Source organism: Helicoverpa zea, chromosome 15, assembly GCF_022581195.2.
Source record: "Helicoverpa zea isolate HzStark_Cry1AcR chromosome 15, ilHelZeax1.1, whole genome shotgun sequence".
Classification (NCBI taxonomy): domain Eukaryota; kingdom Metazoa; phylum Arthropoda; class Insecta; order Lepidoptera; family Noctuidae; genus Helicoverpa; species Helicoverpa zea.
Window position 1 is genome coordinate 1,644,867 of NC_061466.1, and position 143,563 is coordinate 1,788,429.

Sequence of the window (143,563 nt, forward strand, 5' to 3'; positions counted from 1 at the left end):
TATAGCAGGAATTTGTACCTGTCAAGATATTTTTTTACCTTTTGTAGCGTCATCAATCTTTTGGCTCTGAAAGAATGCTGCATGAAGCCTGGATCACATCTTGTTTTCTTACATATGGGTCAAGAGTTTATTTTTGTTGCCATTATTTTGCCTCGCGTATGAAAATGTACGGGTTATATTGTAGAAAAAAAAAAAACAATATAATGACCACATTTATTTGGCGTGAGTTGATCATACGAAATATTTTTATATGGTCACTTACCTAGGTACCTACAAAAGAAAATAATCCCATTGTGCGTAGGTATCAATGAAAAATAAGATAAAATAACAGCACACTAACATGCGTACTTCTTTGAGTGTTTTCATATTGAATGGAAATATTTAATAACCTTTATTCTTTGTTAGTTTTTCTTGAGGGGTTTTTCCTCAACAATGAATATGTAGGTAGGCACCGGGAAAATTACGTTACAAAGAGTAAAAAATATAGGTATAGTAAGTTCAACTCAGTCGTGCGCGTGGCCCTATGTGTGGGTAACCCTTGTACATATACAGTGACTTTGTGTGCGTGACAAGAGATACAGTCGGGTACAAATACAGTTATTTAGGGGTTGTATACGGCTGTTTAAAGTACAGTTATTACGTAATTTAGTTTATTTATTTATGATGATGATGATGATGATGTCCTCCTAGCCGATTATCGGCTACGGCGGCTGTTCTCATGTAAGGAGATTAGCCAACTGCGCAGGACATATTATAGTGCACAAGCATTTGCGAAGACACAGGTGCACTCCCTATTCCTTCACTCTCATAGCCCGATGGGACGGCAATCCGACACGACCGGAAAGAGATCAGGCGCAGGACCGACATGTACGTGCTCTCCGATGCACGGGTGAATCAATCACCAACTTCCAGGCTTCGGGCTGCTTTGTGAAAGTCTTCTAAAACCCACAAAGCGATTTCGGCCCGACTCGGGAATCGAACCCGAGACCTCGTGCTCAGCAGCCACACTTGCGACAACTAGACCAACGAGGCAGTTTATTTATAATGATTCTGTATCGCTACTTGAAAAATCAAATGATGAATTTTCGGATTCGCTACTTTCACCAATGTTAATTATAAATTCTGACTCCATGTCAAAATGTCTATAGTATTCTTCTTTTTTCTTTTGTACATGTCGACAAGTATTACCCAACATCCCTTCATCAATTTGACTTAAACGTTCATTTATGAGTTTCATTATTTCCGTCTTATTTTGGTCGACATTATGCGAAGCAATATAATTTTTTAAAATTCCCCACACATTTTGTTTCCATTATTATACTAAATTATAGGTCTTTTACATTCTTAGTCCACACATTTATTTATTGTCCGCGTACCCCGAGCTAGAAAATATGTAAGGAGTATTTAATTCATCTTAGATATTTCACTTCATTTATTTCTTAGATACTGTCAATGTCAATTTGAAAAGCCGTATGAGAAAATAATGAAAAACTGTAAAATGTAATAATAAAAAGCTTTGAATGTTGTTTCATTTTTTGAAACGCTACCTGACTCCTTAAACATTTTCTCCGTGAAGAACTAGACATTTTTGTAAACGACTGTACCCATAACAAAAAGCGATAAGAACACGTCATGCTCGGACAACGTCACTGTCACACGAATGAAAGTTGTATATTTATAAGCCGATGCACACATAGGGCCGCGCGCAAATCTGAGTTGAACTATCTATACATGTAAGTATAAACTCCTTAAGAAAGACCAGATTAAGGATGTAAGAAAATAATTAAAGCTATGATAATACTGTATAAGACACTTAATTTCCTCAAATTGTTTTCATTAAAATTCTTAATTAATAAATGTTTAATCTGAAACTTAAAGCCGGAAAATGCCTGTTCTTGATTAAATATTGCTGCTCTAAAGAAATTCTATGCTATTTTTCCAAATCTCAGCTTCGAATCTAATTAAATGGCTAACAAATCAATTTATTTGCATGAAGCGACTTCCAAAATATTATTACCTACACTATAGGCTAGTTAAGTTCTCAATACTACCAGGTTAACATAATAACGAGGAGATATTCTTAATTTAAATTAAAATAGTCTCACGTGATGCTTTAACAAAGTTCACCATGTCACATACCCAGGGTTCACAATTTCCATTTGAAAGCCGAGCGAAATTGACTCGTATATTTTACACGATAAAGTTACATTTACTTCAAGCAATAACTTGGAATTGCTTACAGTAAAAATTTATCACAGTCGGCAGAGTTTTAATCTAGGGAATATTGGTATTCCTTCCTGAAAAGTAATACATAAGTACTGCAAAAAAAACACTTTCACGTGTAACATTTTATTACGTTGGTAAGTTAAAGAAAAGAAAGGTTATGAAGTACTTTCCATTCAGAGGAAGTGAAAAGTATGTTCGTTATAAAAATATTATATTTAACTTTTCCTTGTGTAGCTATGAGTAGTTAAGGACTATGGGGCAAGCTGGACGATAAATTATTTGATATCTGACTTCCTGTTATTTTCGAAAACGAAATTGCTGATTCACGATAGTGTCCACGTGTTTCAAATAAAAATAATGGAAGCAGAAAAAAGCTCTTTTGCAGATATTGCAAAACTCCCATAACAAACAGCAAACCATTTAGGGTCAATTCCCACTGAAAGAGCAGCGGCCGGCAGCGGCCGTAATTGCAAGGGATTGAGCGCGAGCGCGGCGGGCCGCGCGGCGCCGCGTGGCGCCGCACCGCGCCGCGCTCTTACATTTTCCGTGCTCTTACGGCCGCTGCCGGCCGCTGCTCTTTCAGTGGGAATTGACCCTTAACCTATTCAATTCACAGTTGGCTAAGTAGAACACTGTTTGTTATACCTCAAGGATCAGGGAAGCATAAACTGGATGAATCGCAAAATACACGAGCTGCAGAAATAATGAGCACGGCTCTACTTCACCTTCAGCGAATAAACGGAAACTTCTGGTAGGATAGTCTCACTAATAATATCACCTCCTGGCGAGTTATGTACGCCTATTGGATATCGGTGTATCTCGCAAGAGTTCTGACATAAATGTCGGAGCACGTCAGAATTTTTCGATTGGCGGACAGCAAGCGCTAGGAGGATTTAGGACTTAGAACTTGTGAGACTTTTAAAATGGTTTATGACAACACTCCCCTAGTAACCTTCATTTATCTGCACTGAGGACATGACCATAACAGCTATATGATATGGAAATACATTAAAAACTAGAATGTTACACTTCCTCCGGGGGTTCGACCAACAGAATAGATTATTAATTCTGTACCGATACTTCCTCTATGTCTTGTTCCGACCACAACTAAGCAAGGTAACTTCTCCATTAATTGCTATTACATAAGAAACACCATGTTAAAATAGCCTTGACAGAATAATTGAAGCTGGTCATATAAGAACCTAGCATTACGTAAATGGTATAGCAGGTCGATCCATTCCATCCCATCGCTCCCAAACGTAACATTTGTGTGAATTTTTTCAATAAAACTTGGCGCGTGTAATGGAACGGTTACCTCGGCCGAAATAATTCATTCAGGTGATGCGGTCGTGTGCTTCCATAAAATGTTAACAGGTTTTCGGCTTCTACACGCGTATATTATCGCAGTTCTGAATTATTATAATAGGTAACCCATTTTCGGAAAATTACAGCAACTTATAAACTATGTAGGTATTTAATGTTGAAATAAATGTTTTTACTGTGCATTTTTATTTGATAAGAAATCTAAAAAAAATCGCACCTCTTAGAAATAATTTTTCACTCACTTCAAAGCTTTTCTGGGTTTTCGAAACATTACTTTGTAGAATAGACAAGATTTAATGAGGTCGTGAAGTTTTGACCGCGTGCATTAGATTAACAAAGCCTAAGTAAATAACGATACACAGTGGCTGTGCGATATGATACGTATAAGCCGGTTAAATCTATGACAAACCGGTTTATCCACGTTATCCTGGGCTTATGACATTCAAACTGAGATGAAAGGAGCACGTATATAACCGCGTGCCTCTTGTCTATTGACTTACATAATGAAGGGGAAATCCATAGAAGACTGTGAAAGCCCTTGATTAATGCGTCCTCTGGGTAACTTTTATCATCACCGATAAATCATGCTTCGATCAAGGGTGAGGGTTCTTTGAGGTTCAACGATTTACACCAAAATCAGTGGCTTTTATGACATTTTACTGAACATAAATTCGGGCTTGTGACGTCACATTTGTGTATTTGTACTCAAAATGAGGTAACACAAAATCCATCGTATCTTCGTTGTTATTTGTTTTTGAAAAAAAAAAAACAAATACATGACCAATTATTTCTGGGTTATCTAAAATCCCGACGTATATTTTTTCATCATTTATGATTGATGGAAATAACATTACTACATACATATTACTACAGCAACCTACCAGGATAGTAACAAATGCAGAAGGTGTGAAATTGCGCTGCATTCATATGATGATTACCAGAACGTGTCATTGCACGGTCCGTATGATAAACAAAATAATAAAAATGTTTTCAGACGTAAAAACGGAAACATTTCGATGTCACCTGCACAGATGTTTTTCGAGCAGGTGCCTAGCAAAACTTGAAATGCAGCCGACTGAAATAAAACCATAGTTACAGATGGAGAGAACAATAATAGAGTAAAGTATCAAAACTAAAAAAAAACATTTAGAAAATAATGCGGGGGATAGGTAATTAATAATATTTTATTCTGTCAAACATAATAATACATAGAAATGTTATTATAACTCTAAAATTCCCCTTACAAACAGGACTTGAATTTCCTTGACGTTTGTAATATAATATTTACAAGCGAATTTGAGGCAGCCCGCCCGTCAGCTAGTTCACAGAATATAATGTAACGGAATTCGTGATATATTAATATAAATGTAAAATCAGTGTGGCTGATTACAAGATTGTTGGTTTACCTGCCTAGAGAAATTTAGATTTATGATCCACCTTTCAACTCAGAATAATAATTGACGAGAGAAACCGCGGGCCTTAGCTGTATAAAGGTGTAAGTATTGGTAAATATTACCCATTAAAATGTATATTTCTAGGAAGCTTCCCCAGTTATTAATTACTTCTGATAAATTCTATTATATTTAATTTCAAGACTGTCTTTGAGCGAAATTATAAATTCTTTCAGAAGACAGCCAGTCTGAAAGGTTAAATTGCTTTACTTGGAAAATTGCGTACTAGCACAGATTATATAAATTTATGTAAAGTGGTACCTACTTATGTTTAAAAAAAACAAGTCTATCAAATATACATTATATACTAATATTATAAAGAGGAAAAGTTTGTTTGTTTGGTTGTAATGAATAGGCTCAAAAACGACTGGGCCGTTTTTAAAAATTCTTTCACCATTCGAAAGCTACATTATCCACGAGTAACATAGGCTATATTTTATCCCGGTACGGGCAGTAGTTACCACGGGACGCGGGTGAAACCGCGGCAAAACGGCTAGTTAAATATATATTGCTTCCAACCCCTCTTGTCTAAAATCAATTTCATCATTGTGTTGTCACAAAGATTTTTTTGTTTCTATATTTTGCCTTAGGAATTGCCTTACAAAGAAGTAAGTAGTTAAAAAAAAACATGATTAATATTAAAGACTTGTTTAGTAGAGATTTCAACAAGAGCGTGAGACAAGCTATGTTCAAAGGCTATGTAAGTATAGCTCTAGGCGGACACCCGTCTCCAAGACGACGAAGACGGGACCCCTTCGCTCAAGCGTTTGAAATTCATTCTTCTTATAAGCTTGAAGGTACAACTCCTTTAAGCCTTGCTGCCCTGGTATAATAATATAAAATAATAAGGTATTTTTTGTGAGAGTTTAACAAAAAAAATTAAAAATAATTGTTCTAGGTACTGTTTATCGAAAAAACCTAGAATTAACTAAAACGGCTAATGTTTTAATGAGAAGGTTTGTAAGAATGTATTTCAATGTATGGATAGTTTTATATTATGTTTGATACTTTTCACGCAAGAAATACTGAATGAATTATTTTAGTACATTAACAATGATGCATAAACTAAAAGTTAGTTCTAATCTAGATGGCGTTGCTTCGTTCAAATTAAGTGGTTTTATTCACACGATAAAGAATTTATGATTATAAATATGTTGTAACAACAAAACAAACCTATTTACTTACATTATTTAAACTTGGAAAGCTGAACTTACGTTTTAAGCCGTTCTCTTTCTAAGTCCCGCAAACTTTTTGTATTCATGGTATACCTTATAAGAGTTAAATTATGCCAGTATTTGAACAAACGAAAGAAGGAATATCGGTTAGATACTTAGCAGGATTAGCGAAAAATTATATGGAAATGAATTTTCATTATATTGTAGTAATTCCTGTTAACCCTTCTTCAGTAATCTACTCGTGTTACAAGTAAATTATCACTTCGTTGAACTATTACTCTACATTTATTTATTTATTTATACTACTTCCTACTAATATTATAAACGTGAAAGTTTGTGAGAATGTATGGATGTATGTTTGTTATTCTTTCACGCAAAAACGGCTGGACAGATTTGATTGAAAGAACAATGTCAGACGACCATAGTAACTTAGACTCAATAAAAATATTTCATGTACAGTGAAAATTCTTACAGTTTTTTGTGTAGTTTAATGTCAGAAGCTTTTCTATGTTTTCCACTTTTGCATTGAACTTCTCAAAACCAAATTATTAAAACGAAAAACCTGAACTCGATAAACAAAATAATATGTTTTTTTTTTTTTTGAAAAGTTCTAGATAACAATTAAATATTTTATAAGTTAGTATTTTGGGTCCCCCCTTTATGGCAGAACTTTTTATGGCATAATCTTATTTTGCATACCAACAGTTGGCATAACCTTCATTTCGCAGAAAATCGTGTGGCATACACTCATTTCGCATAATTTAAAAACGCATAATTTTGGCAAGCAGAATCATCTTTAGGCATAAATTTCATATTCATAATACTTAAATAGTAGAAACATCATTTAGCAGAAAGTTGTCAGTCAGAATTTGAAGCATGCAGAATGCAAGCAGGCATGCAGTATGGAAGTAAGCATGCAACATGGAGCAAGCATGGCTTCTGTCACGGCTCCGGCGCTGCGGGGCTCCGGCGGTACCATGCGAGCTTATCGTCGCAGATGGTTTTCACGCTCACCACCGCAGCTTCGGCTTACTGGCCGGCGAGCCGGCCAGCCTCAGCCGCGTCGGCAAGCGTTAAAACTACCTGCGCCTCAGCTCGCAGGCCGCCTCGCCCCTCCGCGCCTACGCGGTTTTGAATTGCACTCTAGGGGTAGGGCAGACAAGACTACGTGGTGTCGGTTTTGCAGCGATTCGTTTTCGTTACTAGCTTCAATTTTTAATACAATGTTTTTAATTGAAGGTTATAAATGACAATTTGCTAAATAAATTGAATCTAAATTAAATTCTTCCATCTTCATAGTACGCCAAATGAGATTATACCAAATAATAGTTTCTCAAAATATACATTATGCGAAACGAAATAATGCGAAACTCTAACTATGCCAAAAGCAATTATGCGAAATAAAATTCTGCCATCTTAAAAGTATGCAACTGTAAATTCGGGCATATAAATATTCGGTGAAACAATAATTATGCTAAATATTTTTTATGCCTTAAAAACATTCGTTGAAAAAAAATTATGCCAAGTGTGTTATGCCAAATAAAATTCGGCCAAATAAAATTCTGCCAGATAGAAGGAACCCTAGTATTTTATATTTAAATTTTTGTAGTAAAGACGACTGACATTGTTCTTCGGTATGTAGATAGGTGATACCCTGGATTAACACATAGGCTACTTTTTATCAACACACCACGCGGGCGAAGCCGCTGGCGGAAGCTAGTTTTTATATAAAACGCTGTGCGAGTCTTTCGACTGCAAGCGTCTTGTAAAAATATTGTAAAACGGCTGAACCGATAGATTGAGATAATCTGTTTGTTTGTTACAACTCTGAACTTGATATTCAGCAGCCTACTTAAATCGTGTGAACGAAACCATAGCGCGCTTTTAAACGCGACAACGCCATCTAGTTGCGTTTTCGGAACTAATTCTCACTTTTGAAAAAATATTTAAAATATTTTGTAAGATACTACAGAGGTCTATTAGGAAAATTCTTAACACCAAACGTAAAAAAGTGATCATTTAAGTTGACCTTTATTCAATAGGTTAATATTTATGATTCTGACTTCAAAAACTTATGAAAAATAAATATTTTATTTATACGTAAAGTCCTGTAGTTCACGTAAAGCAATATGGACTCGAATAAGCACATACCTAACTGCCATGTTTAATTTGCATTTCCAGTACACCAATTACGTTTAGCCGACTACTCAAATGCAAATGAAACATCAACATCGCAAAATTGGGCAGGTGCGAGTTACATACCTACTTTATTCAGATTTTTAAACTTGAGAATTTAATAATAACAAGTATTTTATTATAAAAATACGCTATGGAGTCGGCTAGCTATATAAAGTTGGTTCACTATATAGCCTGTAAGTTATTGACATTATGGAAATACATAATACCACCAACCAGTGCTATTATCCTAGTAGCCACCAAGCCGCTCGAGGGGGTAAATACGAACCTCGTTATTGTAATCGAGACGCTTCAAGATGTTGGCTTATTGTTCTGCTTGCTTAGTAACTACAAGACTATTGTTAATGTTTTCTTTGTTTCTTTTGCCTAACTAGAAACTGCTGTAAATTTTGTACGCGATGGATAAGTTATCGGGAAAAGAACAAGACATTTAAATCTATTTCTAAGAAACTACTTAAATTATCTACCAACACAGAGTTTAAAAAACACATTAATTCTGAACTGAATGGAACTGTATAAAGCATAACTGACAGAAGTATTTCATTGTAGGTGCCTTAATAACTCACTAATTTATGTGTCAAAGTTGCTCATGTCGTTATTAGTGTCTTCTACATGCTACGTTAAAGTGCTTTCCAATCAAAAGTTAGAAAATTCAAGTGATTGTACACGAAGAATGGCTGCCCTACTTTGCAGTAGAAATTAATAGGCTGCATGTAGCGAAGACTTAACCACTAATGAATCAGCAAAATGAAGAATGATTTTCCACAAAGTAGGAAGGCGCGTTAGAGACTGTTTGAGTCTTTTAATTCCGGGTTATGAATAACGAGTGAATGGAAAACACTGCTACCAAGAAAACATGAGCCCAAAGAGCTCTTTGGAATTTCGAAGAACAATGAACAATTATTTTGCTGGAAACCATTGTTTTGATAAACCCTTCTAATGACGCATTAAAGTAACCAGCTTTTGAGTTAAGTATTTAAATATAAATAATAGAGATGGCTCTGGCTTATCTTCTCGGTAGTCGGGTAAAATAGAAATACTTACCTACATGAGATGTGTTATCGGTACCTAGTCATCTAAGTTCAACAGCGTCTAAAAGCCGTGCTTACCTATATTACTGAAATGTTAGCAAATTGAGTTAGAACGGGTTAATAGCAGCACCTCCGATATCTGGTTACAGAGTTTCTGAGTGCAATTAGATGCTTGAGTGCATGCTTGATATCAACGTTAAAGCAATAATAATATTTCAATGAAAATTTCAAATACATACACCTTAACATACCTGAGTGACTAACCGTATGCGGTTTACATGATTATAGTCGCTTCGGAATAAGTATAAAATGTACTAGGCGAACATAATATAACAGGAGATACCCACCTATAGATGAAGTTTTCCAGATTTTAAAGAAAATGCGCAAATACTGAATATTTTGTCTGAGTATTATTTGATTTATGTCTAAAGTCTAAACGAATGTATGGCTGAAAATGACCTACAACTCTCTTTGTACGATTTTCTAACACAGAAAACATGCATGTAGCTATGTAAATAAAACCTGTGGTCTGTGGAATTTGACAAGAGAGTACAAAGGCAACGAACACAAATAGAAATGTTTTTGATGTTTGAATGGAAAATCTTTTGATTCCAACTATAGAAATATTAAAATAACAGCTTAAAAAAACATTTGCTGGTTAATATTAACAATATGATAGTCACGATAAATGTATATTTTATTTATTTCAGAAATAAATTCCATTCGTTGTTAGATGACACAAGTTCAATTTGAAAAGAATGGTCTTCAAAATAATGCACAAATTGAAATCCTGATTCACATCAAAACCATGTTATTAGCAGTTTTATTCACTTGTAGCAATCCTACAAGTGAATAAAACTACAATTCGAATTGCTTATTAGAAATACTAACACTAAATTGTACCTACAATCTTGTTGTAGCCCTTTTTGTAGCCATAATATCGTCGATCCACTTTTCAATCTATGGTAACGGTGGGGTGGTCCGAAATTTTCCAATAATTCTTTTGAACCACACCAATAATATGGTGCCCTGGTACATAGTCCAAAATAAGAATGACAAAACAAAGTAAACACTGCTCAAAAAGAGTAATTAAAACAGTAAACAGTCGTTCGTATGTTGCTATCGCTGGGGGCCAAAAGCGTTTTAATTGTTTTATTTTAAGGTAAGCAAACAAACGGGTCGCATATCAAGCAATTGAACCCAGTTTGGGAATCAAACAACAGCCCGGAGGCTAATATACTTTATCTACAGCAAAGACCAGATCGCCCTATTTTATGGTGACTTTTTATTTTATGATTCTGACCTTCTGTATAAATTATCTATCTGTATATTAGACCTATCTTTATCTTGACATCAAATTCAAAAAACACGTACTTGGTTAAACACTAGGTAAAATGCAGTCGGTTCCTATTTTAGAAAACACGACTAAATTAGGCAAATCAAAAGCCCCGTCGCAGTACTGTGATGCATAAAGCAGCCCTCAAAAATGGAGCAAGGTTTAACGCACAGAGGAATCTCAAGACCATTGTCAAGGTTGGTCTATGTTTTTCCCGCCAGTGTAACTCTACTATCACGAAAGTTTCAACAACAACGCTTTTTATACTCGTTTTATATTCATAGAACAGGAGAGAGAATAGGTTCCTACATGTTTGTTCACAAATATATCTGGCTTTGTTGCTGCCTGAAAATTCTGAAAAAGGATGCTTTTACAATACAAAGTCTAGTTTTATGGAAAAAGCTGAGCGTGTTCTATATTTTTGATAAACATGAAACGATAAAAAAAACGGAAGAAGCTCAATTATTTTGTTAAGGTAATATATTAATCTAAAGACTTCAAGCTAAGACTTAGACTTTTGCCCCGCTCTCTGCGGTGCTAAATAGGTGTTGCAAACCAACTCCAATACCTACTCAGAAAGGCTATAATTAACGGCAACAGAATCGAGCGCTATTTCACCGTTTGATCGAAATGTTAATTAGAACTATATATGCTCACTTGACCTCACGAGCTATACATAAACATACAAACAAATTCGTCTATACGATTGCTCAAAGAATTCGGCCACCATTTTTTTTTTAATAAAACTTAGATCTTTAAGAAGAGAGAAAGAGCACCCAGATTTTCGTATCCGAGAGACCGTCTTTGCGCTACACATTAAAAATTTGCTGCCCAATTATAGTGTTGAAAGTTCCAGTCTGCTCATTAAAGTTACTTACTTGCCCATTAAACCTAGGCGAGTCCTAAATATTTTATACCTCGTTTGCAGAAATAAAGCTGTTTTCTTTTGTCACTAGATGGCTTCAGAAAACCGTACCCGTATCCAGCAGAACGACCTTCTTCTTCATGAGGCGGTGATCAAGAACGAACCAGCAGCCGTTCGAGAAGCACTGGAGCGGCCGACCGATGTCAACTGTAGGAACAATGTGAGTCCAGCTCTCCTTCTTTAATATGCTAGCCTGGTACTGTAAAAATAACGCAACAGCAATTTCCCTTTATTGTCTATCAAAGGTGCTTGCTGCCCGTTTTCTGGACGAAAGTGACACGAATAATCAAAGTTAATTCTACAATCCACAAATGTGCCATGAAATGTGAAGATTTTCTCTTATTTTTCATAAATCTGCGTGAATGTTATTAAGCTTTAATGAAGTTAAACTTGAAATGAAGTAAATACCCCACATCAATACTTCGACATACCACCAGGCAAACTCCATTCAGGGCTGCCGGGGCTGCGGGTTGTTCGAAAGAGATACCGCGGCCCTGGTACATAAAAGGCCTATGACGGAACACGACGGTTTTTAGTCAGTGAGTCTGACACTCCCTCACCGCTGCTAACCCACAGCGGGAGGGGTCATTTGATGATTTTTGACGTCGGAAAAAAAAAAAAAAAAAAAAAAACTCCATTTTCCATTTCCAAAAAGAACTCCATTCAGGTACTAGGTAATAACTTATGTAACATAAGCTACATATGAATAAATTAATTAAACACTTAACATTCGTATACCTATGCGTGCACAGCAATATTACCTACGTGACAGTGACAATTATATTGTTACCCGAGAAGATCCCTCGTGACGTACCTAAGTACATCTAATGAGATCAGGAACAACTGGCGTCTATTGTTGGATCTCCCGAAATTCACGAATTTATTCATTCTTGATCGTGTAAACAAGTAAACAGCTTTTACAGTTCGCTGGAGCCCGTAATTGTCTTGTACCATGTAGATATACATGTAGTGCCTTCATCATGGAGAACAATATGACTAGTGGAGATATCTTATGAAAGATATCAAAATCTCCTAAGAAAATGCGGATGTTCGGGGGACGAGGAATGTCACTAGCTCCACACCTTCTTTGAAGCCTGCTCATTTTTTAAAGCGAAGTAACATCAATCATCTTGACAGATGTGCCAAGAAACCCGAACGCCTCATTAAATGAATAGTAGGTAACTGATCCATTCGGTAATTCCTACAGTACGTTACTTGACCTACATGGAGGCTGCCTGCCTTGTGGCATCTCCGCTTATCTTTCCTTCTTCTGTAGCCTACAAGAACTCAGTGTGTATCAGTCGGTTCAATCCCCGAGGAGCTTTGCTAATATCACTATCAACTTCTAACGGAGATTGCACTGCAATATCATTATAAGAAATTACTTGTATGTAGGAACCTACATGCGACTCACGGGATGAATGCTTATCAGATATTTATAAAAGCAATATGCTTCATATTCTGGCTTAGATTACCTAATAATTTTCTCGCTTTCCGAGTATTACAGTCATATTTTTACAATCAGCAGAAATATATTTGAGCATATTATTTCAGCTACAATGCTGAAAACGTTGAAACAAACCAAGCTTTTAATTAAACGAGACCATGTTAAAAACTTTGTTAAAAAGTAAAAAATGTATACTTAATGAATACCAAAATTCTGCCCACATGCCCTAAATATGCCTAGCAAACATGCCTTTTTAGTTACGACCCGGGCAAAGAAATAATGTGAAAGTTATGTACTAACATAAATTAGACATTCCTGCTAATTTTTATTTTTATTTTATTTTTAGTATGGAAGGGCGCCGATCCACTGGGCTGCCAGCAGAGGAAACGTCGAAATTATAAACTTGCTCATAGAATCCAAGTGTGATATAGAGGCTGCGGATAAGGTAATTTTACTTAGCTATAAGTAATTTTATTTATTCTAGGTATAAATAACAGCAGCTTTAATAACTAAAACAAAATCGCCCATGAAGTTACAGGCACGTAAAGTGACTTTGAATTTGCCGTACTGGTGCGCTTGTTTTGCTTTTAACTCAGAACCATTTCAACAAAATAATTAAGTACATCAATATCCTTTCAACTTTTTTTTTAACAGTAAACCGATATATATAAAAATATAATATTCAGAAATATATTATTTTTTTGTAAATATGGGGTATCAAGTTTTTTAGTTTGAACGTATACGTTTGTTGGGTATAAGAAACAGACAATAAATACATTGGAGTTCTAAATAAAAAAAAACGCCTCATCTACCGCGAACTGGGAGACTACTTTTTAAATGTCTAGTGGGTTCCAGTGACTTAAAATGTGAATATATGCATAGTTCTTGTTCTTTCTCATACACTTTGTGCAAGTAAGAGCAGGAAAGGTACAGGTTTATGACATTAAGCGGTAAAATAAAGCGACGGTTAGAAGCGGACTCCAGGAGCGCTGTTCACAGATGAGTGTTTTTGACATGTTTTTGACGTCGGACTCCTGGAGTCCGATCAACAGAAGGGTTATTAATTTAGTTCTTTGGGATAGCTAAAGTACTAGGCACGTATAGCTGACAAGAGGTAAAAATAATGATTGTTTCAGTTCGGAATGCGACCGTTGTTGATGGCGGCGTGGCATGGCCACCTAGATGCCGTGAAAACCCTGGTGGCAGCCGGAGCCTGTCTTGCCGCTACTAATAAAGTATGATCGCTTTTCCAGTAGATACTTACATTAATTTAATCTGATTTGTGTGAATGAGTATCTATCTATTTCGTTTGTGTAAAGTTACGCTACTTAATAAAGTAGCTACCCAATTAGCCCAAATATGATATATTCAATATCAAATTCACGTGTTTTGATTCAATAACTCTTGAATCAAAAACGAAAAGCTAGCGTGTATTTTAATGAATAAACAATTATTGTATCAGCGAAGTCATATCGCGTAACCTCGTTAATTAGCTACAATTATAATGATTACTTGTAGGCGCTGTTTTATAGACTGACATCAAAGGTGAAGATATATTTTTATTCCTTAAACTCACGGTTTTAGTAAATTCATAGAAGAGCTATATACCAGTACCTGCATACTTTCCTGACTTCTCAAAAATATAATTACGATTACCAATGCAATTTCAATATTATATTTTGTTAATTAAATTAATGATTTCATGTAGTTCCAAATTATTGGTTTTCTATGACCTTCGAATAGTTTTTTGGTTGGTAAAATAATAAACCAGGTCTTTTGTTTATCACTTATTTTATAGAGTTCTAAATTGCACTGATATTTGATGTTACAGCCGAAATATACGTCAATCTATGACTTAAGCGAATGAGTAGGATTTCAATTCCCTATAGTCTGTTTTTTAATCTCGTAGACTAAATTGACACTTGCAAAATGTCAAACTTTCTAATAATTTTGCTAGCTCTGTGGTGCAGTGTTGTACTTACGATACCGGTTCGTTGAATCGTAACTTTTTATCTATAATAGACGAATTTAATATTCATTCAAAGTTTTATATTTAAAATTCACGTACGTACACATGGCTGTACGACGTGCTACAAACTGCCAGGGATATCTGACCACGCAAAGCCATGCGTAATCATCAAGGATAAGCCCATTATTTCAGGATGACTTATTGTAAAAAGTTACGATTCAACGAACCGGTATCGTAAGTACAACACTGCACCACAGAGCTAGCAAAATTATTAGAAAGTTTGACATTTTGCAAGTGTCAATTTAGTCTACGAGATTAAAAAACAGACTATAAGTAGCCGTTAAAAACGATCATAAAATTTGATAACAAGTTAATTCTCCGGGGGCTGCATGTACAACGCTCTGTGACAAAGTACTAGGTAAACATAAACTAAAAGGAGTGTTTGTTTACAGAAGCAAAATGACCTACTCCAATGCGCGTGTTCCCGGGGCTCATTGGATGTGGCAGAGTATGCCATATCTCTGGGGGCTAAGGTTCAAACTTCTGATGCAGCAGGCGACGCACCACTTGCATTGGCATCAAGGGCTGGACACACTGCATTAGTGGAGTTATTGCTACAAAAGGGTGCTTATATTGATGCCGTCAATAAGGTAAGTTGGTCTTATGTAAATCTAGTCTTCACTTTTGTATTAATTTATTCAGTTTGATAACAAACTTAGTTTCAAAAGTTTCAGTCAAACTGTGTTGCAGCTTGTTTTTCTTGGCGTGCTTGACTAATTAATTATTTTGAATGTTAATTTATTTATTGATTCTGATTGCGTTTTGGTAAGTAAATAAATAAAAATAAATAATATGGCTCTCAATTAAATAGTTCCCATTACAATACAACTGAAAAACGACAGCTTAGTATTAATTAATATGGTCCATGTTAACTCTACGCTTTATTTACTACTTACTAAATAGCAATAGCAATAGCACTTTACGAGGAAAGTTTTTATTAGTTTCCGAAAACTTCTTTCCGAACAAAGGTCCCATTACCATCGAAGTATTTGATTCGACTTAGGGAAGTACCAGGTTGCCATACTTATGAGATATTTTTTTTATTTATGTCGATTCGAGATACGATTTGAAAATAAACGTGCATAGGTACATAGCATTATTATGTCTTCTTCTTCAATTTTAGAGCCCAGCTCTTGTCGGTGCAGCTCCTTCCATTTATTTACACCTATCTAGCGCCAACTCCTGAACTTCCTTATACGTCACAACATTCACCTTCTCTTTAATTTGCTTGATGTAGCTGTACCGTGGACGACCCCTTCCCCTCTTTCCTTCGACTTTCCCTTCCACGATGTTTTTTATAAAATCGTCGTGACGTATAAGGTGTCCTATCATTTTTCCTCTCCTGTTCTCTATGCTATGCAATAGTTGCATTATTATGTAAGTTATTTTAAAACGTTAAGCCGGCTACAGGCTACAAATCTAGCCGGCTAGTACATATTTGTGAACGCATTTTATTTTCTTCTCTACTAAAGGGATGAGAACCTTTTAAAGTAAATAATATCAGGAATTTTACTTAAACAAGGCGGGCATAGTGCGAAGCTTTAAAACCAGATTAATTCCGTTTTCGATCAGACGCCTAAGATTATCTACCAGGAGTTCAGGATTAACATTCTTTGACCGAACATAGGAACGTAGAATTAAATTATAAGGCCATTACGGATTCTCGGAACATAAATTCACATAATTGAAGTGCCTCAAGTTAGGCCCGAGGTAAACCTTCGTTATTCATTGCCTATTTGGGAAAAGCAAATAAAACTATTTCGTGTACACGGCCCTAACAATCAAGTTCCTTGGTGAAACAAAATGTTTTTTTATACCAATTTAGCGATACAACTTTTAATTATTACTGTGTTCCTAGTAAGTTGTGATTTACGGTGTATAAAAATAAATACAAAAAACGTTTAACGAATAAAATAATGTTACCTCCACTATAAAGAACTTAGCCAGAAATTATACATTGTCTAGTAGGTATAAAATAATTTCCCAGGAGGCAAATTCAATAGTAAATTCAATTATACCAGCCATGGCCGACCCATGATTTGCGGCAAGAGTAAAATGATAACTTTTGTTATTCACAAACTTGTTCATTATTAAGATTCAATTTGTACTTCATTTATTTATTCTTGCACATATTTATTACATTTTTAAATATAAAAATAAAAAACATTTAAAAATATAAAAAATAAGAAAATAAATAGATAAAAAAATAAATAAATAAAAAATAAAAATAATGAAAATAAATAGATTCAATTTATTATTATAATTTATTCTGGTTAAAGAAAAGCAATGTACCTAGTATATGTAATACGGAAAATACACAGCAGATTTTTTGTAATGTAGGTTAATAATTTGTTATCTATGTCAAACGTACCTACCCGTCTGAGCCCTTTCAATAATTGTCAGACCAAAGAATAATGCGAAATAGACTTCCTCATGAATGCGGCTATTAAATACTGAAAAAGATTTTACCAACGACTATTTTAGCCTGACATAAAACAATACAAAGTTCATTTTCATTTTTTTCCAACCCATTACAAAATACCTGATTGCTTATGGTCACCAAATCACGCTCACCACGTCACGCCCCGTCAATCAATCAAATTGATCCTTCCAAACGAGTGGGTCCAGATAATTACGCTTGTATTGATCCATTGAGCGTTTATCTCGTTAGTGCTCTAATCTGCATGCAGTTGGACGTAATCCCTAATGACAGTAGGAAATTGTACAGACGCATGGCAACACTGAATATCCATAGATAATTTACCGGGAAATCGTTAGCTATTAATACTGCAAGTGTTGTAGAAATGGATATTGGATATTGTGTAGGTGCAATTACGTTTCATTCAAATACCATTTTATATCTTGATTATAAGTTACAAGTTATTTTGCTTTCTTTTATTTACTGGTAATAGAAAACAATCTCTCGGAAAAGAAATGGTTTTTGCTGAAGGGTTTGTAAGAAAAAAAGCCGGCTTCCCTTTCAAAACCTACATACTATTTATTGCATTTGTAAAAAAAACACTCAAATCATTATATTTATGAACATGAAAACAATACCTTTCCATTCCACCATTTATTCAGTAGGATATTTTAATCACCGTGGTATCGACGGATGAAAATAAAACACAATTGAACTTCGATTCGCTCTCATTGAACGTTTTGTTGCGAAGCGATAGAATACAATGCCGACCTAAGCTGTTTATTAATCAAGATGCAATCGATATCTCGATAAAACTCGGAAATATCGGAAAATACTGCTATTTATTGGAATTGAGTGTTTTGCTGGAGGCAGAATGTTATGAAACCGCCTTTCTTTTTGGCTTTCGGATAACTTTATACTTTATTTAACTTTATAACGGAGTAAAAAAGGAAACTGTATTAAATCTATAAACAATTATTTATTTAATTTGTTTTCCCTACCTAAAACTCAACCTTGATTCAGACTACTTAGAATCCAATCTACTAGGCAAACATGAGTAGACAGTATTAGAGGGAAATCAAAGCGCTACTCCAAAAAATGGCGCCGAAAATCTACACGAATTGGCGTCAAAACAGACTGAACTCCAGCGAGCTATGTCACCCGAGTACCGGCAATTACGGTCCAGCGTCCACCCACTCGACATCAGACATTACTAGAAAGCCACTTATCGCAGTCGACATGACAGCACAAACAATGTGCTCCTCCGGTCTACTGGAAGCCAATAATGACGTCAAGCCTGAAAGTTTATCAGATAAAAATGAAATGGATCGATAATTTTAAACATGAAAAGCAAATTATGATAAGTTATCTGATTGTGATGACAATAGGACAATTTGATTGAACACAATTTTGCTTGTTGTCGATTTAGATAGCGGTGATTACTGCGGGGCGGTTTAGTGGTCGTGGCCTGATGGTGGTTCTAGGTTCATTTCCGAACAATTTTGGGATGTAGACTATTTATCTTAAGAGCTCTAATTTGGAATTTGCACTTTGCTTAAAAGCGATAGGGCTTTAAAACTCTCCTTTATTTATTTTGCTCTGCAATGTTTATGCACGGTCTATTATTATCGTAACATATTACTTCCTTTACCTACTCCCACGGGATTCCTTCCCACTGAGATATGTTGTTTAGTTACCTACGACATAATGTTGCTAATTTTAGATACGTAACATTTATTATGTCGCCAACACTTTCTGCGAAGTAGCTATGTATGTATTTGCGAGTGAAAACCTCCATTGGAATTAGAACCCGTTCAATAAGAAAGTCACAGAAAGAAACCTTTTCATACAAAATTCCAAATGTTACAATTTTTACACCCTTTTACGATTTTTTTCTATTCAAGTCAAACGCTTCAATCATGTTTGTAAACCCATGTTATTGTCAACCCGTATGTATTAGGAATATCATTAGTGCGATTTCTTCACGGAGGAGAAAAGACTCCTCCGTGGATTTCTTCAATTTCCTTTCACTTATCGAGTTACGAAACGGGTTCGATTTTCCAAAGGTGTAGAAGCGGTGTTATAACAGGAAAAGGAAAAGTTTAATAAAAAGTAAAACACTTTCTAAGAGTGGAATCCATTTCTTTGAAGATGAAAGTCTCACGTTATTAAATTCTATTATGCGAAGCAAAGACAGGATTTTGATTAAAATGTATTTCATCTTGTACAGAACAAAAATGAAACATTGATTATAACTCGTCTACCTGTAGGGTTTGAAAATAGGCAGTCTTTTTAGTGAAACTTCGGTTTTTATCCTAAAAGATCCTGAAGTTTTATGATATCCTGATGTTTTGGTGTACAGGTAGGTCGCACAGCCCTGCACGTGTCTTGCGAAGGTGGTCACTCTTCCACTGCTGCATTCCTAATCAACAAAGGCGCTTCCAAAGAGGCTCGAGACAACTCAGGACGAACTCCTTTACACCTGGCAGCCGTACATCGACACACAGAACTCGTGAGAGTGCTGCTAGATGCCGAATGTCATGTGGACGCGGTAGACAATGTGAGTTTATGCTGCCTTAGTACTTAGAAACAATGATTTTTCGTGATCGTGAGGACAAAAAAGTAAAACAACATACAAAAATTATTTTTTTCGTGTAGTCTATTTTATACATGTTATAAGTAAATAATTTTCCACTAAAGACACAGTTAATTTACCTCCTGCCCAATTTACAACTAAGAAAACAAATACCAAATTAAGTTCTAGCCAGGGTGAGATTTTCGCAGAAGTTTTGATCATATAAAAGTTGTTTGCACAACAAATACCCCAAATCACTCGAATTTGTCATTTACACAAAGCTCGAAAATAGGTGGGAGTTATAAAGAAAAGGTTATGAATAAAACATTTCGATCTCATTACCTGCGGACGCCCGAATAACTGGAAATAACATTGTTCTGCGGTTTACACAAAAACGGGAGCCCTAAAAATATTGACTCTTATTTCTATGCAGTTAAAGTGCACTTTGATTTCAGAATGGTGTGACTGCATTGCAAATGGCGTGCGCCCAAGGCTGTCGTGGTATTGTGGAACATCTGCTCGCGTTTGGCGCGAATGTCCATATGCAAAACAACGTGAGTTGAGATGTAGATTTTTTTCCGATTTAAAATCATATTGAGCTGCCTCTGAACTATGCTCCATACAATGATCTCTTATTATTTAGAGAAAATTAGGTAGATACATCACATAGATCTGCCTACAGCAAAAAAATAAGTAATCAAAAAAACTGAATTAATAAGGCCCATAGCAGCATAAGAAAGAACCACAAACGAAGTAATATTGACCAGATTATTGATGACTCTTAATATGCAAATAGGTTGGATCGTCAGCACTTCATGCTGCCTGTGCTGCTGACGCTACGGACATCGTTGAACTGCTTCTAGCTCACGGAGCTGACCCAGCGCTTACTGATCAGGTAAAACTTCAATTAAAAACTCTATATTTCAAAGAAAGCTTTTAAAATAATTGCAAAGATTACCATAACATTTGATAAAAAAAATAACAAAAAACACTTTCGGTCAGGGGACACCCGGGTTTGAACCGGGGACCTCTCGATCTGCAGTCGAATGCTCTACCACTGAGCTATATCCCCACGTGACTGCCTTGCTCAAACAAAGGATTGATCTTTGTTATCTATTGAAACTGATGACGTCATGCAATTAACATACACCCTAGAAAGGCAAGTTGATAAAGCCATACTTTACGCCCACTGATAACGGGTTATTTTATCGCTCCTCTAACAATGATGACTCAATTGAATCGAGTCAATACATGGCCGTCGACATACCAATTTAGATTTGATTTATTTGCAATGCATTCAATTTGTACTTTTAGAATCTGCGTAGGTGGATCTTTTTTGAACTTATTTATCTAAACGCTAATCAAATAAAAGAATAATTATGTAAAACGTTTGCTAACCACTTTTGTTAGACATCAATCTTCATTAGCATGTAATTCAAGGAAAAATGGGCTATGAATAAAAATGGCAACATTTATGTATTCATATTTAGCCGATTGATGTACCAGGCACACATAAATTGAAACGTATCACATATTTATATTATTCGATAGCAAACGATCACGCGGCGTCGATGGAATTTGCATGGCCACGTAATATTTCATTCAAGAGGATTTCATACATTATTGATGGCACTCGTTCGGAATAACAAAGTTGTATAAATTCTTTGTCGAGTCATATTTTTATGTTGATTTACGGTCTGATTTTGGCGATCCCTAGAGATGATGTATCCTCTAGTAGATTGGAGTTAAATCTTTGAATAACCCGACCACTTGAGGCACATAGAGACACACTGTTTATCAAAGCAAATCATACAATAATCTTTTTCAAAAATAAGAAAAAGATGTAAGTACCAAAATAAAGATAAGAAACAATCTAAAAATCATACAGGGTTATTACATAACAAGATTTACAAGATATCGTTAGATAAACCGGCTCCAACATTTCAGTTTACTATTCATGATAAACTACGGATTTCGTGTACAGAATCAGGCAGCAGGCTCAGGTACGCTGAATTATTGAAGCGACGACCTCCGCACCGGCTCTGCTCTCCTGGTACATTCACATCTATTGCATAATACAAAATACCTGTCGCAACAGAAACATAAACAGCATAAAACATGGCTCTGCTTTATTCATGTTTTTTTCGAATTTCTATTGTTTTAGGTCCAAATAACAATATATTTTCTTCTCTGCCTTCGTGGCATTCCGAAAGCTGTAAGATGTATCTGTAGTGTTCCTTTTTTAAATTTAATTATTTACAGACAAAGTACCTACCTATGTATTTAATAACCTTTTTGGTATAACCCACAAAAGTAAAGTAGGTGAGTCAGTTCAACACTCAATGACCAATATCACTCCATCTCTCCATGGTTTGTTCGTCTGTCTAAATCACGTTACAACAAATAAATATTCTTGAAAAGGTCATTTACGTAATTTTTGTAGGCGTTTCCTATTTATTGGCGACTATGTGTGTGGGAATATAATTAGGCTATTTAGCAGCCTAATAAACGTGTATTGCCTTAGCTACAAGTTATTCCTCCATTCCGGTGATTTTGCTAATGGTTACTAGTTGGGTCACATAATAGGTACGTTAATGTCAGTGAAACAATTGTTCTGGGTAATGCAAACTACTACCTAAACCTCCTAATTAAATAGTTAGTTCTTTGGATCAAGGAATGTAGTAAACTTCAAATTACATCTTTGTTGATCGAATTAACTTCGCACCGTTCCTTCCATATTACCATTAATGTATAGAAAAACTACAGAAAAACGTATATACCTACAGAGAAACTTTATCTCCAGACCTTATTCATGAAGCACTGTTTTCCGTGCACTGCCTTCCAATAATATTGTGTATTATGCATGTATGTATATTACATGCCGATTAACACTAAACATAGGTATTATGCTGATCTGGTATTTCGATAAAAAATAAACAAACGTGCTTTTCTTCTAATTAATAAATACCTAATTAAAACTACATGATAAGATTATAGTAGCAGACACGTGGGGATATAGCTCAGTGGTAGAGCATTCGACTGCAGATCGAGAGGTCCCCGGTTCAAACCCGGGTGTCCCCTGAGTTTAATCTCTTTTATTTGTTTTTATTTATTTTCAAGCATATTATTTGTTTTATTAATATTGCCTCCGATTCTTTACGATGAATCTCCGGGCTTCTTACTAACATTGATTTTGTTTCAAGCCATAATTATTAAAAAGTCATTATAAATCAGATGTTTACGGTTCATTTTATTGTTTTTTTTTTTATTATTTTTATTTAACTTGAACATAGCACATAACTATTCAATTGTATATTTTAAACGTCCATTACCCTCAAACCTCTTCTAGTAAAAATATTTTATTGTTTTCAGTCTTGATTCGACAAACAACATTATCTTTCAAGAGTTTATACCTCTTGTATTTCTTGCTATCCCAGTAGAAATGGTAATGAATAATAAAATATGCAGCTATTGTTGTCTTTATCAATATACTGCGAAAACCAAACTAGAGAGATTGTTATTATTTGATAGAAACAATACATCTATTACAAGCTATTATTTGTTCATCTCTTGGGAAATTAACTAGCTACTGATAACAGAATAAATACAATCATTTTGAACGTTAAAAGAACACATTATGAATAAATTACATCTCATATGAAATATGAATGATGAGGAATTAATTAATAAATTGACGACACAGTAGTATCCAATCAAAATATCATCAGTATGGATTGCCTGAGTAATCAATGTCCGTTTTAGATACACATTGACATGACATACTAATAAATAAAGGGATATTATAAATTGCATATCAAATAAATAATCGCCTATCAATAAATACTCATCATTTATATTATTTTTTACATCAAATAACTTACTTCACTACAAATAAACTAAATGTTTAACAAAACTCAAACTGCAGATAATTCGAAATTATACATCAATATGACATTGTTTTTTTTATTATAATGCAATACAGTTAAATTTAGTCTTGTACAAAAATACTACATACATAGCATTAATACTGACTGCACAGCAAATTTTCCATATTTCATAGCAAAATAACTATCCCAATCGCATATTAACCAGTAAGTACAACAAAACCTATTCATCATATTTGTCTTAATTTTCAAGAAGCCATGCTCGGCAAATTTAATGATTATTAAAACAAAAAAATCCTGTCACATTGCATTATTTCTAAAAACAGAACAAATTAACTGAAAAGGTTCGCGGCTTCGCGCGCTTTTTCGTCACTGGAGTGCAGAGTGGCGCGAGCGAGTAAGATAGAGTTCAATTAAAAAACATTGTATTAAAAATTGAAGCTAGTAACGAAAACGAATCGCTGCAAAACCGACTCCACGTAGTCTTGTTTGCCCTACCCCTAGAGTGCAATTCAAAACCGCGTAGGCGCGGAGGGGCGAGGCGGCCTGCGAGCTGAGGAGCAGGTAGTTTTAACGCTCGCCGACGCGGTTGAGGCTGGCCGGCTCTGCCGGCCAGTAAGCCGAAGCTGCGGTGGTGAGCGTGAAAATCATCTGCGACGATAAGCTCGCATGGGACCGCCGGAGCCACGAAGCGCCGGAGCCGTGACAGAAGCCATGCTTGCTGCATGTTGCATGCTTACTTCCATGTTGCATGCCTGCTTACATGCTGCATGCCTGCTTGCATGCTTCAGGCTTGTTTGCTTCTTACAGGAAAATATAATGTAAAATGATAGTTCTGCCTTTTAATGACTACTTATATGAAATGTATGCCAAATGGAAATACTGACAATGACTGACAATGCACCAGCCCCATTTTTTTTAAGAACTATAGTATGTATGTGCAAGCATATCATCGGACTTGCGATCCGACTCACGTACGTGGCGCCACCTGCAGAAGCTAAAAATGTTGCCTATTGGGCAAAAAAGGAAGCGTGAACGCTTATAAATAATTCAATAAATTACAATTTTGTATTTAATTTTATATTTTTTTGCTGATCTCATTATGCCGTAATTAATAAATAATAAGATGACTGTGACTAATAAAAAGCTGTTTTATTCAGAAAAACTGCTGTAAATAATATAAAAATAGAAGCTATATTTAAAAAAAAAGAGTTAACATGTATAATGTGCATTAAGATTATTAGCTGTGCATTGATGAAAAAGCTTTTGCTTTAGGAAAAAACGCTGTACGCTGCGAAAATAAATTGTAGTGTGTTTAGTGATATTTTGAGTTGAATATTTTGCTGTGCAATCAGTAATTTTGATGGGAATTCGGAATCTTATTGCATAGAAAAAGGATATTTTTTGATTTGCGTTTAAATACTACCCATAAATAAAGTGTGCCTAAAAGTAATATCATCATAAACAGTAATAAGCACAGTTAATAAGTATACCAACAAGAAAATTAAAGCTCTATTTCCAACATATTCAAACTAATATACTCTATTTCTAAAATAAGAAATTGCACATGTCCTTTGCAGACTTAAAAATCGCAAAAAAGTGGATTATAAAAAAGCACCGTTTGTAAGCTATCTTCGAACTATGCAGGTCGACAGCATTCCTTGTCAAGTTCCAAGTGAATTAAGGCATTTATTCTGAGAAGCCCCTTTTATAAGTTCTTAACTAGAACATTTTTGAAGTGAAATAATAAACCAGTCTCAGAAGCTCTAAGAGCAGATAAAATATAAGTATCTATTAAGCTAAAAAAAAATCTTAGCTTCAATAATACATATTTCCTGGTATTGTAAAACCTTTGCAGGGATTATAATTAACCTAAATGAATGAAAAACAGTAGCAAAAAGTGTTGAACCATTCCGACAGAGTTATTGTTAGCTTAGGATCTCATTACCTATTTAATTAATATCATTACAAATGTTAAAAGTTTGTTTGATGGATTAACGAACCCAAAACTTCAGGGAAGAAGTTAGAAGTGCCTAACACAAAAGGGTTCACTTTTGTTTGCCGGGAAACTGAAAAAGTGAAGTAATTTTCGAGAGTTAAGTAAAACTTTTTAGACGTAATACCCGTATCCCAGTGATTATGCATAAAAAGCTGCAAAGTCAGTCACTAGTCCTTCCCTGCAAAGTTAAATAAACTAAACTATAATCTTAACCTCTTTTTAAAACATATTTTGTACATAACCTTCCGATAAAGTTAAAATAGATAAGATTATTGGATAGTTAACATAAAGCAATAAGTTTATTGGAAGGTGAACATTAAGCAATAAGTTTATTAGAGATGGTTAACATAAAGCAATATTTCCAGTGGTCGCAATCCCCGGTGAGCGTGGCTGGTGGGGCGGCGGAAGGTCCCCCTGAGGGTTTCCGAAGAGCAGCGAGAGGCTCATTCTCCGCCATCCTGGACCTGCTGACTGCCACTGCCAACTTGGAGATACCACACCAGGTACGTTTTATTCCGTTTGGTTAAAATTCCTACTAATTCTTTAAAAAATAATTATAAGAAGGCACCCTACATATTGTAAGACTTTCTGGTAGGGTTATCAGATTTTCTGGTTTCAGCCTTTACTCTTATTTAAGAATATATTTTATCAATTGTATGTTAATTTTGTACCTAATGCCACTTTTCTAAACGTACCTATACTATAAAAATACCGCTGTCTCAGATTTAATGAACTTCGAAATTTTCCAAGATTCACAAATAAGTACCAACTCTGTATTTGGATAACATATTTATTACAGGTACGCACCAACTTTTCCGCATCCCATACCTACATAAAGTTCTGAATGAAGTTTTGTTGTTCTTTCTCGATCGGTAGTTAGTTCAGAAGCTTTTCAACTGAAATGTAAATAACTTACTTTCAGTAGGTAGGTGAGTATATAAGGTAATTTTTTGGCGCACAATATACCTATACATAACATTACTATAGGTAGGTACATAATATTAAAAATAGTAAATAAAAGCTACGCAATTGCAAGCGTATAAAATAGATTGGTTTAGGTAGACTTTACCTGGATAAATGGTTTTCTCTCTTCAGCATCTACATCATCTAAAAAATATTATTTTTATATTTTGGCGTCAAATATTCTATTTTTACGGCTAACCTTTTCAATATTTCGTAAAAAGTACGCGAGCCTTATAAAAAAGGATTATGAATTAATCCGTTTGAACTAGGTACGACGAATTTTATTCTTTGAAATGTTTGTTTTTCAGAAAATTCCGTGAAGTCTTTTCCACCCTCGTTATCTATTACTTTTAATCTAAAAGTCTATCAAATAAATAACATAAAGTAGCTAGAAAAAAATAAATCTAGCATCATCTCAAAGAATTCAATCAACTTGTTTTGACAGTAACCAACCTTGATACCTTGTAATTTTTCTTCTAGTTTTTCATATGCCTAAACATAATCACATGTACCTTCCTCTTCTTCCTGCCCTGTTCCTACTGCCTACATTATCATTTTTCCCGCTACGGGTGTAGCGTGAAGGAATGTCAGACTCTTGCCGACTAAAACCCATTATGTTCCTTCTTGAGCCCTTTAGTACATAAAGGGCTCAAGACCGCCATAACTCTTCCGAAACACCCGCAGTCCTGGTGGGAACATTTACCCTTACATCATAATTATAAGATTTAAAAAATTGCATGCAATAGCCATAGCCATGTAATCCGCCCGTAGTCACAAAATCCCAGCAGTTTCGACTCCTACTAACTATTATTTCAAACGCAATTAACACCGATCCTTTTCCATTAGTGTCGATTAGAAGAAATTAACTTCACATAAATAGTTTATGCCCCGACTGTTAGTTGACAGACTTGAAACTCCGTTGCTAAACTAAAATCGATGCCAAAAGTTGTCTGAAGCAAAACAAATTTCCAAAACTGGAGGATCGCTCACAAATGGGCTATTACCGAGCTACCCTTATCATAAGTGTCTGCTATTAGACTGTGTTCACGTGGTAAACTATGCTGTCAATCTTTAAATTGGTTTGGAAATTAGTGCGTAAAGAAAACCTTTAAGAATAAGTAGGTTTTCACTTATATTTTTAGTGATATTCAGTCAATTTTTTAAAATTTGCACCATTCTTTTCAGACATTCATGAGTAAATTAAGTCATTTTATTAAGGATATTTTATTATGGATATTCTAAAACTATTTACTATCTGTCTAAATACACCTAACCATAGTTGACCTATCAACATAAGGGCGATTCTCGGATTCAGGAAACTTTAAGTAAAATCCGTGAAGCCAAACGATCTATTTTAAAATGGCAAATGTCGTTACGCGTTCACGTTGCATGTAAGCCTGTACAATTTGATAACAGTCAACCGGAAAATTGTAACTGGAACGAAGTTAATCCTACGTGACCGAGCTCGGCAAAACTCACAATTAAAACTTTTGAATTCAAAACCTGCTGAGACTAAAACTTACTTATTTTTTGTGAAGTTTACATTGTGAGTGCTGAGCAAAATTGTACTTTTGTCGGCGCTTGTAAATTTTTCCCGGCTCTATATGCTTTTAGGGCGATGTTGTTATTCTTCATAATACCACGCTTAAGTGTGAGTACTCAGAAATATTGCATAAAATAAAAAACTAGAGGCCGAAAAGAGGTCGCACGTATCCCCTAAAACACGATCATGACGCGAGCATCTCTCGGGTTCAATCTACTAAATAAACTATTTTATTCGCAACACACGCTAGCAAGGTTAGCTCCGATGTTGTGGAGGGAAACCGGACGCCGTAACGTAGGCCGTGTTAAATAAAATATCACGTATTTCGATACGCGACGAACCGGAATTTAGATCCGTATATTTCATAGGTACTGAAGCACCACAAGCCAAACTTGTGAATCTGGTTTTGCCTAATTGAAATTTTAGGCGTATTTTGATTTCAGGGAAAAACAAGACTATGTAGGTACTTACATTTTCTATTTGAAAGTCCAAACAGATCGAAAGATTTGAACAAAAGACCGCCTAGGTAGATTTACCTAACATCAATGTGCCTAAGGCTTTGAAAAACATAGTCCATAATCAAAACATCCAGTAGATATCCAAGAAAAATATCCCGGGACACACAAACACCCGCGGGATTATTTGCAAAGAGATGTCTTGTTTTCTTACTACGACAGGTGACGCCATTCCTGAGAAAGCCTCGATTTAATAAAAATACATGTAGTTTTTCTATTGAAGTATTTATATTTGCGCATGACTTCCAGCTATTTTCCGAGGGCGCTGTAGTCATATTTCGATGTTATTGGACATGTTTGAAAATGTATTTTTGCGATGAGAAAAGGCAATCTGTTTTCCTTTTACAATTCACCTACGTTCCGGATCTTTGGCTTTAAGAGATTCGTGTGGACCTGAATTTTAATTTGAAAAGTTGTTATTACGAAGTTACGTCAAAGCTGCTTTATAGTAAGTAGGCAATTTATTAAAAACTGAAGTTCTCATGAGATTTTTTTTTCTTGCAGAGTTTTCTTTTAACAAATTCATCGGTCCTCTCATATCCTAACAACGTCGGTTCTTTTACCTACCTGTTCTTACTTACAAACTTTTCGTGATTGCTGTTCTGAATTTGCAGTTTGCCTCAACTTACTTAAAGAACAAAGCCTGTTGTGCCTTTGGCTATATCTTTCAAATCATAATATCTACGTTAAGTTAAGTATAAACATTGCTTTAGGCACTCAACTAATCGCTAACATTTTTAATAGGTCCTAAGCAGAAAGGCAGGTTAGTGAGGTCGGCACCTACGTCAGTTACCTTCTAGCACTTTAGCAGTTAGTAACTGCATGGTAACCTAGAAACCGCAAAACCCGATAATTTCCGCATTCTGCACTTACGATGTTATAACAATGTTTCGTGCACCTATTAACGTGAATTTAAATTTGAAAACTTTGTCTGTCGGTGTGAGCTCACGCCAATTTCCTGTCAATATATCGATTTTCCGTCCTCCGAGCGAATTCGATTTACCGGCCGTTGTTATTCAACGTTGTTGTCTGTTGTTATGAATATCCTGGACACGGTTTTTCAATTTATTTCTAGATGGTCTACGTGACGAGTTTCATTTGGAAACCGTGCTGTTTTGCTGTGGGAGATGCCGCTTTTGTTTTTTCGATGATCGCAATTTGCGTCAACCGCGGGTTAGGTAAATACGTGAAAGGTTTTATTTGTTTTTCGATGGAAAACTACCTACGCCCTCTCAAATGAATGCTACTGTTCCCTACGGAAACCAATTGCTTATTTCAATAGACCAGCAAAACTCAATTAATTGGCAGCTTTCAAGTCGCAATTGTTCTCAATTCAAACAATGAAGCGAGCAAGGTTTTAAAAATACCCTGCAATCACCTAGAAGCAAGGCCGACCGTTTTTAATTAAGGTAACGCCGCTCGGCCGGGTTCCCTCTTCAAAAATGCTTATACTTCCACCCACTCCCGCTCTCATAACATTATGACTTTGAGGTTTGTGTAGGTATCTCGTAGGTAGGAAGGATGTCGGAAGTGGGGTCCCGTGTAAAATTATTCAATTTGCGCTGGAGCGATGGCTGGTAACAAACTTACACTCTCTACCTCTATATCGGAGCGAGTTCACAGGGAGTTGCATATTAATAGATAGTACGACGAAGTTTGCCGGACCAAAAGGAGTCCAACTGCGCTTCGAAACTAACGATCTAGTTGGGAATGTTTTTATTAGTTTATCTGTAGGTAAAGGTCGTGCTAGTAATGGAATTTGGTCCGTGGGTAGCTATGGTCAAGAGATGTAGGTAGGTATGAACATAGGTACCTAGATAGTTACAGCATATAGGTTATTGCAGGTGCAGGTACATACCTGGTGGTACAAGATAACGTCATGACGCAATATTTTATGACTTAAATAATGTGTTTCATCAAAAGATCTAACCAGATTGCAATTCTGACCTTCACTAATCACTTCTCCCGATGTATCATCTTATTTCATAAAGGCACCGAGGCTTTCCCGGAAAATGAAATTATCTTACGCGGCTTTTACTTACTCGAAACTGTTAGCTAATCTTATTTTAATGCCAGCGACAGATCCATTAGGTTGATCACACTCATCCGCAGTAACGTGGGCGAGAACACTTCAGTGCTGTCTGTAAGCTTGTGTAAACTGTCACAAAATATTAAAGTGACATCTAATATTTGTCAACCCTAATCATACCGAACCCTCTTCGGTCAGTTGACAACATTTGCGTCGCTATTCATGCCACCATCATCAATGGCCGTCAAAGACTGTTTCATTTCCCTCAGGGTCAATCGATATGCGAAATTCTATCCCAATTCAGGACAATAATGACTCAGCCAATGTCACAAGTTATCCTCATTGTATAAATAGTTCGTGGTTTATCTTGTATCTTTCTATAAATTGGATTGAACCCGAAATCTCTGGTAGGTAGGTACCTACTTTCAATTTTTTACCATAACGAATAGAGGTTATGTGGTGGTTGGTAGACCACCGTATGGCTACACCAGTCAGCAAATAGGTAGCAGTATGAGTGAAGCAAAGACTATAAAACCACTTGACTGCGCATACAGTGCCCCGACGCTCGCCAAACATTAGAGATTTAGCTCTTATGCTACTGCTCCATCTGCGTTAGCGTTAACGTTAATTTCAATGGCCAACTACACGTTACATAGGGCATTAAAAATGCGTGTTGGCTACACTTAGGTTACAATTCCGCAAAGAGTTAATCCCTCATGAAGTCACGCGTTAACACACATTAAAGAGGTTAAACTCAGACACACAAAATAATTCTAAACACTAAAGCTTTCTCATTTGACCATTCCATTATCGTGCTCGTAAAATGCAGTTACCGCTTAAACAAAGTATCTACACTCGTCCTTGCATGCGTGCAATGAGATGGCATTAACCCTTAAATGCATGAATTAATGAATTTTATTAAAAAAAATAGGGTTATAATATTTGAAATGAGTGGAAATCGGGAAAAATATTAAAAAAAATTATAAGTCATATTTTACAGGGTTTTTATTGAAAAATATTAATGATGCATTTTTGGGACAGTATGCAAAATAGACATAAAAATTCTTTAGGTATGAAACAGATTGAAGCAATCGTTCCCTTTCTTAGAACATAGAAATACATTGCATTTTGTGCATTTTATAAAACTTTGCAGCTTACATCCAGGCCTCATGCATCTCATGCGACTTTCAGTTTTTACTTGGTTGTGACCAATATTATCACGACGAACGTCAACAGCCGGTAAAACTTGGCATCCTTTTTTTCTTTTTGCTTGAGGTCCTGCGGCAACGATACTACTGTTACTTGGACGTCCTCTAGTGGGTGGACTCACGTCACCATAAGTACATAGTACATCAGCAAGCTCTGTCCTAAACTCTGCCAGAAAATGCCTAATCTATATGCATGCATGCATATAGATTAAATAAATCTATATGCTAATCTATATATATATTCTAATCTATATATATATCTATATATATATATTATAATCTATATCCTAATCTATATGCATCTATATGCCTAATCTCTTCTGAGCCACGAAATGTAGTTAGATTTTCATTATATATCATCGGCTGTCTTTTCCATATCAGTCTCTGAATATCTAAGGTTTGCATGGGTATAATACAACTATTTGATGGTTGAGCATTGTCTACAATCAAAGGAGGATCGGGAAGAACTTCGTCGTTTTGAGTATTATTATTGCCCGCAGCGCCGTCATCATCACTTTCCAAAACATCTAACAAATCTTGTTGGGTTGGATAAAAATCGAGATCATCGCCATCTGATTCCAAATCATCTTCAGAAATAGCGCCATCTTCCAACTGCCGCAACCAAAATTCAACTTCAGCGTCTCTCCGATTATTTTCAGACATATCTATAACAAAATTATAGACCACATGCATACCACACCAAAACAAAAGCAACAAACCAAAAAAGGAAGCATGGTACTAAATATATGTCGTAATAATACCATTAGTGCATGTTGTCCCATTTTTGCATCAACACGAAATAAGCCCTCCATACACATGATAGTTACGGAATATGGACAAAAGTACTAGCAAATTAATAAATAAGAGCCTTACCTGTAGAAAATATTTTTTATTTAACGAATACACCAAAATATTTCTAAATAATCCACTTCCAAAAGTACGTAAATGAATCCGCTATCAAAAATGCGCGCCAATTGGTAAAACGTCAGAAAGATACAAATATTGAAGTCAAATGTCATTATTTTAGTTTATTTTTGATTAGTCAATGGACGAAGGAATCATTACCATTCAGCCAAATGTATCGATATCAAAACTGTTGTCGGATATCCGCGCAAAAAGTTATTGATTCATTTTTGGGACTCTATGCATTTAAGGGTTAATGTAGCCAACATCACTTAGTGCGCTAAGCTACGCACTAAAACCCTTTGATGTGTCCAAAAAACCGACACCCGAGTTATCGCTTAACGTTTAATGCTATTAATAATGCCATTTGTATAAAATGCCATTAAAACGTTGGCCACATCTGTGTAACGCCAAAATTTTACGCGTTAAGACGCAGGTGGAGCAGGAGCATTATAAGGCTACAATCCTAGTAAAAAGCTTTAGTTGTGGCCAAGTCTATGACCTGCGTACACGCTAAATTATTGTGGATTTAATTAAGTAAAAAAATTTAAAGATGCCTAAATGAGCGGTGAAATGGTTCAAAAAACAATCCAGGACATCTAGTTACAAAAGGGATGGCATTACTTTTCATCGCTAAGTATCAATACCAAAAGGCTTTGATTTAATTATATTACGAAAATACCACAGGGGTCTATTTAAATTGGTGGTTGGTGAACCGCGCGCCCGCTCGTTGATGTCTTTTGGGAAAGTCCCTTTCTTTCATTAAGAAATTCTAATACGTCCATCTCTTTCTTGCCCTTTGTATTTCTATCGAAGAAAGGAGATTGGGCAAGAATGTATGAAGTTTGGTCCAAATGTCCACCACGAACGAGACCTATATAGTTAAATAGTCCACTAAATTTAGAGTAACTTTTACTAAGAAAGTAAAAAAAAAACAATGCCAAAAAAAAGTTATAGCTAAAAATGTTTTCTTAATTTTCGGTAGTTTTTGTATGTTATCATTATCATTTTTTATTTTATTCCACTTCCATTTCCACAATTTATCTAAAACTAAGACGAGTAAGACACATTTGCATATAAACACCCCATATTTTTTTGCCCGATGGATGTACGAATCACTAACCAATAGAGGCGCCAGAAGTGCTTGAATATACTCAGCGGTTCCTGGATCTAAGAAAGTTCGATGTAACTGGTGGTGTCTTCTCTCTAATAATGAACAATTCTATTTCGTCAGAAGTTACAGAAAGTACGAAAATCACGAAAAATAATAGAAAAAATGAAATTGAAAACATCTATAAAATGTTTTATTTGATTTTGCTATAACTTTTTTCTGGCATTATATTTTTTTTTACTTTCATAACAAAAAATGTTCTATATTTAACGGGCTGTCTAGCCATATAGGTCTCGTTCGTGGTGGACATTTGGACCGGAATCGCCCATTGTCCTTTGGGTTGTTACCTTTAAAGATGAAGTGGATATCGATAATAGTACATTTACATTTAATCAAAAATATGTTTAATTTTGGCCAATGAGTAAATTAACTGTCGAATAAAACAGGTAATCGAAAAAAAAAATCATTTTAGATTTCCGAAGATTCCAGAAATAAAAGAGAGGTACTATCAATAGGGAAAATTGGTTTCCAACAAAATACAGCGTTGTTTACTCAAGGCACTTCACCCCCGACTGTTTAGAATATTTAAAACAATTCCGACGTTTATTTAGTTAGCGATTCCAACAATGTATACTAAATTAATACATTTTAAGAATCAATAATTTTCTTGTACGGATTTCTTTTTTGTAATAGACTGATTTTTATTAAATATTCTTATACTTTTTTTTTTTGAGTATTTATTACTACGATGAAATATATTTTATCGATTGTTTTTTTAATTGAAAGAGAGCCATCCCTTGCTGAGCGTACTCGTGCAACTCGACCTTGAACTGACCAATAGTAGCCGCGAATTATGCCCCGTCCCCCGGCCCGTAGCGGTGAGTTGTGTTCTTAGAAGAAATTGGCGAGTGCGCTCTCTAGTGGTTATTTACTTTATGGAGTGAGCAAGATAGTTGGTGAAAGAAAAGGGACCTACATGTGCTGGATGGATGTTGTGTTAGTTCTTGTGTGCCGGCTACCCTAATACCTACACTGATTTATACGGTTTTAATAATGGAGTGGTGTGGTTGATTAATTATTTTCACATAAAATTGCGGAGGGGTGTCGGGGTGATTCGAAAAACTTGAATCAGCGGAACAGTTCCGGCTGCGGTTTTGCAGTAGGCATGCCGGGAGTCTTCCTTCTCTTTATATTGTAGTGGGAGAGGGGGGAAAGGAAAGGATAGCCAACTCATAATGTGCGGTCGCGGAAGAATGAAATGTAAGAAAAGATGCGTTCGGAAATTAAAGAAAGTTGCAGTGAACAAGTTTCAGGGCACAGTGCACATGCGATTAGGTGGGATGGCCATGTCATGTCCACATGCATGTGCAGACCTAAATGTTTACTTACTTTATTATGCACTTTCCACAAGTTTTAAAGATTGCTATTTCATATTTTCAGGAATCTGACGGCTCAGCGTCGCCGCGTGCTGATGACAGGTCCAGGGGCCACTCTCCCGCCCCCAGTGAAGGTAGGTAATGTGTCTTTCTTTTCATGAGTAGTTACCTATGTAATTAATTAGTAGATATTTGTATCTTTGCTATTCAATTTGTTCAAATTCTTAATTTTATTACTAGGTTTTTTATGCTTTGCTTCTGAAGAAATCAATATTTTTCATTTCTCTAATGAACCAAATGTATCTTCAATATTCTTCCTACTCTTACTTACCTACCTACATATGTAGATAAGACCTAGATACATAGAGTAGGTACAAACCTTACCACAGAGTTCTGTTTCAAGAATCTAAAGCGAATCTATAATTGATTTGGCGTAAAATTGCCTTTTATAAGTAATTTTTGAATTCCAGGCGTGGAGCACAACAATGAGAGGTGATGGTCGGCCAGCACTCTCCTCGACCGGCTGGCTCAGCGAGGCTTCGCGGCCGACACCAGGCTTGCACTGCCACCCACAGGTACCTGTCTACTTCGATAGATGGCGTTGTTTACTACTCTTCACGAAAGAATGCCCGGTCATTGATATCAAATGGTGTACGTTACCCAGGCCAGATGTTGTCGAAAATGGTCATTTGAATCTTATGCTCCTGCTCCACCTGCGTCTTAACGCGTTAAATTTTGGCGTTACGCAGATGTGGCCAACGTTTTAATGGCATTATTAATAGCATTAAACGTTAAGCGATAACTCGGGTGTCGGTTTTTTGGACACATCAAAGGGTTTTAGTGCGTAGCTTAGCGCGCTAAGTGATGTTGGCTACATTAATGCAATCTCATTGCACGCATGCAAGGAACTCGTCCTAGGACGAGTGTAGGACATGTGAGGAACGCTAACGCAGATGGAGCAGTAGCATTATAGATAATTAGTTGTGCGGCTTCTGTAATGCTACTGCTACATCTGCGTTAGCGTTAACGTTAATGTCAATGGCCAACTACACGTTACTTAGGGCATTAAAAATGCAGTTTCGCTTTTTCGTAACCACCTAAACTTGGTCGGGTTACCACGGTCATTCACTTCCTAATGACTTTAATCGTATTATCTCATTAATTATCCAATGTACTGAGCTGAAATTTTACTGACATACAACTGATCTATATAACTAATTATTAACATAACATTCAGTTCATATATCCAATCTAGTGGCCAAATAATACCGCGCGCATCAAGACCGTGCTCGTGAAGAACTGAATATCATCATAACTTGTTAAATACTTACAGGATACTAATGAAACTTCACATACATTTGAAGGCAGTTACAAGCTTTAAAACTTTTTTACAAAAAAATTAAACCGACTTCCCGAGACACTAAAAAGCAAAAAAAAAAAACTATTTTTAGGTGCATCGGCCTAGAAGTCGGTGTCTTATGGATGTTACTAAGTTAATTTTGCCACCGACTTCTAGGCCGATGCACCTAAAAATAGTTTTTTTTTTTTGCTTTTTAGTGTCTCGGGAAGTCGGTTTAATTTTTTTGTAAAAAAGTTTTTTATTTAAAGCTTTTCAGTGATACGAATAGTTGTCACTATCCATACAAGTGGGAAGTTCTCATCAATACAAAGAATATAAGTCCAAATACGAGGTATTTTACATATTCAGTTGTCGAGTTCCCTCGACTTTCTCTGGTCTCCATCATCAGGTCAGCTCCAAACCTTGACTGTTGCAAAGGTCTTGTCAATACAAATAATTTAAGCCCAAACACGAGGTAGTTTACATATTCAGTTGTCGAGTTCCCTCGACCCTCTCTGGTTTCCATCATCAGATCAGCTCCAAATCTTCACTGTTGAATAGTGCTTTTAGGCGTACACCTGAGTGTCAAGTTTTTACCCTATGTATGCCTACAACTTTCGAAGGTTGCCCTCGATTTCTCAGGGTTTCCATCATCAGATCCTGACCTGATGACTATGGGACCAACTGGCAGCTATTCCGAGTCGAACAAAAAAAGAATCACGTAAATCGGTCTATAAACCTCGGAGTAATCGATGTACATACATAGAAAAAAAAAAAAAAAAAAAAAATATACCGGCCGAATTGATAACCTCCTCCTTTTTGGGAAGTCGGTTAAAAATAACGTTTAAAGTAAGTCTTTAGACTTCTTATTGAGAGTGCTGGGACCATTTGAAATGTTTTTTCATTTAATGAATAACCTTTAAGATATACATTATTTTGGTTTTATTATTACCGAACAAATTTAAACTAAGTCCTAGGAAGTCATGTACAAAATATGATAAGAATCCGCTTAACCATTTCAAAGATCTAGCAAAACCAGAAACGTTACCCCAGCAAAATCTCGATTAACTTCGCAACCGAAGAAAGAACAAATACAAAATATGGCACAACATTTACTTTATCTAGACAACTAATTTTATAGGCAATATTTATTTAAATATTCCCATTTGAAAAAGGTCTGGCTGGCGTAACGTTACGCCAGCAGGAAATGTTTTTGTGAAATAATTAAAAAACTATAAGCGCAACAAAGGACAATGGGCACAAATATATGGGACCTGGTATACCCCACCAATAGCGATGTCATACATATCATTGGATAGGCCTTTTTATGTAGAACAACATTTACTATGACAGCTTTGCTGAAATGTTTGTCCGTTCTGAGATATAGATAAAAAACTGTGCAAAAGTTAAACTAAAGTTAACTTAATAATCTATTGATATCTCAAGTTTTTAGAGGAAAAACTAAATTCCACTAAGTGTAAGTCTCCTGAGTCCTACCTGCTGTGCCCGTTAGGGTCCATAATTGTTACTATTATTTAGCATTTCAACCTTATACTGTACCAACTGGATATTGGGCATAATGATAAACCCCACCAATAACAAAGTCATACATATCGATGGATAGGTCTTTTTAACTGGAACAATATTTACTATGACAGCTTTGTTCTATTGTTTGTCCGTTCTGATATATAGATAAAATACAAACTTAAAATTAATGCAGATTAAGTGTTTAAAGGAAAATCTATGTATGTCTTCGATGTACTAAGTACCTGCTGTGAGTCTGCATTTGTTACTATATTTAGTAGTTCCACCTTATACTGTACATTGCGGAATGAAATAGAAGATATGAATATAAGAATAATACTCACATTTCGTTCATACGTTACTTTGTTCATTTAAATAATTCAATATGATCTTATTAGCCTTTTCCCAGCTATCTTGCGGTCGGCTTCCAGTCTAACCGGATGTAATTGCCTATCTGATCTCCTTACCCCAGTAATCTGGGCAACTCTTTACCCCTTGGTAAGATTGGTTGCCAGTCTCTTTGTCTTCTGTTGTTATCCATGCACGACCATGAACCGACCGCACCAAGCGTTTGCTTATGATCCTTATGATCGATCGACATATGTGGCTGTTACACAAACAAGAGTTTCTCTTTCTCATGATCATGAAATCTTTCTCATTCTAAAGTACATAAAAAATATTGATTCGACCGGCTTTTAGTTTAACCGAATGCAGCTGAGTGTTTTACAAGGAGTGACTGCCTATCTGACCTCCTCAACCCAGCTACCCGGGCAATTCAATACCTCTTGGTTAGACTGGTGTCAGACTTACTGAATTATGACTACCCGCAATGACAGCCAAGTATGTTCAATGGCAGCCGGAACCTACAGTTTAACGTGCCCTCCGAAACACAGTCATTGGTGTCCAAGATATACTTAGGTAGACAGTACATACAAACTTAGAAAAGTTGCATTGGTACTTGTCTGACCTGGAACCGAAACCGCACACTTGAGAGGTTGGTTCTTTACCGACAAGGCCACCACGACTTACATAATGATTATAAAAAAATAAAAAAAAGAAAGACATTGGTGTTATTTTTCAAAGAAAATCAGATTAAAGTGTTGATTAGCATTGTTTTTTAGCCATATCACAGAACGGACAAACAATAGAACAAAGCTGTCATAGTAAATGTTGTTCCAGTTAGAAAGACCTGTCCAACGATATATATGACTTTGTTATTGGTGGGGTTTATCATTATGCCCAATATCCAGTTGGTACAGTATAAGGTAATGCTAAATAATAGTAACAATTATGGACCCTAACGGGCACAACAGGTAGGACTCAGGAGACTTACACTTAGTGGAACTTAGTTTTTCCTCTAAAAACTTGAGATATCAATAGATTATTAAGTTAACTTTAGTTTAACTTTTGCACAGTTTTTTATCTATATCTCAGAACGGACAAACATTTCAGCAAAGCTGTCATAGTAAATGTTGTTCTACATAAAAAGGCCTATCCAATGATATGTATGACATCGCTATTGGTGGGGTATACCAATCTGCCCAATGTCCTTTAAAAATGTGCGCAACAATTACAGAAGCCGCACAACTAATTATCTAAAGTTACAGATGGAGTTAATATCAGGATTTTTTCATAAACATAGTTTAGCTTATCTTCCACCAATGTGGTGGCCTTAAAACAAATTACTTTGAGTGAGTAGTATTAAGTAGACCTTAATTATTTTTTCTGATGCAAAATATGTAAAATTAATCCTAGAAGAAATGAGGATCTATCTCTCGCAGGCGCTGCTAAGCGTGAGGTAGGTAATGTAGGATTCTGTAGCTTTAAAAACAAGCCCAGATACAAAGTGCAGATAAGAAATGGGAGCTTTCTCGATTTAATACCATACACACGTAAAATGCTTTATGCGTCTGAAAACGTACAAATTACGCGCCGCATACCAGAGACAAGTTTACTTTCAACTTCTGATCGCAAATACACTGTTCACGATTACGAACAGTCTCAGTAAGACCCGAGCCAAGTCTAAAAAAACACCTTTTATATAAAACTACGTTTGATGTCATTTAATCACAAAGATAGAATTGTTCTCTGTTGCAAATCCTATCCACCTATATCCTATCCTAATCCAGAATGCATTGCAGGTGTGCATTGCACAAAAACCAATGGTATCCTATTCGAGAAGTCAAAAGACTTGACCTGCTAACGTCAGCTTCTGCGCTAAGCAAGTGTTCTTAATAGTACCATCAGAATTACATTCATCGTTGAATGAGGTGATTAAATTTTCAGAAACCACAATAACAGTAGGAGCCAAAGCGTATGATCGCTTCATAGAGCTCTGATTGGCCCCAGGTGACCAAGTCAGGTCTGATTTGTTTGTTCATCAGATCTTTGACAGTGTATCGGTGGATACTTACTGTCGTCCTGTTTACGTGTGACACAAAATATGGTATATAAACGTCCTCCGAAATAGCGAAATTTTCCCGGTGTGCGGTAGTGACGCACAGTATACAACACTTATGTTTCTTTTGATTTGCTGGCTCCACCAAGAAATGGCAAATTGCGAGCGTACATTTTGAAAATCTTGGCAAAACTGCAGGTTTCAAGTACGAACAGATGAAGTGGACTCGCACAGATACGTACATTTTGCCTATTCGTGAACTAATGCAAACATTTCGGTGGAGTCCCGGCTTAGGCCACCACACTAGGCGTGCGCGATCCTCGGGCGTGTGAGTAGCGCGGGCGCCGCGCGTGCGTCGCGAGCGCGTTGCGTGACCGTCGTGTTTTGCTGCCCTGCGGCATTTGCAGCGCGCTCGCGGCTTCCACGCGCCGCTCTCCTTGACGTTTAACTGCTAAGGCGTTTAGCGGGCGGCGGGGATAGCGAGCGAAGGGGTAAGAACGCAACTCGAGCGCCGCGTGCTCGCCGCGAGCGCGTCGCTTGCACTCTTCACACAGGCCGTAGGGCAGCAAAACGCGACGTTCACGCAGCGCGCTCGCGACGCCCGCGCTACTCACACGCCCGAGGATCACGCACGCCTAATGTGGGGTCAGCCTTATCATAGTGAGTAAGTGCACAGAAAATCCCCGTCATACAAGTGTTTCTCCCCAGTAGTGAAACTATCCTACCCTATGCGCCTACTGATGATGATGACTCATTTTATCATCCATCCAGCTATTCCCCAACTATGTTGGTGTTGGCTTCCAGTCACCGAATCTGTTTGAGTACCAATATTTTGCTTGGAGCGACTACCTATCTACCTATCTTCAATCCAGTCAACTACACAAGACGATATCCATGGTAAGACTGACAGACTTTCTGGCTTCTGATTAGTCGCAGCAGCTGCAGAAAATGTACAAATGACAGCTTTGTCAGACTCAAAGCATATCATAGATGTAATATAATAAACAAGATTGCGCACGCTCGAAATATATATTTACGAAATTGAACTCTATTCCAACGCAATAATGTACTAAATTTGTTGCATAATACACAGAGGCAAATCCGAGCCGAGAGGGATAGTTAGAACGGAGGCCGTTTGTCTCTTTCTAACACCTTGCCAGCATAAAAAAATGTTGTGATCAACAGTTTTGTCTTCCCAAAAAAACAATTGAATCACATATATTTTTATCTTATTTTAACAATTGAAAGTCAACAAATTAATAAAAATCGCATTAATTTATTATACGAATAAATTATTTATATAAATTATTATTCTTAAAACATAAACAACATATTTTTTTTCTAGCGGTAACCCTGAACATTCTTGGCGCGTAATCAGCATTTAAAATTTTGTTTATATTTTTTGTATGTTTTTGTATGTTGCGTTTATACTAGTAAAAGTGAATCCTATGGTGGTTGCAATATATCGTTCCACAGGTTAGCTAATAATAACATTTTCGTAAACCAAACAACTAGGGTGCCCATGAATTCTTGTAATGAGTGAAAATATGGGTGTTCGGGGATGTGCGTTGTTTGTTGATGTTGAATGAGATGAGAAACTCGCGATTATCGTTAACTTTGTTTATTTACGAAAATCGTTACAAAAATGTTAGTTGAATGCACGCCCGTGTACGATGACGACCGAAAATGCACTAAAAGCTAAAAATTGTGGGCCGAGGCTCACGTGTTTGCGTAAAGGTGTTCGGTTACTCCGAACATATTCCCGACCAGCAAAGATGAGGGAGGCTGGGGTGTGCATCCATTACAAAAAAAGTATAAAGTATAAACAAAAATACAAAAAATATTATTATACAATGTTAAACAAAAATAGAAAAATATTATTCCGAATCGTTATTAAAAACTAATTTACGGAACACGGGTCTGGGTTTGCTAAACTCTTTCATCTCGTGTTCTTCTTGAGCTTGCGATTGGTGTTTGTTGATCCTAGAAGTCCTGGGCATTGGTTGAGCTTCGTTGATCGTCTCTTCCGGGGTTGTATTCCAGCTTCTACATAATTTTCGATATAGGAAAACAGCGCATAAGATAACCACTATCCCCAATACGATGTAGATAACCGCATAGTGATGTATGTCGTGGTTAGACATTGAAGTGATACTTTCATATTTCTGTTCTTCTTTCAACTGTTTTAACTTCAAGTCTATCTCTCTAAGCAAGTTGTTGTGCACTGTTTCTGTTTCATTTGATTGGTTGTCCAAATTGTCCTCGTATCCTTGATCAATAGTCAGATTGATTATGTGGTTAATCGGTGCCAGGACTGCTGTTTGAGTATCATATTTGACCTTAAATTGACTCTCATAGTGTTTGTGTCCATGTATTGTAAAAGAGTTTGTTGTCATTACGCAATCGCTATCAAGAGTAATGACATTAGCGCGCATAAGTATGTGCGGCGTAATCCGATCTCCGCATATGATTCGCACTTGACACTGCTCGCAACATACATATAAATATGTGTTTATTTTTGTTAATGAAATGAACTGGCTTTTGCACGCGTCACTGCTTGTTTTGCATACATTATTTCTCTCCAGTATGCAAAGATCTTCATCTGACTTCATCTTGTATATCGGTGTGTTTGAGTCACACATGTATGTTGAGCTTCCTCTGGTTATACATTTCTGTAATATTTCTGTAGTTATAGGTGAATAATTGTCTTTCTGTAAGTTAATGGCAACGTAATCTGAAACTGGAGTGATTGCGAGAGTCATGTTTTTTCTGTACAACTTCGGTACTGCAATGAGGTGATAGAGATCATAAGTTTCTCTGTTGATTAATGGTATTTTTATCTCGAATATAAAATACTTGTCTGTAACTCTGGCTCTTATCTTCATAAGTTCGTATATTTGTTTCAAATCTGTGTGAATGTTTTCAATCGGTAGAGTAACGTCGCCTGTTAATAAGCCAGAAATAACATTCAATTGATGTTGTAGTTGTTTTGGTGTTAATAAATGCAGATTTACTCTTCCCTGGTAAACATCAGAAATAGTGTCCAACATCATGTTTTGAATGTTTTTCAGATTTTGAAGCATACTGTTCGCTGCAATTGCTGTTAGAATAAACTCTTGCTGTTTTGTTATTTCGTTTACTTCCGCTTGGATAGTGTTCAAAGCTTTATCAAGGCTGTTCAGGTGTTTGTTTATGACTTTATGTTGCATGGCAACCATTTTCTCCATCCTTTTAATTAAGTTGTATTCAGATTCTACTACCGATGTTTGATTACTCCACAAATTCTTCAAATGTGCTTCGTTTCGTTTTATAAGTTCAATGTCTTGGGCGTACTGTTCTGCGAAGCGTTCATCTAATACGCCGAACAGTCCATTGGCGAGATATCCAATGCCGTTGATAAGCCCGCGACGCCGTCTGGAGTGCTCTATGAAATGTTGTGTCAGCAACAGCTGGTTATAATACTGCAACTCCGTGTACTCGTGACTTTGTTGTGGTACAATCATGTTACATTTGTTGGTATTGTTCATGCGATTGCAGGATTGTTCCAGATAGCTTGAATATTTTTTGAAGGCAGTTATTCCTTCCCAGTACGGTGACATATCGTAGTAGGCTACCAACGTCCACTGGTGTCGTATGAGTTGCATTTTGGCAATGGGATCAAAGTAGATTGCTTGATTTTCGTTCAGTTGGGTGATGTTACTTGTTCCGTAGGCATTTGAAATAAGAGTCATAAAGAATGTTAGTGCCATCACAACGGAGTACAATGTAGCGGAAATGCAGTGCCTCTTGTTTCCTTTCTTTCCTGTTTGTTTAGTTTGTTTGTTATCAGTTTTCGTTTCAGGTTCATCTTGCGCGGGTCGAATAGGTAATAAACACAATTTGACTATTGGCCGCTTGATGATCCCATGTTGAGTTTTCAGTGAAACAACACGTACATATCCGTCGCGCCCAGGGTGCAGTTCGACTACTCGAGCCATCGCCCACTTCCCGGCTGGTAAGTTTTCATCTTGAATAATGACCAAATTCCCTACTTGAATGTTATCCTGAGGTTTTAACCATTTGTTTCGTGCGTTAAGTTGTGACAAATATTCCGACTTCCACCTCTTCCATATTTGTTGAAATAGTTGATTAGTCAAATACCATCTTGTTCTTCCATCTTCAGGTGTTTCTATGATTGTTACTCCTGCCCTGCCTGTGAGAAAGTGGGCTGGTGACAGGTAATCAAGATCATCAATGTTTTCTGTTAGGGCGCACAAGGGTCTTGAATTTAAACAGGCTTCAATTTGTGTTAGTATTGTGTAGTATTCTTCAAATGTTAATTTTTGTGACCCAATCACTCTTCTCAGGTGGTGTTTTAAGCTGCGAACCGCGCGTTCCCATAAACCTCCGGCACTGGGCCACGACGGGGCATTAAAATGCCATTCAATGTTCATATCAGCAAGTATACCCATGAAGTTGTTATCAAATGTTTGTTGCACTTGTTCGTGTTCTTGTTGTAAAATACGATCAGCGCCCACAAAGTTGGTTCCACAGTCGCTATACATATAGCGTGGGGCTCCGCGTCGGGCCGTCATTCTTCTTAGGGCCGCCAAAAAAGCTGTACTTGTTAGATCTGTTACAAGTTCCAGGTGTATGGCCTTTGTGACCATACAAATAAAAAGTGCAATGTAACCTTTCATCGACCTTGCGTTCCTTGTTTTGTTGCTCTTGATTTCAACGAAACCGGTGTAGTCCACTCCGGTGTGGTAAAAGGGCGGGGCTGGCTCCGTACGTGCAGTGGGTAAATCACCCATTATCTGTTGATGTTGCTGTGGGTTGTTTTTGCGACAAATCACGCAGTTTCTCAGACGTTTTTTCACAGCGTTGTTCCCTCCAGGTATCCAATACTGCTGCCTCAGATTGGCCAGAGTAAGGCGAGGACCTCCATGAAAGGTAAGTTTGTGAGCTTCGTCCACTAAAAGCTCAGCCAGACGACTATCACGTGGTATGATCTTTGGATGCTTCATCTCCATGTTCAATGTTGAGTTTTCAAGTCTGCCTCCAATGCGTAAGACACCAGATGAGTCAATGAATGGATTTAAATTTAATATTTTACTTTTTGTACTTAGTCTTTGCTTATTGCGTAAACATTCAATTTCCGATCTAAATTCCATTTGTTGCACGTTTTTAATTATAAGTAATTTTGCTGCAGTAAGTTCATGTAATGTGAGATATGATGGCATGTCTGTTCGCTTAGGTGCAAATGCACGTAACAACCATGCAATTATTCTGTTTACTTTATTGAATGAGCTGTGTTTATGCAATAATGTTTCAATAATGTTTTCTTCTTGTTCTTTAACAGTACATGATTTATTTAACCTTACTTCTTCTTCTGTTGTGTAGGTTGGGGTCTCTTGTTCTTGATTTTCGAATGTTGTGAGCCATGAGGGCCCGTGCCACCATAAAATGTTGTCTCTTAATTGTTGTGCGTATAAACCCCGACTCGCTACATCGGCTGGGTTTTCGCCCGACTTTACATAACGCCAGCATGTGCTCGGTATTGTTTCAACTATTTGTTGCACTCGGTTGGCGACGAATGTTTTCCATCGAGTTGGTTCGCCCTGTATCCATCCAAGCACGACCATTGAGTCCGTCCAACCATATATTTGTGTTTTATGTTCCGAAAGTGCATCCTGTGTTTTCTTCATAAGTTTTGCTAATAAATGTGCTCCACTCAACTCTAATCTGGGTAATGTTACTGCTTTTTTGTGAGGTACCAGTTTTGTTTTTGCGGCCAATAGCACTGGCTCTGTTTCGTCGTTGACTCGTGCGTATAAGACACAAGCAAAGGCTACAAGAGACGCATCGCAGAAGCCATGTAGTTCTATGATATCTTCCTTGCGACTGCGTATCCATCTTGGTACCTCATATTGATTAATTGCGCCGAGCTCGCTTTTAATCTTGATCCACTCCTTCTGAATTTCAATTGGCACTTCATCGTCCCATTTCATGTTTTTCTTCCAAACCCTTTGAAACAACAGTTTAAGTTTGGTTGATAAAGGTGCCATCCAACCTAGCGGATCGAAGACCTTTGAGATCTCCGATAACAGTGTTCGTTTTGTTATTCTGGTGTTGTCTTTAGGTTTGTTTGTGTTGTACTGAAATGTTAATTTATCTTCTGTTGAGTTCCAACATAAGCCCAATGTTTTCGAAATGTTTTCTGTTTTAAATGTAAATACTTCATTGTTTGATTTGTTTCCGTCCTTCTTAATGTTATCCAGTAGCTTTTTCTCATTCGACGACCACTTCCTTAAGTTAAAACCACCTAGTTTCATTAGTGCGTTCAAATCCGAGATTAACTGTTTGCCATCTTCAATTGTGTTTGTCCCATGTACAAGGTCATCCATATAAAATGCTGATTCGACAACTTTTGAGGCTTCTGGGTATGTTTCACGTTCATCGGCTGCTAGTTTTCTTAAAGTCATTATTGCCAGAAATGGAGCGGCGCGGGTTCCATATGTGACAGTTGTTAAGCAAAATGTTTGAATAGGATGTTCTAGAGACTCTCTCCAAAATATTTTCTGATACTTTTGATCTCTTTCATCTACTGCTATAAAACGAAACATCTTCTCAATATCACTCGTAAAAGCATATTTATACTGTCTCCATTTTAAAAGAAGTGTTTGTAGATCAATTTGTAAATTAGGGCCGGTATGCATGAGATCATTCAAACTGTACCCTGTGTTTGTTTTATGAGAACCATTAAATACCACCCTGTATTGTGTTGTTAAAGAATCGACACGCTCAACTCCATGATGCGGCAAATAATACTCAGGTGTCTGGTTACTAATTGTTGTCGGTATCATATGTTCCATTGTTTTATATTCATTCATGAAGTTCTTATAGTCCTGAGCCAATTTTGGTTGCCTTTTAAATTTGTTTTCCAAGGTTCGAAATTGTGCCAGTGCAGTTTGTTTAGAAGACCCAAGTTTACTTGTTATGTCTTCCTTTAACGGTAACCTGACGACATAGCGTCCATCTTCTTTTCGTGTTGTAGTTTCGTTGTAAAATGTTATGCATTGTTGATCTTGTACTGATAAAGGAGACTGCTCACTGATCTCTTCTATTTCCCAAAATTTTTGTATCTGTTCAATGTTATGCACTATGTTGCACTGGTATGTTTTGGCGGTTCCACATAGCAACCAACCAAGTTTTGTTTGTTGTACGACGGGCTGAGTTGATTCGTCCCCTTTTATCATGCCACTTAAAAGAATTAAAGAATAAACATCTGCTCCAAGCAAAATGTCAATGGGTCGACTAATGTAGAAATCGGGATCCGCGAGGGATATGTTTTCAATAATGTTCCAGTTTGGCTTTTTGAATGTTTTGTTGGGTAAGTTTCCAATCAAGCTGTTCATAATAATGACGTCAGTTCGAAACTCGTAGTCACTGTAGATCGAGCGGCAATGAATGTTTAGTAACCCTTTTCCACTATTTTCCTTTTCTCCAACGCCAATAACCGTTCCTTTGCAATGTTGTCTTTTCAGATTTAACTGTTGCGCCGCCCTTTCTGTTATTAAGGAAACTTGCGATCCTTGGTCTATTAACGCTCTCATATCATGATAAGTTCCATCAGTACCCTTAACCTTCAGCATAGCGGTTGACAACAAAACCTCGGCTGATAAGTCATTTTCATTACTTTGACGCACGTGAGGGTTTTGAATTTCATTTTGTTTTGCTACATTTGTAGTCGATGTGTTGTACCCAATATTGCAGGCATCGTGAATAATGGTATTATGTTTCTTCGAGCATTTTCTACATGTTTGAGGTGATTTACATGGATTGCCATTATGACTAAATAAACAATTCATGCAGACTTTTAATTCCTTCACTGTTTTTAATTTCTGTTCACTGGACATTTCCAAGAATCTTTTGCAGTTATAAAGTCCGTGGCCGTTGTTGCATAATGGGCATTTTATTGTAGTTATGTTGCATGTTGATTTCGTAATAACTTGTTTGTCTGCGCTTCCCTTGTTGTAATTAAAATAATTGTTTGTTCGATGGTAAGGTAATTTTCCATATGATGTTGATGGATTTTGTTGAGAATATTGATTGCCAAATTTCTGTGGCAAGGTTTCGCTCTTGCGACGAGATGACTCTAGTGCAGTAAACTTTTTTTCCAAAAAGTCTAAAAAATCTTTGAGAACCGGTAACTCACGGCGATCTTTCAACGAGTCTATGTACTCGGAATGGGAGTCAACATCTAACTTTTGATCCAAAAGATGTACAAGTAAAGGGTCCCAGGTGGATATGTCCACACCCAGGTTTGTTATTGCATTAAGGCACTCTTGAGTGACGTCATGCATCTTCTTGATTGGCGCTAATGCTTGATGTTTTAAAACTGGTAAATCTAGTAACATGTTGATGTGAGATGTAAATATAAGCTTTTTGTTGTTGTAACGGCGGTTAAGGATATCCCAGCAAACTGTGTAGTTGTCCGAACTAATCGGCAAGTGTTGGATGAGACGCTCAGCTTCTCCTCGAATCTTACTCTTCAGAAACTGCATTTTTTGCGCCTTAGATAGTGAAGGATTGTTGTGGATAGCTTCCGAAAATAAATCCTTAAAGGACACCCATTGGTTGTAACTGCCGTTGAATGTTGGTACTTCTAAGTTAGGTGTTGTTTTGTCTCTATGTTTTTCCGACCACATTTTAGAGTTAATAGACTTCTTCAAACGGAGGTATTGCTTTTCGTATTTATCGTACAGTAGTTCCAACTCTTCTTTACCTTCGGCTTCCAATTCACTTTCAATCTCCCAGTGAAGACAGTCTATGATTTTCCAGCGTGATTCCAATGTTTTGATCGCATCTTCAAGTTCCCAATGTTCTAATAAAATACCTACGTCGATGTTCGATATGGTACGCTGGAAGGCTCTGTAATTAGCTGTTTGTTTTCGCAGTTTTTCGGTTAGCTTATTGTTAGTGTTGTTGGTTTCGGACTTCTCTTCTGTACTCTTGGTTACAGTCTCCGCATGTTCTTCCTGTTGCTTTATAATTTTTGTTAGATCAACACTCTCTATAGTTTTGTTAGATGTTGTTACGTTTTCTCCAGCATCCTGTTTTATGTACTGTTCTATGAAGTTTAATGCTTCCAGATAGTAGTTTCTTGTTTCGATAAAGTAACCTCCTGTGAAGTAGTCACTAGAACGATCTTTACACTCCTTCAAAACATCATCATTCTCCTTATACTCATGAAACATAAGTTTTAATTCTGTTGCTTTCTTCTTAGCCACTAGCTTCCTGCGTTCCATGTTCTCCTTCTTGAAGTTAGTGAAAATCCTCTCGATTAATGTTGTAAGCTCAGCTTGTCTTGTTAGAAGATCTTCCATTGTTATTGTTTGTTATTAAGTTGTTGTTAATGTTAAAATGTTAGCGCACACACCCTATACTGTTATTGCTGATTCCCTCTGTGCCCTGGTACTCGCTGTTGTGATACAAGCACCTCTCAAACCGACTGGTGAGACCCGCTTCTGGGAGGCCAGTCGATTTGATAGCACAAAACACTGGTAGACACCAAAACACAGCAACACTCGAAGGACCAATGTTCGGGGATGTGCGTTGTTTGTTGATGTTGAATGAGATGAGAAACTCGCGATTATCGTTAACTTTGTTTATTTACGAAAATCGTTACAAAAATGTTAGTTGAATGCACGCCCGTGTACGATGACGACCGAAAATGCACTAAAAGCTAAAAATTGTGGGCCGAGGCTCACGTGTTTGCGTAAAGGTGTTCGGTTACTCCGAACAATGGGTGATGGATTTTAAAACTGTTGTACTATTGTTATAGCTTCCCAAAAAATGAAGAAAGGCGACATAAATGGCTCAGCAGTCTATATATGAAGTAGAAATACAAAAAAAAACAGTCTTCACTTCGAATCTTCCTGCTTTTATACTGCTAATTCCCGCTAATTATTAAAAGCCTTTATAAGTATCTTAAGGTCACAAACTGCGTAAGTTAAAACTTCAATACCAATCTGCGTTTAATAATCTTAGCAAATTCGGATTTGTCTCACATAGCTTAATCTCATAGTCACCCTATTAGAAAGGGACAGACAGCCTCCGTACTAACTGTTTCACTCGGCTCGTTTTTTGGGTTTATATGCGCAGTCCTGTTTACTAATATTATGTCTATGAAGCATATAGACATAGATTATAGCTGTTTCCTGTGAAAATTACTTACGCACCATACGTAATAATTTTCCAAATTGGCTGACTAGATCCAGAGATATTCACAACGTCACAAACTTTACTTCTTTTGTTTAGATAAATGGTCACATCCACAACACAACCTTGATCAATGAATCTATGCGACTGCTAAGTGCTAATCCTAATTATACTGTCACGTGAAAGAATGCACCTACGGGATAAGTAGTATTTTGACTATTCTATATTGCCCACGCAGACGAAGTTGCGGGCAACAGCTAGTTATCTATAAGATTCAAATGACCATTTTCGACAACATCTGGCCTGGGTAACGCACACATCATAATGCCAAGAAACCTTGCAAAAGCTCAAGTTTTTATATCAGCTTTTCACTCAAGCCCTATTGTCAATTACTTACCAAGTAATTACTTAATCATCCCTATTAGCATGCCCAGATCCGCTTTATCACTGGTCACTGGGCAAGTCCTTAAATTCCCGTGCTGGATAGGCATAGACCCCTTCCCCTAGTTACAGACGGAGAACTTTTAGAAGCCTAGAATATAATTATGGTTGGACACCATGGTATTCCCCTCTTTTTGCTTCCAGCATCCTAAGTATGTTTTCCCCCCGCAGGTTGTGCCCGCTACCGCGAGCTATGCTACCGCGCGGCGCACGCGCACGTGCCGGAGGACGCGGCGCCGCGGCCGTGCGACTGCGCCAACTGCTCGGCGCGGCGCCACTCCGCCAACGCGCCATGAGACTGGGCCGCCGTGGCCACTACCGCAGCCCTCACAAGGCCAATACCTGCGCTGCCTACACACCTAGCCCGCCGAAATTGAGTGGCTCACGGCCTGTATTTTAGCCTCGTGTTTTGCCAATACTTGATGCATTTTCAATATTCGGTGTTTCTTAAAATAATTTCGATTTTTCAGTCTTTCTGGATGTGATAACAAATTTAGCTGTTTCCATATTATGCTCAAATAACATTATTTGGAATTTCCAATCAACTTTTTATGTAATATATGTGTGATGTTTATTTTATAAGTTCCATATCCCCATTGTACCTGCTATGTCCTAAATTTGATGTTCATATCATAATGATAAAAAGCTATTTTACCTTTGCCTATTTCAAGCCATTTAAACACTCAAAAATGTCTGCTCTCTGACTAGATGTCACTGCTGCTTAGATGTAATTAATTCGATATGAGGCCTTCCAATACAAAGGAACAAATAAGTCAATTCCAAGTAAGCAGTTAGCATCATCTGTTGTAAATATTCGCTTCTATCCTAGTGCCTTACCCGATCCGCTTGTCGATTTCAATCATTCATTACATTATCCACTATATTCTGCACTATTATTGAATTCATGCAATGTAGGATTATATTCCATACATTAAAAAATGTGCACATCCAAAATCGCTTTTGTAATTAAGGAAAGAAACGCATCGCAAGCGTTAATATTAAATACAAAGGTAAATTAATGTAATTATGTAAAAAATGTCTGTCCATCGGTGATAAGATTAAAATGACCTAGTGTAAGCTTTGTAATAAAATAATGTGGAAATTAAATTTACACAGTTTATTTAGACGATTCTCTACATAAGAATTTCCGTAACACTAATTTATTATAAAGAACACGTTTAATATAAAAATCTAAGCCAAAATATTAACTTAGTTGTAATGTGTAGGTGGCTATCATTATCTCTATGGTCCAGAATATTGAACTGCTAAACTATAATTAAAATTCATGTGTGCTAAAAGTATCATGACCTCTTAATTTTAGAGCCTAATATTAATATTAGATATATCTAGATGTAATTTCTAAATTAAAATCATCTGACCTAATGTAATACCTGTCCATCGGCGTAACTTTAAACGATTTATAATAATTATAATAATGTACATTAACTTCTATTTTATATTACATCGTTAAAAATTATAAACATTAATTTTAATTACATACATTTTTAACTTCTGATCTATTTTCGATTGTACTTACCCGATGTCATTAAATTTTAATCGTACATTATTTAAATATTATTAACAAGGCCTACCTACTCGAGTTATAAAATGTAATTTAAAATGATTCAAAAATAAAAAAATATGATTATTATAAAAATCGTACCGTCTATTAATTTATATACCTGTATTAGTGTTATGAAGAAATTACAGCTAAACAGTTACAGTAGGAGGATAGCTAGACAGTCTTGTCAGTGAATTTAAATAAAACTTAAAGTAATTAGTATTTTTATTAAGGTTAAACAAAAACACACGTTTCAGGAGAGAACAGTTTAACAAATGCAACTGTTTTTCAGAAGCCTGACGGCGTGGGTGCAAGTTCCAACATTATCAAGAAAATAATATCTTTCATCAAAAACAATCAACCAAATATCCTATTACATTTGAAACGTACTCGAGAGAAATTTTCGAATTTCGTCATAAATGCCTACATTAACAACAATACCTATTTACGAACATGATTTCTTTGAAGTCACAGACAATTTATAACCATTTCACATGGTTGGCTATCCTATTTAATGTCTACGAGTAAATATTAGAAAAATACGTTATTCAATTTAATTTCTACCGAAATTTAAACTTGAAGCTCATTTTGTCATTACCTTTGGTGGTATGTATAGTTACACATAAAATCATGCCTAAAAGTAGTCCCACCTTAGGATATTACATTTAAAATTAAAAACATTGAGGTACTTTTTGGCGTAATTGATTAAATAGTCACTATTTTAAATGGTGGTTACAGATTATAATCTATTATCTTAAAAGATTAATTAACTATGTAATTCCCAAGGTCTTAAACAAAAACGTTGAGCAACGCGATACCGACGGATGCTTAAGGCGGGACAGATACACACTCATACATTTTACTGCCTTATACATATCAAGGCTTACAGCCAAACCGTGTAACAATTGGAATAACATGCTAAAAGATCAGAATTTGGGAACTATTGCTTTGATATATAAAAATGCTCCTAACTCTGAGAATGATATTACAACTGAGAATTTTCAGTTTAAAAAAGCTCACTGGATCAATGCGTCCAATCAGTCCACACTACACAAATATATCCAAAAGAAAAAACTAATCTACTAACTTAATAATTCGAAAAACGTACCAAAAGGGACGCCTCTTATTAATTTTATAATATCTAGTTATCGTCAAGTCGATGACGCAAGACATACTTCACGCTAGTCTAGTAAGGTGCATGTCCAATATTACAAGTCAAAGAAATGCTTCAAGTCAAAAGTAAATTCCATCAAAAACTAAATCGATCAAGTAAAAGGCGTTCCTTATAGACCTTTTTTCAATAAAAATAATTTACAAACTCAATGATTGCGTTCGTAGAAAAAGAGATATAATATTTTACAAGTAAAATGTACGACAATGTTTGTTAATAAACGGAGTCTCGCACGAGGTGGTTTGTTAGCCTAATTTGTATATTACATAAACTTATTAACTTTATATCATAAAGGTGCGTGCCTTAGTTATTATTATGTCCAAAGTGTTTAAAGCGAGTTAATAATAAATCAGTCCGCACTATCTTAACGTCATCTAGTGGCGGTCTATGACAGGTGCTCTTACAAATAAATTGTAACAATCTATGCGAAAAAAAAATAACTTTCTAACCTATCTATAAGATATACTATCGTACCGGAATGCAAGAGAGTGAACCCTCGTAGACTAACAAACATTGACAAGTGTGCCCGGAGTACCAGGGCGTCATGAGTTGCGCGGAGTTCCGCTCACTCGTTAACGCCGATAGGGATGGTAGGAGGACGCCGAGGCAGTCCCTCCTGACGATGACCCGTGGTAGCTGCGCTTCGACGACCGTTGGTAGCCATCGCCGGACCCGCCGGTGTATTCATAGTCATCACCTGGTACGAAACTAAAGTTAGTATTGTCATCAACTAGCTAATAAATTCATAGCAATATTCTCAAGCAAATTCCAATTGAGTACAAATTAAGATTTTACTATTTTTTTTTTAATAAAAAAATAAACTGGAACTTACCGCACCACGCACCACTTTCCACACACCAGAGGTTTGTATGATAATATTCATTCAACTTAGGTTTAGGACAAAGAGGTTGTATTGTGATCATCAACCTTACATTGAAAAGTTCCAAACTTTTTTGTTTGACTCAAAAGATGATTTTGTGAAGATTGATCACAATATTAACCCGTGTACCCTATAGCCTAGACTCTAGACTACCTACAGCTAAACCAAATTCAGATGCCTCCAAATATCAATTCTAACTATTTCATGTATCAATTAAACCACAAATATTTTAATGAATTCCTTAATAATGTCAAGTGTATAAAATGTCTGAATACTAGGACTACATGGCTAGTGGAGGATGGACGGGGGAAAGGAAAGGGAGAACCTGAGACAGACGCTGATATGTCGGACACATTGCAAAAGGACGGCTGTGGCGACACCATACCTCCGCAATACATCATTGGGACCTGTTGAATACTTTATTTAACATGGCATGTAAAAATAAATCTTTAATGAATTTAATTACAAGAAGTTATACTTTGGGAGTTATAAGCCTACGTCACACGGCACGTTTGTATGATAAAATTGCATGCGGCGACGACTCAGCCCCGAATTAGTCAACGGTAAAATTTTCATCACTTATTTATATTTCTCATAACTGTGGCGAGGGCAACGGAACGCTACTCGGATTATATCAAAAATACTTTGTTATTTGTGTCTGCGACAAGACGCCATCTAGCGTTACTGAGTTAAACTTCTTATTAATCAGGAAAAGTCTTTGGTATTTCTTTTTCTTCATCGTCTCGGCAAGCAATATCTTGCAAAGTGCCGTATGAACGAACGTACGTATGCCATACGAGCTGTACTGAATTAAAATTTTGGATGTAGGCTCTAGGCCATTCAGGAATCGTTGGAGAATGTTCTGCATGACGCAGTAGACTGGTCTAATAAAGTATGAGAGTCTGGACCTGCGGTGGTGTTCCTATGGCGTCGGACATCTGTGGGACGTTCACATACTTGGGACTGCCAGCGTTACTGGCCACACCGTCGCCCTCTGCCGTACATATTAGTCAGTTTAACTTGTTCAGAAGCTACGGTAAACGTGTAAAAGCAAAATTCTCAATACAATGACTGTTTTCGCCATTCAAATTGTGTATTGCCAATTAAGTTAAATTAGCACTTTCAAGCTTGCCAGCGTTTATGTACCGGTAAGTGATTAAAACTTGCACGCCATTGTATTCTGAATATTGACTTTGTAGCAAATTTACGACACATAAGGCACTAAGAAAAGTTTGATATTTATGATAGTAATAAGTAAAGAATAGAATATATAGCAAGTGCAATACATTACCGTAGAATAGTGTTATGTGCACGGGAAGTGTATGCATACTATACATGTATATAGATATCAATATAATTAATGGAAACGACAATAACTCCAAAATTGTATGTGTGCTCGTGTTAAACTGCCGTTAGTGTAAGACTATTATGTTTGTTCTATTGTGATTTATTGACTTATGTCGCAATATAAAAACAAAAATTATGATAACTGTTCAAATCCTTTTTGGAGGATATTATTCAATACAGGGGTAGGGGTGTGTGATCGAACATTAAAAATGCCATTTTATTTTGAAATTTTTGATTTCTTTTAATTATCTACGTTTTATAATGTCCTTAAAGTAGATATATATATCATCATAAGATATCTCAAATATTTGCAGTGGTAATATTAATATTTTATTAATCAACCAGTAGTAATTACTTAATCCATTAAGATAGAAGAAGCTTAATAATAGGAAACTACGACAAAAGTGTTTATTTCTTCCATTACATTATAAACTACATACTTATATGTTACCAGTTAAATCTAACACTAAATATATATACCCAAAATACCTAATATGAATAATGCATAATTTCTACTCCGAAAGACCTCAGTGTTATGTAGTGTGATAGCACTTATTACATCAATAAATCATCGCGTACAAGCTTCTCGTCTTACTTTAGTGCTTCGGTTAAAATTAATAATTAAAACCGTAATTAACTAATTATCATTAGGTAATCATCGTAAAAAAGAAACAATAAGGACGCTCGTGTAAAGTCTATCATAATTTTCTTTTTTATACGAACATAAAGTAACTTATGTGGGGCGCGCCCCGCTAGGCTTCACCAAGTATCAGCACGTTAGGGCTAAGTATATAGATTACATATTACAAGATTACAACAAATCTAGATAATAGTCTTACAATTGTAACATGCTTAGTTTGTGGCTAGGTCGCGGTCGCCGCTTCCGATTAATTACATTTTAGGAAATTAATACAAGTGTGTATAAATACAGCGCCGCCCCGTATTGGGCCGGAGTAAATTAAACTTATATAGGTACTGTTGTAAGTAAACATTACTTTAAATATTGTACATCAGTCGATAGCTCACCTAACAATTTTGTCTCTAATCGATCGAGAATTATGTACTTTTATTTACTATAAAGAAAATAATAGTTTAAAAAATAATCAACATCAATTTTTTAATTAAAACAGAAATAAATAACAACTTGCCCTAGGTTTTATAATAATTAATGTTATAATTAACTGTAAAGCCCGTGAAATTTATTTTACTCGGGATCAATAATTACATTTATATTAAATTCTAGTATAAATATGAGGTTTTATATTTAATAATACCTGCATTGTTTTTAAAATAAGTTTCGAAAAGACTACAGTTAAGACGGACGCTGGTGTCGTCCTCTGATATACATTTAAATGCAAATGAATTAATTTTATAGACGAGTAAACAGTGAACTTAAAATGAATCGACTGCTAATCTAATGTTTAACACTAGGGGTCTTGTATAATTAGTCAATTACGATGATAAATTTATTAATGAATAATGAGCCCGGCACCGCCGCGCCCGCTCGCGCTGCGGCGTCGAGCCCTGTGCGGCTAACGTTACTTTATCATTATACCAAAATACACTTTTACACAAAACATTGTTTCCTTTATATACTACTGAATAAACATACACATATAAAAACCGCGTACACTATAATATAAAGTAATACAAACAAGAGTCGAAAGGTTAACTACGCAACAGTACTACAGTTAAGCCATGATTAAAATATTATTTGATAAACATTATTAAAGATACAGCTGCATATCTTGTGTCGATATTACAGAGTGTAATGTTGAAATGCAAAGAATGCACGTGTCGTCACTGCGGGACTGCGGGACTGCGGAAGGAGGGGACTGGGACGGCGCAGTAGAGACGCGGAGCGCAGGCGCACGCGCGTGTGAACACCACATTTGACAGACGAGCCTCTAACGAGTCTTATCGTATTTGTATTTTGCTAACTATTTTTAATTAATAAATTCATCCAATATTTAATGTTCTTCTCCTATATAATAATAATTAAAACCCATATAAATAGTCTCAATTGATTTTTTCACAATAATTTGCACTAAGTTTAATGTTGAGTAAATCTAAAATTTCTAATACATATACTTTATTTAAATAAATTATATTCTTTATGTTAATAAGAAGATTGCCACGTTGGTTCATTACAAACTAAGTTCTTAAATTGTTCCAAAGGTTTGTGAGTGCGGGGCCGAGCCCGTGTCTAACACCTTAGTGCTAATCGTTATCACTGAAAGTAACATAATTATAAATCATCTCTATATTCACTTAACTTTTTGTAAGGCATCGTTTCCTAATATTAAAACAGATGTGAACAATTTCGTTCGTATCATCGGTGGATGTACATTAAACCTACAGTAAGTATAAAATCGTAACCGAAATGGAACATAATGGTATTATGCGATCTGAACATGTGCAGGGGAGCCCGCGGCGCCGGTCGACCCGGGCCGGCCGGGCACGCGGGCCGGGTTAGTGCGAACAAATGCAAGTAGTAAAATCGATACGAGACAGTGAGACCGAAACGAACGAACTACCTATGCCGAGTACGATAAAATTAACCAGGAATGAATCGAGACAAATTAACCTAACTAACATAGGAACGAAGAGTAAACGAAGCGGTACAAAGCGGCACATGTACACGTAACCTAATGGGCAGTCAGGCACCGACCTCGATTAGTTTATATTATTTCATTATATTGTTATAAGGTACGAGTTTCACTTCCCTACATACTGATTGTGTGTCAGTCGAGTCTGTAATGTTTAATATTATAAGAGCTATAAGAAATGTATGCGCGTTAACTATGAACATCACAATGTAAAAGGCTTCTTCACTATGTTTTACCGTTAAATTTGGGACATCGCACCCCTCGCCCCGGACCGCTAGTCACTTATAAAATTTGCTTACACCTCACAATATTCCTCAATAGATAAATTATACTTTACTTATGGAGCGATCTTAAATAACCCTATTCTAAACGATCAAATTATGCATTCAATGTAATCATCAACAATTCGTCTATTTAAAACATTTATTAACAAATCTTATCGAGCGCGGCGCGGCGCGGTTCTATTATTTAAAATTAAAGGAACAACTCCCGTCCTTGGGCGTCGGGCAGTCTATCAGTAGGGCCGTAAACTCTAAGATAATTACAACAAATAATGGTCGGACGCGATCCGCGAGCGCGGCCGCCGACCTACCCCGCGATTAATTACTTAGCTTATCACTAAAATTTTAATCAGTCGATCGGTCAAACGATTGAGCGATATAGTACAGTAAAGGACTAACATTAAATTTAATCTAACAATGTTATTTTAAATTATAACTCACTTTGTAAGGGGGCGGGGCGGCCGCGCGACCGGCGTCCGCGTCGGGTACATATTATGATACGACTAACATAGCGACCGTAGCGGCCGGCGAAAGCTCTATACAGTTTTAAAAATATTTGGCAATCACATAAATTAAAACTTTAAAACTATGTGACGAGAGAATCGATTAAAATTATGCTTTACACACAAGTAAGTATATATATGTACAAATGTATGGTGAGGGCGCGAGGGGTGCGGCGCTGCGGGCCGGGCCGCAGCGCTCACACGTACCGAACTATATCCTAAATGCTTGAGCTTCATTACTTAACACATACGACAATATCGTTTGCTCGTTAACAATTTGGCAGGTAAATTTAATTCATTAAAGTATAAATTCCATATAATAATAGTATCAACTTAAAAATTGCGATAAAAAACTAAAATGCATATAAGAAAACAAATTAAAATTACGAATATTTATACAGAATTGTTCCCTTTTTAAAAACGGGAATAATTAAAATATTAAAATCACGTTCAGTCACTATGTTTTGTTTAATATTAACACATAAATATCTCATTACATGCCTACCGTTTTCCTAAGTCTAGTGTGTGGTAAATAACCAAAATTCTAACATTAAACATACATACCGATATATATACCAAATATTTATACAAGTTATTAGCTTAAGTTAAGTTCTTTTAGGTCATTTTCCCTAAATTGGCCTTGTTTAACAGTGTCTGTCAAATGTGCGTCACGCGAGCGAGCGGCGGCGAGCGGGCGGCGGCGCGACTCGCCTCTACCGGCCTGCCATACAACTACACGACATTATTCAAAGAAATCACTTTACAAAATCCGATAAAACATTCGAAATGTGTGAAGGAAAATAAATCTTTCACAAAAAACCCACATCCAAAGAGAATATTAAAAGCAAAGTTAATAAAAAAATGTGTACACTTGTTGTACACGCAAATGACAGCGTCGTTTAGCTTTAGGAGAGGGGTCGCGAAAACTTCTGGGCGAGTCATGTGAGAGCCGCGATACGAGTGTCGAGTGAACGGTGCTTATCGACTGGCTAATGTCATTCCTTCATCTTAGCGTTCAGAGACGGCAGAGTGCCAAAACTTGCGAAAAAGTGCGGGAGTACCTTATTCAAATTAGCAGACAAAAGTGTTAATACCTAATAGTTTTGAATATTATTGTTTAAACTATTTTAATATGTTTACTTATTAAAATTAACGCTTACTTACGCGTGTGGGTTTGTGTTAATGTAGTCGTCAACGACTTAAATTACATACCCGCCTTCACAGGCTTTAGGTTATTTGCATGCAATAAATTTAAATTTATCCATTAAACTTTAGTTAATTTTTATAAATATTAATTTGTTGCATTGTATTCGTATTCTATTTTTCACGTTATTTATGTCGTTTTGTTCGTGAAATCCAAAAATACACAAAATTACAAATCTATCATCTAATGGGAAGTTCAACAGAGGTATCTGAAATTGCCGAGTCATTTATACGGGAGTATACGTTAACAAAACGGTTAAATACTAGCTATCCCTATTCTGTTTAGTCGTTATGTTATATATCGACTAAGATAGAATCGATAGATGGAGTCGATCGAATGAAACCGTCGAAATGATGAGCTACCGTTCGAGCACGCACTTGCGTCGATCAAACGTCAAGCGGAATGCTACATCTACAATGATCACACGGATCTCGTGTCTCACAAGCGTCAAGGTACTAAGCTACGGGTACAAGTGCGTACTAGAAGGTGGACCAACGTCTGCGTGTGCGTCTATCGCAGCGTACCAAACTACAGAACTCACTCTACCTACCTCTACGTACCTTTAGAAAAGAATTGTGTATATCAACGTGTGAGCGATACGACTGTAGTTAACCACACTGCGGTCGTGTCTGCGCCCCGGACCAGGAGACAATACGGGACTGGGTAATATAAGCGAGGTGACATGCTCTTCGGGTTGCCGAAATTTTTTTACAAGAAAAGGGTTTACTTAAATATGAATAGGAAAATAAATATTAGAAAGATGGTGTGCAAAGAAATCGCGGTTTATAGGAATTTTGATGCTGAAGACATTTTTGTTGTAAATTTATCAACAGCATGTAGTGTTAAACAGTTTAGTTGGTAAGCCCGCGTCTGTTGGTCCGTGGCGCGTGTGTGTGGTGTCGGTGTGTGTGCGTGGTGCCTACGCGGCGGGCCACTCCTTGTTAAACTCGTTGGCGTTGAAGTGTTTGGGCGCGTGATGCGGGTGGTGCACACCTGGCGGCTGCGCGGCGGGCGCGGACCCGTGGTACTCGGTGGCGGTGTACCGCGACGCGCCGCCGCCGTACGTCGAGCCCTACCAGTCCCGCACACGTCAGCATCGATCCCGGACGCATCCAGCTGAAGCGAGGCCCTATACGTGCTCTACGACGTACAAAAATATAGCTCTCGGGTCTAACCGAGCCGGGCTTCGGCTGCGATGCGTCCTTTTACCGGCGTCATGGAGCATAAAATGAGGTACTCCTTTTTTGATATTTGCCGTCATAATTAACGTTCTAGTTTATTAAATGAATAAAATTTTGGGCCGCATTAGCAAATGCTCCATGACATTACTTGTATAACATAATTTTGTAAATAATGTACTCTGGTTACATTTAACAGAATAGACGAACTCTCATCTCTGAACACTTAAAGTACAGCTCTTAATATTATTTTTATCGATAAAATTAACTATTAATGAACCTGTAACAATATGAGAAAATCCAAATTTTACTAATTTGTACTTTAAATGCCAATTTACAAGTGTTGAGATGAAACAAGGCGATTGAATCATCTCGCACGGCTACAAAATGCAATATTATATATGAATATCGAACGGAACTAAGGGTAAGCTTATATCTAGTGCGGTGCGATGCCTTTATGATGAGCGCGCGTTATCGTCGCAACAACCGACCGTCCATAGTGAGAAATCCCCAGTGTTTCGCGACATTCCCTCATCCGATACCCGCCCTTATCTCTAATTGTCTTTCTGGAGGAGCCACTCTTGTGGGCCCTGATCGACCAACTGGAAAAGAAGAACAAGACAATAAAGTCCCACTCGCCACAATTCAACTGGATCTTTAGCAGGTTTATGTAAGTAGCGCAGCGCGTGAAGATGGACCGGGCGAAAGCGTGTGACTATCCCCAAGGGCGAGATGAAAGTTTAGGCGAAGGAGGGCGGGAGCGGAGGAGAGGCGGGAAGGAACCGTGGAGGTCGGTGATGAGAGACCTTCAGCGAAACTCGATAACAACACTAATCTTCTTGATTTTTCACTATGGATAGCGGTGCGTCTGTCAACTATGGCCGCGAGAGGAGGCCGTGAACAGCGCCGCGTCTACCATTCTCTAGTACCGCAGCATAGCTCGTAAAATCAAAAAGACATCGCACATTAATCTCGCCACTGAAAACATGCAGATAAGTGGGCTTCGTCGTCGCCGCGTATGACATTGTCGTGAAATAAACAAGCATTTCGAACACAGCACACGGATGCAGGGGTGGCAAACTAATGGCTCTATACTATCAACCCATGCTGCTTTGAGCCGCGATTCCTTTGTTCGCGTTCCAAAAGTCAATTTTTCGCTGAATATCACTCGCTCACCAGTACATTCGCTCTAGTCCATTCATTCTCAAATCGCAAACAACTATTGCAAGTACAACCAAATTGAACTATGCAGAAGTACCGAGAGTTCCCTATGCATTCATATTCATACAGCTCACGCGTCCAAACATTCTTAATTGACACTGGGTACAATAATGTCATAAGTCTTTCATGCTTTCGGGCACACCGTAACCGCGCCAGACTAATACGAAGGTAGATGCAGGATACAAATCATAGAGTAAAGCTTTGGAACAAGGATTGTGGGAAGGAAGGATGCAAGCCCCGAGGTGATGAGCAAATAATATAAGTTATATGATGTCAACTTGGCTGTACTTTTGTGCAGGTCCATAGCTATCGATAAGATATGGACGACAATCATCGACACAAAACCGTACCTTGGATTTGTTAACGGATATAAATAAAAAAAAAACTGGGAATATGATGTGAAAATAAAAACGAGCATGGAGGATAAGGTTGGCATCCAAGATATAGTTGGAAAATAAAATCATTGTTTGCGATTTTGATATTGGATGATGGAATGCAAAAGGTAGGCAAACAAAAACAAAAAGTCATCCAATATCTAAGTTGGAGACAGTGCGGCGAGGCCACACGCGCGGTGCGGCGTCGTCGCTCTCGTTAGATCTCAATCGAGCGCATATTGTTAACTATTTCACGCGACCCACTGACACAGCTACCACTCACTATTTGTTATTATAATGTCATTGTATTTCATTGTACAACTTGTTTTTACGGGACAACTCACAGATTTTTTGGTGCCAAGTAACCATATTTTCTCTTGACGTCAATCGTCCATCGGCTATTTTTTTTATGTCAAATCTTGCTATAGTTTGTACTGAAGCAAGTTCAAATATTCTAAATATGTATTCCTTTTTATCAAGTTAAATAATTGCAAAATTGTGGATACAAAGTTCGCCTACTAAATAAGCAGAAACTAAGAGCAAGCCCGCATAATCAAGCGTACATTTGTTACTACTATACGGCGCTGTGTCGATGTGGGTACGGCAAATATGAATGTAATTCGGCAAAAGCATGAATTGAGATCCAAAAACACATTTTTATTTAAAACTAACAAATTCACTGCACGCAGTGCAGAGTCGTACATGATTTTAAAGCAAGTATTACTGATTTTCTTGCAAATGAACTAGCTTTTACAGGTATGCATAAAAATGTATTTCTTTACCTCGAAAATGTCCACTCAAAATGGCAATGTCGTGTTTATAGCAGTTACTTTACCGTCACCGCAGCTATAGCCTAAAATGCTCAAATGATTCATGCTAGGTAAAACGCAAAAGGCACGAAAACGATGGAAGATGTGTTTATACAACAGTAGTATGCCAAGGAGAAAGATTCTCGTTAATCTCCTGGCTTATATTAGTTGAAGATTCGGTCAATGACCGAGTGTCGAAAACTGATCGATTATTATTATTGTTTGACAATCCGTGAATTATAAACACACCTTTTATCAAATCGGATTATATGGGTAAGCCGAATCAGAACTGAAATATTTGGAATAATCCAATACCACTTAAACCTTATATTTCATGTAAAACAGTATACAGTTGGCTACCAGGATTTACATTATGGTAATACATTTGCGTATTTGTTTCCATAAACCCGTATAATTCGGCTGTGATTCGGAACACGTCAAATTAAAATTTTCTCAAAGTAACAAAACTAGAATTAGCTGAGTAAGTGAGATACTGGCTTTAAAATTATATGATCAAGAATTTTAAAACATTTTTATATAAAATCATTGAAAATATATAGTGGAATGAAGAAGCGGTTAATTACATCGAAAATGGAAATTCATTAAAACATCATAATAAGCTGATATCTAAATATAGCTCAAGTATTCGTAGTTTACCGGTTTTAACGGTACTTTTTGCCAGTATCGCAAGTACATAAGCGGACAATTTTGTTTAACAATATTTTTGATGGTTAAGGGAGCTGAGCGTGATTGATACGTCCATCACAAGATGGCCGCACAGGATAAATGGTGCAAGTTTGTTATGACAGTGTGGAAGAGTATCATCACGCTCGCTCGTATAATTACTATTGATGGTCACGGGAGCCCAGCGTGGTCGATACGTCCGTCAGAAAATGATGCAAGTTATATACTGACGGGGGAGTATCATCACGCTGGCTCGTATAAATGTGTAAGTCAGTACTAAATCTATTTAGGTGTATCTATTCGGCGTGTTGTGTGAGGTATTGCGCGTGTACCTGGTCCTGCTGGTAGGCGGGCGGGTACTGCTGGTAGGTGGAGTAGTCGGCAGACGAGGACTTGGACAGCGCCGCCGAGGACAGAGCGCCGGTCAGCGCCGGCCCGCCCGCGCCGCCGCCGCCGCCGCCGCCGCGCCCGTACATCTCGCCGCCCTCCGACAGCGGCACGTACGAGCCTACAGCGATACCAATGTTAAGCCTCAAGGATTTCAAAACATAAAATAACTTAAAGCTAATCTTATTCATACTTAATTACTTGCCTTCTATAAACCTTCAAAAACTTAATGATAACCTTAACTTGATAGAAGAAGTAGAAACGAATACTTTTAGTTCTATTAGCTATTAACATGGGATAAAAATTGCATTGTATTCAGTCGGCTAAACTAACAGTAGGGCCCAAATAAAAATCTGGGTCATATCTACATCAGAAACGTCGTTATAAAACTTAACCGCACTAAAGAAACGATCGTCCTCCTTACAATTACAGCTATCACTAACCTACTGATCAAAATGTATTTATACGTAACCCAGCACCATATACATATGTTTTTAAGTATGAAGCCGCGCCTGCATCTATTATTCTTATTCTCCGCGTTTTGTATCGGTCAGTCCAGTATCCAGTACTCACCGGAGCCGGTAGAGTTGGAGTTCTGCGGCATGTTCCAGTTGGTCCAACTGCCGCCGGCCGACGCACCCGCCGGCGCAGAGCTGTAGTTAGCTGTACACACCAATAACATCACATTAACCTCTCGTATGCCGCAATATAAACAATGAATGTTCTATTATATCTCGGATCTGCGTTGCCGGCATACAACGGCTAATCAACACTACAGGGACTTCTACTTCAAGCCTAGTAGACTGCGATAGCGACATGACTTTTGTTTACATGTCGACATGACAACTTTATTGTGTCAATCTTTATGGTGTCTCTAATATGAATGTGTTTGCAATGAAGACTGGTTGCTAGTGCTTGCAACGACCTTTGTATTGTCTTCTAAATTCAAATCTAAGTTTAAATCTATTGATTTTATAAAGGAACTGTTGCAAACCTTGTAGACTCTCTTATCCATAGGAACAAGGAGTATATGCTAATTTGCGTTAATGTCCCACAAACATCTGAACGTACCATCAGTAATGTAACTGGAGGCACTGCCTGGATGTGGATAGACTTGTATAGTTCGCGTGAATATTCAAGGGGAATGTAACTAACTTCCACTAGACATGATTACTTTGATTACAATTTATTTGTTAGAGGTGTGTACTGACCATAGCTGCTGTAGCTCTGCGCAGGCGGTTGCGTGTACTTGTTCAAACTTAAGTTAAAGGTTCATACTTCCGTCTAATACTAACTATACTAGGTTATCGTCAGCCCAATCGCAGTCCACTAGCGGACATAGGCCTGAAGTGATCGATGACACTGCTGCCCGTCGATACCTACTTACTATACTAATTATAGGTTACTTAAATGAAGGTCAGTTTGAAAAAATTCATGCATAAGTGTAAGAAAAACAAAGAAATGTAACTGCATATATGTTATTCTATAAATCACTTAATTTATTACTTCGAGTAGTAAAGTAATTCAGCTACTCCACGACCTATAAAAAATAAGTTAATTCATACTATAAAGAAAAAGTTTATCATCTTGCTTCACAGGATAGCCTTCGTTGTCGACGTGTCCTACGCCGTGGGTTGTACTAGTAACTCAGTTGTTAGACATAAAGCTGTATAACTTCTGACATGGGTATGACAATTTGTATTCCTATTTTGTCATACCTATGTTCTGATGTGTAGTACATCTTTTGTTGAAGATCCTAAAGAAAATAATAACTAGATCCCAACTTCCAAGTCATCACCATCAGAGCCTTTGAAACCTGTAATTGTGTATATGTCTATATGTACATACCGTAGCTGCCGTAGCCCTGCGCGGGCGGCTGCGTGTGCTGCGTGTAGTTGTTGGTGGCGGGCCAGGCGGGCGCGTGCGGCGGCGCCTGCGGGGCGGGCGGCGCGCCCCAGCCCTGGTAGTTGCCCGGGCCCGCGCCCGCGCCCGCCGCGCCGTACCCGGCGTACGACGTCTGCCCGGGGGACGTGCCCCAGCCTTGGTACCTAATACACGACACACGATTAACTCAACGGTTCTTTAGGCCCAAGTCCAACATACATTCTTCAGCTTTCCTAAAACAACTGTACAAGAATTTTCGCAGTAAAAAGTTGTTTTTAGAAAAACAGATGTTTCAGCTGTCGGTAAATTGCAATAACCAGAATTGCCAGAATTTTTATTGTTATTATTTTATCTCTGAATATGTAAGAAATGCTTTTTACCCCAAAAATTTAAACATGAATGGAGAAATCAATTGATGTATTCAAACTAACAAAGAGAAGACCCACAAGTGTTCCAAACACAAAGCATAAGGGGAATATGTCACAAAACCAGTTTTACGTAGAACGTGTTCTCACCCTTGCATGATGTTAGGGCCAGCCATCGGCATGTTGATCGGTGGGCCGCCCATCTGGCCGTTGTGGCCCTGGATCATGTTGATGGGCGCGGCGGCGGGCGGGCCCCACTGGCCGGCCTGGGGCGCGTCGCCGGGAGCGCTGAGGGCGCCGCCGCCCATGCCGCTGGCGCCTGAGCCCAGCTTGCCGGAACCGTCGCGAGGCTCAGCACGCTTAATCTCCACCTGCTCACGTAGTTTCGGTTAAAGAAGATCTAGTTTGTCAACTGACAGCTCGTTTTATTCTTCTTATTATAATCACTTCCTTCTCTCTTTTACTTTGTAGAACGCGTTTCACATTTAATGTTGATCTACTGGAATCACCTCTGATATTACATGTCATTGTAAAAATATCCCCGAAATATCTAACTCCAAAATAATTTAAATGTGAATGAAATTTTGTTGCACGCTTCTAAGATTCCACGAGTCGTTCACCCGGAAAAGATTAAAACCTACGTCACACATACATAATAATATGCGATGACACATCAGAGAATCTCACGCAATCTGTTGCTACGGCTTACTAGACAACAGTATTTAATAATTCTGTTCAAAAGAGTTCACACAAATAAATTGACTACACAGTTAGTTTGAAACCTATAAGGAAAATACAATCCTATAATTTTATCTGTGTTATTTGTTTACCAAGACCAAATCGATTAATCCTATACACTATTGCACAAGAATTTAAGTTTTATCAGTCAAACTTCGGGATGTTTGTAACGCGAAAGATGCTAACAAAAATATTTGGCAAACAACAGATGTTTTCAAATCACGTACAAAAATAGTGACATTACCTGTTTTCCGTTGAGATTGATGAAATGCTCCTGAGTGACCCTCTCAACGGAGATCTCATCTTCGAAAGACAGGAAACCGAAGCCTAGAACAATCGAATTTGTTTTTATATTGTGACAAGTGGAAAAGATTCTGAAACAACCACACATTAGCAAATCAAGTTCTTACAAAAATGCATATAAGTGTATATTTATGGCTCACAACATCAAACGAAGATAAAACCTAGGATAAGAGAGCAAATAGCTTCTCTTGTTTATGTGTACAATATTATATTTTGTCGAAACTTTCTCATCACATAGCTATGCCTTTCGGTTCTTTGTTCCGTCATTTTATGAAGCAATTTTCTCGTAATGAAGCGAACTAATAAAAAGATGTGATCGGTCCGGGCGTGCGTACTACCCTCGGATCACAACCGGTCACACAAATTACACAAGTCGTAAATTGTTTGATAAAGTCGCCGCGAAGGGTGACACCTTTCACTGAGCTCACAATTGAGGTCGTATCATTTCGATTGCGTTAACCCTACAAGCTTGTGTTACAGATTGGAAAGCGAAACACTTTTTCTTCGGCAAAAACCGTTTGTTGCTTGTGAACTTTGTTCTGATTATTGTTTTCAATATAAATTGTTCGGTTGGAGTTGAACAACACCTTTCTATCACAATACTAAACGCTTTTGACGATATGGATATTAAATGGAAATGTACTCATATTATTTATCAAGTCGAATAGATTCATAAATCAGTCTTTTCCAAGTGACCTGTCGCAAACCTTGTAGACTCTGTTGCTCATGGGAACAAAGAGTATATGCTAATTTGCGTGTCAATGTCCCACGAACACTTGAACGCACCGACAGTAGTTAGCACTAACGGCGCTGCCTGGATGTGGATATTAAAACATTATCATTTCACATAACAGTTATTAATTACATAGAAAGTATTGAACGTGAAAGTCGTTGCCTTGTAAGTAAGAAAATTTACCACGAAATGATGTTACCATCAAAGTACCATTAGGTATGCTGTAGCTCATTTATTTGTGTCCAATAAACCTAATATGTGGTTAAATTGCACAATTCGAAACCGGTAGTTTTACTATAGAAATTGATGACTTGTAGAATCTGACTTTTATAAATTACTCCCATGTTACTAAAGGTTTTGCAGTGTCATTACCATGGTGAACGGCCAGTGTGAAGTTATGACAAGTAAACATTTATAATATGAACTGATTTGCATAATGTTGTTTACCGGCGTTATGCACGCACGTCCTCTCACCTCGACAGCAAGCTGCGATGGAGAAGCAACACATGAAACTCTTCCGTAGAATAAAAATAGGCATCTGGTGCCCGTTTTCACAGACATCCCCCTTTATCACCACATTTATTTCTTAGAAAACCTCTGCCCTAAATGGAATATACATAATTAAACCATTTTCTTTATTTATTTATACCAATCATTGGAGTGATGGTGACAATGAAACTATGCCCTTGAAGCCACCTAAATACAATTAAGAATTCACATGAACTTAGGGGATGACTGTGAAAACGGACACAAAACACAAGTTTTTTGCCGTAAGATACTTTTGACTGCACATGCCCTTACAAAAAGTGATCAATATTGCATCGATAACTTTAGAATAAGACAGTAGCAGCACATGGTTTAACGGCAAAAAGTCGTGTATTCAAGGGGCCCTTTTAACGATTCTGACAGTAGTAAACGACACTTACCCCTAGACTTCTTCTTCTCCTGGTCGTACATGATGACAACTTCCATGACCTTTCCGTAGCGGCCGAAGAACACCCTAAGGTCGGTCTCGGTTACGTTAGATGGAAGCCCGCCGAGGAACACCTTGGGGTATCCGCCACCGCGCTTCGGCTTCTGCAGCGTGCGAGGGTTGCACGGCTTCGGGTCAATGGTCCTGATGGATGAATTGGATTTTGAATAACATGTTTCTATAAAGTAAGCATTTCAAGAATCCCATTTTATAAATTATGGAATCAGGCGTTTCTTTGCGGATATCCATGACAAAACATTTAAAGCCCATGTAAGTATCTTATTTCAAAATATTCCTTCTCTGTGCTTCTCTTATATAAAATTTTGTTACAGAGTAAAAATAACATAAGCCGTGTATTTTTACATCAAGCCGAATATAAAAGGAAGGCAACTGGGAAAACAAAATTAATGTTACATGACCAAAAGTTTAACAAATAACTTGAAAGACGTGCCTTGTTTTTGTTTCAAGGAAACGAGTATAAAGTTCTCTTTAGTATTTAACGAATGTAAAAAATAGGGCCATTATTTTCCTGGTATAGTGTTTTGTATATAAAAAATCGATTAATAATCTAATTAGAGACGTTTCCGTTATGGAACATGATAAGACATTTTTACTCTAATAATCTAATTAATTTAGCTTATTACGCGCTCCAAATTAATTAACATCAACAAGGTCTGCATGTTAATGCATTTACCTCTCATAATTAAGTTGGTATCAGCATTTCTATTAATTGCACAATCAGATTCATAGAAGATATACCTACATATACCCAGACATCAGTTATTTCTTATTGGCTTATGTTTAACTGATCACCAGAAATAGTAACAAATAGCAGACAAAAATAGTAAATGATCACCAAAATGAAACTCGCATTTTAATGTAAAATGATAACCAAAGTTTTAACACTTTGCTATCCCATTTAAGTGAAATTACTCCAAAATAAATCATGCGCAAGCCAAAAATAGTAAATGATCACCAAAATTAAACCACCATTTTAAAGTAAAATGATAACCAAAGTTTTTACATTCTGCTATCCTATTTAAGCAAAATGAGTCCAAATAAATCATTGTTATTCCAAAAGTAGTAAATGATCACCAAAAGTAGTGAATGATCATCAAAATTATACCAGCGTTTTAATATAAAATGATAATCAAAGTTTTTACATCTTGCTATCCTGTTTAAGTAAACTGACTCCAAAAAAATAAGTTCGGCCTGATACAATAAATGTAATAACATTATGGGGACCCTTTTCCTGCACTAGGGTGGAAAATTGTCTATTGCATGCCTCTAAACAGTGCGATAAGAGTGTGTTTTCGAGGGAGTGTATTGAGAAACACATTCTTCTTCTTCTTTCTCCTGCCCTGTTCCCAATTTTACTTGGGGTCGGCGCAATATGTCATTTTCTTCCATTTTCCCCTGTCACTCGTCATACTGACACTCACGCATGCATTGCAAGCCGGACACATAACTTAATATGGCATCATAATACTTTATTTGATAATAAGCCTACATTTTATGGCAATCACAGTGACTTATTTAGGCAAAAATAATACATTAATTTGGTCGTCAAGAGTTGGTGATCATTTACTAAATTTGGTGGTCGAATACAATTTAAAGTGAAGTCGTGACTAAAATAGCTGGTACTATTACATTTTTAGACTTTATTTTTCTGGTGTTCAGTAGATTTTTCTGGTTGCAAAACTAAGGGTATCAAAGCATTTTATGGTGGTCATTATATTTGTTCCCTTTCTTATTGCGCAAGAAATTCCTCTCACACTTATTTATTTTTAGTTTATTCAGATAATATTCCTGTAGCTGTATGTTACTCTGGAAAACTGTAATAAGTTCATTCTGTATTCATAATCTGCATTAATAAAATGTAAACGTATTATATTCCTATTTTCTTTTGCTGCACAATGTGGTATGTTTTACTCACGACTTTACGGCTGAATGGATTTGAATGAGTTGTCGTACAGGTAAAAGTTTTTTACCTGTATCTCAAACGTTTTCAGAGAAATATGGACAAAACTACGACTAAAAAACTTATTGATCCTTCGTAATTCACCAGTTTTTTTTTTTTTTCAGTTCAATAATAAGATGAAGCAAAACAGCAGTGCAGATGTTTCATTAAAATATAACTCTATAACTCGTGGGTTCAATCTTTCCGCATCCCTTGCGTGACCAGAGGTTTTAATAAGGATACTGTAGAATATTTCGAAATACACCAACTGAAATCCTGTAGTTATAACATTTTACGACTTCCCGGTGAACAGGAGGTCCTGTAATTCCTTTAGCCCGGGGATCACAGGCTCAGATACGAACAGAATCCAGGATCGAATTTGCAACAAGCCAACCGAAACGGGCGTGGCTGCGTTACCTACGAACACGTGTATTTACGGGGGTGGCACTTAGGATTCTGGTTTTAATATTGTATTGATTCCTAATCCGAAACAAACGTTTGATAGTTCAATTTATAATATCTGTGTTCAGCGATTTATATCGCAGCAAATAAAATAAAACCACTGCATCAACTGAAATTCCTATTGTTACTGGTGACCCCGTTTTGAAATAAAAGTCAATGTCGTCAGTTGAATGTATAATTCATTTATTGCGGGTGATTAGTGCGTGATAATGATAACTGTTAGAAAATTCCATGAAATAAATAACTCAGTATCACAATACCAGAAAGGCAATAAAATTACAACTACAAAAGACTGAGATGAAATAAAAACCATGTTCGGATTTCAGATGAAACCAGAGTCAGGTTAATATGGATGTCTGTATGTATTATAGTTCGGCCATTCAGAGAATGCGTTCCTGACACGTCGCGATTGAACTGACGACGTAACTTTGCAATGGCGTTGCAGTTACGATAAAAATATTTTTGCTGGTTGTTTACCGTTTTAACAATTGAGGAGCATTAAAACAACATTATTATATCAATAATCAATGAATGTAGTTACGTCGTCAGTTCAATCGCGACGTGTCAGGAACGCATTCTCTGAATGGCCGAACTATAGTGAGTGTTGCATTGAAAAACTAAGCGGTACTACCACTATTGTATACGGGGCGAGTCCACTTCTTTCTAGTGCCAATTGAACCTTATCCGTCTTCATCTCGAGCAACTTGTGCAAAACCAATTTGTATTCTGTTTGTAACAGAATTCTTACGGTCAATTGCATTAAAATTTAACTTTATTCTATAAAAAAGTTACCGTGAGTTTATGAATTTTGTTATTAATCAACTTCTCGGACGACAGTTCGCAATTCAGATGTCTTTTTCAAAATTCTTAATCATAATATGTAATTGAATTGATTGTTTCAGAATAAGTTCTTTGCGGTCAGTCACCAAGTCATACTCGATTGAATAATTTCAGGTTTGTTACCCTCTGAGCAACAGTTCTACGACTTAATGTTTGATCAGATGTGAAACCTTTTGATACCAACAATAGATGAAGTGATAAAACTATTTCAAATGCAAATAAAACGTTTGCTTTGGAGAAAATTACGATAAACCATATGTATAAACGTGTACATTTTAAGATAATCACTAAATGCTTACTTGAATTTTGTGGATCGATAATCTGATTGTCTATATCTATTGCAAAAAGTTATTTTGGAATCGGATCATATTTCTTTTTCTATCATCTGAGTTAATAGTCAAGTTATAACATCGAATTGTTTTGAAAATGAACAGAAATAAAAGCAGGATAACAAACAATGAATCAAACCAGTCTGGAGCCTGGCTTTACACATGGGGTGAGCACGATTCCCCTATGCAACTCTCCCAGTCATATCTACTCATATTATAGGTAGGTACTTGCGTTCAGCGCCGATAGGGTGTAGGGAAGGGACGAGTGAATGAGTTAGCCCTATCTGCTGGGGTTGCTAGGAAAAAATATCTAGATTAAAAATTATAGGGTGACTAAGCAGTTTTTTTTCTACCTGAACGACGCAGTTTTTTTGCAATACTGCGTAATTTGGGTTATTCCCGCTCGGTAACACCCTTTCATCAACACAGTTGACGATCGGGAAAAAAAAGTTTCGTTCGTTCACAGTGTTGACGAACGCTACTTATTATTTTAGTGTAAAATGGTTATTATGCACATGATAAGGCCACTTTTATTTTCAACTTAATTGTGTTTTAAAAGATCAAACATAAACCATTAAATTATTTTTATTATTTTTTTATTATTTTTAGCCCATACTGTCCCACTGCTGGGCAAAGGCCTCCCCATCTTGCTTCCACACTTCTCGATCTTTCGACCGAGCCCACCAGTCTCGACAATAGGCGTCAAGGTCGTCACGCCATCTCTTCCGGGGCCTACCCCGCCTGCGGTGTCCATCCTGAGGTGTCCACTGAGCGACGATAGTGGCCCATCTTTCCGGATGCATTCGGCTGACGTGTCCGGCCCAGTTCCACTTTAATATTGCCGACTTTCGGCCCACATCAGCGACTCCCGTTCTGGAACGTATGTCGGTATTTCGTACACGATCAGTTCGTCTAATACCTAAAAGGCTACGTTCCATCGCTTTTTGGCAAACCTTGAGCCTGGACTTCTGACACTCGGTGAGGGACCAGGTTTGCGCACCATAGGTTAGGACGGGCAAGATACACATGTCGACTAACTTTCGCTTGAGTGAAAGGGGAAGATCCCCTTTCATGTAGTGCTTCATGGACCAGTAGCTCTTCCAGGCGTTCTCGATGCGGCGATCAATTTCTTTCTCTTGCCTGTTATCGAAGGAAACTAACTGGCCCAAGTAGATGTACTCGTCGACATAGTGTAGAGCTTGCCCATCTACCTCAACCCTACCTTTCGTGCTGTTAGTCATCGTATGTGTCTTGCTCATGTTCATTTGAAGTCCAACCTCTCGGCTTGCCCTGCTCAGGTCTTGGAGCATTTCTTGGAGCTCTGCTGAAGTAGACGCAAAAAGAACGATATCGTCAGCAAACCGCAAATTTGTCAGCCTTTTGTTACCGATGACGATGCCTTTAGATGTCCAGGGCACGGTGAGCTTCCTGAAGACTTCTTCTAGTGTACAGGTGAATAGATTAGGGGAGAGCGGATCACCCTGTTTTACGCCCTTCTCTATTAAAAATGATGGACCAGAGGAAAGTACTTTAATCGATGCAGTGCTGGCCCTGTAGACTTCTTCCAGAAGCTTTATATATGTCTCATTTATTTCTTGTGCGCGTAAGGATGTAAAAATCGCCGTGTGTTTGAGACTGTCAAAAGCCTTGGAATAATCCACGAAAGCCAGGTACAACGGTTTGTGGTACTCATTATATTTTTCTATTATCTGGTTTAGTGTAAAGAGATGGTCGGTCGTGGAGAAGGAAGGGCGAAATCCAGCCTGTTCAACTGGTTGATGCTTGTTTAGTTGGCCTCTTATGCGGTTATGTATAACTTTAATGAACAATTTATATAAACCATTAAAACATTTTAAAAATCCATGCCATTTTATTTCCATATTTATTTATTTATTTATTTATTTATACTTCATGCACATTTCGTACAATGGCGGACTTAACGCCTTAGGCGTTTTCTCCCAGTCTACCTTTAGGTGGTGGAGAAATAGCAGTGGTAGGTGCAAGGTTTTTGTTTGGATAGTTAGTTTAAAAGTATACAATATATATATAGATAATAATACATAATATACATACATACATATAATTGCCAGGAGAGATAAAGAAATAGATAAAAAAAAAACAATCTACGGTAGCGATTCTGCCAATTTCCTATGGATGTGGTCGCGTAATTTCTTTTTGAATGTATAACGACTGTTAACCATCCTGACTTCCAGAGGTAGCTCATTCCAGAGAAGAATAGATTTAACAAAGAAGGAAGAGTGAATGATATCTGACCGGTGAGCAGGGCAGTGAAGAAGACGATTATTAGAGGAGCGGAGATTTTTGCTATGTTGAGAACATATATATTGGAAGTGAGGAGTTAAATAAGAAGGCGTACAGGGAGAGTGTAGAATAGAGAAAAGAGTAGTTAATGCCCTCATCACACGACGTTGTCTTATCGGTAGCCATTTAAGTTGCGCTCGATAGGCTGACACATGATCGTACTTGCGGAGATTAAAAACGAATCGAATGCAATTGTTGAGAAGCCGGTCAAGTTTATTGAGCAGATCTGCATTCAGGTCATAGTAGCAAACATCACCATAGTCGATTATGGGAAAGATTAAAGTTTGCATAAGCGTCGCCTTCACGTTAACTGGGAGAAATTTTTTCAAGCGATAGAGGAACCGCAGCGTGCTGGTCACTTTCTGACTAACAGCTGCAACCTGTGATTGCCAATTCAGCGTGGAGTCAATATTTTAAAAATAGAAACCAGCATTAATGGACACTGCGAACGAACGAAACTTTTTTTCCCGATCGTCAACAGTGTTGACGAAAGGGTGTTACCGAGCGGGAATAACCCCGTAATTTTACACTACTGAGTGTTATATTGCCCTATTTGCAGATTCATGCCGTTTTAATTCAAGAGAAAAAAAAGAAGTTGATGAACAGATATAAAAAAAAACTGCCAATGTATCACCATGATCATAAGACATTAGAATTAACGTGCCAGCTTTAAACTTCGGCCTCTCACTTTTTCCTTGTTCATAAAGGACATAATGCAATCAGTCAGCATCCTCGGCGCCATCATGTCTCAGTTTCGTGTCGTGTAACCATGCTCTCCTAATTATAGTGTTAATAACTGAGTAGAACCTTGTCGCAAACCTTGTAGACTCTCTTGTCCATAGGAACAAGGAGTATATGCTAATTTGCGTGTTAATGTCCCACAAACATCTGAACGTACCATCAGTAATGTAACTGAAGGCACTGCCTGGATGTGGATAGGGTTTTATATTTGGAGAGCAGGTCGTAAAGGCGACGCCTTTCTTTTATCTTTGGGTATCACACGTCAATACTCGGAGGATATCTAACCACCCACCGCGTCTGTTTTAGCTTTCGAGCTGAAAGCATAGTTTTATAAAATATTATAAAATACCGTTTTATAAAATAGCAATCTGATGTAATTTGTGATTAAAGATGATGATGATTTTTATTAAAATATTATAATAACTAGAACTATAATTATTTTAATATTTAGTTTGATGCCGTTAAATATTAAAAAAAAACACATTTTTATCGTACGACTAAATGTATAATGCAACGAATTTTTTGTCGACAGTTATTTGAATTTTCAATTTCGCATTTCGGGTTTTCCGTATATAACCGATATACAGCATTTGTTTTAACATGAGAAAACACTATGGAATTCATTTGGTTATCAGAAAATAATTAATTGTATGTTGTGCACAAATTTCTTTTAAAACATTGGACCTTGAAGGTCTAAAAATAGTAAAAATGTAGAGATCTTTATCACGCAACGTGTAGGACCGACTTGCATCAAGTGACTACAATTAATTAGATGACAATAGACATGTAACAATATTAGTGGGTGATTTATTTCTAGTGTGCATTGCAAAACCAAAGTACTTTATGAGGAAACTTATCTCTTAACAATTTTATTTGCGGAGGCGCGTACTCTGGAGCCAGCATAGAAAATTCTAACCATGTCTACTTTGTTTATATGTCATTAAATTCACGTTTGTTATAAGAAAAATATTGTTTTACACAAAAACGAAATAAATGTTGAATAAGCTTAGCACATATAAGACTAGCACATAGTCCAGTTTTATGAGTGACTCATTAAATCAACGAAGGCATTTCAAAACAAGTGATATTTTCTAAATAATTTCCCTAATGGTCCTAATGCACGATGCGGAACAACCTCATAAACCATGCCAGTATTGTTGACCCCAAAATTCGGAGATTAGCGGACTTTTTCTTCTATGTCATGGACATTTCACAAACGTTTAAGTTGGTGGAATTCCTTTACCTATGCCCAATTTTTGAATTATATTTATCAACCTTTCAGCCATAGCCTAATTAAAGCCGAAATAAAAATTAAAAATGTAGAGGTTGACAGGTTAACCAACGTCCATTTGAGTAAGGCCATACATACAGTTTATTTCTGTTCCAAGAATTGGGTCACAATTATTTGTGGATGCAACATTGTATCTTTTTAGAAAGATTTCTCGTTGATATTACAGTGATATATCCTTTTATCATAAGAATCTGTCAGATCATGGCGTGGTTTATTATTCAATACGGTTTTGGGGTCAACCTACAAGTGATATTTGTAAAGGAAAGTTTGTATAAAAAGTAATGCTATCTAAAATATTCTCGCGAAATGGTTCTCATATTATTGATAGTAACTTTTACTACGCTGCTAACCTAACCTAACACAGATAACAATCGTATGGAAAAGTAGAAACAATGTAACAAAAACTCGCCGTGGCAAATTGACGCTATTCACTGGAGTAACGGTATCTTCTTGTGTCTAGTAATACTAATAGGCTTAACCTAATCTCCCAACATGGCATGAAGTTAACGTACTTTAAAGCAATGTTTTTTTGTTTTAAATTAATTGTAAAATTATTTTTACTTCACGTAAAAACTAACCTATACGAGGAATTTCACGATTGATGATATCATCAACATTATTTACAGCTAATTAGCATGGATCCACTGGGTATTTCTAGATTTGATTTACCCCAAGAATTACGACGAATCCAAACCGGTGTCCAAATCATTAGGTACTATTGTTTTCCTGTGAAATATGATTTTCCTTACCTGCCATCAAGCTGATGGGGCCCATTCTGCAGCACTACGTTGACGAGCGCCGGCTCAGCGAAGGTGACGAAACCGAAGCCCCTGGAGCGACCAGACTCGCTGTTCTTCATCACCACGCAGTCGATGACATCGCCGTAACGCGAGAAGTAACGCTGCAAATTCTCTTGAGACGTCTCCCATGACAGACCACCGACGAACAGTTTTCTGGGTCAAAAGGATGTAAATACAGATATTTTATAGCACTTAGGAAATGCTTTTGCTAATTTAAACTATTTTGGCTTGTCCACTTGCGCATGTTGCCTTGGTAAAATGACTGTTTGAATAACAAGTATTTGGTTATGTTTGAATGCACTTGATGACGTGTCAACATGTGGCATTTTAAACACGTGACTTTTCAGACTTTTAACCTCTCTAGGTACGGTACCGAAAATCATTTTTACCAGGGCAACTTATAGGTCAAATATCCCTCCATTTACTGAGTCAGTTTAATAATAAGCTCGAAACCCATTCCAAACAACGAGGAATTACATGAAAGCTCGAAATAAACTAAAGCGTAGTGAGAGGGACTTTAGTAATGAATTTTAATGACGTTCAAGTCCATGACAACCGGCGTTTGTGTCGGAAACTGTTAGCGACACATTGGAGTTCTGGGTTTTAAGACATTTGGAATTATGAACGAAGTTCATTATAATTTCCTTTGTTTGCTTTTGAATATTTAACAACAACAAGTACTGAAATTGTTATGCCTATTCTAACAACTTGTACTTATCGAAATGAAAAATAAGAGGTTAATGTTTTCTCCCCAGTTTTATGAATTTATTGCTGTGACGCGTCTGTGTAATCCTACTTCTCTTATCGACAGGTCAAGCTTTATTTATAAAAACGAGATGTCATAGTGCAGTCTGTGACATCATAAAATGATTGTCTATATTATGATCAGTGTGCTTTTTACGAGGTAAACAATTACCCTAGTTCTTATTTTCCACAAAGCTGATTATAAATAATTGCTTTATTGTATGATATGAAATGCAACAATAATAATCTATAATAATTCCAATAGAAAAATTAAACTGATAGTAAACAAAATCAGATCAGATTTTCTGCCATATAAACACAATGTGATTGACATAAATATCAATCGACTGTACTCTAGCCTTTAACTGCCCTAGTAATTACTATAATTTTACTGATAAATGCATATTAATGTTAAACTAAATATTGTATCATCAAAGCAATTTGAGATACCTATACACTCAAGACAAAATGTTTTATTATTGTTTTGATATGTTATTGCGAATTAAAATTTTGCAGAAACGAAATGAATTTAATCTATCTCAAGATGGAAGCAATCATAAATGACCTAAAAACCTAGTTGTTAGTTGCTATCTACATTAAATTCATTCCAATAGTCATTAATTATTATGATAAGGACTGGTTTAAATACTTCAAATCTACAATAGTTGTTTTTAATTATTTCAATGGTAAACTATTCATTATAAATGTATATTTATGTGAACGAGATACTGTGTTAGTAAAGTTCACTAGGGCAATGTAGGTATTTAGATTAGACTGATTTCAAGGCTCCCTGGGAAATAGAACTTTACTGTTCAAGTATTGCAGTGGACAAAACTTTTTGTAGTAATTAAAAATCTAAGTTTTATTGTACTGCCTTTGCACAGAGTAAGAGTGAATTTGTGTGAAAAAAAGATTTACGGTCAATCATTCATTATGTTATTTCTTACAAACTGCAAAAACTGAATGATGTTTACCAGGTATCTGCCTTATGAAAGTTAAACCATAATTAAGAACTAGTAAGTTTTAGTCATAAGCCAATAAAATTTTGCCTTTTCAACAGATAACTCGCTAATGAGTCACAAACCACATAATTCTACTGTTAAAATAAATAAGTACATGGAAGTTACAATCAGCAATTTTATCTAATCAATGCTATTCTACATTGTCATACAGTAGTCATGTTGAAAGTTATGCTAGGACCAGACTTTGAACATTCAAAGTTATAATTTAGTGTCTAGTAACATTTGCTAAGATTGGTGAAAGTATCCATTCACTTCTTGGGTCATAGTGATAGTTTTAACTGTAATGGTCTCTTGCTTTTTTGTTAGGTACTATAGTTTTAATGACACAATTAAAAACTTAAACTGTTCAATTTGCATTTTAGATGAAACTAAAAATGCAAGTGAAATTACTATCATAAAAAGTTAAGATGCAAGAAAAAGTTGTTTGAAGATAATTGAATTTATTTACTCACAACTTAGGAGTATACAATGTGTCGCTTTAAGTTAGTAAATTTTAATAAAACCATGACACGTATCCTAACAATAGCATACGATTGTGCATCCAACTGGGAGTCTACATATTTTAAGCGTCTGTAGAAACCGCCCCTAGGTGTGTTTACGCGAAAATAACATCCATCGGAGCCAGTATCAAGGAAAACTGTTTATGAACATAATTCGACGACGCAAGTAACCATATGCAAATGAATCAGCACGTTTCGCGTCTTGTAGGTAAATGAGATCGCGCTACGCGGCACTTCGAACATTGATCTAATAACCTCGTTACAAACTCTCAACTCGAAATTTTCATATTTTTTATAAAATATGACGCTCGCGTTACCCTAGCGCAAAATCACCGATAAGAGAAAGCAACGATTAGTCACAGAAAGGTTAATTTTACATATTGCGACGTTTCCACATCAACAGCTTTCGAAGTTGGAGTACAGTTATATAAACTATTTCTACGTAAATTTTGGCAATGAAATGCAACAACAATCAGAGAAAATATAGCATGGGAAAGTAATAGCTGCCATGATCGTACCACGCAAGTCGCACGGCGAGGCTTGGGGTCGGTGCCCGCTAGCCGGTATAAAGTAAAAGGCTAATTGATATTTTGCAGCCCGTATCTACTTCATTATGCATTTAATGTCATACAATGAGGAAATCATAACAAATTTCATAGTTTCAGGGAACAAAGTTGAGTACGTAACGCTACCTCACAAGCCCTGCTGGCTATCCGTGAAATGCGACACACCAAGCGAACATGCCAGTTTGACCTATTATAGTTGGCACGTCGTGGACAGCCTTAAACCACACCAAAAATAGATAAAAACAAACTCACCCCTTCTCATCATCGTCCATGTCTGGATTCATACGCATAACTTACTACTAATTAAAAATAATGGTTGGCACCGGTAAAGACAACCAAACCACACAAGCACAGACCCACACGAATGATTATGGCGGACCAACCATTTCCGCTTTCTTAAAAAAAAGTCATGGAAAGGGGAAGTGCTCAATTGAAAACTTTTTAAAGTATTCGAACTCGTAGATAGCTCCAGCAATATGAAATTATTAATGTAAAACAATATAAAAATACGTAAATTATAAACGACAAAATATCTATTATTTTTATTACGAAAATTATATATATTAATAATAAAAGTTCCTAAAATGTTTCAAAGTAACGCAAAGTAAGCCGAACACCAGGTGGCAGCACTCAAACTAATGTTGCCATTCGAAAAAAAATATAAAGGATGAAAATAATAAAAGACATTTTGGAATTTAGCCAGAAAGATTTTGAAATATCATCACTATTTTGGAAACCTTTAATTTGAAATAAAATGTATTTTACATCTGAAGCCTTGCAATCAGGTGTTTATTATTGAAAAAATCACGAGCAAGAAATGATCGAAGCTATAGTAACGCCATCTATGTTACTACTAATACGAAAATTTAAAATTACTATTGGGCCAGTATCAAATGAATTGAAAGCATACCTATGAGACGAGAGATGAAAATTAAGTAGTTAGTAGTAGAGTTATTGGACAACATTTAGCGTATTTAGTCCTATCTACCGGTAGAGTAGATTCGACCATGGATCATTGATCCTAGGATGAGATATTGTAATATGTATCTATTTACACATACCTACTTATATAAATTATTTACTAAGAAATTAAGGCATAAATTTTACTTGCGTAAGCTTGTAGTACTTAATTAATGGATCAGATCAGCAGATGTATTACTTAAATAAAAGGAGAATATTAAAAACACGTTTCTTCGTGGAAAATATTACTTATTTATATAACACATCATCTGTATTTACAAGAGATAAAATTATACTAAACAGGGCACTTTTTATTGTCATATATCAAATAATTTTCTGAACTGAAAGAACTGCCTAACTAGATGTGGTCAGTTTTATCATATCACCACAAGTTAATACGTATTCCAGAACACATAAAACATTACATAAACGTATTAATGTCCCCCTTTTTGGGTTAAAATTAAAATTCGTAATGAATAACTGGTGCCGTGGTCACGGTGACTGGTATGTCTTCTTGTAAAGTGAAATGGAAAGGAAATATCACTTGAACCTGTAAACAAAACGAAAGTGAAATTAAAACTCCTTGTTTAGGTCCTTGAAACTTCCTGACCCCATATGGGGCTACATCTTGTGCTGGTGAAAAAATATTCTGGGAACAACCACAAATCTATCCTTGTTTATCAAATGTATCTACACAAGCTTGCAAATTGTGAAAAGTCCCACATGGTTTTCGATAGTTTGTTGTAATCTGAGAGCAAACTTAAATTCATATTAAACTCACCCGAAAAGCATATGATATGTCTATCATAGGGTCTACTACATTTAAGCTAGAAGGTATAACTTGAGGGATCTCCATGTTAAAAAAACATAACTCAGCTATGTTCAAAGAAAATTTCTTGTAATCCGTTTTGCCCATTTCCTTTTCTTCCTCGGCGTAACCTGACTCTACTTCATATCGTATTTTCTGAAATACGAAAATGTTTCAATAATGTGGGAGTTGTTTTCGCAATGAGGTACTCTAAAGTAGATACTCATATGATTAGATAGAGCTCATAATTCCGAATATTGCCTAGGTACCTACCTGCATTAATATAATGTTTATTTTTCGTATTTTAACTTTTTTTTCATTCACAAGTGTTATTTCGAAAGGAATGATCTGTTTTGGTGCAAAAGCCTTGTATGTTTTCACACAAATTGTGAATTTTCCTGAATTCCGAAACTTCTTGTGGAATTCGCTGAAAGACGGCTCCTGAAAGCATGTTCATAAATTGAATGTTTTTTGACAGTCAAAATCTACCCACCGAAAATTTTGCTTCGGTATTTTATTTACGTACCAACATTTTCTCGACATGATTTAAGTTGATGTTTCCTAAAACATTGAATGATGCTACTTTTCTGAGCTTGTAAGCAGGCTTACTTTTTATTGTAACTGTATAATTAACTTTGGCAATGGAACTTTCAAAAGTCGACGGCAAATCTGCCGGCAGTGAGAAATGGAACGGATATTGGTGAATGCCGGCCGGTAACGCACCATCTGAAAAATAAATACGTCGAGTGAAAGCAGATTATAGGTGTAAAATAATACTGGTAGCAATGGGTTCTCTCGATCAACTCACCAACATAAAATTCTCTGAAAATATCTTGAATTGTTAAATAAATAAGTTTTTGCTTTTCTGAATAATTTTTAATATACGGCATAGTTGGCATTGGCCTCGTCCATTGAGCCTTGCAAGTTCCCTTCACTTTTAAATCGATACCTGAAAAGAGCAGTTACATGAAGAGACATGGTGTTTGAAGAGCTTTCAAAATAATCTACGTAACATGTTAGGGATACATATCATCTTCAATCAAGGGGTAAAACCGTTATTAACTGTTTGATAAATAAAAACTTTACTTTGAAATTTCTGGTCATTCTTCAGTTCCAAAATAACTGTTCCAGTCACAATATCACCAGCGTAAAAACTTCCAGTGGAATCACTATTAAATGTTATGGTGCATGCCATAGCAAATAAAACAACGTGCACTACACAACAAAATAATTTTACTCAAGCTCTACACAAAACATAATTACCTATTGCTATCGGCAACCTGATAACCCCGATAACTAAAAGATAAGCATGATGACAGTAGATAATGTATTCCTAAATCATTGGAGATTTAAAATTGCAAAATTGATTTGATATTAAGGAAATGCATATAACTCTGGTGTTACAACTGCTGTTCGGCAAGGGGAAAATTATAAAAATCAAAAAACATCAGCAATAATAGCAATAAGGACACCAGCGTTCTCACCAGGGCGCACGCGTCCCGTGGGAACTACATACTTCATGCATCCATGTCGTATATAGCCGACTAGAAAGTAGCCTGTAGCCTGCAACCTTTCTCTATAAATGGATTATCCGGTCTAACATTGAAATATAAACAAACTCTTCAGCTTTACAATCCATCCATCACAGCCCCTAGGTTGTCCGTCTTCGGACGTAAGCCTCCTCCAAATCTTTCCATTTCTGCCTACTTCTTGCCACTTTCATCCAATTTGGTCCGGCTATTTTGGATATGTCATCGACCCATCTCATAGGGGGACGTCCTCTGCCGCGACGATTCTCCCACGGTCGCCATTCCATTAGCCTCCTGGTCCACTTGAACTGCTCCATTCTGGCAATGTGTCCTGCCCATCTCCACTTCTGTTGCTCTATTGCCACAACAACGTCTCTAACACGGGTCTTTTCTCGGATCCATTCGTTCCTCTTCTGATCCCTCAACGATATGCCGAGCATTGCACGCTCCATCGCTCTTTGGGCTACACGCAGCTTTTCGGCCGATTTCTGTGTTAAAGTCGCTGTCTCCATCCCGTAGGTAAATACTGGCAGGACACATTGATCAAAGACTCTAGTCTTAAGGTGTTGCGGAATTTTCTTTGAGCGGAGTATTGCTTTGTTCGCACCGAAGGCAGACCATGCTTGTGCAATTCTTCTGTCGATCTCTGCTGTTTGGTTCTTATAGCCAAGAGATATTTTATGGCCCAAGTACACATAATCATCAACAACCTCCACAGGCATGTCACATCTACGAGAGTCAGGTATGTTCGTCATGATCTTCGTCTTTCCGACATTCATTTTCAATCCTATGCGTGATGATTCTTTACGCAGATCTTCCAACATTTTAAGCATATCATCAACGCTGTCGGATATCAGTACTATGTCATCAGCGAACCTTAAGTTACTCAACCTTTCTCCGTCTATGTTGATACCTTTATCACTCCAGTCTAGTTCCTTAAAAACATTTTCTAGTGCAGCGGTAAATAATTTCGGAGATAAAGTATCGCCCTGCCGTACGCCACGTCCTAATGGAAATGTTTTCGTTAACTTGTGGAGCCTGATACAGGATGTGCCATGAGTCTGCATATATTTGATTACGCGTATATATCTCTCATCAATTCTGCAGTCAGCAAGAGCCTTTTCCACCGCCCAAAATTCCACAGAGTCAAACGCCTTCTCGTAGTCTACGAAAGTTAAAATTACTTTTTTCTGATACTCGTGACATTTTTCGAGGAGCGTTTTCAGCGTTTGCAAATGGTCATTTGTCCCGTATCCCGTACGAAACCCAGCTTGTTCTCGTGGTTGATAGTTATCAAGTTTCCTGGACAGCCGGTTAGCAATAACTCTTGTAAACAGCTTGTAAATATGCGACAAGAGGCTGATGGGTCTATAGTTGTCCAATTTACGAATATCACCTTTTTTGTGAAGTAGTGTAATTATAGCGTTATTCCAGTCCTGCGGTATTCGGCCTTCCATTAAGCATTTAGTAAACAAAACAGCTAGAGCCTGCCAAAGCTTGTCTGTGCTGAGTTTGAGCATTTCCGGCAGAACCCTGTCCTGACCAGGTGCTTTTCTGTTCTTGATTAGACTCAGCGCATGTCTGACCTCAATCGTCGCAATATCCGGAATATCCTCTGATCCTACATTACAAATAGGTGGACGGTGTGGCCTATGTTGTGGAGTTTTGTGTGGGTCCAGTACTTTACTTTCATACAAGCATGCATAGAATGATCTCGCTACTTCAAGCAATTCCTCTCTATTAGATACTAGTACATTCTGCTGGTCATAGAGCTGAAATATTTCTTTCCTGCCTGTACTTAATTTAGTCTGCAGTACTTTCTTACTTGAATTTAACTCCAAGGCTTTAATTATAAGATGTTCATTATAGTTTTGTAGGTCCAGCTTAATGTTTTCTCGTATCTCTCTCTGTAGGTCTCGATATGACATGTCATCACTTTTATTCCCTTCTCGTAATAGCCGCCGTTTTTCCATTAGGTCTAGTGTTTGCTGGCTTAACTTCTGTGAACTGAAGTTGACGTTGGCTGGGATTATTGCCTCTAGTGCTGATGTCAAGCTATATTTAATATGCTCGTTCAAGGAATCTATGTCCATGTTCCCCAGTTCAGAGAGATCAGGAAGTGCTTCGTCTACTACCTCTTGATACTTTAAAGCAGCGGTACCCGAATTCTTTTGGCTTCGGAACCCTTTTCGTTTCACCATTTTTCGGCGGAACCTTAGCTTAAGTAAGAAGTTAACTAGACGTAAAATATACTTAGGTACGGCTCGTGGCGCGTGGTAGTGCACCAAAAGGTTATAATATGGTTAGAGACATATTCAGTATACTCAGGCGTAGCATGGCCACACTTGCCAGAAAATAATTTGGCCACCCTTGACTTTGTGTATTATGTGAATAGTTTTCAGTTTGAAGACTGACAAAGTAAACGCAAAAAGAAATAGATTGGGTTTGTACACGTGCGAGGCGAGCGAGTGCGATTTTTTTAACTAAAAAAAGAAGTTCCAAGCACCCGCTAGCATTGAAAGACATTCAGTGGTAGCCGGTATCGCGAGCGAAGCAAGCGCGAATTTTTTTTAGTTTAATTACCTACACAAAATAAACAAAACCACTGTAAATTAATAAGGTCTCAAAAAGTACAACATTCACACAAAAAAGCAAATCCAAAATAATAAGCAGCTAGCGAAGAAAGCGCTATTGCTTTTTCTGAACCAGAGGAATAAAAAATAAACATCAAAGGAAACCTCGACGGAAGAGCGCGAAATTTTTTCTTTGCTGGATACTTGAAAGCATCACACGCAACATGGAGTCGCGAACGAAGCGAGCGCGAAATTTTCGGACTCGCGGAGGTGTAAAAATTGGAAATAATGTCACACTTTGATTCATGGTAAAAATAACCACTGGAAATACTCATATGCCGTGTCATTTCACGTCCTGTCAAATGTATGAAAACGTATAATGCTGGCGATGAAATAAGCCCAAAAAATGCGGTGATTTTTGTCCGACTCGCTACCTACTTATGCCGATTGCCGAAGACCTGGAGGTATTAAGTTAATCTACAATTTGTAAAAAAACTGAATTAATTTATCTGCTGCCGTGGCCTTCCCCTGCGCTTGTCGCGAAAGTACGAGACTTACACTCCCGAGTGGTACCCACCTACATGGTGCCTAAATGGAATTTTGGAATGCAATATTTAAAACAATTTATTTTAAAATGAATAATAATTTAATATTGTCAAAAGTGAAACGATTTATTTGAATTTTCCACGGAACCCCTGAGGGCCTGTCACGGAACCTCTGGGTTCCGCGGAACCCCATTTGGGAACCGCTGCTTTAAAGCATTCGTTCTAAGGATTTCGACAGTAGCATCTCGTGGTGTTGCGGACTTTGTGACTAAATTTCTCTTTTCTTTGCTGATGTTAATTTCTATTTCCGCACGCACTAACCGATGATCACTTCCAGTTGCAAACTTGTTTAGCACTGTCACATCCCTTACTATATCCTTCCTGTTGCTAAGGATGTAATCGTATTCGCTTTTGTGAATTCCATCTGGATGCTTCCAAGTCCATTTTCGTTGCGGCTTCTTGTCAAAGAACGTATTCATGCCATACAATTTTGATTGTTGAAGGTATTGGACTAAAGTTACACCTCTGTCATTCCTAGAACCCAAGCCGAATTTTCCGATACACGTCTCGTGGTCCGATTCTATCGCGCCTATACGGGCATTAAAGTCTCCCATTACAATGTTAAACCGAGAACCACATAATTTCATAGCAGATGTTATATCCTCATAAAACTTTTCGACATCCTCATCAGTGTACTTATCACTCTTGGTTGGTGCGTATACTTGTATGACTGCTAATGTGTACTGTCTTGACAGCTTAAGTTTCATATAAGCTACTCTACTGGATATACAACCAATTTCTAATATACGATGTTTTAGGTCTTTTTTAATTAAGCAGCCTATTCCGTGCTGCCCTTCTTTTTCGCCTTCTTTGTGGTACAACATATGCCCCGATGGTAAGATAGTCACTGCTTCACCGGGCCTGCGTATTTCACATAGTCCAAGAATATCCCATTTTATAGTGAGTAGTTCAGTTTCTAATTCCAGTAGATGTTCTTCTGATGACATTGTTCGGATGTTATAAGTGGCAATAAGTAGTCGTTGTTTACGGCAGTTAGTCAACTCCCAGGGATTCCTTTTCGCACCCCTGCCCCATCTCACCTGGCCACTGCTCGAACCAAGGAGTGACGGAGCGCTGGGAACTCGGGGTCGATTTTTTGATTTCTTTGACATTCTTACTTGGAGGGGTTTTAGCAATAATCACCGCGCCAGCCACGACGAGTTGGTGATCGCAGTACTGCAACCGGTGAGAACAATATGTGTTCGCGCTCGCAGGTAATCTCTATCCTGACCGTAAATCCCGTTAGCCGAAATCCGCTCGAAGATAGGCTGGCAGGCTGCTTCCCACTGCCAGGGCTAAGTGCTTATTTAATGGCGGCACTAACTCGCCATGTCATAGGATCGTCGTTGGGTAGTTTGCGGATTTTCTTGGAGATGCCGATGCCACTCAACATCCCGCCGCTCCCTGATAACCCTACCGCCTCGGTCCGGGACTGCTTATTAAGGTTTCCCTATATTCGCAGCTATCCTACCTACTATAGGACGTGTCACTATCCGCCACCTGTGACCCGGTAAGTAGCTGAGGCTCGCCCTTACTACAGCTTTACAATATCATACAGATTTTACAAACCCCTCCCTATATTAATTGTCTCTCTCTTATCCTTCAAATAATCATTCCACTGGTCGAGTAGGTGCTAGAGATTGTCTTGTGTACATTATTATGTTTGCTTGTTGGAGTTGATATAGATTTGATTACGTTATCGCAGCCTATGATTTGTACCATATACAAATAAACGTTGGAAATTCCTTTATTTTCGATAACTACATCTTATATTATTTTCTATGGCCTGCACATACAAATAAGAAAGGCTAAGATTTTGCATACCCAAATTCACAAAGTTAGCATTTCCGAACGAAAACAAATGACAGTGACAGCTAATCAATTGACATTTTGCAGTATTGAAAATCGGAATTTCGTTCGTGGTGATTTTTCCGATCGGTACTTCGGCATGATTGGCATAATAAAACTGTTCGATCGTTTTGTTTAGTTGTGCATTGTATGTATTCTTAAATAAATATTTAGAATAAGTGCCGTTTTCTGTCGTTTACTTCGATATGTGCGTAGTATGTACATTGTGAGAGGTTATGTTATGCCCTTTACCTTTTCAGGGTGAAAAGTGAGTTTGTTTGATTTTTTCTTTTTATATCTGATAATACTTTGTAAATTCGCATATGTTTAAGTTTTTTAGCGTTACGTAATGTTCGGTATTCTGTTTAAGGAGTAAATATTGGTAGTAAGACATTATATGCTTGCCTTTGCAAACATTGTGATTACACGAATTATGTTTCGGTATTCTGCAGTCGGTGCGCTGACCTCATTTATGTAAAAAACATGAAAGTTTATCTGTTAGCTATACTTACATATTATCATGTTAAGTTTACGTTATTGTGTTACTTACTTGATTATTCTATAATCCATAAAATACAGCATTGAATTAAGTATGTTACTATTACTGTATTGATTGCATGGTGTTTTATGTCAACTCAGTGAGGTTCCATTAATAAACTAGAGGGGCTTCAATTTCATGAAAGGTTTGCTTTACTCTAGAACCCCACTCAACCTTGAGACCAAACTCCCACAGCAATGATCACACCACACAAGTTCACAAATGATTTTTGTTTATTACTCTGTAAAAATGAAACATGTGTATCATTTGCAAATATAAGCTGTTGTAAGCTTGGAGATTGAAAGTTGCTCCAATAATTAAAACATATATTTTGATTGTCTCACTTTCCAGAATTATATCAGAATTTTTTATCATCACCTTGACAGTCATTGAAACTTGTTTATTTATTTCTTGATTTATTTAGTTTAATTTATCTTGAGGAGTGGTTTTCTTTTGTTACTATGCTAACAATTCGTCATACCTTATGTATTTCATTGCTCATACATAATGTTATTGTCTGTCTTGAGTTAAAATTAGACTACATACTGACTGTTACATACATAAGGCTTTTTGAGCTACAATGTACATGTTGCACATAAAATTAAATGAGATTCCTTCTATTGTATTCTTTCAGGTTTCAATATTGTCTTTCTATTAGACTGCTTACTTTCTCAACAAAACCAATGTTTAGAAAACATGTTGTTTTGTGGATACTGAGTTCTTCACAGAATAATACAGATTTTAAGTTCACTTACTCTGTTCTCCATATGTTTCTTTGTGTAAAAACATACCTCCCTTTTTCTGGGGAGTTTGTTAAAAAGATAAAATAAATAAAATTGTATGTTATCTCTCATCAAGCCTCTTTCATCAGAAAAAAACCTTTCCAGGTTTTAATTCAGAGTGAAATCAATTCTTCTTATTTCAGCCAATAAGTCCTAGATAGCAATGCCATCCTCTACTTAATGGTGAAAGTAATTTCAAATCTATTTCTGATATTAATTTATTCTTATAGGTAATTACCAGAGCCATGGACCCGAACATTTATGCTCTGGTCCTTGACACCCTGAACCGTGCCACCAGCCAGGACCCGGAAGTGTTGAAGCCAGCTGAAAAGAAATTACAAGAATGGGAGCTGGAACCTGGCTTCTATTCTGTTCTCTTGGTAAGTCTTAAGTAAACCTTGGTAAGTTACAAAAAATACTTGTGTTCATGAGATCATTGGCCAATCATCTTATGTATTTGAGAAAATTAAAATCATACGTAATCTGCATCTTAAATATTTAATTTAGTACAAATTTAGTCATGGAATTATGTTCAAGACATATTATAGAAATAGAATCCTTATGGAATTATAAAAGATATCTCACCTCTTTTCAGAATGTCCTCTCAAACCACTCCATAGACGGGAATGTAAGATGGTTGGCAGTAATGTGTTTCAAGAATGGTGTGGACCGTTACTGGAGGAAGAATGCTCCCAATGCCATCAGTGATGAAGAGAGGATAAAGCTGAGGCAGGGTCTCCTCAGCACAAGCATTTTGAGTGAGCCAGTTGCTCAGATTGCTACTCAGCTAGCTGTATTGATTTCCAAAATTGCCAGGTAAGATTTATCAACCATTTAATTGTATAGGTTTTGAGTTGATGTGTAGTTTTTAAGTAAAATACCTGCAGAATGTATATCATAGAATCAGTAAACAGGTTTTGTTATTTTAAACTAAGTCTTTTACTTCTAGCATTTACTTTAAAAATCAAATTATTCCTACTCATTAACCAGCTTTGTTAATCACCAGGTTTGACTGCCCAGCCAACTGGCCAGACTTAGTGCCAGAGTTGATGGGTGCACTGAAAGCGCCACAGCCTCTGGTTCAACACAGGTCACTCCTAATCTTCCATCATGTTGTCAAAGCATTGGCTTCCAAAAGGCTTGTGGGGGATCGACGAACATTCCAGGTTAGTGGATCTTTGATAATCTGAAAGTTAGACATTTGATCTTCGCACATAAGCAGGGGAGTTTTGTTCATACATTTGTAGTCACGATTAGCTAATTTAGAATCGGCAAAGCTATTTAGACAAGAACTGCAATGTGACGTTAAGCCTGTGTATCTTTCGTTACATATATAGAGTACGTACTAGATGTCTCTTTGATAACAAATCCATTTCCCTTGTGCACTATGCATATTGTTAAAGTTACTCTTATTTCGTAGGAGCTAACAAACACAGTATACTCGTTCATCCTTGCGCTCTGGCACGAGAACACAGAGGTATTCCTCCGACACATTCAAGAAGGGGCAGCTACAGAACTCATAACAGAACATCTAGAGAAAGCACTTCTATGTCTCAGGATATTGAGGAAATTGACAGTGTTTGGCTTTAAGAAGGCACATGAGAGCCAGGATGCTATGGCCTTCTTGAACGTCGTGTTTGACCGCGCTAAGACCAGTTTGGAATGCAGTGAGTATCACCTTACAGCAGAGAATCTTGACCAATAATAAACCACTGTATCAATAAAATTTCGCTAAGATGTAAATTGACGTCAAAATCCTTATTATTAATTACCAAATACCATATTAATTACCTTTATAAACTCATTTCAGGAAAACTCCTAAAAGGCAGAGGCATTTACCCACTGGAGCTTTGCGAAAAGTTCATAATACATTTGACTAAAGTGGCTCTTGGAGTACTATGTGCCCAACCATTCTCCTATATGCCTCTTATCAGGCCTTCATTGGAGTTCGCTCTATACTACTGCTTTACCGAGCAAGGCATGGCTCTGATATATGAACGGTTCACGATACAGTGCCTCAATATTGTAAAGGGAATCCTGCAGTGTGTGGAGTATAAGCCGCCGAAAGGAGATCAGGGGAAGGAGCCATGTAAGTTGTTTTTAAATTATGAAAAGTTTTTAGGATTGTCAGGCAACATGTATTTGTATAGTTTGTCTCGATGGAACTACATCGCACACGCAAACAAAATTAGCCGGCTCCTGTAAACAGGCTATCGAAAGGCATTTATCGCGTTAATTTGGTCTGGTGGGCCAAATTCATGTCATCAAGTCACTTGAATTTGGTTGACAGAACTGAACACATATGTCGCTACCTCGTGCTTCCTACTAATCGCTGTTTTCCTGGTAGTTTGGGGCACGGAGCTTTAGACCATAGCACTTTCAGGCTTCATTGATAATGCCATAAACCTTTGTAACATGGAGATGAAAGTGTGAATATTGTTTAACTGGTTATCTTCTCTTGTAGTGACTCTCCAAGCCCACCAAGTAAAGATGGAGGTCTTAGATGCCAACACGCTCTGTCACATGTGTCGCCATCTCGTGTCTCACTATTTCTTGCTGAGCGCTGATGATCTCGCGCTGTGGGATGCGGAGCCCGAGAGCTTTGCCACGGACGAAGCCGGGGAATCTTGGAAGTATAGCTTGAGGGTGAGTAGATATAGAATATGGTGAAGTTGCTAGATGTTTCAGACATAATTATTGCAAGCTGCAGTTTTCTTAAAATAAGGACTTTTATGTGTGCTTACAAATTACATGAGACTCATCATCCTCCGAGCCTTTTTTCCCAACTATGTTGGGGTCGGCTTCCAGACTAACCGGATTCAGCTGAGTACCAGTGCTTTACAAGAAGACGACTGCCTATCTGACCTCCTCAACCCAGTTACCCGGGCAACCCGATACACCTTGGTTAGACTGGTGTCAGACTTACTGGCATATGACTACCCGTAACGACTGCCAAGGATGTTCAATGATTGGTGTCTAAGATATACTTAGAAAGTACATACAAACTTAGAAAAGTTGCATTGGTACTTGCCTAAGTTGGGATCGAACCCGCGCCCTCATACTTGAGAGGTTGGTCCTTTACCCACTAGGCCACCACGACTTACAAATTACATGAGACTATACTTACGTAAAATTTTACACACTAGATACAAAAGTTTTGTATTCGAAAATGTTGGACATATAATGGACATTTATATTCACCCCATAAAATCGTTCCTGATATACATGTTTTGTTTTTATTTATGCCTCTAATCCTAATTTTTTAAACTAACGTTATGTAAGTTTACGTGTATATTTTCTTCCCAGCCTTGCACAGAAGCGTTGTTCATGGAGCTGTTCCAGTTCCGGAACGTATTAGCTCCGGAGCTGGTCCGACTGTTAGCAACACTACAGACACAACAGATATCGCCTGACGACTTGCCCGGGATACTGAAGAAGGATGCCATTTATAACGCCGTTGGATTAGCTGCTTTTGATTTGTATGATGATGTAAGTATAACTTGTACAAAAAAAATATTTCCGAACTAAAATATTGTGGGTATAATGTATTGATGGTTTTTTGTCTAGGTTGACTTCGACGAATGGTTCACGAATGTCCTCAGTCAAGAACTTAAGATCAAAGATAATAACTACAGAATAATACGAAGAAGAGTCTGTCAGCTTATTGGTAAGCAATTAATTCAAGTACCCCCCTTATCCAGCAGTTAATAAAGTCGACATATTATGTTTTTTTTTTGTCTTTCATGACAGGTCAATGGTGTGGTGTTCGCGCCTCTCAATCATTAAGGCCAGCAATGTATGCGGCCTTACTAGAACCTCTGAGTCGGGTAGATGAAGATGCTGCCGTCAAACTGGCGGCGGCTGAAGCCTTGAGGAGTACTATAGACGATTTCAACTTTGACGTAGAACAGTTCGCGCCGTACGCCCCGCATGCAATCGCTGCGCTTTATGAACTCCTGGTAAGTGTGTGGGGATATAATGGCAACTGCTAGCTTTCAGATTACTTTTACGTGCGAGGCCTACTGTGTATCTTCTTGTATTGTATGACCTATCTTTACATATCGATCTGACTTTTTAGTTTCATAAAATCCTGGTAATTTTTATTCTGGGAAATTGCTATGGATAGGATGTGTTTATAAGAGGTTTATAAAAATTTTGATGATAAACCTTAGAATAAATTCAATTTTATATCGATTTTGGAACTGACTTTAAATTTTGATTTCAGGTGGAATCGGAAGAGTGCGACACGAAAATGCACGTTCTTCACGTAGTGTCGTACGTGATGGAGCGATGCGGGTCCCGCGTGGCCCGGGGCGGCGGCGCCGGAGCCCTGTTCGCGTACCTGCCGCAGCTGTGGGCGCACGCCGCCGCCGCCGCGCACAACATGCTGCGCGCCGCCGCGCTCGCCGCGCTCGTGCACCTGCTCAAGGTAATGTATCTCTGCGGCGGTATGCGCTCCTGGTAGCGTGTGCTGAAGCAGCTACAAGTTTACGTCAAATAACTTTGTGACTCCGAAGTTTCCAAAGTCAAAATGTGCGAAACGATACTCTGAGCCTTCGCTAGCCGTGAAATAGTGGACTTTCACAACGGCAAAGTTATTTGACGTAACTGTAACTTTGTACCACCGCAACATCATAAACTCCTGATAGCGCTATGTAGTTCCTACAGGGAGACACTTCAAGAATTTCTGTTATTTTTTTAACTATAGAAATGATGCCACTTAACTCTGGAATGTAACTTACTCGTACATCCCAGTCCATCAAATTCTTACCCTTTTTCTACCCAGGCGCTAGGCGAATGTCCTCCAAACATCCGACCCTGGATCCTCAGCGTGGTGAACGAGTCCACGAAACTAACGGAGCCAGCACATGTCTATCTACTTGAAGACGCGCTGGAACTCTGGTTGGCTGTTCTAGAAACTTCGCAGGCTGCTGATCCCGCGACTTTGCAGTTGGCTGAAAATCTACACCCAATATTAGGTAAGTCACTTGTAATTTTCACATTGTACTCAAAAATGATTAGGAGAAATTGTAGGAGAAGTGAATTTACTATGTGGTGGGTTTATTTTAGGATCGTTAATGATGACAGTTAAACTGTCTATTATTATACTATTTGGGTTATAAATAATATGTAGCAGTGAACTTCTACCCCCTTAATAAACACGGATTTTTATACCAAGAAATAAGAAGGAACAATTATACATTTTCGTCGATGTATACTTTGATTATTATAAGTCCGTATTTATTAATAAGAGCCTATGGTATTGTATATGCAAATCAGATTTTTGTCTAGATTCTCACATACGCCTGGAATTGCTATACTTCTACCTAACTCTTCAAAACACATGCACAAATACCTATCGATTCTCCACAGAACAATCATCGGAACACCTCCGGATAGTGGTATACATAATGCAAGCCTACACACTCCTCTGCCCCGAGGAGTTCCTCTCAGGGCCGGGAGGGAAGTGCATGTTCCTCCTCGAAGACATGCTGAGTGACATGAGGACTGAGGGAGTCATTACGGTACTCAAAATGGCGGAAATCTGCATCAGTGTCACGTTCCCCGAGCGGAATGCCTTCTTGGGGGTGAAAGTCATCTGGCCTATACTTATTAGGGTTATACAGTGAGTATTTTTTGTGGTTTTGATTGATTTAATTTTAGTTCATAAGTGTTGTGTGTTGAAGTTTTCTAATCAGAAAGTGTTGCCAGTTAAGTAAATTCATGTTAAATTATTTTGCCCATTTTTAGTCGACGTAAAAAAGATTATTTTACCGTATTTAATGTTTTGTAGGAATTTGGTTATTTTTGTCAATTTTTGACACCGAATTCCAGGGACTCCTATGTCCCATCACATTATATACCCTATATTTTTATATGATTCCATTCTTCTATATATTTTGTCAATAATAAAACCAGTTACTGCTACGTACACCAATCTTCCCTTCCAGCTGTCTCCTAGAAGGCGACGACCTCCCAATGGTACTCTCCGTACAACTATGCCTCGTCTCCCGCGTCATCCTGCTATCAACGGACCTCTTCTACAAAGTGGTACAAGAGGCAGCTGAATGTGTGTCTGAGTATGACTTCGATTCCGCTAAGTTGCTGAACAGGTTGCTACATGTTTGGACTGAGAAGATGAACTTGGTGACACAGGTTGAGAGGTGGAAGGTTGTTGGTGAGTTTTTTTAATTACTTTGACCTGGATACACTCTAACAACCCTATATTTCCTGATAAAATAATTTACAAACATGCAATTTAAACACTTTGTTTTTGAAAAGTTGGAATATGAGAGCACGCTTCGTTTTTAGGGTTCCGTAGCCAAAATGGCAAAAACGGAACCCTTATAGTTTCGTCATGTCCGTCTGTCCGTCTGTCCGTCTGTCCGTCTGTCCGTCTGTCACAGCCGATTTACTCGGAAACTATAAGTACTACAGTGATGAAATTTGATGGGAATATGTGTTGTATGAACCGCTACAAAAATATGACACTAAATAGTAAAAAAAAGAATTGGGGGTGGGGCCCCCCATACATGTAACTGAGGGATGAAATTTTTTTTTTCGATGTACATACCCGTGTGGGGTATCAATGGAAAGGTCTTTGTAAATGATATAAAGTTTTCAAAAAAACATTTTTCTTAAAGTGAACGGTTTTTGAGATATCAGCTCTCAAAGTCGTAAAAAGTATGTCCCCCCCCCTCTATTTTTATAACTACGGGGTATAAAATTCTAAAAAAAATAGAGGTGATGCATGCTAATTAACTCTTTCAACGATTTTTGGTTTGATCAAAGTATCTCTTATAGTTTTTGAGATAGGTTGATTTAACTGTAATTTACGGAACTCTTCGTGCACGAGTCCGACTCGCACTTGGCCGGTTTTTTTAAGGTGGTTATTGACATGGGCTGAGCCTATGTAGTGTTTGGTAGATTATTGCCCGTTTTCACCAACAATTTCTTGACGTTTCACTTAGAATCCTCTTAAGGCTCCTTCAATAATAAAGGTTATAAGGGGCACTTAAACTTTGGTAAAAACGAAATTCGTATTAAGTTTTCCCTAAATGCTCTTAGGGGATCCTTAAATATAGGTATTTGGTGGTGAAAATGGGCATTAGGTTTTTTCTAAGCCCCCCTTTGTCCCCTTTAAGGTCCAGTCGTCATTATATAAAAACTATTTTCTGTATTGCAGGTCTTGGTCTAGCAGCCCTGCTTACGACACAGAATGCCACAGTTCTGCAGCGGTTCCCGGCGATACTGCTCAACTTGACCGAAGTTCTCAATGACGTCATGAAAGTAGAGGACAACGGCGCCTATATAGAGTAAGATTCCTATTGATTCGTCGTTTTTGATTTTGTGTCTAGTTTGCCATTGGTACATTTAATATTTTCGTATGGTAACCATCCCATACCTACCGCATTATACTTTACATATATTGATAACTTGCGCTGACTACCTAGATCATCAATGCCAACAAATGCGTCCACTTAATGCTGATCTAGACGAACTGCGCTGGACTTCCATAATCTCTCTATCTGTGGATTTGCTTACCACATAGAGAATTGTAACGTGAACCCCATATGAGTAATGTGAAATACCTAAAGCATAGGTTATTGAAATCACTAACAAAGGATCTATATTTTAGTTTCAATGTAGCTCTCTTTACCACAGTGCTCTACTAGCGCCTCCGGGGTCTCGGCCGGCGTCGCCGCTGGAAGGGCGGGGCGGCGCGGCGCGCTGGGGCGAGGCGGGCGGCGCGGGCGGGGGCGGCGCGGGGGGGGCGGACACTCCTCACGAGCTGCGCAGGCGTTCCCTCGTGGCCACGCACCCCGCGCACACCATCGACCTGCGCGCTGTCACACACCACCAGGTAATTTACAACATGCTCCTAGTACTTTTACATACCGCTCTATAAGATAAAACAACAGATAGATAGAATATTGGGGATGGCCATTAGAATGCTGTCATTTATTGTCTTTATATACCATTTATTTGTCTTTATATACCACTAGGTAGCAGTGGTGGTACTACCATAAAAGCCCAAAAGCCCGGCATGCCTTGCTAAAATGCTCAATAGACTCAATAAAGAATCAATATCAAACGCGAACAATTTAAATGTTCGCACGCTTAATTCTCATCAAAACAACACAAAGTATCTACCTATTCCACGCCACCCACACAGTGACACAACACACATGAGCGCATTTGTATCAATTGTATCATCTACATATAGCTATCTCGCTTACTCGCACCGGCTTTTACCGGGCTTTCAAATACTATCTCCGTCTCCTTCGCACTTATAGCGATGTGCCGTATACGATTTCGCGGCTGCGCGAGTTTACAAGTCGCTCAGTATGGCAGATTAAAGCCGTGCATGCGCGTGACGTTGGCGCGAGTCGTGAGCTTGTCAACTCTGGTTAAGTTTTTGACACCCGAGTGCAACTAACTTCGTTTTTATTTGTTTGATTGAGAAAAGTTGAGTTGTGTTAAATTTTTTGTGTGTATTCTTAGATTTGCTCAGTGAAATAATTGTTTTGGTGACTTACATTACAGTGGAGGTAATTGTACCTTGTTAGTTGTGAGGATTTATTATGCATCCAAGTTTTGATTGGCGAAGATAAGGTAAAATACTTTGCTCAGAAAAAACAGTTAATTTCTTCATTAAAACCGACGCCTGATCTGTATATTTCTCAGACTAGTAAATCGCATAAACGAAAATTTAATAGATCAGTGTATAAAACTAGTTGGATTGTTATTGGAACCTAACCTAACCACGCCGTAGCAATGAAAATACTTTGGAAAACTGACTGTTCGACGCACGCACGCATATCTTGAGACTTAAATGTTTTTGATTAATGGTTTTTGTTTGTAGTTTTAGATGAGTTTTGATTACGTTTTATGAAAAAATACTACATAGTACATACTCAGTCGAAAACTGAACTTTCTTTTTTGAAATCGGTAAAAATTTTATTGGGCATGCGTTATTTTGAAACCCTAGGCACGCCACCGCTAGGTAGCGTATGAGCTCCTAGTACGTCTCGTCTCGTTTCGTCTTCTGAATCTGTCTATGGGCCATCGTCTTATTAAGTGAGCTGTAAACTTAAAATACCTAACTAGCCCTAACGTCAGAGTTTTCCCAAACGCGCTGACATGAAATTGTAAAATCTACTGTTCTGAGTAGCTTTCGGGTCTGTAACACCGCCAACTTCCAGACATCGGGTTGTTTTGTGAATGTTTCTTGATTGGTACTCGGACATCAAGCATTCATATAAGAAGACATTTGATCATAAAATGGCGACTTCTATTTTAACGTTTCCACTTTAACATAACTTCCAAAACAAGAACTACAATCTATTTTCAACTTCACATTACAGTTGGAGACATTGAAGAACCAGGTGGGCGCCGAGACCTTCGACCGTCTAGTGCAATCGACTGACCTCGAGACCTTGAAACAGATAAGAGAATACATACCGCTCTGAATATTAACATAGACTATATTAATATTGTACGGCTGTTGGTGTTAGAATAGAACCTTTTGGAATACTGTTAAGTTAAAGCTTGTTACTTTCGTACATCATTTTCGTTCTGTTTAGATAAAAGTACATAACTTCTTTTTCCGAGCAAATTCGGAACAGCGAAACGACACGAGGTTAAAATTCATCACATTCTGGGGCTTACCAAAAACATGGTCAAGTCGATAAACAATGATTTTCTAACATTATACAAATATTAACATAGGAGAGGACTCTTGTATTAGTTTCGCTTGTAACAATGTATGTAAGAAAATCTTGGAATCTTAATTTGACCCACGTCCCGGTCTTCGATTAGGATGAAATTAGTCACACGCTGAATTCTCTGATGACAATACCTGACAAGCTAAGAAACGTCATTACAAATCGAATATTGCTGCTTCCCCAAAATAAAATTTCTAAATTAGCAATATTCTAATGATCTCATTCTAACACCATCAGACTTAATTTATAATAATTATTATTGTAACTATGCTTTTCTATCCCATCGTCGTGTAAGCATGGACTCGACAGAGTTGCTGTTTATATTTGTACATTTTGTAACACTTATTTAAAAGTATTTAAAGTTCAATATCGCTTGTACTTCGAAACGAATACACGTTCTTTACATTTTCGACTGTAGACTTTGAACATCAGTCTTCCAATACATTGAACCTCGATTTTTGGATTCTTTTAATTCATTTGTTACATAATATGTATTTGGTAATTGGCTGACAAATAAAACAATTGCTATGACTATATTTGACAACAATTTCAATACGATTTTAAACTATGCCAAGCAATAATAATTGCTTAGTCCAATTGTGTTGCATTTTATGTTAATAATTTCATGTTTTATTATAAAACCGCTAACAACAGTATGTCTTTTATTTTGTTCATTTATTTCTACATAGAAACTGGCCTTATCATAATACATGTTTGATGATAAATCTGTGTATATGTGATATTATTACAATTTCCTATACTGTAGCTTTAAATATTGAACATGTCTGTTAAACATAGTTGTGTTACGACCGCATACAGGAACACCACTTAATTTTACGTAAATTGTAGCCAGAGAAGAATACAGTTTAAAGACTTGAAATTAAAAAAATATCGAAAGAAAATAGTTTACTGTATTGACCGATTCTTTAAAGAAGATTATTCGAAAAACAATGCAATTACGATTTATCGATTGAGCATCGATTTCTGCCAATCGACAATGCCAACTTGGCTGTATTGTGTGAATGAATAAAAAGTAAAAAATTGTGTGAGTGTTCAATAGCATTTAAAAGTATCGATAGATATTGAAAAAATAACTGTTAATAATGGCCTTTAAATTATAATAATAAAAAGTAAACAGAAATAAATATAACGAGAACTTATGATAGAAATGTTTAATCTATAGTTACATAAAACAGTCAATATTGATTTGCTAAGCTTAAGGAAGTGTGTATACGAAAGTGTTATTAAATAATAGGAACAGGATCCGTATTATTAATTTGACTACAGATTTTTTTTTTTTTACTAAATATGTATGTTTTCAAGAATTTTGTTCAGTGTTTCCATTGTTTAAGCTTATTTTGCTCTATCGGAGTAGTAAAATTAAAGTGGCTAAAACATGGTATGATATGTATTGGGATTTGACGTGCATCAACTTCGTTTTATGAGAGTCTAAGGGTAAGTTGCAACATTTAACTATAACGGTAACCAAATCCTAACCAGCCGTATACTTGCTACCAATTGTTCAAATCGACGATTTGACAGCTGAAAATGGTTCAGTTATGGTTAGGTATAGCTAAATGATGCACCTCACCGTTACTCTATAAATACAGATATATTTTATGGTATCACCCAATATTGTTGTGTTGTATTTATCCTTAATTTTCTCAATACTGACTCAGATAGGAACTAAATATCCTGTTAGTTTAATATTTTTATTAAAATATTACGGATCCACAAGGCATGGTTACATGATTTGTAAACTAAGAAGCATAAAAGTATGTTTGCTTCGTTACAATGTACTATTAAATTATAATCTCTTACATTTCATGTAACCCTACTTTAATTATTGTAAAGTATGTATGTACTATGTACGGATAAAACTCGATTCCACATGTGTGATTGTAAAATATATATAAAAATAAATACTGATGCATATTTTTTTAACGCTCGTATGTAATCTTAGCTTGTACGATGTACGGGAATAACCTGTATGGTTTTTATTGCACATAAATATACATTAACTTGTGTATTAGTTGTTATTTGACATGGTTTTTCTATGGGGGCAATTTCAATCTTATAGCTATCGATATCTTGAGAATATACAATTTCATAGTCAACATTGCAAGATCTTTGGTCCAGAGAAATTCCGAATGTTTTGAGGTAATTTTCTTGCCATACAAAAACCATGTTAAATATTCTTCTTCATAGTAAAACTTCCTTCGCTCGCTCTATAGTAAACTAATGATCTAAATAATTTGTTTAGAGAAAGAATATAAAACGTAGATAGTGCGGTGAAGCTATCTGTCCTAATACAAACTAGATTCGCTCTTATTGTAACTATTATAGAGTTTATAATTACGGAGCGATAATGTTGGCCTGAATATCTGTGACGAAACATTTTGTTAGTAAGTATATGAAATTTAAACTTCTATTGAGATCTGTGTTCCTGGTATGTGCTTGCAATTTAACAGTTCATGGATTGGTAATATATTGCATTTTTACATGTATTTTCGCAATTAATAAACCGAAGCTATTTAAGAAGGCAATAGCAGATTTTGTGTTTATTTTAGTTTTTATAATAAGTGCTGCTTTTTGTTTCATATGGGCGATAAGATCTCTTGAGCAATTCATTTATCGTCCTATTTGCACCGTACTACAAAGGAACACAGAATAGTTAAACTAAATCAAAATTCAAAATTTCACTGTTTTTAGCGTAGCCCTCCCTGCCAGGTCGTCTAGACGAGTAAGTACTAATCTAGATTCAGTCTAGTGTTGACGACGCAATGACTATCCCTATTGTTAGATCTAATGCAAATTATAGACGAAATAAATTGTTTTACAATGCCAACTTTGAGTTTCATTTTTTGAAAGCCACATTTCATACCTACCAGAATATTTTTTTCGCCACAAAATAGCGTATGTGACTAGGCTAGATTCCTTTAATGGCGTTCTGTGTATAATATAATAATGCGGCTAATCGTGTATAATGTCATTACATGTCCTAATTAGTACCTATTGATAAGCACACACAGTAGACACAAAAAGTACATAGTGCAATGTAATTACACTTCTGGACACATCTATTGGCCCACCTTGTATTTTCAGTTTCGTTTGGTCCTAGCTAAATTTTTATATTAGGTAGAGCAAAAGGTTTTTATGCAGTTTTGAACCTTGCACATTCACAATTTCATTCAATAGTCTTTTTTTGAATTTCGAATACAGAATTTAAAGAAACAAGAGACAATTTGGAGCCTGCTTGTTGATATCAAACAATCGAATACTAAGAAAACTTGGTTTTATTGGTTTACTTGGATTTAATTCTTGAAAAAGTGATTGATATCTTTGGTTTTGCAACAAACATTACTTATTCTTAATATTAAGGTGAGGTTCTCTCAATAATCTATGGATACTTCACCTGAAGTCGCCGCCCAAGCCGAGGCACTTATTCAGGCCGGACACAGCCAAAGAAACGTGAGTGCTCAACTTAATTTAAGACGATCTGTGGTCCGAAATGTTTATCGTAGGTACCTCGAGACTGGCGGCTTTGTTCATCGCCAAGGAAGGCCACGATCTCGGGTCACAACTGAAAGGCAGGATCGATTCATCGTGACGACCAGCTTGAGAAATCGTCACCTTACCTCCATTGAGATACAAAAACAACTTCGCGACTTCTACGGAGTATCTGTGAGCGCTCGAACTGTTCGGAGAAGGTTACAAGAACGCGATATGGTACCACACAATCCAGCTAATGGGCCCAAACTACCGCGAGCCCACCAAACAGTGCGCCTTCATTTCGCACGCAGTCATTTAAATTGGACACAGCAAGATTGGAGCCGTGTACTCTTTTCTGATGAGTCTAAAATTGTGTTATATGGCAATGATGGAAGGAAGAAGGTCTACCGACGTAAAGGAGAGCGTTTCGCACAATGCTGCTTTGAAGAGAGGGTTGCTTATGGCGGTGGCTCAAGGACCGTCTGGGGCGGTATATCCGCGAGCGGCAAAACTCAACTTGAGGTTGTTACAGGACCACGGCTGCCAACATTAAATGCTGAAAGGTACATTCGTGAGTGCTTAGGACCTCATGTGATACCATACGCGGACTATGTGGGCCCAAATTTCCTTTTTATGCATGATAATGCAAGAGCCCATGCGGCCGGCATCGTCAGGGAATATCTTCGGGATGTGAATATCACAGTTATGGACTGGCCAGCCAGAAGCCCAGACATGAACCCCATTGAGCACATGTGGGACGAGCTAAAAAGATGTGTTAGGGCTCGTCAGCCAGTTGCCCAGACGGTGCAGGAGTTGAAAACTGCCATAGAAGAGGAATGGGAGATGATCCCTCAAAACTTCATAGAGCGGTTGATAAACTCTATGCCTAATCGTATGAGAGCTGTGGTAGATGCCTATGGAGGCAACACATGTATTAAATTAAACCTTTATTTGATAAAACATGTTTTTATTCAAAAATCAATTGCCTTTAACAAGGCGCATATCCGACTTGTTAGGTGTAGCTCCATGTCGTATGGTATTCTGAATTCAAATTTAAAACAATACGATCGAAAAAGAAGGTAAAATGTATCAGGTTTAAAACTGCATCAACAGTTTTTGTTCAATCTAGCAGTCATATTTCGGTAGGGGCCATCAAAACCTAAACTCTTAGGTGGGCCAATAGATGTGTCCAGAAGTGTAGTAAGTACCTTTTGATACATAGGTACACTAATCAATTTAAAGTAATTAAGGAAAGTATGAGATGGGCAAAATTAGTTTCTGCGTAGCGACTTGCGCAATGTTTCTCTGACGACAAAAACTTGGCTGGAATTATTATTATACGAACTATATAACAGCTTTAACTTCTTAACACGTTCAAATATTACTCTAGTCTACATACTCTATGGTTCTAGCCCCGGTCAGTGTTCTGTTGTTGAACTTCTAAACTGAATGCAAACTCATTAATTTAAATGTAATCCATTTAAAGTTTGCCGATAGCGCGAAGTGGCGTTAACAGCTATAATTTAATAATTCTATCAATTCTAATGGTTGTTATAATCTTAACGGAAGTCATCGCTATAAATAATTTCGCATCTTCTCTGGCTCTTAGGAGAGTTTGGGTGTTTTGTTCATGTTGAAAAAAATACCGGCGATGTGCGAGTCGGATTCTTGCAAGCGAAAATATTATTTTTAGCCTACTTTTCAGTATTTATTTTTATAGCGGTAATATAAATAGGTAATGGCAAAAGCGAGACCATACCCAACAGAATACGTACCTAAACTCCCAGATTTGTTGCGTTTTACAGTTCTTTCTGTAGAAATATCTTCGCGAAGCAAACTGGCTTAGTTTATACGCTCAGCGGGTTCTGAAGTCTCGTCGAGAGCCGACAGCCTAATGGGGATGCATTTTAAAGGCGGAACGTACATGAGGGTTGGCAGCCAGCCACCGGCAGACTTGTGGAAATCAGGATTTTGGGAAAATTGATTCTGTGTTAGCTGATTAAAGTTTATATATTGTAGGCTGTGTGGTTGTGCAAGGGTTGTTTTTTTTTTGTAAATTATGTGAAGTATTACAATGAAGCCATATCTGCAGATTGCTTGATTGATTGATTAAAAAAATAATTAGTTAATTGGATATAGGTATTGGACACTCAAACGAATATCTATCTAAGAACTCAGCAGTATCTGGTGAGTTCTCAACACCAGATACTGCCATATAAATGTACCTAATCAATCCATGCCTACTTTTTACAAAAATATCTAACGGATCGTCTCTCAATTTATGGAAAACTTTTATTCAACAAAGCCGAGCAGGGGCCCGATTCTCCTAATTTTACTTAAGCGACATACTCGATTCGACTGAGATCCAATCCCGACTCGATTACGATTGAAGCGTATATGGCATTCTGCTATTTTTTCTTTGAAATAAACGTTTTTATCCTTTTCTGTCATTCAATAATGAATCATTTTGTCTGCAAATGATTTACGATTGCAAAATGATATGATATATAGCAAACTATCTTATTGACCAAAATCACCAAAATAGCAGACCAATCGCACACCAATCAAATGTCAATCGAATACGATTGGTTTTTTATTAGTAGCAGAATGCCCGATATGGTTAAAACTGCTATTGCGATCATATTGCGATTCGATTTCTATTCGATTTTGACATTATTAACTTAGGAGAATCGGGGCCCAGTACGTATAACCATCCCCCATTATTCCCTCGTATGCTACAATCAAATTCTCGTTGGCGGATCATGAGAGCAACCTTCGTGTTATCAGGCGCTGGGTGTTAGCCAACCACAGCTCCATATCTCTGAGAAAATAACGACTTCACCGCTAAGGATGCTGTTAACAACATTCTAAATTAAACTGGCACTAGGAATTTTAAGGAGGGCCTGAAGATTATGTAAAAAAATGAAAAAGTAAGTTTGTAAGAGCTACATTTTAATAAGAGAATTGTTGTAGGTAATCACTGAAAATCGTTTCCTTATTGCAAAATTGTGGATACAACTGTACTCATAGACATATCCACATTTCCTGAAATTAGGTTCCAAAAGTTCTCACATCCAATCGCACTGCAGTTTTATCACCAAACTCAGATACGGTCAGCGTATTCCCGATGAATAATAACAACATATTTATCAGACCGCTCGCATTAATCACCAAATGATATTTATTTCAAGGGTTCGTTACGCGCCGGCTAATTGCCGCGTCCCCGGACCGGCTTCCGTCCATAAATTATTACGTGGCGCAAGTAGTGGCCTGCTAGCGTGCGGTTACATGACTTTTGACCAATGACACGTTGCGCTGCAGCGGCAGCGTTTTTCTAATGAAATACTTACCTAAATATACATATTTGGTGGGAATCGCGGTGCCGAGGAATGGATTGGATTGGAGGTACCTATTGTACCGTAATGTACAAGGGTTCTTTCGAGATTTGTTACGAGAAGGGAATGATTATGGTAGTGACTTAGTAGCATCATTACTATAGTTTTACTCGGTGCACTAGGTATCCAAATATTTCTGAAAGTTCGTTCATAATGCTCGTGTGAATTAACTCGCTACAACCACATCTTGTGACACAAGCCTCCGCGACAGCTTCAGGCGCTCGTGTTGCCGACACCATTAGTTTTGTTTCTTGCAGACTACTCCCGGATAACCGGGACTTTCTCAAGAATAAATTAGTTAATGAACCGGAGGAATATTACTCTACTGGTTGCGCAGCGGTTATTTGATAAAGGTGTTATTTATGTTCTTTTGGACCCGTGTAATACTTATATTTCGGCGCTGTAGCTTGAGTAACTCAATCATTTCGCTGTACGGCGTATGTAATTGGGAAGATTAACCCTCAGTCGTGTTCTGTTATCCTGGTACTTTATTCAGCTGTTAGCCAACTGAATTGGGTAGGCTCAATTCAGTCAGTTCCATCTAACCGTGAAATCAATTATTTTTCTCCTGGCTGATAAAATATTTGCGGTTTAGATTATTTCGTTTTAATTAAGGGAAAAATCTGATAAACTTGATAATTAATTTGTTGTTGATAAACACATAGATATTGAAAGATTTTTATATTTTTTTTCGACTTCAGTAAGGAAATGTTGTTTTAGGAGCTATTTCGTTCTTTTTACATAACCTACATACTTTAATTACTTGGTTCACCACCAAGATTAACACAAATCTTCAAAATAACCTTTCCCCGCTCTCTATTCTTTTACATAACGCTAACACTCAACAGTTTTTGTAAAAAAACCTCCAAATTGAAAAGAACCAGTTTTATGTATAATTTCCCGTTGATTGTTTCAATTTTATTTACACTTCGTCGTTCCAACTCTTTTGTGACCGCAGATCTTAACTCGTAAACTTGGTTTTATTCCAATGAATATAAGTCTACAAAACATTTGTGGGTTACCTACGGTATTTTTGTTTGCTTTTCTTGTATGTTGAAGTACGTCACAAAAGCTCGCGGAGAAAAGATTAAGATATAGTTTCCTTTTTTCAAAAATATAGCTAAACTCCGTGCCTGTGGAACTTAAGTTAAGTTTTTAAAGACGCAATTCAAGTTAGCCTTTTAAATGTTTAAGGAGCAGTCTACTGTTAAAAATAAATTAAACTTTTAATAGGACTGAAGAGTTTCGTTTGCAATACTAATGAAAATTAGTAATGATTATTTTTTAAGTTATCAGTGAAGAAGTAAGAATCAATGAGCAATTGTACAAAGGTGTAATACCTACATCTAAATTACGTTATGTTTCTTTTATTTTGCCTTTTAATAGTTCAAAAAAAAAAAAATAACACCAAATAAGATTCAGTTAATTAGCTACTTATACAATAATTATGAAGTTGCGATTGTGACAATTATTATGAAGTTGTTTTAAAAATCATTCGCAGTCTATTTAAAACAAAAGATGCGGATAAACGATTTTCTGTGTCACGAAATTCAAAAACTGCAATCTGCCCATTTTAGGTAAAACAAAAAAAAAAAATACGTACCTACTTTGAACTCCTTTCCCGTAGTAATTACGTTGGCCGTTCTAAGATTTCACGGTGGGGTGGTTTAAAATAAAATGGCCCCCAAGTCGCCGCTTCCAGGTCTATTTAGTTATCAACAAAATTGTCTCGTGTAGTGTAATAAGCGTTTTGTTTGTTTTAAAAATAAACAGCTTTGGGCCTCAGGCTGTTTCGTTATTATAGTTGTGCTTTGTGATGCGATGAGCGGGCTCATAAATCAAAGAATATAGAGCAAAATAGTTAACAAATTATTTTACGCCAGTAGACGCTGAGATCAGCAAAACGAGTAAATATTTACTATCACTAAATGGTACTGGCTATCCAAGATCGGTTTAATTGGCACTAATTCGGGGAGTTCTGTGTTCAGCAATGGTCATAGTACTGGCAATTTTTTTTCAAAATTACCTTTGAACAGTATTTTGATGAGAAATGAAATGCCAAAATCGCTGTCCCCTTTACTCAGTTCTGACCATAAGTTGTATTTGCATTTATTCTTTGGTTCAAAACTTCTGTTCCCGAAGTTATCTGGCTAACATTGTTGTCCTTCAACTATGTAATCAGATTTTCATGTTCGCCGCATTTTAATTGTGCGATGTCGGTCCTTGAGTTTCGTTTCGTATAGCGAAAGGATTTTATTATGCCATTTTAGGATGAATTTAGTAGTATTTTGGAAGGAAGATTAAAATTGTTGCCTTGTAATGTAATATCACGCGTCAATTGTGTTTTCCTCGAGGCTCAATAAATGTGACGTATTGATTGCCAAATGTAGTCATTGAAAAAGTTCATTAGGTACCTGGCTGCGTGTACCAAGCTACCATAACAGCCCAGCAGGTTGAACGCAACTCAATAAAACTGGACGCACAAACAAAATACTCCACTATATTCCACACACTCTTATCAGCGCGCTGTCAGCGGCAACAAAACACGTGAATAACGGAATGTTCCCATTAAGTATTGACGTGCGTCAGGTGGGTTCAATTAAATTGGAGTAACAAATCAGCGGCTGGTGACGCTTTCCTTCTGCGACGCCCTTCATTTGTGTGAGCTGCTGTCAAATATTGTGGCAAGGTTAAGGCGACATTGTGACTGTTTTTTATGTTGTTTTTCGGATTTATTTGGAAAACAATTGACGTACAATGTTATTTTGGGTCCTTGTGACCAGATGATATTCATTCCACTCAAGTCACATAAAGACACTGATAGTGACAGTAAATTAATTTTACCAAAACTCGCAATAAAATTACACAGTATTCAGTGGTTTACATAAAACCAAAATCGAACCGCATTGATCACATTCCTTTAATTAAATTGAAAAAAAGACGCGAGCACACCCAACCATCAGACCGAATCCGCAAAAATATTTGCTATGGAACCGTAAATCTGAATTTCAAATTCTTTGAAGTGACTTCGCCTTAAATCGCTATTCCTATGGGGGGAATTGGTGGGCACAATCTAACATGTCACCGGGGATGACTCACATCGCGGACTGATCGTGGTGTGTATGTATGTATAGTCATTTGAATTTCTTATAGGAATTTGGATAAATAAAAAGTAGGTACGTATTAGATTATTTCTTTATACATTAAGTGAAAGAAAATCTTGAATAGGTTAAGAATTTAAGAGATATCCCCTATATTTTGTAACTCACTACTTCAGTCTTGGAATATTCGAGCCATTAACAAACATCAAAGACATTTTTTTAGGTGATCTCCAAAAGAAAAGTAAATTAAATAAATACCCTAACCAAGCCAAGCAATAATAGTCAGACCCAGACCATAACCCGTACATTAAAGTTCCGCAATAAGGACAAAAAATAATGAGTGTTGGTGTCATTAATTAGGTCCGGTCGATACGCGGGCTCACCGTGACGTCACTACTCCGCGGACCCGATGAGCTTAAGTTTGTAGTTTGTGGTCACAACGAGGTAGCTGCTCTGGAAGAGATTCAGACTGCCCTCATCATCTCCCGAGCCTTTTTCCAACTATGTTAAGGTCGGCTTCCAGTCTAGCCGGATGTGGCTGAGTACCAGTGTTTTACAAGGAGCGACTGCCTATCTGACCTCCTCAACCCAGTTATCCGGGCAATTCAGACTGCCCTAAATGATGTTTAAAGTTTGAAAAGCTGTAGTAACTATACATGTATTTAGTAATGTGTGGTAAAGTACTCACATAAGTATAAAGTGGTCTTCTTTTATGAGTAAAATCTTCACGATTCAAAGAAGTCATGTAGTGTCAGTGGGCGGTGAGTTCGGGTGGCTCATCGTCCCTCTGTCTGCTTAGACGATAGACCCGTGTCGACGGCGCGCGTTGTTCCACGCGCTCCTCAAAGAGATGTCAGCAACCCCAGCGGGGCCCAGCAGGGCCAAGGCCTGCCGGGGCTGCGGGTTGTTCGAAAGAGATACCGCGGCCCTGGTACATAAACGGCCTATGACGGAACACGACGGTTTTTAGTCAGTAAGAGTCTGACACTCCCTCACTGCTGCTAACCCACAGCGGGAGGGGTCATTTGATGATTTTTGACGTCGGAAAAAAAAAAAAGATATCTCTCAACCAATCCTCAAAAATCAATCTTATACCCTAAGCTGAAATACCGAAACCAGAAACGTTGCCTTACTTTAAGTCTTAGGTACTTGAATGGCTTTTATAATCGTAATACGTCTCCTATTCAAAATCTAAAAACTTTTTTTCTACTGTGAAACTTTACGTCGATTATCATTATTTATTTAAAAAAAACACATGGGAATTGGAGAAGGGTAGGCGTTTTGATGGCTGTCTTTTGCTTTGACGTTCGGAAAATCCTGACTATCAGCCGTATTGAAATAAACGGCATTAAGTTTCATTTTAAATAAATTGTACTTTGACATTAAACTCATCTAATGTAATATTATCCGTCAGTTATTATATGTCAGTTCCAGCAGAAATGATCTTCGTTTTGTTGATTAACGAAAGCGAACAAAGTTAGATCAATAGTTGTAGCTATATGTTTTACCTAGTTGCTATTAACCAGTTGTTCAGGTAACTTTTAATTGCCACTGCTCGGGACGTTTTGGCGGGTCATCGGGGATATAGGGAACAGTTTTGATAGTAAATTGTTGTGTTAATTATAAATTTCAAAGGTTACGGCACGATCACGTAGAATTTAAATCTCAATATCGAAAAAGGGAACATGTATTTGTTAAAAATAAACTGATTGCAAAGGTATCTCAAAGCTTTTGCAAAGATATTATCAGCATATGACAGGCTACTAAGACTATTCGGAGAATTTTAGCTCTTCCATGGCAAACCCCAGCCAATGTTTTAAGAATTTATCATTACTCACTAGGTACTCTCATCTGCCTAGTTCTTTCCCGATCATGTCTGTATCAACTTCTAGTCTAACCGAAAGCAGTTGCGTACCAGTGTTTTACAAGGAATGACTGCCTTTTAGACCTCCACTAACCAGCTACCTAGACAAACTCGATACCTATCAGCGAGACTCACGTAGTACTAATTACAGGCACTCTATATTATAAGCTAAATATCTCCCAGTCTTAATGAAACGAATAAAACAAACAGTACTCCAGAGCCTAGCGTTGAGAAATACAATACACGTCACGCGTTAGAAGGCTGTTTCTCTCATTTCTTCGTGATCCGTACTTATCTTAGAGTACACACTGCAGACTTTTAGTCGGCCTATACTTTGTTTGGGCTCATAAATCAGTCTGAAGATATAATGGCGTCCAAGGCTGATTTCAGCCACGGCGGCTGTTCTCATATGAGGAGATCAGCCAGCTGCGCAGGACATATTATTTTGCTCGAGCATTTGCGCAGACACAGGTGCACTCCCTATTCCTTCACTCTCGTAGCCCAATGGGACGACAATCCGACACGACCGGAGAGATATTAAATGAAAATTTACGGTAGTACGCACGACATTACAAAGATCAGGTGTTTATCTGGTATCAGACTTTTTTAGACCAGATTTCCTTAATCAAAATAAAAAATTGCCTACCATCGGATCAACTGTCGGCTGACTATTTAGTCTGCAGTTTGTGGTTACGCTTAGCGTTTGTGATTCCTGTCACGGAGGACAACTTAGCCGTGTGTGGACGATATGGGGAGTGAGTAGCCCTCTTTTAGAACCCAGTGCTATGTTTTAGGTATATTTTTTGTGTGAATATTTCTTCTGTACATTGACCCTGAATTTTTTTAGTCGGTTGAACCGATTGTGAATGTGTCTTTTATAATTTAGGGTATCGATTGCAACATGTTTGTTATATTTTTTGCACTGCATATACCTAATTTATCTGAAACTTTTTGTTAAGGAGCGCTTTTTAAGTTTTTATATTTAATCTCTGCTTGAGCTATCAACCATATGGAATTTTTCAGCCATTTTATTTGTTCCCGCCACCATAAAGGTATACCTCATTCACTTAAACTTTACCTTACCTTATTAACCAGATGTGCTACAGTAGCCTTGTGTATTTTTTGCGCATTTATTTCTTAATGTAAGCCTACAGGATTAGCGACAAAACACATTGTTATATCGTTGTTCATTTCATTGGTTTCAATTCCAAATGAAATAATTAGAATGTTATGATTGTTTTATTGTCAGTTTGTTGTGACATTTGAGAGATTAGTCCCGATGCTGCGAGCTGTGGTTTTTAATTAGTTAATTAATGTTTGTGATTTATTACATTTGTTTCTAACCAAACCCCTAAAAAGGAGGAGGTTCTCATTTCGGATGTTTGTTTCTAACAACACTTCCTTCCTTATCTGCCAAGGAATTTATAGAGTAGAATAACTTAACCGAATTTTAGGAAAGATATTTTTATTGTTATGTTAGCTTCACATACACGGACAAAACTGTGAAACCATCAAAATAATTAAAAAACAAATTAATAATAAATATTTATACGGTAAAGTTCTCAATAAAAATTTAATTTGCAATGAGCGGAACGATTTCCTTTCAAAGTTAACACAGTTGATTGGTTAGTTATTGGAAAAACGTTGAAAGCGACAGACGAATGATTTCACATTATTAATCCGTCAGTAGCCTGCAGTTTTTTGGGTTCCGTACCCAGAGGGTAAAACGGGACCCTATTGTTTTCGCTCCTGTGTCCGTCCGTCTGTCACCAGGCTGTATCGCATGAACCTTGATAGTTAGAGAGCTGACATTTTCACAGATGATGTATTTCTATTGCCGCTATAACAACAAATACTGAAAACTAGACTTAAATAAATATTTTGGGGCGCTCTCATACAAAAAACGTTTTATAAATAATGGTACGGAACCCTTCGTGTGCGAGTCCGACTCGCACTTGGCCAGTTTTTTCAGTACGGTTAATGTATTGCCTAAAGCTATTTTTGAAGCAATCAGCCGTAATTGTTTTTTGTTAATGGTCGCTACGGAGGTCTCTCGTGATGAATTGGTCGTCACAATATTGTTAAGTACATAATACGTTTCGTATTGTTTTTATGTTATTTATCACTTACTTACAAAATCTTTTGTTATATAGGTACACTTACTTTAGTCCGTTTATTTTCTGCAGTTATGATGCAGCTTTCGAATTAACTTTTCCAATCAGGACAAGAGTTTTCTTAAAAGGCACACAAATTATTTATTTTAGCAATACGTGCAGTATCGTAAATACAATCTAGCTATCCATTCTTGGGAATGGTTCTGTCCCAGGGTACGGTAATTTTGCATCAAATGCAGGACTCAAGTTAACTCGCTTTAGGAAACTCGGGAGGAAACAAGATGGTCACACATTCACAGTCCGACCGTCTGGCAGTAACTTAATCATAAAATCCTTGACACTACGAGAACCACAAGATATTCTTCCAAATTCAAATACCTAGAATTTAATTAAAACCTAACCCTACCAATACGAGATCAATATACATATGCGGCAGCCGTCAGATATTTGCGCCACATAATTTATTAACCCTGTAGAGTCCAGCACGTCACGTAGTTAGCTCGGATGACCGGCCGGGCTTTAACGACCCGAACTTAGAGTTGTGTGCGCTCAACATCTATTATTTAAACACAATCGGGACCTGGCCCCTACTAACGAACTGTAGGCGCTCTTGTTTCAACATGGACAAGCGGTAATGGGCTAATTTCTTGGTATTAGGACATCTATTGAAAGAACCTTTGCCATTTCGTATGAGGCGAAAATAGGACAAGTAAATAAAATACGTTCCTACACTGTATCTCGCACTTCTTCTCAATGGAAATGTAGGCGGCTTTGTATCTTCAAGTTACTTGTAGTTTCTTAACAAGGCAATATATACAAAAAGGATGCTATGCAAAAATCCCAGAAAAATTACGTGGTCATCATTAAAAAAATCTTGAAGTACACCATCACTCTTGGATGCCAATTTTATTAAACCCATAATAGTATTGGATGTACATGTACTACAATCTCCTAACACCTATGCCATCCTGGTACCTGTTCTTCACAAGAAAAACTTTTCCTCTCCGCACAACGATAGAAACGAAAACTACGTGCAACATTAGAACAAGTTTTCAAGTGAAATCTATGGCTCTCTTCATTGTGGCAGCCGATAAGACTGAAGGAACTGCAAGACTATGATGTTTTTGTTTCAAATGTTTGATCAAATCGACCGATTGGTAGCACCTAGGTACTTCTAGTTATTGTCAAGATACCAATTGAAAGTAGGTGCTACCACAAGAACAATTATGACTTAGTTATATAGAAAAGTTGCATCTAAAGGTACCTGAAATTGGAAGTATTTAAGTGTAATAAAACTCTGCCAATAACTATTCATTTATGTAAAAGTGGTTCTTGCTGATGGACAGAAATATATGGAGACATCATCTTTCTCTTCGAGGACTGAAAGCTTTTCAAAAGCCATTTCCAAATACACCTATCACAAAAATCTATTTATCAACCACCCAAAAAAATCGTAACTCAGTTTAAATTAGTATCAAAGTGTGTTAAGCTCCATTAATCACTAGTCCACCGTGGTTCGGACGCGATGTCACCAAACAAGCTTCGTGGTAGGGTCACATTCCATACAACGAAATTTCACAAACAACAGCGACCCGAAACTTTCTAGTAATTAATTAAGAGTTATAACTAAAAATAGTTAAACCGTTTACTGAAGCATTTTTCATGTCCCTCTTTGTAATATTTTTGAGGATTTTGTTAGTTGAAGCTCGGTATTTTTGTTATTAGTTTGCGGTAAATTAGATTGTTTAAAACTTCTGGTTTAGTTTACGTGATCGCATTTTTAATTGAACTATCGGTAGAACAGCATGTCATCGTGTTTTTATTTATTTATAATACTTTTTGCACACACAGTACAATGGCGGACTTAACGCCTTAGGCGTTTTCTCCCAGTCTACCTTTGGGTGGTGGGGAAATAGCAGTGGTAGGTGCAGGTTTTTAGTGTTTTTGGTACTTATTGGTCTTACTTATTGCTTATGTGAAAACCTGATATTTAAGATTTTTTAAATTATATACAACTTTGCTTTTTGAATCCTCGAGAATATAGATTTTTCTTGAATATAGAAAAGGTATACTTACTGCTGTTAAATCGGGTTTGTCTTATAGAAAACTATAAAAACAAACTCAAATAGATAGCATAATGTTCCATCTACATAATACTCTTATAAATATCAACTTTTAAATTTCTCCAAATGTTTTTCTTACAAACTAGCAGACAAAGTTTAAACGGGCGCTTAAACAAAGATTTTATTTTCATCTGTAATGTGTTTTTTGTAAACTAAAACTATTACATTTTACTATCCGATCGGAATATTGGATGCAAGCCAGCGCTCTACGGAATCATTTTTCTAAGATGGCTCAAGTTATTCTTAATATTTCGCCTCGTAAGATGTAGTTGGACAACTTTTTGTTTAAGTAAACGAAATATTGGAAAATATTGTTTACTATGTGAAGCGAAGTAAGTAGGTAAATACCCTATTTAGGTGGACAGATTTTTGGTCAATTTGAAAGCATATCTAGGATCAGGTACATAGTTTTTAGATACTATTGTTCAAATGATAATATTGGTGTAATCAGTTATACAGATCTCGTTAAAATGATTGTTTGTGTTGAAATTGGTTATAATTATCTTATCTTGTTATCTGTAACTACATAAATAATCGTCACCATATAATGTACGTATCGTGATCCGCGTGCGTCTTCCTAAGACTTCCTTTACGGATATGCATGTTTAGCGTCATTGACACTTTTCCCTTTTTTATTGCAAAAATTATATTCATCGAGTCATTCATTGAAATTCCATTTTATTACAAAGACATTCCCCGTACATCTCGCATGTCTCACCGTCACTAACTTGTATAGGATCGTAAAACCGATCGCATATTCACTGTTCAATAAAAATGACGGCGGTGTGACGTCAAAGTATCAATAATATTGAAATGGGGAATTTTAAAAATATTACACTGTATTGCGAATAAATATGAATTTGTGAGGTAATAAAGTGTTGTGGTAAAGTTTTATGTGACGTGTAAGGATATGAAGGTAACAGAATAAACAGCTGTCAAACTTAGTCATGTTGACTAATGCTACGAACTGACGTAGTACTTATGGGTGGTCGTAGCGTGTTGGAAGCATAGTATGCGTAGACCGTAGTACCTAGAATTGTAGGTACTAAAAATTTTGAAAAAGTTTTTTTAACGATTAAAATTATCTCTAGATTACCAATGTATGTATACAATGTATGACTTTGTATCGTGATTAATTTTTATTAACACATTGAAATACACCTTAAAAATCACACCAACTAACAAACCATCTCACAGACATCAAAAGCAATCCATCAACACAGACACTCACTACATATAATCACGGAACTAAAGACGACACTTGCAAAGGCCCAAATGAAAAGATCTTACAACGCGACTACAAAGCGATGAGACACGATCTAAAGGTCTAAAAGCGTAGAAAAGGCAATACAGTAATTACGTTTGACACAAAACTTTAGTTGCAATTGCTAAAAGGAGGAGTCGGCGCTCGTTTGCCACTTCCTTCCGACGGCTACACTAACTAGAGAACGAAAAAGTATCGATACTTAGTGTTTTCTCGATACTATTTTTGTGTTAGGGCTGTGAGACACTAAATCATTATTGGGATGGTGGAAGTAGAATGATGATGATGATGATAAAATCGTAATTCCATTGCGGATATCAAGATTGACAGAACTAGATCGTCTTACATGCTTCGTTGATTTAATTAATTCTTTTACTGATAGAAAAATTGACAATTACTCGAATTAAATTAACTTTTATGGTTACTCCTTATAAATCCTATTTACTACATGGGCACCACAGCTGAGAAAATGTTCTCTTATAGAAAGCTTGCTAAGAGAACAATCTTGATCTCTCTTGATCCTTATTCACATTTATAAACATCGAATTATTATATCTGTTATGGACCATGTGATTAATTCGGGCATTATTTATAATGCCCGAGCATTATGAATAATGTCTAGCTTTATCGGGCCAAGTGATTAATAACTATCTTAACTTCATTATTTATCACATTGCACGGGCATTATTATATTGCTACATGATAGTTGGGCAAATTGATAATAAAGCTATATTTTATGCGGTGCGAGGGTGGCAGTTGTTCTATCTTATTCTATCTCTTCATAAATAAATCCTGTTACTTGCTACATATTTTATGATTATTGTTTTAAATTATATGTTCTATTTTAATGGGAAATTATAAGTCTAGCCACAAAATTATTAATTGGACAATTGTCATCTAATTTACTAACTCGGCCTCGTTTTTCTTGATGTCATTTTTCTTGGTTCCTTTTTTTTTATGTTAGAATTTAATTTGGATTCAAAACATTGTATTAAAATCTGAACTTAGTGACGAAAACGAATCGCTGCAAAACCGACTCCACGTAGTCTTATCTGCCCTACTCCTAGAGTGCAATTCAAAACTGCGTAGGCGCGGAGGGGCGAGGCGGCCTGCGAGCTGAGGCGCAGGTAGTTGAAGCGCTCGCCGCCACGGCTGAGGCTGGCCGGCTGAGCCGGCCAGCAAGCCGAAGCTGCGGTGGTGAGCGTGAAAACCATCTGCGACGATAAGCTCGCATGGGACCGCCGGAGCCCCGCAGCGCCGGAGCCGTGACAGAAGCCATGCTTGCTGCATGTTGCATGCTTACTTCCATGCTCTGTCAATTGATATGGGATGTGTTGTGGCTGACTTAGTAATAGAAGGCAACATACGTTTTTGGGGGCGAGTAATGATATTAAAAAGAAGCCTGTTTAAATAGCACCCTATTTTAATTATATTTTCTATGTGACTTTTATTTAGAGAAGCTAAATAATAAAAGTTAATTATGCCAAATAATGAGTCCGATCGCTTAAACTTTAGTTTATTTTGTTTTATAATAATAAGTCATTTGTATAAAACAAAGATACGTTGTAAATTTTTGGTTTTAAATTTAATTATATTTTATGTTATATTTTTAACTAGCTGTTGCCCGCAACTTCGTCTGCGTGGGCAATATAGAATAGTCAAAATACTACTTATCCCGTAGGTGCATTCTTTCACGTGACAGTATAATTAGGATTAGCACTTAGCAGTCGCATAGATTCATTGATCAAGGTTGTGTTGTGGATGTGACCATTTATCTAAACAAAAGAAGTAAAGTTTGTGACGTTGTGAATATCTCTGGATCTAGTCAGCCAATTTGGAAAATTATTACGTATGGTGCGTAAGTAATTTTCACAGGAAACAGTTATAATCTATGTCTATATGCTTTGATCTCAGTGGCATGCACTTAGAGAGGCCTATGTCCAGCAGTGGACTGCGATAGGCTGATGATGATGATGAATCTGTGCGTGTATGCCATCATCATTACCAGCCTTTTTATAGTCCCACAGCTGGACACAAGCCTCTTCTCATATAGAAAAGGAATGATGATGTTAATCACCAAGCTTGCTCAAGGCGAATCGGTCATGGCCAAAGCTCGTCAGAGCTGCGGGATTATTTGTAAGAGTTACCGCGGCCTTGATAATTTTCACAGGAAACAGCTATAATATATGTCTATATGCTTTGAGTCTGACAAAGCTGTCATTTGTACATTTTCTGCAGCTGCTGCGACTAATCAGAAGCCAGAAAGTCTGTCAGTCTTACCATGGATATCGGCTTGTGTAGTTGACTGGATTGAAGATAGGTAGATAGGTAGTCGCTCCAAGCAAAATATTGGTACTAAAACAGATTCGGTGACTGGAAGCCAACACCAACATAGTTGGGGAATAGCCGGATGGATGATAAAATGAGTCATCATCATCAGCAGGCGCATAGGGTAGGATAGTTTCACTACTGGGGAGAAACACTTGTATGACGGGGATTTTCTGTGCACTTACTCACTATGGTAAGGCTGACCCCACATTAGGCGGGCGCGATCCTCGGGCGTGTGAGTAGCGCGGGCGTCGCGAGCACGCTGCATGAACGTCGCGTTTTGCTGCCCTGCGGCATGTGTGAAGAGTGCAAGCGACGCGGCGCTCGAGTTGCGTTCTTACCCCTTCGCCTGCTATCCCCGCCACCCGCTAAACGCCTTAGCAGTTAAACGTCAAGGAGAGCGGCGCGTGCGCGCCGCGACCTCGCTGTAGGTAAATGCCGCAGGGCAGCAAAACGCGACGTTCATGAAGCGTGCTCGCGACGCCCGCGCTACTCACACACCCGAGGATCGCGCACGCCTAATGTGGGGGAGGCCTAAGCCGGGACTCCACCGAAATGTTTGCATTAGTTCACGAATAGGCAAAATGTACGTATCTGTGAGAGTCCACTTCATGTGTTCGTACTTGAAACCTGCAGTTTTGCCAAGATTTTCAAAATGTACGCTCTCAATTTGTCATTTCTTGGTGGAGCCAGCAAATCAAAAGAAACAAAAGTGTTGTATACTGGGAGTCACTACCGCACACCAGGAAAATTTCGCTCTTGCGTTTATATACCATATTTTGTGTCACACGTAAACAGGACGACAGTAAGTAAAAAAAGTCCACCGAAAAACTTTCAAAGATCTGATGAACGAACAAATCAGACCTGACTTGGTCAACTGGGGCCAATCAGAGCTCTATGAAGCGATCATATGCTTTGGCTCCTACTGTTATTGTGGTTTCTGAAAATTTATTCACCTCATTCAACGATGAATGTAATTCTGATGGTACTATTAAGAACACTTGCTTAGCGCAGAAGCTGACGTTGGCAGGTCGACTCTTTTGACTTCTCGAATAGGATACCATTGGTTTTTGTGCAATGCACACCTGCAACGCATGCTGGATTAGGATAGGATACAGGTGGATAGGATTTGCAACAGAAAACAATTCTGTCTTTGTGATTGAATGACATCAAACGTAGTTTTATATAAAAGGTGTTTTTTTAGACTTGGCTCGGGTCTTACTGAGACTGTTCGTAATCGTGACCAGTGCATTTGCGATCAGAAGTTGAAAGTAAGCATGTGTCTGGTATGCGACGCGCAATTTGTACGTTTTCAGACGCATAAAGCATTTTACGTGTGTATGGTATTAAATCGAGAAAGCTCCCATTTCTTATCTGCACTTTGTATCTGGGCTTGTTCTTAAAGCTACAGAATCCTACATTACCTACCTACCTCACGCTTAGCAGCACTTGCGAGAGACAGATCCTCCTTTCTTCTAGGATTAAGTTTACATACTTTGCATCAAAAAAAATAATGAAGGTCTACTTAATACTATTCACTCAAAGTAATTTGTTTTAAGGCCACCACATTAGTGGAAGAGAAGCTAAACTATGTTTATGAAAACATCCTGATATAAACTCCATCTGTAACTTTAAATGATAATTAATTGTTATACTAAAGTCATCATTTTTGACATAATATTCAAAAAATAATTTAGATGGCACCGTTTTATATTTGGCTGAGAACTATTATTTTCCTTTCATCAAGGTGATAATTATAATTGGATTTTGATGTGGCACGGCAAACTGACAAACACTATTGAAATGTCTATCGAAAAATTACACTACGTGTTAAAATATGGTGAATTACGGAAAATACACAACTCCATCTGTTGAAATAATAATCCTCTATAAAGAATGTATGGTAATTTATTGTCATTTACCACCTCGCTCCTTTGACAAATTTTATGTATTTTATTTAACACAGATTACCACAGATGGAGCTACTTTAACCTTGGCTAAACACAATTTTAATTTTTTTTTTCTTCCGAAGTTACTTATGAAGGTGTGATTTTCTGTGTAAAGGTTAATAATAGGCCGATCAACTAATATAAGTACAACATTCAAATGTACAGTTTTGACAAACAGATTGCGTGTCGTAATAATTTACATCTTGAATTCACAAAATTAATCATATCTTTTGATAGAGTGAATCGATTTCGATGAAACAAAAACTAAGTAATACCCCAAGTTACGTAGAATTTTTTTATATAAGCATTGTCTGCATTGAATTCGTAGGTTTTACGTGAATCCCGAACGAACAAACAGATAAACAGATAAACAGACAAACAGACAAACAGACAAACAGACAAAAATGACAAAAATGATGGAAATGGGTTCTGTTAGTTATCCTTTAACATGCTGGCTATTTTTTTTGCCAATTTCTTCAATGTACAAAAATTACTTTTCTACAGATTTATTATATGTATAGATATGACTTTCCTTTTTTTTTTTTTTTTTTTTTTTTTTTATCAAATTTATATACATATTTACAACACAAAAAAAAAACTTTCCTAGTAGAACAAAAAAAAAAAAAATATATATATATACACTATATCTAAAAGGCGTCAAAAAATTCATCCCCATCGCTGTCAACTGGGAGCGTACCCAAGAGGCTGGCAGCATTACCTCGTTGGATGGCCATGCTGATCCTTTGTCCGAGGTAATAGCCAGCCTTTTGGTCACGAGAAGCGTCACTGACTTTCCTTAACTTTTAAATGCAAAAACTAATGGATTTTTAAGGCAGAAGTCCTTCATAATTCATCCAAATCATGAGGCTGATTATTTAAGTGGTTTAATATTTAGTTTATTTTAAGTTAAATGTCAATAACAATAAAAAAAAATGAAATTAAATATGTTTGTATTACTTTGCCCAAAAGGTCACGGGCAATATATATAGTGCCCGGTCAATTTGATTATTTGAATCATTATTATCAAATTGCACTCTCATATTGGGCATTATTCATAATGACCGGGCATTATGTATACTGCCCAATTTATCACTTGGTCCATAACATATCGATACTTTTATTTCAATAATATATCCCGTGTCCCTACAGCTACAACTAACTGAAATGTGCTTTAATAACGAACGGGAAATATATAGGGCTGTGTGTGATAGAAGGAATTTTATGTGCGCCTGGTACGCGTACAGTTTTTGTTTATGTATGTGCTCCTAGCGGCTCATGTCGCCCTAGTACGTTGGATTAGATAACATTTTATTGGTTGTTTTTATGTTGCGTGTGTACACGAATTTATTTAGAGGTAGATTTGTGTGTCACGTTGAGAGAACTATGGACGGTAGTTTTCTGTGTGTTGAATGAATTTATATAATTTTAGAGAAATTGAAAAAAGAAGTCAAGCATTGAAAAAAAATCTTCATCTCGCACAACCTTTGGATACACCGTTTAATCAGTTTAAGAATTATTTGTGTTTAAAATACTAACCATCTTCCAATTCATCTCTAACGACACTTCTACAACTGCATTTCAATCTCTAAGATTCTATCTCAAAAACTTTTACTGCATCCATTAAAATACAACAGTACATTTCCCACAAAAGAAACCATTTCCTACTCACATATATTCCCAAGCATCTTACAAAAATAAATTACCAGTCAGTTCTGTTTGACAAGCGCTCGATGCATTTTAAAATAGAATTTCATTCATATCTGCATTCATCCAATACCGAGTCAACTTGTTGAGCAAAATATTTTTCAATATGAGCCGAGTGTTACGCATTACTAGGATTGAATTCCAATTGAAAACGATTCTGAATATGTCAGACAATCTAGTAATAAATATGCTTATTGTATGCATTCGGATTTTTATGATTCGTATTTTCTAGAGTGCGTTCTGTGTTAGTTTGGAAAATGGATTTAGTTGATTGAGTGGCTTATGAAAAGAAGTAGGTACCTATTTCCTACTAGCTGTTATCTGAGGTTTCGTCATCGTCTCGCGAGAACCACTTTCCGCAGCCGGGTAAAAAGTAGCCTCCGTCCTATTTCAGGATCTAAATTATCTGTGTACCAATTATATTATCACTTAAATCGGTTCAGAAGTGAAAGCCCGATAAACAGACAGAGCTATTTTTGCATGTAAGTATAATGTTAGTAAGGATTTTAAAGTCTCGACAAAAACACAAGAGTCTCAAATAAAATTCCACTGCCTAGTTTTCATCTCCCTGGAGGTACATTTTCTTAAAATCTTTTGTTAGCGGCCGCCTACACAATAATATAAAAACCTCTCTCCAAAGTTTAACTTGAGACTATGTTTAGACTGAGCCAATAATAAGCTGAACAATCCTTAAGAGTGTTTTTAATTAGTTTGATGCTTTCTAATGCAAAACTGCGTTGAAAGACAAAACTAATTAAGTAGTGCAAAATGTATTTGAAACATTTTCACCTCAATGGATTTTAAAATATACCTACCCCTTTTCTTTTACCTCATGACAGATTGCCAAAACAACACTTTATTAAGAACCAAAAAATCACTGGTAACAAATAACACCTAAAAAATTTCAGTCACCCCTAAATTATCCGGGGTAAATTCCTTTCAAGAGTGCTTAGGGGCGACTAGATTTCTAAGACACAGGGCGGTATTCAGGCATTCAGTGTAAATCTTGTGAGCGCGGGAATGCGGGCCTGTGTCGCCGCCATGACAGTTTTGCAATTAGGCGGCCCGCAAAATGGCGGGGCCGCGAAATTATCGCGCGGTTCGTAATGTTCCGTGCAGACTTTGGCAAGTATTTGAACCAATATTGGATGTAATTTGAAGTTATATTGGTTTTCCACAATATTGGTTAATTTACATGAAATTAATTAAGTGTAGTGGTCATGTTTGTTTAGGTGACGTTTAATTGTATTTCGACTAGTTATAGTGAACATGAAATATTTTATAGTCGCGACGCTAAGTGCCAATAATTTATAGAGCAAGTTAGTTAATTAGAAAAATATTTGAACAACTGAAGATATGTATCTTCACCAATAAAATTTGATAAAGTTCCATTTAAAGTTCGCCCAACATTGTACCAATATTGGCCAACATGTAGCGAGCTTCATCCGCAGTGACTTGCGTAACCAAGTTTCGGCTGATACTTCAGCCGACTGATTAAGTGACTTGCAGGCAATGCGGCCGATTTTGTCATAGCAAACCGCCTGCCAAGTGAAATGTAACTAATTATCTAGTTTGAGGAGACTTCCAATAGATATCACGGTTATTATTTTATTTATACAATATGAATTAAATGTTTTGTATCTGTTCGAGCTGAACACCTATTTAAAGCTTTCTGAAAAGTCAATTCCCAAGTTAAAATGACTTATTCTGTATACGCTGACAGTGATTGATAGCAATTAGCAGGAATGCTTATCGTTCACAGAAAAAGGACTTATTGTAACACAACAATACCAACATCTCATAAAAGCAATTAGAAAAGTTGTTTTACGGGCAGAATAATTTCCAAAATGAGGATAAGCACAAAGAATATAAATGAGAATATTAAAATTTCCTTATTCTATTAGCGATTGATAAACAGAGTTCGGCGGCAAGCTCAATCTAAACGGTTTTTAACCCCCAAATCCTAAAGAGAAAAATGTAAATTACATTTGGTTGGTTCACAAGAGGTTCGCAATAGGCGTAAATTGCTCCTTATTCGTTTCCAAGTCGGTCCCGTTCCGTGGCTAATGGCATCTGAGTGTAGGTAAATACTGGGTAAATATATACTGCGGGCTTTTACCGTATTTGAATAAGACCTACCGCGCTCCGATCGACGTGTAACGAATAGTTTTTGTTGGCTCCTCGTTTTGATGGCAGCCTGGTAGCTGTGGTTTAATGGTTGGGTGAATAGTTTTATTTCAGCTACGATTAACTTATTCGGGCTCTGTAAACTTGGTGCGTTTCTTTTAAAGAATTAGGAACTTGTAGCTAGTTGAAATTAACTCCATTTCTTTTCTCGTTATTGAAGACGAATACGTTAGCGTTAGTTAGATATTTTACTATACAGACCAACAGGATTTGCAACTTCTTTGTAAAACTTTACATTACACCCGTAACATAAGAGTTTATCTCAAGTTTTTTTTTAATCCAGAGAGAAATTGAGATGAATAAATTCCGATCTCATAATCGAGCAAGAAAAAAACACATCCACGTAAAATCTCTGTCAAATCAGGAAAAACAATTCAAGCTTAAAACACACGAAAATTTCATAACATTCTTACAAACACAGTGGCACAGCAGTTTATAAACAATTTGGCTATCAAGTTAGTTGCAACGTGTCCTTTGACGGTTGCCGTGACCGCATCGCAGCCGACACGGATGATACACAGCCGTGCGGTTTCGTGACTATAACGAGCACTTGACTGGAGTAACTCGGTTGCAATACCGTGTTTAGCATTCCTACTGTCTATTTCGGAGGGTTTCATATCGATGAGATATAGGACGTCCTTTATTAAAGAAGTACGGGATAAAATCAATGAATTTCAGGCCACATCCATAGCTAACGAGCTTGTCTTTAGGTCTCCTTAAAAAGCTTTCTTTGCTATCTTAGAAAATTGAGTATAATATCAGCTTAAAACTCATGCAAGCTTGGGTTCAAATACTCAACCCAGTATGTATTTTATGTAACATGCGACAATATAAACTAAAAACAAAATTATTACGCTTCGGCTCAACAACTTGAGATTAAAACAAAAGAGAACTTCTTTATAACTGCAGTATGAATATTAACTGCCTTATGAATCGTTTTAATTGTAACTAAACTCATAAAGTGTACCAAAGTGCGTACTGTGTCCACAAATTTCTAGAATTTCCGGAACATTTTGCAGAGAAGCGGTTTTAATGCAAATCAACTGGAGTAGGGTGACCATGTGCAAGGCTGAGACCCACAAAATAACTTAATCCTTTCTAAATTCAATGTGTTTTTATTGTTGTGTTGACTAAATTTGTATGTATTTTAATGGAAAATTAATGCAGTGTAACTGTATGTATAATGCAGTAGACTCTCTAACGTGATTAATGTGCACAATAAACAACAAAGTTTCGGAAAACAATATCCTCTCTAATGGATCCAATCAAGTCATTAGCCGTTGTTTTTCTTTAAATTTAATTCTAATAGCGTTATAAAACATTTTATTCGCATTAAACACACATTAAATAAATTAATGACAGAGATAAAGACGTGTTTAAATCGCATTAAAAAGTCAATATCGATAGACAGGTGACTGGTTTTATCTTCAATCGTTTGTAAAGCGTGGCGAACCCATTTGACTGGATTTGTTGCATTCAAAACACAGTTCTGTGGCGTTGTACTACTAAGGTATTCGCAGTTTGAGCTAAACTTGCAGCCGTAAAGTGAAACGCGATCTAAGGTACTGGAGAGTGCGATTAATCTATACTAATATTCCTAGTAAAGCTGAAAATATTGTTTATATGTTTGAGATTAGCTTTGTATGAGCTGATCTCAGGAACGGACCAAATCAAATCAAATCAATCAAATCAAATCGTTTATTTTGCAGAGAATATGGGTACAAAATAAGATGTTAGATTTATACATAGTTACAACACATTCTACCTTACGGCATGCAAAAGAAAAAGAAAAAGTTTTATTAGGTACTATACAAACAAATAAAAATTTATTAAAAGGCAACAATTACTTAAATTATAATAAAAAAAAAAATAATACTGAAAAAATTATTAATACTGAAAAAATCTTTCAGTATTAGATAGCACATTCATTTAGGAAGGTTATATTATGCTATTGGTATTTATTTATTTTCAAGCATATAATTTACATTTTTAAATATTAAATATAAAAAACATTTAAAAATATAAAAAATAGGTTGCCACCGATATCGGGCACAGGGTCCAAGGTACCGGTGGTTAGGGTCCCAGAGACAGAAACCTCCTCACAATACGTGCCGTATCAAGGAGTACTGCCTTCTGAATCAGTCCCTTGATCCAGCCGCCCAACGAGAGCCTCCTGAGGTGTTCGTCGAGGCTCTTGGCTATTAAACCATTGGCCGTAACGACAATCGGCACAACAACAGCCGTGTCGACACTCCACATGGCGACAACCTCGTGCGCTAAGTCGAGATACTTTATTTGTTTCTCTTTCTCAGCTTTCACAAGGTTCTCGTCATGCGGAACGGCGACATCGACTATCATCACGCGGCGCGCTGATCGATCTATCACCACAATATCAGGCTTATTGGCTACAATAATATTATGCTTATTTTTATCCGATGCGTGAAGGAGTTCCCACAAGATACAGGTGAAATTAGAATTTATAAGCGCCTTTTCATCATCCTTCTTGCGCTTATTCCAGTATTTTTTGTGGTCGGCGCAACATGTCATCTTTATATAGTGATGTTTCCTTCATAATCTATCTGCCATCATGGTACAAATAACATTCTTTCTTAATCGCTTTAAGTTCATACCTTGAGCAAATGTTCCACATTTGTCAGGTAGCACAGTGTATATTGTGGCACTCGACTCGTAATGAGGTTCACATCGGTGCCTATTGATATTTGTTACTGCAACTATGAGTGTTAATGGCTTGCTGTAACAGCTGTGCCAGGCTTACTTTCAGCCTGAACAGTTAATTGAAGGTGTTTCGGAAATGTTGTGTGAATATTTAACTTATTGGCGTTCTTCTAGTATATTTCATTTGTTGCTGTCGTTCTAAAGAAGCTATTTTTGGCTCGATTTGAACTACATTTAGACATAAAGCTTTCTGATTTCTCTTTATCGTAAGTAGCTTAAAATGAAGATTAGTGCATGCATTGTACGTAATCACCAGCCCAGAGGTTATTCAAATATATCTACTGAGTATTATTTGAAGAACACTAAACCAATATCAGTCATACCAATTATTTTAAAGATGAAAATGATGACATAAGTGCACACTTTTGGCAGATACCGGTAGTCAGGACCCATAAAGTCTTAGCAGCAAAGAATTTCATTACCAAAACTCAACAGCATTGTACAAACGTGCAGTAGATAGATATCCAGGCATATCCAGACTTGCGGTCTGACACAGCATCACAGTATATAGACAACCGGCACAACTTGATTATGACACAACCGCATCAAACATAGACACCGTGTGTCGCGCACGTCAACGTCACCGTCTTTGACGGGAACGGCAGCTATATAATATCCCTTTGGTTTACATACGGAGATGGAGCTCCTGCTAATATGGGCGCCTGGTATCTAGATCGAGATCATTACCTGTGTTTGATCTGTTTGAGTGTGTGGAAGAGGATTGTTTTATTTGTTTTTTTCTTTAAGTTACATAATTTACACATATTCATGCAGATTTGACGTAGCTAATATCCCTTTGGTTAACATACGGAGATGGAGCTCCTGCTAATTATGGGCGCCTGGTATCTAGATCGAGATCGTTACCTGTGTATGATCTGTTTGAGTGTGGAGGGTTGTTTTATATTTGTATTTTTTTAGATAACTTACCGATTACAATATGCGTGCCGAAAATTTAAGGAAAAATGATTTTATAAATATCACAAGATAAAATTACTCGGCTCGGCACTCGGTTGCCTAGCAACAATATAGCATTACACTATAGTTCGGCCATTCAGAGAATGCGTTCCTGACACGTCGCGATTGAACTGACGACGTAACTTTGCAATGGCGTTGCAGTTACGATAAAAATATTTTTGCTGGTTGTTTACCGTTTTAACAATTGAGGAGCATTAAAACAACATTATTATATCAATAATCAATGAATGTAGTTACGTCGTCAGTTCAATCGCGACGTGTCAGGAACGCATTCTCTGAATGGCCGAACTATAACGGTCAGAGATTTCTGATTTCCCTCAAAAATCTATTTTACAACATAAAAACCCGTGACAAAGCGCATGCGTCGAATACATTAGTATTCCTTCCCCATACCATACAGATAAATATCCAATAACAGCCTATAAACGTCCCATTACATTTGCTATTGAACTATAATGATTTTATTTATATGCCCTCTAAAATTGGTATACAACCAACATTATTTTGTAACATTACACATCGGTATAAAGTTATTATCATGCAAGAAGAGTATGTACTGACGCCTGTTTAGATTCATATTTCCGATGGTGAAGTATTTTATTGGTATGGCAAATGTCCAGGTTAAGCTACACTTGCTAGTACGTCGATGGGTACAAATTATTTCGAAGAGAAATGGTTGAAAGCTGGCTTAAGCTGGTTACTACACCACTTTCTAGGAATCAGCCATAATATCACCGATTAATTAAAGCTTCAAACTATCTTCAAAAGACTTCCTTATTCTATCCTCTTATATAAAAAAATACAATAAAGTATGCAGTTAATTTCCCCAGTGTTCCCAAAACAGATCCCTCGCCAATTCTACAGAACAATAAGAGAGGCGTTTAAAAAAGGAACTATCAAAAAACCTCATCAAGGCTCAATATGTAAAACGAGAAAAAATGGCGAGCATCCCCCGAATTTCATTAGAATACGGAGTCACTAATTACTTGAGTACTCCAATCGAGACTCACTCACAAAAGGGCCAATTCATCGGATTGTAATTAGAAAAAACTTATTCTGATCCTGCTGCCGAAGTTCCGCCATCATTGTTTTAGTCGCGTGAGTGTTTTATTTGTTAAGCAATTGTCACCCTTATTGCGTTGATTATAATAAGATTTAGTTAGGTAAAAAGATTCGATTGGATCCAATTTCAAATTGTGGTATAGATCAAGAGCCAGCGACTGTCATTGCATCTAACTTGCTAATAATATAATTACGAGTATGTATATAATTACGACTATATTATAGCTAAACCGAAGTAGGGTAGACTGGGTACAGTTGTGCCAATTTTCGTTTGATCACCAATAATTTTGATATTTGACAAATTAGCTCGCAGAAAAGGAACTTGTATCGCAATTTGTACATTTGTGTACGTAAAAACACTCATATATTGTTCCTTAATACAATGTATTACTCATAAGATCAATTTAAAAAAAAATGGGAAAGTGTCACAACCGGCCACATACCAAGGGCGGTTGTGACATGCATAAACATATATCAAAATGGTCTATAATATCTTTTATTGTAGAAATGTTTAACATAATAAGCTTACAAACATAGTTTTAACAATCAACAAAACAACATTTGCTCTGTTCAAACTTGTAGCTGTAGAAAGGCTTGTAGCTTGAGCTACACGTACGAAATCCCTTGTTTCACTTCTTCATCGGCATCTTTTTATTTTTTGATATCACACTGCGCTTTTTCGGTCTTCCGCAAACGTATCCTGGACATCTAAAAGCAAAAAACAATAATATGAGATTTATTATATGTAAAGATATTCGTCACAACCGTACCCAAAAAAATTGACACAACCGTACCCAACGCATCATTTTGAAAACAAAAAATCGCCATGATTTTGCCAAATACTTTACGTAAAAAGAAATCACTTGTAATTAAATATTAATATTCAACTTTTAAAGAAAAAAATAACAAGATAATCTATCTGTATAAAAATAACAGTAATTAGAAAACGAAATCGAACAAAAATACTTACTTTTGATTGTTGAAAAGCAATGTGGGCTCCTGCTTACGTCAACGTCGTGCGCCGGCTAACGCAATACTGGGGAACGTGTTTAGGCTTGTGAGCCACGTCTTTCTCCCTCACAACCTCCCCCGTTTTACATATAGTTTCGTTACAACTGCGACTGTCACTACCGTACCCTGGCACAACCGTACCCAGTTTCCTACGGCTACAACTAGTTCTATTCGGCTAAAGCGAGGTGTAAGGCTAATCTTTTACGGATACAAGAGGTCAACACTACAAGTCTAATGGATTTTGATAGATTTATTATACCTACATAATATACAATGCAATGTAAAAGTAAATAATTTAGCGAACTGGCACAAAACATAACTCGAGGACCCCACCGGGTTAACGAACGTTCAGAAAACAAAGTAACCAAAAATAAAATTATGTATGCAGTGAATTATCTGTTATCTTGTTACTAACAGGTTTTGAGTGCATTTTCCCTTTTGGATTTTACGTATCACGCACATTCCACACATTATATCCTCCTTGTAGTGTATGCAGGTACATGTGCATCATTGTATAGGTTATGTCATTATTATGACGCCTCGTGCGCATACGTCACTCGGTTATAAATACCGGATCGAGCGGTGGGGAGTCAGTCGTTGTCAGACTGTCGACCTGTGTGGTGGTGCGTTGGCGAGTCGATTAACATAATAAAATGAGCGTACAATACATTGGCGACGAGGATAAAACCGTGAGTGTTTGGACCAACAGTTACCTATTATCTAATTTTTTAATTTTGAACTACCTATTAGTTCTGTGATCCAGAAAAATATTTGATATACAAGGTTATACTAAATAATTTGTCCTATTCATGCCTATACCAAATTAATGTATGCTAAATAAGCTTTGACAACAAGTAACCTCTGACCGATGTTAATCATCCTCCGAGCCTTTTTCCCAATCATGTTGGGGTCGGCTAATGTTAATATTCAATCATATTAAAAAGAGCAAAAGGAAAGAAGGAAGGGAAGAGAGTAGAATGACAAAGTATACATAACTTTTATGTTCATGTATGTATCACCCGAATTGCAAACAAATTTTAACCTTTTTACGTAATTCTTTGTTTAAGTTTACCTTGTTACAATTCTAATGGAAGTAGCAATATTTATTGCAGGTGTTAATATTTATCAAATGAGTAATTAATAATACAAAATCATTACTTGGTGATCAGTTTACTCATTCTTAAACCTGCATCAAAGTTTATTCAATAATAGGCATTTATTGGAAGCAATATAAAGTTGCTGGTTGTTGAATTGTCGTCAAGACGACTTTAGCAGTGGTGGGATTTCCTAGAGGATATAATACAATAACCTATTTGCCTTATAATCAATTGTGTTTAATAATTGTTGTGCTTGCATGCCAACAAGGCGGAATGTACACGGATCTTATTATGTTGTTTACAATCCTATTTTGTAAGTGCCTGCATTCTAAGCAAATAAAGACCTATTCTATTCCAAAAATCTGCTGGTCATTAAATTGACAGCTTGACGGTTAGCAGTAGTGTATATCTACTGGTCATTAGATTGACAGCTTGGCAGTTGGCAGTAGCGTGTATCTACTGGTCATTAGATTGACAGCTTGGCAGTTGGCAGTAGTGTGTTTCTACTGGTCATTAAATTGACAGCCTGATTGTTGGCAGTAGTCTATATCTACTGGTCATTGAATTGACAGCTTGATGGTTGGCAGTAGTGTGTATCTACTGGTCATTAAATTGACAGCCTGATTGTTGGCAGTAGTCTATATCTACTGGGCATTGAATTGACAGCTTGATGGTTGGCAGTAGTGTATATCTACTGGTCATTAAATTGACAGCTTGGCAGTTGGCAGTAGTCTATATCTACTGGTCATTAAATTGACAGCTTGATGGTTGGCAGTAGTGTATATCTACTGGTCATTAAATTGACAGCTTGGCAGTTGGCAGTAGTCTATATCTACTGGTCATTAAATTGACAGCTTGACAGTTGGCAGTAGTCTATATCTACTGGTCATTAAATTGACAGCTTAACAGTTGGCAGTAGTCTATATCTACTGGTCATTAAATTGACAGCTTGACAGTTGGCAGTAGTCTATATCTACTGGTCATTAAATTGACAGCTTGACAGTTGGCAGTAGTCTATATCTACTGGTCATTAAAGTGACAGCTTGACAGTTAACGGTAGTGAACGTCTACTGGTCATTCAATTGACTGTACACGCATAAATTATCTGGCGATAGTTGTCAACTACTGCAACAACTAAATAGTAAATCTTGATAATTTTATATTTTCTGTGCCCGGTGATTTGGATCATAAAAAGCTTCCAAACTTAACTTCTCAGAGTCTAGTCAACAACTTATACCTGCTATATTGTTCTGGTACTTAACTAACTTAATTCAAGTGCTTGCAATATAGAGGATATTACAAGAACAAACTGGTGGGTTATATACTCAACGGTTCTACAAATGACAAACATGTGCTAGGTATCTAGTTAAACAAACAGCACATTGAGGGACCGTAGTGGGTTGGCCATGGATGTTGAAGAACTCGCCCAGCTATACTGGTATGTATTCACCTATGCACAACATCCAAGTCCATCAACACCTCTAGTGGGTTGCCTACCCATAATAGTGTTAATTATAACAGTTGCTCAGTCACCCTAGGTATAATTTCAATACTTTTACTTTATTTTGCTGTATTAAAGAGGTTGTTATACAACAGAGATATTCCAGAAGATACAGAACAGTAGAACAGCATACAAGCAGCAATACTAGCTGGAAAATGTGGATCAAAATTTCGGTATTCAATAGATAGAATCTTTGGTAAACATGCTAGCTCACAATTGTAATTTCAGTACTTTAGGTTGATATAAAACTCTTAGATCAAAAGAATATGGAACTAAGCATTGGAGCAATCTGTGATTTATTTGACAATGCTACTTTATCTACCCAACTGCCTCGTTGGTCTAGCTGTCGCAAGCGCGGCTGATGAGTTGGTGATTGATACACCCGTGCATCGGAAAGCACGTAAATGTCGGTCCTGCGCCTGATCTCTTTCCGGTCGTGTCGGATTGCCGTCCCATCGGGTTATGAGAGTGAAGGAACAGTGAGTGCACCTGTGTCTGCGCAAATGCTTGTGCACTATAATATGTCCTGCGCAGTTGGCTAATCCCCTTACGTGAGTACAGCCGCCGTAGCCGATAATCGGCTAGGAGGACATCATCATCATTTACCCAACTGGGCCTTCTCATCTGTGACAAAAAATCTTTTAAGGATGATACCTGGAAGGAGTTCCAATGTAGATACTTACTCTGGGAACTGTCTAATGATGATTAGCTCATGGATGATTGTTGCAATCAAGTTCTCAAAAGTTGATGATTGCGTGTGCTTTTAAAACCTTCAAGATTCAGGCTTGAATGAATTTTAATTGGTATCTTAGCCTCTTTTTTATTGATTTACATTGGTGTTTACAAATAGTTTAACAAAGTGGCCCTCATTATAATATTGTTATTTGCAAATTATGTTTTACAGTATTGCAGTACCAATAAGCAGTATAAGTACATTGAGAGTTGTGGAAGAATATGCTTCCATAGGGGCGAATAACATAACCATATATGAACGTATATGAAATAGAATCCATTTATTGATCTCAAGTTAATAAATCATCACATTAATATATTCTTGAAGTGCACACCTACTTGTAATATAAAGTTGTGTAATTTCCTCAACCCATCCCATAAGATGAGATCCATATGGGTGGTGGGATGGATATCTATTAACAAAATAATGTCTTGTGTCCATAGCGTTAGGGTTAATAATAATTGATCTTAGAACACCAATCTTAGGTTACCGTAAGACAATTGGACTCGCACGAGAGGTAAAGAACTTTATCACTATTTACATTTATCGACATTTATTACTCTTTTGTGCTAATTAAACTACACAGTTGCGTCGACATTTGGTTAATAATAACTAAAATATTATTAAGTTCCTAAGTCCTACTGCAATATATAATCTGAGTAAGTGTTCCTTAAAGTATAGGAAGTAAAATTGCCCTTAGTCACCAAATCGTTTAAAAATTTACTGGGGTGCTGTCCCTATAAAAGATAATAATATTTTTATATTCTGGTTGTCTAACTAAAACAACGTAGATAAAGTCAGCTGCAATAAAGGGTAAGCGCTTTTGAACGAAACTATAAACATACTTATGCAGCCAACTATACTTACATAAAAACAAAAAAAAAAAAATTACGTTACCTATACGCGGTCATGAAATTGGAAAAGCGTAAAATATTAAAAATGGAAGCAGCACAAAGCTGATCATCAAATTGATGAGGTCAAGTATGACATGAGAGCAGCATAGCTGCTCATGAAATTGAGATATAGAATTAGAATCCCACATTTATCTATGTGTAGACAAATGTTTTAGAAAGGTTAGCGGTTGTTTTGCAAAAGGAAAATTGCATCGACTAGAAAACTGTTTGTGAGCTGCTGTCACCTTGTTGAAAGGAAGAAGAGCATGAGTTGAGGGTCAGGGACTCTTCTATTTTATGGTGATGCAGAATGTCACAGCTTCAAAATATATAGTGCAAAGTTAGTGACACCTGTTAAAGTGCGTTCGTTGCATAACATGGTTCTAATTAGTTAAAATCTGATTCGTAATGTTACTTTACACCTTCGTTATAATCAATATGTAACCATGACACTAAAAAGCTTACCATCAAAGCATAATAATTCTTTGACTACTTAAATTTTTGAAAACCACATTAGGAAAAGCAAACAAACATTACAGAACGCAATGTCCGGTGATAATAGTGTTCTTGGATGCCTAACCGAAATATAAGTATACCTATCGCACTATTATATGCAGTATGGTATTCATATGTTGGGTGTTGAATGCTAAGAAGCTTACAGTTTCTTGACTAGATATTGGACATACATTGATGTAGGGTATTTAAAGCCTATATCAGAATTTCAGCGAGTGTACTAGCAGAAACGTGCAAAGTACCAGCGCTGATCAATAGGGTTGAAGACCAGATTGTTTGTTACATTGCTGAGATAATGATAGGCTTTGATATTCCACTCTCAAATTAAAAACTACATATTACCAAAATTAGTTGAGTTAGCATTCTCTTGCTTACAAGGCACACAAAGTACTTAACTCGTACATAGAACTACAATTTAAACCATTAAATTGGAGACAAAGTATGTGGTCACCATTAAATGGGTGACAAAGTATGGAGTCACCATTAAATTGGAGACAAAGTATGTGGTCACCATTAAATGGGTGACAAAGTATATGGTCATCATCAAATTGGAAACAGTCCATCTAGGTCACCATTCAATTGGGACGATCTTATGTGATTACTTTCCTCGTACGGCTCGTACGGTTTTGAATGAGTGAAAAGCATTGATGAGGTACCCTAATGCCGATCTTTTACCTTGGAACAATGCATTCTGTATCAGTTTTAAGTGAAGTCGAACCAAGCAAGATGAGTGCTCATTATCTGAAGGTACAGCAATATTTGAGATTTGCTTGATTTCACATGGACTGATTGGCGGGATGTCTGCCAAATGGACGGATCATCTCTAGTGTAGATATAATACAGGGCCGGAACAGCGGCTACAAAACCTGAAGTTAAACTTGCCGGCCTGATATCACTGCTACGAATTTGTCTTGTTGAGCCTGAAGCAGATGCTGGTATGTTACCGTCTGCAAAGGGACGGATTTTTATTTATGTTTATTTCACAAGGGAAGGGATGTAGTGTCCCGCAGTATCACCGATATCTGTCGTCTCCTTAAATGGAAAGGGAAATGAAATGGAAACGGAACAAAGTAAATCAGTTTGATGGCAGTGTGATCGGTGGACTGATCTGATAGCGTGGTTTTGTTGTGCTGCAGGTGTTTGATAGATCTTTAAGAAATTACCAAAATATTTATGAGTTTGATTGTTGAACTTTTTGAAACAAGGTTAAAATCAAAACAACAAGGGAGAGATGTAGTGTATGCAGGTACATGTGCATCATTGTATAGGTTATGTCATTATTATGACGCCTCGTGCGCATACGTCACTCGGTTATAAATACCGGATCGAGCGGTGGGGAGTCAGTCGTTGTCAGACTGTCGACCTGTGTGGTGGTGCGTTGGCGAGTCGATTAACATAATAAAATGAGCGTACAATACACTCCTAATTAAGTATTATAAAATTAATGTGGGAATATTTATACGCACATTCTATTATCCTGTGGCATACCTGATTTTTTTGTTTCAGGGGATTTCACCCGCTGCGCAGTTCAGAGTCCAAGATGCGTTGTAACTTGGTGAAGGTAATTACAATGGTTTATTTCACTATACAGGTACATAATAATGTACTCTGTTATACAGGTAATATCATCCAGACACATACTTAGTTATTAAAAGAGGTTGTGCTAAGTATGAAGATAATTATTATAATTCTCAGGTTAAACATGTAAGTCGAATTTTAAGAAAAGTGTTGCATACGTTTCATGAAAATGCAGTTACTGAGATTCCCACTTTACAATGTTTAAATCTAAAAAAAATAAAGATTATATATCCCTAAACAAATATGACATATTTAACTAAACAACAGAATACGTGATTTTACTTTATACGCGATACATTTTTTTTAGAAAAATCTGCGTGTTCCTTGAATACGTGATGAGGTAGGGTTATAAAGCTAGTTACACATGCAATGGTCTAAACAAGTTGGCTTTGCGTCAGATCAACTGTGCTTGCCTACTTGTGAACGAGGGTTTAGATCGTGCACGATTCTCTGAAATGGATGTGGTATTATGATGATAATGACTTATAATTTTTATTGCATGCGTGTTAGTGTAATCTTAAATATCGAACACGATATGAATTGACCATGGTAAATAAATAAATATTGAAATTAGTAATTAATTAATTGCTTTAAAATGTAAACACGGTATATATATATATATTGCAAGTATGAAAATAAACATTGTCCTGTGGAATGTGTCACGTAGCGTTAGATTTGACCAAGAATTTGCTTGCTACCAAATTTAATAAGTTTTCAATAAACTACGTAGTACATGCAAACGAACAATTTTCATTTAATATTTTCGCCTTAAGAACACCATATCTATCTTACCACAGCTTCGAATCTTCGTCCATCAGAAAGGCAAGCAAGACACGTACGGGCCGTTTGTTTTCATACCCGCGACCACTTTCCAGTCATTCCGAATTGTCGGCCGCCCGACAATATAGCCACGTCCACAGAAACCACTGGGTTTTGGACATATATTGGATTAATATAGCTTGTTAGTGCGATTGTCATTGTTAATTTGAACGGTGTGCTGTAAAAAAAGGTGATGAAAAGAAGTTTTAGTTTATTGTTTTAAATATGTTGATTTAGAATTAAGACCAACGCGACATTTTGATTTTTTTTATCTGACTTTGATAAAGGACAATGCTATTCTTTGTATGGAAGTTGGGCTCAAGAGTTGCCCACAGTAACTGCATAGTGTATTATGTTCCATAGGCTTATAATAGGTCCCAGACCGAAATATTTCGAAATCTATCCCAGGAGTGCTGAGAAAAACTGGTTTGACTCTTATTCAATACTACGAAAAATATGCTTACGAACTCTTAACTATTCCACTTTTATTACCTTAATTGAAATGCATTATAATATTAATCGACAAATACGAGGTATTGAACGAGATTTTTTTTTACCGACTTCAAAAAATGGAGGAGTTTCTCAGTTCGTTTGTATTCTTTTTTTGTATAACTCCGTCGTTTACCAACCGATTTAAACAATCATTTTATTGTTTAAAAGGATTTACTTTCCAAATAGTTCCAGGGTCCAGGGTCTGGTGATAGAAACCTTAAAACATTATGGAACTCTCGGAAATTGTAAGCACATATCGAATAAAAACTTGTCAATCGGGTATATGTCTCCGACACCACAAAACTGTGGAGGTTAAGACCTGACCTGACGATGGAGACGACAGTGAGACGAGGGAACTCCTCAACGGTATCTATTTACTACCTCGTGTTTGAGCTTATTTTATTCGTCTTGATAAGATTTTTCCATTGCCATTAAGGATATTAATTGCATGACGCTACTCGAACTTAGGACTGATTGTGGTAGATAGAGACTGAAAAGCAAGAGAAACAACAATAGGCATGATGACAGTAATAAAAAATCATTAAAATAATATATTTATTAAATTAAACTTGAAGCTTGGAATATAAAACGCGCATTGTTTTCTTTATTAATAATGTGATTAATATGTATTTTTATAAAATAAAATTACGAAATAAGGCAATCCGCCATGATATCTTGAACACCAATCAGAGCTCGTGACGTCATCTCTGAAAACAACTCGCGCGAAAGCGCACGAACGTCACATTTCGTTATTGTGAACTTCCACTGCGATCTTTGTTTCTAATTAATTAATTGTTTATAACACGAGTTATGGAGCCCGGATTTATCAAGGCAAACCGCGCTAATTTGCCTAGAATTGATATCATAATGCTGGGAAAGTTTTTGGCATCAAATAAAGATTTTTGTTCAGCTGAATTTAGAAATGTTAAAACTTCCATGTAAGTATACTAGTTTAATTAAAAAACAATGAGAGATGAAACCTAACCTCGAAATAGTTATTTACATTATAAACTATGCTAGAATCTAGAGAACTATGTAATAACTTACATCAAAGTGATCTTCACAAAAATAAAGTTGTACCCTGGGCAATATTGCTTTTGAATCTCGCCTTGCAAGTTTAAGCCACTTGTTTCGTATTTTTTTATTGTGAGGAACGTACACAAATAACTTATCAGGAGTTGTTTTGGATGTGTTCTTACATTGGGGGACCCCACAACACCTATGCACTTTCGAATTCATTTTTAATAACACAAAAAACTTAATTATTGCACGAGCGTTGTTTACTTGCGTCTTGTAATTTCAGTCGTGACGTCACAAGTGACGACATGACACTGACAAGCGTTTTCGCGCCGGATTCAAAGTGGACAGAGAAAAATGCAATTATTTGATAAAAAAACTTCGCATTTTCTTAAAATTAATAATTTTTCATATAAAATAGACGTATACCTACATCATACAAAGGAATTTAAAAATTTGTCATCATGCCTATTACCTTTAAACGTCTATTTCTGTTTTTTTTTTTTTTTTTTTTTATTCTGTTAACAGTGAAACCACTATCTATCTGATATATATATCTCTATCTATCAAGAAAAGAGGACCGATTTCAAAAATATTTGGATTCCGTCTTAAGAGTGAAGTAAAAAACCTATTTTAATCATTCCCACTACTGGGCAAATGGCTTGGGCTTCATAAACTGACTGTTCAAGTTGGACATTAGAACCGGGTTTTCTCGGGACCTCTGGGACCGATTTCAAAAATATTTGGATTCCGTCTTAAGAGTGAAGTAAAGAACCTATTCTAACCATTCCCACTACTGGGCAAATGGCTTGGGCTTTATAAAGTGACTGTTCAAGTTTAACATTTGAACCAGTTTTTCTCGGGACTTCTGGGACCGATTTCCAAAATATTTGGATTTCGTGATAACAGTGAAGTAAAGAACCTATTCTAACCATTCCCACTACTGGGCAAATGGCTTGGGCTTTATAAAGTGACTGTTCAAGTTTAACATTTGAACCGGTTTTTCTCGGGACCTCTGGGACCGATTTCAAAAATATTTGGATTCCGTCTTAAGAGTGAAGTAAAGAACCTATTCTAACCATTCCCACTACTGGGCAAATGGCTTGGACTTTATAAAGTGACTGATCAAGTTTAACATTTGAACCGGTTTTTCTCGGGACCTCTGGGACCGATTTCCAAAATATTTGGATTTCGTGACAACAGTGAAGTAAAGAACCTATTCTAACCATTCCCACTACTGGGCAAATGGCTTGGGCTTTATAAAGTGACTGTTCAAGTTTAACATTTGAACCGGTTTTTCTCGGGACCTCTGGGACCGATTTCAAAAATATTTGGATTCCGTCTTAAGAGTGAAGTAAAGAACCTATTCTAACCATTCCCACTACTGGGCAAATGGCTTGGACTTTATAAAGTGACTGATCAAGTTTAACATTTGAACCGGTTTTTCTCGGGACCTCTGGGACCGATTTCCAAAATATTTGGATTTCGTGACAACAGTGAAGTAAAGAACCTATTCTAACCATTCCCACTACTGGGCAAATGGCTTGGGCTTTATAAAGTGATTGTTCAAGTTTAACATTTGAACCGGTTTTTCTCGGGACCTCTGGGACCGATTTCCAAAATATTTGGATTTCGTGACAACAGTGAAGTAAAGAACCTATTCTAACCATTCCCACTACTGGGCAAATGGCTTGGGCTTTATAAAGTGATTGTTCAAGTTTAACATTTGAACCGGTTTTTATCGGGACCTCTGGGACCGATTTCCAAAATATTTGGATTTCGTGTTAACAGTGCAGCAAAGAACCTATTTCGACCACTTTCACTACTGGGCAAATGGCTCAGGCTTTGTTAAGTGACTATCTATGGAGAATATTTGAACCGGTTTTTCTCGGG

The 143,563-nt window shown here is 37.1% G+C and overlaps 5 protein-coding genes and 2 non-coding genes across 15 annotated transcripts; 3 read left to right on the forward strand and 4 right to left on the reverse strand.

Moving 5' to 3' along the window:
- The first annotated feature begins 11,694 nt into the window (after positions 1–11,694).
- On the forward strand, positions 11,695–53,226 carry LOC124637152 (ankyrin repeat domain-containing protein 29-like). Its single transcript, XM_047173506.1, has 11 exons — positions 11,695–11,823; positions 13,457–13,555; positions 14,247–14,345; positions 15,532–15,729; positions 19,921–20,118; positions 20,589–20,687; positions 20,930–21,028; positions 26,382–26,519; positions 35,729–35,798; positions 36,135–36,239; positions 51,741–53,226. Exons 1-10 carry the CDS (start codon positions 11,695–11,697, stop codon positions 36,158–36,160), a joined length of 1,155 nt encoding a protein of 384 aa, XP_047029462.1. The 3' UTR covers positions 36,161–36,239; positions 51,741–53,226.
- Positions 21,134–21,205, reverse strand: Trnac-gca. The gene has a single exon. It is a non-coding gene; the product is annotated as a tRNA-Cys (tRNA).
- Positions 23,143–23,214, forward strand: Trnac-gca. Its single transcript has one exon. It is a non-coding gene; the product is annotated as a tRNA-Cys (tRNA).
- LOC124637197 lies at positions 42,865–50,293 on the reverse strand. The gene is made up of 3 exons (XM_047173556.1): positions 44,011–50,293; positions 43,081–43,242; positions 42,865–42,971 (listed from the first exon to the last, which is right to left on the reverse strand). Exons 1-3 carry the CDS (start codon positions 50,291–50,293, stop codon positions 42,865–42,867), a joined length of 6,552 nt encoding a protein of 2,183 aa, XP_047029512.1.
- Positions 53,227–53,337: 111 nt separating the features above from the next.
- On the reverse strand, positions 53,338–82,756 carry LOC124637150 (heterogeneous nuclear ribonucleoprotein 27C). 7 transcript variants are annotated; one of them, XM_047173500.1, is made up of 10 exons: positions 82,604–82,756; positions 79,469–79,672; positions 70,728–70,918; positions 69,010–69,092; positions 68,178–68,398; positions 67,627–67,826; positions 66,352–66,441; positions 65,724–65,899; positions 62,119–62,197; positions 53,338–54,998 (listed from the first exon to the last, which is right to left on the reverse strand). In XM_047173500.1, the coding sequence occupies exons 1-10, from the start codon at positions 82,639–82,641 to the stop codon at positions 54,874–54,876; spliced, it is 1,407 nt and encodes a 468-aa protein (XP_047029456.1). In that variant the 5' UTR covers positions 82,642–82,756; the 3' UTR covers positions 53,338–54,873. The 7 variants fall into 7 exon arrangements, with proteins under 7 accessions (XP_047029456.1, XP_047029455.1, XP_047029458.1 ...); XM_047173499.1 differs by having other exon boundaries at positions 79,469–79,678; positions 82,604–82,744; XM_047173502.1 differs by lacking the exon at positions 66,352–66,441 and having other exon boundaries at positions 79,469–79,678; positions 82,604–82,744.
- Positions 82,757–83,543: 787 nt separating this feature from the next.
- On the reverse strand, positions 83,544–85,594 carry LOC124636906 (arrestin domain-containing protein 2-like). 2 transcript variants are annotated; one of them, XM_047173176.1, is made up of 6 exons: positions 85,383–85,594; positions 84,928–85,068; positions 84,646–84,845; positions 84,393–84,560; positions 84,093–84,275; positions 83,544–83,861 (listed from the first exon to the last, which is right to left on the reverse strand). In XM_047173176.1, exons 2-6 carry the CDS (start codon positions 85,016–85,018, stop codon positions 83,772–83,774), a joined length of 732 nt encoding a protein of 243 aa, XP_047029132.1. In that variant the 5' UTR covers positions 85,019–85,068; positions 85,383–85,594; the 3' UTR covers positions 83,544–83,771. The 2 variants fall into 2 exon arrangements, with proteins under 2 accessions (XP_047029132.1, XP_047029131.1); XM_047173175.1 differs by lacking the exon at positions 85,383–85,594 and adding an exon at positions 85,206–85,376.
- Positions 85,595–90,714: 5,120 nt separating this feature from the next.
- Positions 90,715–104,570, forward strand: LOC124636889 (importin-11). Of its 2 annotated transcripts, none has more exons than XM_047173148.1 (17): positions 90,715–90,942; positions 92,225–92,374; positions 92,590–92,810; positions 93,001–93,160; positions 93,415–93,661; positions 93,805–94,083; positions 94,459–94,640; positions 95,301–95,483; positions 95,562–95,661; positions 95,745–95,953; positions 96,220–96,423; positions 96,781–96,973; positions 97,368–97,620; positions 97,946–98,172; positions 99,181–99,310; positions 99,645–99,858; positions 101,363–104,570. In XM_047173148.1, exons 2-17 carry the CDS (start codon positions 92,240–92,242, stop codon positions 101,465–101,467), a joined length of 3,042 nt encoding a protein of 1,013 aa, XP_047029104.1. In that variant the 5' UTR covers positions 90,715–90,942; positions 92,225–92,239; the 3' UTR covers positions 101,468–104,570. The 2 variants fall into 2 exon arrangements, with proteins under 2 accessions (XP_047029104.1, XP_047029105.1); XM_047173149.1 differs by having other exon boundaries at positions 99,660–99,858.
- Positions 104,571–143,563: the final 38,993 nt, after the last annotated feature.

What these genes read in the sequence shown, in the direction of transcription:
- LOC124637197 (XM_047173556.1), bottom strand. Translation starts at nt 50,293, where the DNA reads ATGGAAGATCTTCTAACAAGACAAGCTGAGCTTACAACATTAATCGAG. An exon ending in AACAGCAATTGCAGCGAACA is followed by an intron (nt 43,243 to 44,010) that starts GTATGCTTCAAA and finishes ATACTCAAACAG; the next exon opens with CAGTCCTGGCACCGATTAAC. An exon ending in AGAAGAACAGAAATATGAAA is followed by an intron (nt 42,972 to 43,080) that starts GTATCACTTCAA and finishes AAAATTATGTAG; the next exon opens with AAGCTGGAATACAACCCCGG.
- LOC124637150 (XM_047173499.1), bottom strand. Translation starts at nt 82,641, where the DNA reads ATGCGTATGAATCCAGACATGGACGATGATGAGAAGGG. An exon ending in CCCCATCAGCTTGATGGCAG is followed by an intron (nt 70,919 to 79,468) that starts GTAAGGAAAATC and finishes TTCATCCATCAG; the next exon opens with GACCATTGACCCGAAGCCGT. An exon ending in CCGCCTACCAGCAGGACCAG is followed by an intron (nt 62,198 to 65,723) that starts GTACACGCGCAA and finishes CGGGACTGGTAG; the next exon opens with GGCTCGACGTACGGCGGCGG.
- LOC124636906 (XM_047173175.1), bottom strand. Translation starts at nt 85,314, where the DNA reads ATGGCATGCACCATAACATTTAATAGTGATTCCACTGGAAGTTTTTAC. An exon ending in ATCATGTCGAGAAAATGTTG is followed by an intron (nt 84,561 to 84,645) that starts GTACGTAAATAA and finishes ACATGCTTTCAG; the next exon opens with GAGCCGTCTTTCAGCGAATT. An exon ending in TAAACATTATATTAATGCAG is followed by an intron (nt 84,276 to 84,392) that starts GTAGGTACCTAG and finishes TTCGTATTTCAG; the next exon opens with AAAATACGATATGAAGTAGA.
- LOC124637152 (XM_047173506.1), top strand. Translation starts at nt 11,695, where the DNA reads ATGGCTTCAGAAAACCGTACCCGTATCCAGCAGAACGACCTTCTTCTT. An exon ending in ATGTCAACTGTAGGAACAAT is followed by an intron (nt 11,824 to 13,456) that starts GTGAGTCCAGCT and finishes TTTTATTTTTAG; the next exon opens with TATGGAAGGGCGCCGATCCA. An exon ending in ATATTGATGCCGTCAATAAG is followed by an intron (nt 15,730 to 19,920) that starts GTAAGTTGGTCT and finishes TTTGGTGTACAG; the next exon opens with GTAGGTCGCACAGCCCTGCA.
- LOC124636889 (XM_047173148.1), top strand. Translation starts at nt 92,240, where the DNA reads ATGGACCCGAACATTTATGCTCTGGTCCTTGACACCCTGAACCGTGCC. An exon ending in GGGATCGACGAACATTCCAG is followed by an intron (nt 93,161 to 93,414) that starts GTTAGTGGATCT and finishes CTTATTTCGTAG; the next exon opens with GAGCTAACAAACACAGTATA. An exon ending in CTTGGAAGTATAGCTTGAGG is followed by an intron (nt 94,641 to 95,300) that starts GTGAGTAGATAT and finishes TTTTCTTCCCAG; the next exon opens with CCTTGCACAGAAGCGTTGTT.